General features: G+C 38.5%; 1 protein-coding gene across 2 annotated transcripts; it reads right to left on the bottom strand.

Annotated features, from left to right (window-relative positions):
- Positions 1-54595: 54595 nt before the first annotated feature.
- LOC149206627 (vacuolar protein sorting-associated protein 9A-like) lies at positions 54596-138754 on the bottom strand. Of its 2 annotated transcripts, XM_089395499.1 has the most exons (5): positions 138480-138754; positions 129216-129363; positions 127758-127928; positions 108595-108774; positions 54596-55858 (listed from the first exon to the last, which is right to left on the bottom strand). In XM_089395499.1, exons 1-5 carry the CDS (start codon positions 138590-138592, stop codon positions 55040-55042), a joined length of 1431 nt encoding a protein of 476 aa, XP_089251625.1. In that variant the 5' UTR covers positions 138593-138754; the 3' UTR covers positions 54596-55039. The 2 variants fall into 2 exon arrangements, with proteins under 2 accessions (XP_089251625.1, XP_089251626.1); XM_089395500.1 differs by lacking the exon at positions 129216-129363 and having other exon boundaries at positions 138480-138602.
- Between the last annotated feature and the right edge of the window lie 5425 nt (positions 138755-144179).

Below are 144179 nucleotides of genomic sequence, written 5' to 3'. Positions count from 1 at the left end.
GTAAAAGTTGTATAAGTGTCTATCTGCCAAGAGTTGAAGAGGCGGTGTCGGGAGGTCTAGGATCATCATTAGGTGGTTGTGTCATAGTTGGGGTTATGGTCTAGTGTGTCTTCTTCTTCTACATCATTCTATATCATTGTAAAGTGGACCATTTTCCCTAGTACAGGAATCCATTCTTCTTGTATTCTTCTGTAGGGTGGTAGGGTGGTGCTAGGCTGGTTCATGAAGTCACCAATAGGTTCAAGCCTATGAAAAGTTCAGGGTGGTAGGGTGGTGCTAGGGTGAGTTATAGCTCATTGGTTGTTGGGGCATCCATTCTATTAACTACTAAATAATCTCGGGCGTTGGAGCGTCCATCCAGTTGGAGCTAGAGAAGAATGCTTTTCTAGATTCTAGGAAGTTGGAGATTTCTTTTCAATTGGAGTTGAAGATTAAAGAATTATTAGAAAAATGTTCAGGTGGTTTTTGTCCCAAAGGGGGTTTTCACCTTAAACACTGTGTGCATTTGTGTTCCTTTTCTTTACTACTATCATTGTACAAACACTGATAATAATTAAAGATTAACTAATGCTCTGAAAAATTAATAATAATACTAATTGAAAGGAATACTGATTCACCCCCCACCCCCCTCCCTCGCAGTATTTCCAACATTTAAAACAAAAAATAAAAAAACTATATTTAATATTAACAAAACATCACTAAAATTTCAAAGAAATTCAAGAATAAAAGGTTGTACATAAGAAAAATCACCGAACATAAATAAAAATAAAAATAAAAAATATAACAAGGTAGAAAACTAATCAACATTTTAAATCTTTCCAACTTCAAAAAATTGTAGAGCCTCAACTACGTTAGATTTATAAATTAAAGGTAATGAACTAATAAAAAAAATATAAATTTCTATGAGAAGCATACACAACAAATATAGAGAAAAATAGGTTGATTTATTAATTGAATGTCAATGAGTACAACAAAATAAATAGGAAGATTCCTGCAAAGAATCTTGATCAGATCAGATTCTAAGTATCTACAATGAAAAGAGATCATATACAAACACTCTAGAAAGACAATAAATAATGAGGCAGTCCTCAAACACCTTCAGATAATATGATACAATCATAGACAACCTATTTTCTCTACAAGATTAATGGTTGTTAGCATTGGTTAAATCAACAATAGACCTTCAAATAGAAAATAAAAGAACATGAATTCAAGTCAAGTAAAAATATATGTCCAAAGCTTGAGTGGAGTTACTCCTTTAATTATATCTTCCCTTCAAAAATGATTTACTACCACCTTTTGGTTCAACTTCTTGTAACTCACAGAAAATTGAGATCAGAAGGAAGGAATGACAACTTAAAACTTAATGCATACCTCTCATCACAATATTCTCTATCTTCCTTTTATATCCCCCCTCCTCTTTTTATGCGCTCTTAAATCATTTTGGAAGTTGAACCTCCTTCGGGATTCACTGTATTTTATTTTCTAATCAAGAGTTGATTAGAATACGAGGATGGGGTTTTTAAAGGGAAAGTTAAATTAAATTAACTTTTTTAAAATCATAATGTTCTAATTTTCTAATAAGTGGGACCCTCCTAATCCATCAAATAAATTATCCATCATTTAATTCCCGACATAAAATTTCTACTCATAAATAATTAATAATCATTAACCACACATGCACCATATACCTCCAAGAAAAATAAGATAAAACAAATAATGTTGTTATAAACCATTCATCCCTCAAATGTGAAAACAAGGCATCCTCATCCATTTATATCCATGCAAAAATAATCATCATCAAAAAAGAAATGAAAAGCACCTTGTATCTCCATAATCCCCCCCTTGTATCTCTATTAGTAAGAATTGTTATAATCAACAAATATGTGTGCATGTATATCCTCATAAATGCACATGTATACTAAAAAATATGTAACATGTGTATCATAAAATCCCAAAAAGGCTATCAAGAAAATGAGTGTTTTCTAACCATCCATGTATCCATATAAAATCACGCCATAAGTCTGTAGTAATGTTGTGAATAAAGTTGAGAAAATAAACTGAAACAATATCATGGTATGTTCATAAATCAAATTTAATCTAAAAACATCAATAAACCATCATTATGGCTTGTTAGACAATGCACTTTCAACTTGTTTCTTCCACTTGCAGGGATGGGATATGATAAAATGAGAAGTGCCATGGGAGGAGTTTGACCTCATGACATTAGCTTTTTTCTTCTCATGACTTGCTATAGGTTGAGAAGGGTTAATGACATGCTTAGGAGATTGAGCAGCAGGTTGTGAAGGCTAGGCAACACGCCTGGAAGATTAACCTGTTGGTTGTGGAGTGGGGACAACACATGAAGAAATTGATTGTAATTGATGTGATACATGTGGTTTAGGAGGGGTAGGCATTGAAACTATTGGCCATCCACGTAACGAACATAAAGGTTGTGATTTAATGATGTTTTTGCAACCATCATTGATATATATTGCAAGTAGGGTTGAGATATGTGGTGGCACTAGAATACAATACTAGTCTTGTTATGAAGGGATGGTTTTGGCTAAGAAATAGGTTTTCCAGTTAATTTTACAATGTCGGCTTGGAGAAACTGTCTTAATTCTTATGAGTCTCTATCAAAATGCACTGAAACTCTAGGCCTTCTATCCCTTCTTGTCCCCAGCCCTATGTCTCTATTATTCCTTCCCCTTCCCCTATTTCGATTATAAAAACTCATGTTGTAAAAGTAACATCAATTTATTTGCATATCAGGACAATATAAAATATTCCAGCATCAAATAATCTAATATTACATGAGTTTTTAAGTAACGTACACTCCGGAAAAAAAATTGTAAGGGAAGGGAAACTACTTAGTGCAGAATCAAAATCAAACTGTAATCAATAAAAAGATTTGCATAATATCGTAATATAATAGGAGTAACAGAGTGACGATATCTAGAAATATTCTAGGCATCCTTTTGAATGTTACAGAGGTCTAGTGTATGGCAATAACAAATTATAACATGGGTTGAGTATGGTGCCGAGAGGTGTATATAAAGGTAATAGAAAAAAAATCTAACAGTGACGTAGTTGTACCCTCAAGGTTTATAGACCTGGAACTATATACATTGCCAAAAGATTTTAACTTAAGGTGTTGGGTTGGACTAATCATTAAAAAAAGTTATATGTTGAGTAGATAAAATTGCAAAGGATGACTAGGGTTTTTTACTTTCGATGAAAGAAATGGGGTAGTTTCAAAACTTGTATAGGATGCATGCATACCAAATAAATATACCTCGTCAAAAAATCACATTAATTAGCACAACTGAATTGTTGGCAGTCTTGTGGCTTTGAACCAAAAACCCTAAAGTCTCAAGGGCTCCCACATCAAACTATATACTTTAATTATGCCACGGTGAATGGCCTTATGGAAATGCCTCTTTCAACATTCGCCAAGAAATAAACCATGAGTATTTTTTATACAACTAGGAACTGAACTATGTATAGCCAAAAGAAGAACATGCCTATTAGTAATATTAAAAGGATTAATAATTAATATGCAAAACAACCATGTTGTGGTTATAACAATCATATCTTCAGATGGAATGATAAAACTTGAGGAAATTTTGGCGTAGACAAAGGATAAGGTTTGCTTGTTATATCAGTCATGACGTATGGCTATTATATCTATTTTCAAAATATATTTTGCAACAAAACACAAAAGTGCATGTGCCAAGAAAAGGCAACCATTCCAACTCTTAGATAAAAGTCGTTGACTAAATGAAATTAATTGAACTAGATTCAAGAACAAAGCACATAGATATGACCCTAGTAGGTCACAACAAGCCTTTTTACTACATGATTAAATGATGAATCAAATGAAATTTACCTAAAATCATGGGAGATAGATGTGGACTTACTAACTTTTAAGAGTGTTGGAATGCTCTTGTGCCCAAGACCTAGGTATGAAAGGCTCGCATTGCAACATGCATAATATAGTCACATAACATTTAACAAGCCCTGTGACAAAACAAGACTGAAATTTATTTATTTTTGTATTTTAGGAGGTATCTGAATTAAAATACAAAGAATGGTGTTGGTTCTAAGATAAGTGAGGTTCTTAAAGCAAAAACATAAGTTCTCGGCTTGCATAGTACATCTAAATTGGAAAGACATCATACAATGGATTTTATATAGGGATTTGAGGAAGTCTGAGGCTGCACAAAGCAGTTAATAAATAAACTAAAGGAAGAATAGGGATAGGGACCATACAACTCAATGTAACTTCAATTAATCAGAGTTGAAACACATTATCTGTAATTATGCATACTTGGTAATTTTGCATGCCAAAGATATTTGTCCTGTGTCCCAAGAATTTCCTACTCCTTCTTCGGCTTTCAATAATAATTAGAGGTAGTTTGAGAGGGAAACAATTGAATAGGGGATGGCAAGATGCATTTAATATCCCTGAAACCTCGCAAGCAATGAAAAATGGCATGCAATAATCGAGGTTAAGGAGTGATGGAGAAATGACAGGAGAAATGCTAGGTGTGAAGATCACCAACATGGATGTTTATGTCCTCTAAGGAAATACAAGTTTGAATGTCACGTAGGATCCAAAACGTTTTTGATCTTTGGCTATCAAAAACATGATTGTATCATTTAAGCAACGTTTACATGGTCAAGGTGACATGTTGGCACTACTCTTAAATGGAGAGATTAAAACGAGTTAAATGAATGCCATATCTTGCCGAAAAAGGAAGGGAGGGTCGGATGTGGAATTAAAAACAAATATTAAATAAAGATTACGGGAAGGACTAGCTACCATAAGCATCGTAAATAACAAAACTCCAATGCCATGCAAAACATCATAGGTGGGATGACCTTTCATGCTTGTGGGTCACTTATGGTGATGGATGATGCGTTGGAAATCAAAATTACATGCATCATAAACCATGCTTCGAACTCTGTCAGTACATTTCACTGTCCACATTTATCTAGTCAACCATATCTTCTTCTTCTTTTTTGGTCCGACTGGTGAAACATCACTGGTGAAACATGTCTAGGGGGATTGAACTTTTGATCACTTGGATACACAAGGGCTTGCCAACATGCTTTTTTCCAATTGTGCTATCACTCGCAAACCCAATCAACCATATATTATATTGATGGCCAATTATATCATCTCTAGGTAAGCACTACTAAAGTCCACGTTAGACAAAACCATTTAATATAAGCCATAAATATTATACCATTAAAGTTAAAATATATCACCTTATAAACGATATCTTGAATCCAATATTTTCATCTGACAACAACTCAATAAATAGGCTTATATTAGTATATTGGTAATTCATTTAATTGTACATGGCTAGTACCAACCTTGTAAGTTGTGACTATAGCTACCCGAGCCTTTAAAATGTAATATCAACAAACTTGCATTTTGACAATAGGGATGATCATTGAGTAGGGTATCATAAGGTTTCATTTCGAAGGTGTTGTGTATATTTGATAATAATAAATCTCGACCTTGAAAACATGTGTCACATTTAATCAAGCATTGACATCCTTCACTCAACATGGGAAACATGAATTCACAACAATTAATTATATAAAACGTATTTCGTGACCATACAAAACCCTCCAACATTGAAAAATATACTATGTTTCAACCGTAGGAACAAAACCATATAGTGTGAATGTGAATTTGCATTGGAGATGCTTACAAGAATGGTTTTCAAAACTTGACATTAGAAATTATATAAGTTTAATATATGGAAACAAAAATTTTAACCCTTATTCTTGTGCTTTGTGGAAGCTTAACACATTTAAAACTTGGCCATTTATAAAGATATGCTTGGATTTCCTTTCATTTGTCATATTCATAGAAAAAACTTCACCTCCATTCCAAGCATAGTCAAAATACAAACGTGAAAGAAAATATGGTGTATTAGATTATTTTCTCTAATACCATAATACTTTGTAGAATCCATTTATGTGATTGTCTTAAAGTAGGGTCCCGCATACTAGTTTTCCTTTTATTCTTACTTTCTTTTATAGTATATGTATTTAATTCATTTATTAGGGAGAGAGGGAAGATAATCGCAATGGTTTGAAAAATTTTAATATTGACATGCATCAACAGGTTATGATTTAGAAATCCCTCGGGTTTGTGGATAAAACCCTAGAGCTAGAAAATCGATCAATCTGATGAATGAAGAATACCTTCATGCTACGAAGGAAAGGAAAGTAACATGAATTACTAGTTGATGATGAGGACGAGGATGAACATTTGTATCTTGATTAGTTTGCAGATGGATTTGAATTATTTCTGCAAGAAGTAAAGGATCAAGAGGGAGTTGACAATTCCCTACAATCCTCAAATCAAAAGCTAAGTACTTCATATCTTTCTTCCTTGATTATTATTACTTTATTATTGGTTTGCCTCTTTCCTTTGTATCCTTTGTTTGGTTATAGCCATTTCTTTCATTGCCTTCTAATGAGCTTTGTAAGTACATCACGAAGGATTCCAAGGTTTTGGCAACAGATGGAAGCATCAATAAGAATGAAGTAAATTTTGTGGCAAGAGGATTCTCCCATGATCAAGCACGAACTCAACTAGAGTGATTTGTGTTTAGGAGGGAGAAATTTTACTCCAAGATGACTGGAAGAGCTCCTAGTTCGGAGGGAGTAGATAGTCAAGTAGTTTGAAAGGATGCCATGATGAAACAATTCCATTATGAAGAATGATGTGTGTAAATTGTGCCAAGACCTAAGAGGAAGTGACCTCCAAGAGGATCTACGAGATCAACAAAGTGGAAGATGGCAACATAGAGAAATACAAAGCGATATTTGTGACAAGAGGATTCTCCTAGAGAGAGAGAGAGGACTATGAAGAGACATTTGCTCCAGTGGTCAAGTACACTTCTATTATAATTATTATTTCTATTGATTCTATTATGAGTTGTAAATTGCATCAGAATAAAGTGGAGACGTGTTTTCTCAATGGATTAATTGAGGAAGAAGAAGTGTACACAAAGCTACCTCAAGGCCTTGAGGTACATGTGAGGGAATCTCATGTCTGCATATTGAAGAAAGCTTTGTATGAACCTTGGGCATAATATTCTAGGATTTATGGATATCTAAGGAGTCTTGATTGATCTTGTAATTATATGACTTGTTTCTAATCATAGCAGAAGGACTCATGTGATAGAGGGAGCAACAATGGCAGGAGGATTTGCTTCTATGATAAAGGAAGAAGTCATGATTACCTTAGGAAGCCATGCATAAGAGGGAGTTGACCGCTAAGTTCGAGATGAAGGATATAAAGTTGATTCACTACTTGGTCAAGGGAAGTATACTATTGAGATACTTTAGAGATTTGTGATGATGGACTATAAATCTATGGACACTCCTGACCAATCTGAAGAAGATGAGAGCCTTTGATTCAGATTTGATGGATCCCACAATGTCCACACAATCATGCAAATTGGAAGGACCATCCATCCAAGTGCATTCCATGAGATTGAGATTGTCATATTAAATTCTCAGAGATGGGAGGTATCTAAGAGAAGTATGCCTTCTATTAAAGGACCATTCCAGTCAACATATATGCTTTAGTAATTAGGAAGAAACAGTGGTAAAGGGAACAACCATGATTTCCACATCAAGATTTGTTTTAGTGTTAGAGGGAGCACCCATTCAAGGTGACCGAAAAATAGTGGTGGTGATGGATCCAGTGAAGGAAGTTGATCCGTTTATCATTGAACTGAGTCATACAACACAACATGTGTTGAAGTATGGGAATTTTATAGTGGGATATGGATTGAGATATGTCTCAAATGCATAGTTGCAGGGATATATTTATTCAAATTGAGCAAGAGAGTGCAAAATATAGGAAGAGCATATCATGATGTTACTTCAATTTGGGTTTTGTTACCCACCACTAGTGGGTGACCCCATAGGAGAATTTTTCTCCTAGATTTGTCTTTAGATGACAACCAAAAGACCCTTGCAACCACCTGATAGATTTTATGTGCTACTATTCTCTGCCACTTGAGCCATCTATTGTGTATCCTCACTCACATGTCATGATCGTATGTTTGAAGATGGTCCATCCAATCCCAAAGGTATGATTTTTCATTATGTAATTAGGTGTTTATGTGTGTTTTTCTTGGGCACACTTGGGCATTACTTATTGGTGACTTGGAAGGAGGAAGTACTTTCATTGTACTCTTGGTCCCTTACCTCAACTGGGGGGGTTAATCTTGAATCCTAGTCATGTGGGATCTTCTTTATCGGCTATTAGCTTTTGGAGTGGCACTACATGGGAAACCTTAATTTTGGTTGTGTGTTCCCACTTTCCGATACCATATACTCCCCTCTGCTCATTACAAGCCCTTTTCACATTTTCCCCATATGGGTCCATATTTGTCCATTTGGTCCACAAGGTGTTAGCCTACCCTTCCCCTTGTCCACACTTTGGCTCAGGTCTAGAACAATGCCCCGGAGGTTGATGCACCTAAAAAAAGAGATAAAAGCATAATATGTCCAAATACAACGGGAAATGTACCAAAAAATGCAAAAGATGGTTGGGACAATAAAATTTTGTACATGGGAAAAAAAAAAGCATGAGCTCTAGTCCCTATCATTATGGCCATCACTGTAGTTCCTACAACCTCTATGAGTTCCCCTTGCATAATTAAGGAATCTATAATGTCCCAACCCCTAGTAGACAATGAATTGCCCCACCCTAAGGGAAGTAATCACTATTATATCTTACACATCATGCTCTTATCCCCTTAAGCCCTGAGTAGTAAAATAAAGAAAAATCAATAAAAGGAAAAGGAAAAATGAAGAAGGGTGGAATAACAAAGGTCAGAGTAACTCATGTACCACAATTTCTCCCTCCTACATTCATATACCCAAGGTATGGGCTTTCCTTATCATAGTTACACTTGTACCATGGCATGTGGCTTAGAGCCTTCCATTTTCCCCCACTCTGTTCCATCATTATCTCACATGACACCTGTCTTTTGAAGGATGTACCTTGGACCTATCATTCTCTTAGAGGCTAAAATCACCTAATAGGGTCCATTAATCTTTCCTACCTAGGAAGGTAACATTATGACATGTTCAAAGCCCCAAATTTGGAAGGGAACCCCATTATGAAGTGTCCACTTTTTCCCTTGATTAGAAAGCTTATTTATGCAATTGCACTAATGAAGGTGAGGAGACACATTGGATCTTATATAGGATTGCAGGTGGGTTTACATCTTGGACTTGGCCTACCTATATGGGACCCAAGCCCTCCAAAGGATCACAATGGCATATTTAGGATGAGTGTTGAGAGCCATGGGCCTCCATCTATGCAGAGCATTGATTGCCACACCATGGGCTTCTTCAGCACCACCATTTGCTTGCTCGTGCACCAGTTACTGAGACTTGATGATGCAATTGGACTACGTTGCCTTGATTGGTTGTACATTGCACCCAACACTTGGTAGTTGTTCCAAGGCCCAAAGGAGTTTATGTCTTTCCTAGGAAGACATGGGAGGGCATGTGTCATCTTCTAGCCCTAATTAGTGGAGCATCAACTTGATCTTGAGCCACTTGGAGACCTATGAGATCCATTTGGAGCCCACAAAGCCCAAATAGGGGTTTGGAGATGTTTTGCATCATAAAGAGGGCATCACCCTCTTCATCATCATTTTTAGGCCCTCTCTCACACTTATAGCACATGAGGTCTCAACGCTACCCCTCTAGGTCTCCACACATGCATGATGCTAGCCTTTTGTGGGCTTAAGAGGGCAATTTGATTTAATTTTTGAGCTATCATGGTTGGCTTGTAACCATGGGTGGGTTACTTAGCATCTTAGGCATTGGAGGAGCTTTGTCTTTCATAATTTGAATTCGTATGACTTGTATAAATAGGTGAGACCTATTCTCACCTCAACTCATCATCACTTGGATTTTCGATATCTCTCTTGAGAATTTCGGACCTGCAATTTGAGGATGAATTTGGATGATTTGGATGAATTTTAATGTTTGGATACTTTAGGTATCTCTCTTAGAGATTATTTTTGACATTGTAATGGATGGATATGTTCCTCATTATCTTGTAAGTATTATTTAATGTTGTATTTTTTATTTTGATTAATGTCTAATGCATGGAATATTATCTCATGGTTATTAATGTGTCATAATTGATGAAATCTGTAAATATTGGGAAATTTTGCATGTATTACTCATAGATGATGAAAGAATGAATTTTCCTAGGGGATTTGTTGCATATGTATCCTTGAAACTCCATCAATAATTGTCATCAAAGTATAAATATATAGAAGTGTTGTGTAGCTTCTTCATTAATGATAACGAAGCTCCTTCTAGGTCTCCTTGAAGAATGATTTTTCAATATCGAGATTGTCTTTGACTCTAATTATCCCAATTGTTAGGCATTGGTCTTAAATCCTTGCTGATCACTCAAATCTCACAAATCTCCATATATTTCACCTTCCTTTCCTCATCTCTTTAAAGAGAAGGAGATCTCTCTAGGGCTTGGTGCGAAATTCTTTGGAGGAGTATGTTTTGAATTTCTTCTGGATAAAACTCTTCTTTTGTGTTCCTCTAGGAATCCTCAAGCTTTTAAGGAATTCCCATGATGGAATATATTTAAAATTAATTCCCTAGCCATCACATCAAGGGTGAACCCTAGAAGCTAATCCTTCAACTTGGGGATTTCTTTGAAGGCATTTGCTTTAGTACTCATTGGAGTAAATCTTTAATTTCCTTTTCTTTTGTCTACCTTTTCCTTTGATGAACTCATATATTGTTACATATATCAACCCTAGGTCTCGTGTAGCCATCTTTCAAAGGGGTTTTTTGTGGAAAGTCTTATTAGCATCTTCCAAAGTTTATACTTTTGTTTGACCTTTCCATTGAATGAGCCACCTTCCCTCACTTCATACCTGAAACAGATACATATATATCGTAAGTGAGTTATACTGGGACTCCTCTCTTTGGTTAAAATCCAAGAAGATTAGGGGACTTACTCTGTGACAACAGTGGGCCTCTGTCCCAAGTGTTGTTTTTCCCTCTAGCTTTTTCATATTTCACTATGCCTGCTAGTTTGTGTGGCAACATTTTTGGCACTATTGCCAGGGAGGAAGCAATTCCATCCCATTGGTCTAATATTTGAAGAGGTGATTTTTACCGTGACAATATAGTTTATCTTATGGCGACTCCATTGCTTAAAACCCCTAGTTTGTTTGAAGGTGAATAACTTGAAGATACATTTCCTCCTAAGACTAAGGCCGCTAAAAAAAGAGGGGAGAGAACTCAAAACCAACCTAATGCCCCTAAGACCAAAAGATATCTTACTGTTGCTTTCAAACCTTTGAAGTTGAGTGACAACCCTGATCCATTTCCTGAGAAATATCATGAATGGTTACCCAAGTTCAAATGGGCTTCTAATCAAAGTGTTGAGACCCATGTAGAGGTCTTATTTTGGTAAACGAGCCCTCGAGGGATTGATGATGAGGATATTGTAATGATGTTATTTTCTTTGACCTTCGAAGGAAATGTTAGGGAATGGTACCTTAGTCTCCCTCCAACCAACATTGATGACTTTGACAAATTTGAAGAAGTTTTTAAGAAAAGATGGGCATCTGATGCTAATGGAGCTTTTAACCTTGAAAATTTTTACCACATGGCAAAGAAAGGCAATGCAAATGTTAGGGAGTTTATCCAAATATTTGATAAGATTGTCAAAGACATCCCAAATCACCTTAAGCCCATTGAAGCTCAAATACTAGATAAATTCATTAAGGTTGTTGGAGGGCACTTGACATATCAACTTAGGGATAAGAAACCTAAGACGCTTGCTGAAGCAAAGGAGATAGTCATTGAGGTCGAAAAAAAATCTAAATGTTTCTAAAATTGAAATGTTTGATCCCCCTAGGGCTAAAGTTGAAACCAAAAAGAGCAAACCTAAGGATCAGGTTGAAGAAACCCTAGTCATGACCCTTAAGAAAGTTGAAAAATTGGCATAGGATGTGGATGCTAGGAATAAATTATTTATGAATAAATTCACCGCTCTTGAAAAGGCCCAAAAATCCAATTTTGTTCCAAAGAATAAGCCTTTTGTCAAGAAACCTAATGAAGAAGGCAAGCAGGGTCCACCCCATGTCCCCAATACCTTAGCTCCAACCAATGTTGTGGGACAAGAAGAATCATCTTTCGAGGATGAGCAAAGTGATAGTGCTGGAGAAGAAAGTGAAGATGAGGAGGGTGGTGAACAAATGAATGTAGTTGGTGAAACCCAAGCCTTCAACATTATGTTAGGTGGTACATACATGCATCCTCTAATTAGTGAGTTTAAGCTTAAAGATGAAAAAGATGAGAAAATAATAAATGTTGATGATAGTGGAGATTTAAAGGGGTCCAATATTCTAGGAAAAATGACAAAGACCCCTCCTCAAGTTCCAATGCATCAAAGGGAAAGGAACCTCCTCCTAAGGAACCCCCAAGGAAAGATCCTCCTAAGAAGGATAACACCAAAAAGGATCCTCCCAAAGGGGAACCCAAGCACAAAGCCAAAGATAAGGAAATTGAGCTAGACATTGATGTGGGTGTTGTTGTAGGAAAGATGACTATGCAAGTTCCTATAAAGGAGATTGTGAAGATTCCATCCCAAAAATGGAGAGTGAAGAGAGCTTTAGGGCTTGAGGAAGAAGACCCACCTATCATGTTGCAAAATATACACCTCACTAATACTAATCCTGGTCATGAGCCATTCTTGCTGACATTAGCCATTAATGACCTTCTCCTCCATAATTGCATGTTAGATTCTGGGGCTTCCGCAAATATTATGCCATTAAAAGTCATGAAGCAACTCAATCTAAGTATCACTTGCAAATACAAAAAATTTTGTGGCTTTGATTCTAGATCTGTCAATGTTGAAGGCCTCATCAAAGATCTCAAGGTATCATTAGCCATGAATAAAGACATATCATTGCTCATGGATGTTGTAGTCATCGATATACCTAATGTATGGGGAATGTTATTGTCTAGGAAATGGGGTGCTACTATGGGAGGTCAACTCCAAATGGATTTATCTTATGCCACCATCCCGCAGCCTGATGGAACCCCATTTATTCTTTATAAAGAGCCTTTGTATCCAACTCATGTGGTAAAACCTGGTCCCTTCCCATATTATAATATGCCTAAAACTAAGGACTCTACTCCCATTCTTCCTTCCCAAGAAATTCACATCCTTAAAAGACTTGACACCAAATAACATGAGAAGAAGTGGGAGAAAAAACCTAGGAAGGAATTCAAGGTTGGGGATGTAGTGTTGGTAGATAAGAACCCTGTGCCTGTCAAGATTCATGGTAAGGTTGGTGAGGGATATTACTATATTGCTAGACTTGATGACAAACTTTGGCCAGACCTGGTCAAAGGTAGTTGCATCACCGCTTTCCTTGACACTTGACATTGTATCATATGCATGGTAGAGTAGGATGTATTGCATATTGATCTTTGCATTAGAGTTCAATATCATGTTATGTCCTTATGATAGATTAGGTGCATTTATATTAAACTTGCATTTAAAATAGATTCTATTTCTTGTTTGATTTTTATTATCTAAAGAAAGCATGGGAAATAAAAGTACACCTTGGACACATGCTTCCTTTGTTTGCTTGTCTGTGATGTGTAGGTAAGAGGCATATGGTCCCAAGAGATTGTTGGTGTTCTCATGACCTCCCTGTTTGAGTACATGGTTCATGCACTCTACTAAGAGATCATGTCCCAATTGGAGCTAAATGTTACCCATCACTAATGGGTGAACCCATAGGATAATTTTTCTCCTATATTTGTCTTCAACTAGAATCCAACAACCCCTTGCAATCACCTAATAGCTTTAATGTGCTACCATTATGGCACCTAAGCCATCCATTGTGTACCCTTTCTCATATGTCATGATCTTATGTTTGAAGGTGGTCATCCAATCCCAAAGGTATGTTTTTTCATTATATAATTGTGTGTTTACGCTTATTTTTCTTGGGCACACTTGGGCATGAATTATTAGGTGACTTGGAAGGAGGAAGGGCTTTGACTGTACTCTTATTCCCTTACCTCAACTTGGGGGCTTAATCTTGAATCCTAGTCATGTGTGATCTCATTTATTCGATATTAGCTTTAGAAGTGCCACTGCATGGGAAACCCTGATTTTGGTTGCGTGATCCCGCTTCTTGATACCATATATATCACTCCCCTCTGCTCATTACAATCCCTTTTCACATTTTCCCCATATGGGTCCACAAGGTGTTAGATTCCCCTTCCCCTTGTACACAATTTGAGTTAGGCTTGGAAAAATGTCTTGAAGGTTGATGCACCAAAAAACAAGATAAAAGCATAATATGGCCACATACAATAGGAAATGTACAACAAAATGTAAAATATTGTCGAGACAATAAAATTTAGCACATGGGAAAAATCCAAGTATGAGCTTTTCTCCCTATCATTATGGTCATCACCCTGGTTCCTAGGTCCCCTATGAGTGCCCCTTTCATCATTAAGGAACCAATGAATGTCCCAACCCCTGGTGGGAAATGAACTACCATACCTTAATGGGGGTGATCATTGTTATATCATATACATTGTGTTCTCATCCCCTTGAACCCTGAGCAGTAAAATAAAGAAAAATCAATAAAAGGAAAAAGGAAAACAAAGAAGGGTCGAAAAAAAAAAGGTCAGGGTAACTCATGTACCATGATTTCTCCCTCCATTCATATACCCAAGGTATGTGCTTTCTTTATCATAGCTACCCTTGTACCATGACATGTGGCTTGGAGCCTTCTCTTTGCCCCCACTTTGTTCCATCATTATGTCACATGACACTTGCATTTTGAAGGATGTACCTTAGACATGTCATTCCCTTAGAGGTTGAAACCACCTAATAAGGTCCTTTATTAACCTCTCCTACCCAAGAAGGTAACACTAGGACGTGTTCAAAGCCTCAAATTTGGAATGGAAACCCAATATGAATTGTCCACATTTTCCCTTGATTAACAAGCTCATTTACTCAATATCAATAATGAATTATTGTATTGGAAGGTGAGTAGATGCATTGGATCTTATACTAGATTGTAGGTGGGTTTGCATCTTGGACTTGGCCTCCCCATATGGGATCCAAGCCCTCCAGTGAATCACAATGGCATTTGTAGGGTGAGCATTGAGATCCATGGGACCCCATCCATGCAGAGCATTGATTGCCACACTATGGGCTTCTTCAGCACTACCATTTGCTTGCTCGTGGCCCAGTTATTTAGAAATGATGATGCAATTTGATCATATTGCCCTGACCAATGACACATTGCACCCGACACTTGACAATTGTTCCAAGGCCTAGATGAGGTTATGTCCTTCCTAGGAAGACATGGGAGGGCATGTGTCATCTTCTAGCCCTCATTGATAGAGCATCGACTTGATCTTGAGCCCCTTGGAGACCCATGAGACCCATTTGGAGCCCACAAAGACCAAATAAGGGTTTGGAGATGTTTTGTAGCATACAGAGGGCATCACCCTCATCATCATCATTTTTGAGGCCCTCTCTCACACTTTTAGCACCTAAGGCCTCAACGTTTCCCCTCTAGGCCTCCACACATGCATGACTTGTCTTTCATAATTTGAACTCTTATGACTTGTATAAATATGTGAGACCTATTCTCACCTAAACTCATCATCATTTGGATTTCCGATATCTGTCTTGATAATTTCGGACCTGCAATTTGAGGACAAATTTGTATGATTTAGATGAATTTTAATGTTTGGAAAATTTCACTCTCTCTACTTGGAGCTTCTTTTTGGCATTGTGATGGATGGATATGTTCCTCATTGTCTTGTAAGTGTTATTTAATGTTGCATTTCTGATTTTTTCTAATGTCTAATGCATGGAATATTATCTCATGGTTATTAATGTTCCCTAATTGATGAATTTTTGTCTAAAAAATGTAACTATTGGGAAATTTTGCATGTATTACTCATAGATGATGAATGAATGAATTTTCCTAGGGGATTTGTTGCATACGTATCCTTGAAACTCTATCAAAAATTGTCATTGAATTATAAATATCTATAAGGGTTGTGTAGTTGCTTCATTAAGGATAGTGAAGTTGCTTCTAGGTCCCCTTGAAGCGCGAGTTGTCATATCAAGATTATCTTTGACTCCAATTCTTAGGCATTGGTCTTAAATCTTGGTGATCAGTCAAATCTCACAAATTTTCATCTCTTTCACCTTCCTTTCCTCGTCCCTTTAATAATAAGGAGGTCTCTCTAGGGCTTGGTGTGAAATTCTTTGGAGGAAGACGTTTTGAATTTTGTCTGGATAAAACCTTTCTTTTGTGTCTCCTCTAGGCATCCTCAAGTTTTGAAGGAATTCCCATGGTGTAATATCTATAGAATTGATGCCCTAGCCATCACATCAAGAGGGAACCCTAGAAGCTAATCCTTCAACTTGGGGATTTCTTTGAAGGCATTTTCTTTATTACTTGTTGGAGTAAATCTTTAATTGTCTTTTCTTTTGTCTACTTTGACCTTTGATGAACTCATATCTCGTTACATATATCAACCCTAGGTCTTGTGTAGCCATCTTTCAAGGGGGGTTTTCGTGGAAAGTCTTACTAGATTCTCCCAAAGCTTATACTTTTGCTTAACCTTTCCATTTAATGAGCCACCTTCCCTCCCTTCATACCTACCATGGATACATATCTATCACAAGTGAGTTATACTATGACTCCTCTCATTCAATGAAAATCCGAGAAGAGTAGGGGACTTGGGTTGTGGTGACAGTGGACTTATGTCCCAAGTGTTGTTGTTCCCTCTGGATTTTTCCTATTTCGCTCACGGGGTCTTCACTCACTAAACCTCCGACATAACACATGCATTCATGGCATACTAAACAATACCCTTAATTTGACTACATATTGTAAAATAACTCTAAAAATCACATTATTTAACCTACTACCAATATAACTCCAATAAACCTTCCCAATTTAAAAAACCCCTGTTTTCACTAAATATTGTGTGTATCCATTTTTTTATTCACATTTTTTATACCCTTTTATTTTTATATCCCTGGTATAGTGACATGATGCCTCTCTTATGACCCCACATGCATTCTACAATGCACCTTTCTTCTTTTGATATACATTGTAAATGCATATTAGTTCTCCCACAATGCAATTACTTAACCCACACTCAAGCACGTCTCGTTATGATTTGTGGCATTTAATGGTCTAAGGCACACAAAGATCAACCATGTTTTAGGAATATTGATTATGTGCATGTATATAAAATAACATATAAATTGATCTATATGATGATGAAAAATCAATTGATGAAATTTATGAATAGGTTTGCACCAAATAAGGTGTTCAAGCACAAGTCTAGACCCTCTAGATGCAAGACCACTCTCTACAACCAAGGTTGGGGCCCCAAATCTCAAATAAAGGGTGCAATCCCAACCTAAACATGCTTAGAAGAAGAGGATGGACAAGTCCCAACACATGTGCTCTTAAGGGAATAGCATGAAAGCATGAAATCACCTTTTGATTCACTATCATCTCACCAATGAGATATGGGCTATCACTCATAGACTATGTAAAATGAAACAATGGATTGGAGATAACACAGAGGAATTAAATGAATGGACTAGAACTATAACATAAGACAAAATTTTGGTTGTAGAGGTGATCTGCTCCATTTGGCTAGCTCAAAACAGTGGTGTATTCCAAAATAAACCTCCAAATGTCTACAAGATTTTCTACATGTTGAAGGCAAGCATTACATTATCGTGCACCTCACTAAAGACAAGGCTTCCTTGCACTCTCATACCTTTGAAATACAATTCTAAAATTTCTAGAGGATATTTTGATTATCAAATTTTAAGGTCACAGCCAAGCAAGACACCACATTGGTGTATGAGACCCCCTTGTTTGTGGGACAAGGGACCCACCTCCGCACAGTGATTTGACTGCTAAGTCAACGAAGGCATGCATAATCTACCCCCTCTGGTTTTGAACCTATGACCTCTTAGGAGGAAACACATGCTCTTAACCATTAGGCCCACTCAAGCTGGATATAGTGGATTTCTCCTTAAGGTCTCTTTCAGGAAGTTGATTATTTATCTTGGGATTTATTTTACATAATGAGAGATTATGTTGGAACTAACATCATATAGGAAATAAAAATATCCCTAGCAACAATATTAAGAACTAATATCACTTCCTTGAAATAGGAATGGCCCTGGCATTTCAATAATTAGAGAATCACTTGAAAATTTAAGCTAAACAATATTAAAGTAATGTCTTGAAGACCAAGAACCAAGAGCCTTATCGCCCTATAACGAAGCAACCTATGCAAGATCAAATTTACAAAAAATATGATCCGAATTGGATCCATAAAAGACTGTCAAGGAACCATCACTGTATCAGGTGGGAACAAATCTCTAAAGAAATCCAAAACAGCGATCAAAAACACCCTGAACCAGTGGCAATGGCAGCCAACGTGGAACGACGAGGACCTCGGTCAAAGTGCGCTAACTGAGGCCGATGGAGACTATGCAAGAGGTCAAAGTAGCCCCTGGGAGCCCCGGATCGGGAAATAGAGGTGGTTTTTGATGCGCGATTAGCACTAATCGCGCATCGTTGGGCGAACAGGGCCATGAAGGAAAAGCCCGAGCACTCGATCGCGTGGGGGAACCGAAGAACCGCGGGCAGAAAAGGAAAAAGTGTTGAAAGTACAAGGCGGGACCTGCGCTCTCGAAACCGGCAGTTTTGATCGAGGTGCCCTTAAACGGTAAGAGGTTTTGGACAAAAATGGAGTGATTCCATACATTGATCAATGCATGGCAGGTAGAGGTGAGAGAAAACCGTCGTTGATCACACGCTACCAGTCGAGCAAGTCAACCATGCGAAACGTGCGTATGGCGTTGGAACTGGGGGACTCAGATCGGACGGTTGAGATCGCGCCCGATGGAGGAAGCGGAACTGACAGGGAATTAAGCCGCGTTTAAGAAGGGATTTGGAATCCGTTTGACCACCACGATGGAGGAAGAACACATCCATGACATAACTGAAGAAATGAACCGACAAAGCATGTTGGCGTCGTTTAGAGGAGGACAAGTGGCCACTCCCTGAGTGCTGATGATGGCACCGAATAGGGAACTCCAAGCGCAGCTGCAGAAGGTGAAGAGACAAAGGCGGAAGAGGAACCGAACAGGCATAGGGGACGGATGGCTAAAAGCCATGAACAGAGACAATCGAACCAGAGAGAGAGGAAGTTATAAAGCTAGTTGAAGTCGAGAGACGAAGAAGTGGAACAGTGAACCCTGAGAGGAGGACTGAACACAGAGAATAGTAAAGCAAAGCAAAAGAGACAGAGGGCCGAGCTGACTAGCAGCAGCATCGAGCACTAGAGAGCTTGAAGATTCAAGCCATCCCATAGAGGAATTTGTCCGAACTGAGCATCACATTTGGATCTTTCCACTATAGACCAGAAGGTCACAGAGCTGGTAGGAAGAAGAAGATTCTGTGCACTCCAGTGGCTTGGGGAATCTAAGAACCACCCTGCCAAGAAAATCTGCTTCAGGAGAACTCATAGTGAGTCCCTGTATTGTATTCTCTGCTCAAAGGCACAATAAAGCAAGGCCACCACTAAATGCTAGACTGGAGATGTAGCCCTAGAGAATAGGGTGAACTCCTTATTAAATTTCTTGTGTCTTTGTGTTTGCTTACTGTATTTCTCTGTTGTCTTTCCCTTTTATTGTCTGTGTATTGGCAATCTGATCGATTCGTTGCTTCAATAACACAGAACACACACCAGCACATGAGTCTGTAATACCTTTGTTTAATAAATATTTAACTGATGTCACTCATAGGGTGAATATCAGATCAAGTGGTATCAGAGCTCTAGGCTGTAAGGTTAGACAAGCTTTTGTTGTTTAGCTGTGAATTCTCACAAGATCAAAGCTCAAATTAGGAGAAGGAGAGTTGGTGGAAACTAATCCTGAAATTGGGAGAGTCTATCCTCGAAAGACAATGTCAGAGGAAGGTTCTGTGGGACTAGACCCTCAATTCATAGAGAGTTTCCTAGCTATAAAGTCTATGGTTGAAGAAATGTACAGAGAATTTAGAAAGCAAAAGGTGGAAGATTTATCAGGCTCTAAACAAGATAAAGAAGAAGATGAGTCTCACTTCCATGACCACTCCAAAGGAAAGGGGAAAGAGGAAAGATTTATCACACCTCCTAATAGCCATGTGCATAGTAAGAAAGCATCTTTGATTAAGCTAGATGTTAAATTTGATTTGCCTATATATGATGGAGAGCTAAATGCTAAAAAATTGGACAATTGGATTAGAAAATTTGATGTGTATTGCAGGGTACAGAACATAAACTCAGACAAGAGTAAGATTTAGCTGGCAAGCCTACGCCTAGGAGGCACTGCCTTGGTTTCATGGGAAGGCAGAACCCAAGCTGATATGAAAAGACATGGCAAGACCATCTTTGTCTAGAGTGAAATTGTTGTTGCAATCAAAAAGCAGTTCTATCCATTGGCCTACATGCAATAAGTCATGATGAGTTGGAAAACTCTTCGACAGTTGAAAGGGAAAAGTGTGCAAGGGTATACTCAAGAATTCAGAAATAGAGCATTGATGTTGGGTATATCATTAGATTCACCAAAGACTCTTTTGAAGTACATTGGTGGTCTACACAGCTACATGAGGCATACCATCCTCATGTTTAATCCCACTAGTATAGATGAGGTATCTGTACAAGCTACTCATCTAGAAGCTAGAGGAAAGAATGCAATCCAGAAGTTGGGGGACCATACCAACCCACTGTAAGCAAGAGCAAGGAGAAAAGAAAGTAGAAGTGGAAAGCAAGGAAGGCTAACATTGCACAGAAAGCCAAAGCTTCATGCACTCACTGTAAAAAGGAGGGGCATGATGATGAGCATTGTTGGATTCTGCATCCAGAGCTGAGACCTAAGAAGTCTGACGGCAAGAAGAAGAAGACAGTTGCAGCTATTCAGAGAGATTTGGGGTCAGACTTGAGAGATGAAACAACTATAGCAGCCACAGGTATAAAAGGTAAGAATTCTGAAGCATCTACTAGTAATTCTGCTCAATCTATTATTGATGAAGAAAATGAGAGAAAAAGACATGAGCTTTTCCATATTCAAGTTATTTCCAAAAATCAAAAGATTGATACTTTGTTTGATAGTGGCTCACAAGTAAATTTGATTTCTGAAGTAACTGTAAAGAAATTGGGATTAGCAACTACACCTCACAAGAAACCATACCCATTAGGATGGTTGAATGATAAAGCACAACTACAAGTGACTAGACCGTGCAAACTCAAGTTTTCTTTTGGGTCAGTATTTGTAGATGAGGTTGAGTTAGACATAATTCCTTTGGATATATGTGGAATTGTTTTAGGAAGTCCTTACTTGTATGATAGAAAGGTTATTTTCTATAGAATTGAGAACAAGTATCTACTTGTTAAAGATGGAATCGAATACTCTGTAAGATCTCATAAGCTCAAGAATAATTACACTCCCATAAACTCAGGATAGATGAAAAGAATGATAAATTCATGTAAACAATTCTTACTGATGGTTGTAAAGGAAAAGAAACCTGATAAACCAATGTATTTGAGGGCTGTAATGTTGAATAGCAAGCTGATATAGAAAAGGTTGTTTCAGAGTATGATGTCTTGTTTCAAGAACCTAAAGGTCTGCCACCCAAAAAGGGAATAGTACATGATATTATTTTGCAGCAAGATGTTCCATTGCCTAACATTGGGATGTACAGGTTGTCTTCTTTAGAGAATGTTGAAATCAAGAAGCAGGTGTGGGAGTTGCTCGAGAAGGGCTTCATCAGGCCTAGCACATCACCATGTGGGTCACCAATCGTTTTGGTGAGAAAGAAAGATGGCTCGTGGAGGATGTGCATTGATTACCGAGCACTGAATAAGATAACAATAAAAAATCATTATCCCCTTCCTCGCATAGATGATCTCTTAGATCAATTGAAGGAAGTTGTTTATTTCACCAAGCTGGATTTTCACAGTGGATACCATCAGGTCAGAGTTGCAGAGAAAGATGCATGGAATACTGCTTTCAAAATAAAGCAGGGATTGTATGAATGATTGGTTATGCCTTTTGGCTTAACTAATTCTCCTGTTACTTTCATGAGATTAATGAATGATGTACTCATACCTTTGCTTGATGATTTTGTTATTGTGTATCTGGATGACATTCTGATTTTTAGTAAAAGAGAAAAACTTTATGTTAAACTCTCAAAATGTGAATTTGGCAAAACATCTCTAAACTATTTGGGTCATATAGTAGGGGGAGGTGAATTGAAAATAGATCCGTCTAAAGTGGCAATCATTGTGAACTGGCCTAAACCCAGGTCTACTACAGAAGTGAGAAGCTTCTTAGGAGCAGCACAATATTGGAGGAAGTTCATTTCTAACTTCTCCTCGATTGCAGCTCCCTTACATGCTTTAACAGGATTGAATAAGGTGTTTCAGTGGGGAGGCAAACATTAGAAAGCCTTCGACACCTTGAAAGAGAAAATTAGTACAGCACTTGTACTAGCACTGCCAGATCTACAAAGACCATTTGAGATCCAAACTGATGCTAGTGACTATGCCATGGGAGCAGTGTTGACACAGCTCGGCAAACCCATATGTTATCATTCTGAGACTTTTAATCTTGCAGTAGTTAACTATCCTACATATGATAAAGAATTATATGCATTAGTTCAGAGTGTGAAAAAGTGGAAACATTACTTAATGGGAAAAGAGACAGTGATACATACTGATCATCAGCCACTTCAATATCCACACTCCCAAACTAAGTTGCAGCAATCAAGACATTACAGATGGATGGGTTTTCTACAACAGTTTCATTTAGTCATCAGATATAAAAAGGGCATACATAACAAGGTTGCAGACATGTTATCTAGACCCATTATAAATGCATCTACCATACTTAAGCATAATTCTGTACTACATGAAAGTTACATAGAACAATATGCTTAGGATATGGACTTTAAAGATGTATATGCAACTTTGAGTCAAGGAAAAAGAGTAGAAGAATTGGACTATTATATAATGGACCAACTCTTATACCATTGTGGGAAAACCTGCATTCCGCAAACTGAGAGGATAAAGATAATTAGGGAAGCACACACTTCTCTGATATCAGGTCACTTTGGGGTAAGTAAAACAGTTGCACAGCTGCAAAGATTCTGCTATTGGCCGAAAATGAATGAGACAGTTTCTAGATATGTAAGAGGGTGTGCCATGTGTGCTAAAAGCAAACCTAGCAATAGAAAACTAGGCTTGTACACTCCATTACCAGTTCCTTCTCACCCTTGGGAAAGTGTTTCCACGGATTTTGTTGGGAGACTGCCTAAATCTAGGAAAGGTCATGATTATCTATATGTTGTTGTGGATAGATTCAGCAAAATGTGTATTTTGATACCTTGTAGTAAACAGATTAGAGCTGAAAAGACTGCAAAATTGTTCTTTGAACATGTATGGGTTCATTTTGGATTACCCACTTCTATTGTATCTGATCGAGACACCCGATTTGTGGGAAATTTTTGGTCGAGTCTGTGGGAACTGATGGACACCAAGTTGAAGAAAAGCACAGCTTTTCATCCACAAACAGATGGAAAGACAGAAGTAGTAAACAGGACAGTGATCCAGTTACTGAGAGGGTATTACAGCAAACATCCTAAGTTTTGGGATGAACACTTGTGTTATGTGCAGCATGCTTAAAACAAAGCCAAACACTCTTCTACACAAATATCTCCTTTTGAGACCTGCTTTGGTTTCACACCAAGGTCTCCTTTGGATTTTGACTTTAGTAAAGATACCATGGTTGATGGAAACAGTGATGTGGACAAGGCGACTAGGTTCATTAAACAGATCTAGGAGATCCACCAGGCAGTACAAGAACAGTTGGAAAAGAGCTAGGCCAAGTACAAGGCTAGGCATGACAAGCATCGGGTGGAGCATAGTTTTCAAGTTGGATACCAAGTATGGCTGTATATCAGCAAGGACAGGATGCAAGGTGAAGGTAAAAAGCTAAAGCCTATTAGGTATGGACCTTTTAGGATACTTCAGAAAATTGGTGAAAATGCTTTTCACCTTGATTTACCAGCTTAAATGCACATCTACTCAGCTGTAAGTGCAGATTGCTTGAGATTGTTTGAACCTTCAATGATTGAGGACCTTGAAGAGCAAAGTCAATTTCCTTCTATTGATGAACTGCTACCTGAATACCTCAATGAGTTGCAGGAAGACACAGTGTTGGACAGGAAGGTGAGGACAACGCGTAGGGGAGATGTTGAGTGCCTCAAGATTGGGCTCAAAGGTTCAAAGCCAAGCAGTGCAAAGTGGATTGAGATTGGACAAGTGAGAAAACAGAACCCTCACTTAGTCGATGCTTGAAAACCAACTTTTGGTGGTCCAAAAGCTTTTTCAGTGGGAAGGCCGTGATCTGAATTGGATCCATAAAAGACTGTCAAGGAACCATGATTGTATTAGGTGGGAACAAATATCTAAAGAAATCCAAAACAACGATCAAAAACACCCTGAACCAGTGGCAATGGTAGCCAATGTGGAACGACGAGGACCTCGGTCAAAGCACGCTGACCGAGGCCCATGAAGACTGCACAGGAGGTCAAAGTAGCCCCTGGGAGCCCCGAATCGGGAAAAAAAGGTGGTTTTTGATGCGCAATTAGCGCTAATCACGCATCGTTGGGCGAACAGGGCCGTGAAGGAAAAGCCCAAGCACTCAGTCACGTGGGGGAACCGGAGAACCGCGGGCGAAAAAGGAAAAAGTGCTAAAAGTACAAGGGAGGACCCGCGCTCTAGAAACCGACGGTTTTGATCTGGGTGCCCTTAAACGGTAAGAGGTTTTGGACGAAAGCGGAGCGATTCCATACATCGATCAACGCGTGGCAGGTGGAGGTGAGAGAAAACCGTCGTTGATCGCGCGCTATCGGTCGAGCAAGTCAACTACGCGAAACGTGCGTATGGCGTTGGATCTAGGGGACTCAGATCGGACGACTGAGATCGCGCCCAATGGAGGAAGCGGAACCGACAGGGAATTAAGCCGTGTTTTAGAAGGGATTTGGAATCCGTTTGACCACCACGGTGGAGGAAGAATGCATCCATGACGTAACTGAAGAAATGAACCGACAAAGCATGTTGGCGCCATTTAGAGGAGGACAAGTGGCCACTCCCTGAGCGCTGACGATGACGCCGAACAGGGAACTCCAAGCACAGCTGTAGAAGGTGAAGAGACAGAGGTGGAAGAGGAACCGAACAGGCATAAGGGATGGATGGCTAAAAGCCATGAACAGAGACAGTCGAACTAGAGAGAGAGGAAGTTAGACAGCTAGTCGAAGTCGAGAGACGAAGAAGTGGAACAGTGAACCCTGAGAGGAGGACTGAACACAAAGAACAATAAAGCAAAGCAGAAGAGACATAGGGCCAAGCTGACCAGCAGCATCATTGATCACCAAAGAGCTTGAAGATTCAAGCCATCCCATAAAGGAATCTGTCCGAACTGAGCATCACATTTGGCCCTTTCCACTGTAGACCAGAAGGTCACAGAGCTGGTAGGAAGAATAAGAGTCTGTGCACTCCAGTGGCTTGGGGAAGCCAAGAACCACCCTGCCAAGCAAATCTGCTTCAAGAGAACTCATATTGAGTCCCTGTATTGTAATTATCTGCTCAAAGGCACAATAAAACAAGGCCACCACTGAAAGCTGAACCGGAGATGTAGCCCTGGAGAATAGAGTGAACTCCTTATTAAATTTCATGTGTCTTTGTGTTTGCTTATTGTATTTCTCTGCTGTCTTTCCCTTTTATTGTTTGTGTATTGGCAATTTGATCGATCTGTTGCTTCAGTAACACAGAACACACACCAGCACATGAGTCTGTAATACCTTTGTTAAATAAATCTTTAATTGATGTCACTCATAGGGTGAATATCAGATAAAAAGACCTTCCAGAGAACATCCAAGTACACAATTATGCTAGAGAAAATACCTATAATTCCAAAATTAGTTGAAAAGCATGATATGGGACTTTCAAATTCGAAAAGTAGTTGAGAAGCATGGGATCAGACTTTCAAATTCGAAAACTAGTTGAGAAGCATGGAGGTGCTCGCAAGACAGGATTAAATATCCAACGAGGAAATGATAGGAGAAAAGCTTTGCCAAAAATTGAAAATAATCCTTTCATTGTTCTTTCCCAAGGGATCAAGGTAGTTTTTTTATCCCCTGGGAAAAATCTTAATTTTCTATTATAAATGGAAAATTACATGTTGTAGATGTTGGTGGCATATGTTGTATGTGTGACCATAGCCATCAAGATATATAGTTCTGTACATAAGTAACCACTAAGGGTATACCTTCAAATTTCAGTAAATATTTATACAAATTTTCAAAATTGCTTTGCAAAATTTATGTGATATTTTAAGGATCATAAAAACTATGTAATTAGGGCTTGTCGGCCCTCTACTGTATCCAGTTTATATATCGCCTGTGACAAAATTGTAATATCTCTTCCTCCCTCTATTCCTGGATCAGCCATTCATCCCTAGGTTGATGCGTTGCCTCCTTTGAAAGTTGATCTACATCTTGGTTGTGCTCCCTGAAAATGTGGAAACATGTAATCTGTTCAAATCGTGATTTTAAATGCAATACATCATCCAAAATGCCCCTGAGAGATATTAAGCCAATTGTTTATATAAACACTTCAGTCAATATTTTTGTATAGCACTTTAGTTAATATCGTCTTCTTAGCGTCAATATTAGAATAGAGAACAGCCATTTTCGCTATATACAACCATTCTTACAAATATCCCAAAGCTTCTACGGAAAACCTACAGACCTGAGGTTATAAAAGGCCAACGAGATTTGAGCACTTCTAAAAGCACAAGTGCACGAATCTGCTTATTACCTTGGAAGCTCAAGTTGTGCAGGACTAGTAGGACTCACATCACCTTACACGACATATATTATAGAATCTTCAAAGCTAAACCAGTTGTCCTTTATTTTTCTACATGAAACTATTAAACTATTGACATCTCCAAAGATAATTTTGCAGCAACTAGTGATTATAAAAACACAACTTATTTATCAGAATAATGGTCATTTTACCAATATGTCACAATAAATTGCAATAAATAGCTATGGAAGAATCAGTTGAAGAGAAGGCACACAATTTTCTTTCAGTACCTCTGAACTTACTCTGAGACAACAGAAATATGAAACATTTGATCAAACTTTGTTGCATCTAATAAAAATAGAAGTTGGAAATAGAATTCCACGCTAAAAAGGTTTTGATCAACTCTAGTCTAACTTAGTTTCCTATAACTCATAGGATTTAGTCCAACTTAGTTTCCTCTAATTCAAACAGAAGTTAAAAACATAATTCCACTCTAATAGATTCTTATAACTCTAATTTAATTTCGTAATAAAACAATATACTATAGTCTAAAACTATGATATTCTTATAGTTAACAACAAATGCAAGTGGGTGACCTTCCAGTAGAATTCAAGCACCGTTGTAGCATCACAACAAACAGTCATACAAGGATGTTTCATCAAAATTGTGCCACCTTCAATGTTTGCTCTAGTGTAATAGCCCTGAGAAGAATCAAGCTCTTGGACCAACCAAGCAAAAGTAGTTTAAACATTATGGTGTAAACAAACATCATGTTGTCAAGACTCAAAACACAAACTAAATACGTAGCACCATGAAATAACGTGAAGAAACATAGTCTCCACTATAAACAACACTAAATTTGTATATCTACCCCATAATGAAGAAGAAAGTTTCTTTATGGTCAAGTTTCTTTATCTGACCATATTGCACTTGAAAGTTCCCAACTATATAGCATAAAGTCAAAATATATAGGCTGTGCACCATCAAAAATCAAATTCCAAATTTCCAACCATTCCACAGTTTAAATCTAAACATCGACTATATGCCAAGGCCTGAAAATATTATGGTATAGCTTTTAAGAAAACATCTACATCAAATAGTTGTTTATGGGATGACGATACAACCAACAGTTGATTTGTACATCCAACTCTAGAAATTTCCACTTCTACAAACTCAAAGCTTGCATGTTTAGGATCATGCTTCATGCTAGAATAAATTGAATCTATGAAAAAAATCCATAGACCTAGAGCCAAGTCAACTTATTAAGCACTAGTCAGAAAAAGATCTGTAAAAGCACTACAGAAAACCTATGACTACTGTGAAAAACCTGTGACCGTTGTTAAGACACATTAAAGAGCCTGGTGTTAGAATATTCATCTGTTAGTTGAAAGGTACATATCATACAATTCACAGTCTACCATGCCCTCTAAATTGAATCTAGCTTTTTCTTATCAATGTGCACTATGGTAGAAGCTAGATCATTCTTCTTATGAACCGTTGATGCACCAACTCCTATAGCTTATGTTGAAGAGAAATTTATGCTTGGATCTTGAATATTATTCTCATATTTGTTGGGCATGATAGAAGTGGGGTAGGAGAGGTCACAAGGGTATTTTTTAAGCCTTCATTTAAAGTAGTAGACTCTGAAATTGCCACTTTAATTTTCAATTTGGGCTTCAAAGCATGAATGCTTGTATAGGGCCTACAAAATAAACCCATATCAATATATTTTTTTTGAAACATAAGCACATCATACCTCTTATAACATAAGCACATCGTACCCATAAATAAGCTAAATTGATAAGTGGATGAACACATACAAGAAGAATGTGTCACAGTCCAAGGGTTGGATTCAGATTATTGACACATATCTCTCCATTGCTTGCAATATTAGGGTGGAATATTTTTGTGAAAAAAATACCCTGCAATCCAAGCCAATCATTACTATTGAAAGACCCAAAGTTTATTTCTCAGTTTTTACAAGTCATGCATCCCCTTATATACTTTATGATTTAGATAAGCAGTAAGTAGAAAAACAAAATGAATGTCTTATGGGAAACTAAACATCTAAAGAAAACATAATATCCATTTAAGATAATTAAATTGGATGAAGCTTCATTATAAGGATCAAAAATTACCTCTCGGAGGAGATTTTGGAAAATCAGGGGTTAGAACCAGTTTCATTCGAAAAACACCAAATTCATATGGAGTTCCAGCTGCAGGAAAAAGCATCAATAAATGTCAATATAGTGCATGTTCCAAAAATCTAGTAATAACCATGCAAAAAAAATGAATTCAGATGCTTCAATAAATGCAATATGAAAAAATGATCCCTTTCTCAAGCATAGAACATCCAAAATATGTTACATTGTTCTGGATTATTCTTTTAGAATGTACCTAGTCCTTCAATGTCCGCAACTGTGATTGAAAAAGTTGTCATCATTCACCACCACTTTTATACCTCCATGAGGTGATTCATCAAGACTCTTCAGCTCCTTTGCAATTTCATTTATCACCACGGGTGGGAGGTTCTCGTTTTCAGCCTATAACACAAGATATATATGTATTTATGTATGAAGATCCACTTCAAAATGGAAAGCATCACAAAAATTTATGCCTGACAAAAACCATATTAACTGATCGTGAGCAACTTGAAATATAACAGCCTACATGCAATTTTCACCATTGTCCAGGATGTTGGGGTTTTACATTCTGTAAATTGAAGACTAATCGAAACTTTGTACCTTTAATTCTAGCAAGGTCCAGTAAGAGATGAAAGGCCCCAACTATTTATTGATGTAAGGTTTTTACTTTTGAAAGGAAGAGGGACTTCCCTGCAGTAAAAAATAAACAAATTTATGCCAAAAATCTATGCATGAGGAGAAAAAGGGATAGAAACATTCATAATATGCAAATTTAGTTGTAGGCAAACCTCTAGTAGAGATAACTGAGTATATAATGAGCTAAACAGCCCCATCATCCATCAACAGGGTTAGGATTTTTACCATGCCCCACTGATACAATTTCCTTAAATTCAACTTGTAGCAATGGCTGAAAACGTCCACTTACTGATTCGGCAGATGGAACCTCCCTATCTAGCAGGTAAGATGAAATTTCACAACTCTCATTTACCTTGAAGGCTTGAGAATGACAAGTTCAGTAAGGAATGTGGAAAGAAAAAGGAACAGATAATATAGTCAAGGAATAAAGACCACTGGCCATGACAAGATAAAGGGGCCACATATTCATTCTTGTCCATATTGACCAATTGTATTGGGGTGCAAAATGTGTACAACAGTAACATAATTCAAAGAATGAGAGTTCAAATAATATCCCTACAAAACATTTGCAGGTTTGGTGGTAGAAAAAAATTAAGGTATGCATATAATGCAATGGTGCAGTTTTAGTAGGAAGAAATAAGAAAAGATATGAGGCTGCAAGAATTGGCAGGAGAAGAAAATATTTCTTCTTCTTTCTCTGGGACCAAGGACTCTTCAATTATTTTGCATGAGAAGTCTACTAGTGACATAGTACATGCTGCAGAGTCTATGGCTGTAGAGTCATTATAAAAAAAGTTGACCAATAGATAAGATGAATTTCTCAAATTTGATTTGGTGAAACACGGGGCTCAAAACCTCACTTCATGCTTATTAAGCACCTAGTCCCTATTTATTAGGCACCCACATTCTCCTCTATGTTTTCACCTACATTGCCAACTTATGGCATTTATGTGAACACTCTTTCCAATGCCACCAATCATTGTACAAGAGAAGTGTGCAGTGTTAGGAGGAATACTCATCATGGATGGATATGATTGACACGTAAGAAAAGGAGATAGGTAGAATAATATACGCCACTGAGAAAAAAATAAATTTATATGGTGGAATAAACCATTAACAATTGCATTCTATAGTTCATACAACATATAAGTGATGGTGGAAGCACAAAAATATAAGGGAAAATGTCTTGCAGTAAGCACAAAAATATCACTTGTTGAAAATCACCTAAAAAATGAGGTCGGATATATGACTCAAGGTGGGAATTACACTTTCTTCTCCAGTGCACTCTTCAAATAATGCTTAAACATATGCTTGCATTTCCTTTGTCACCAGAAAGATTTGATACACTGCTTCATCCATTTGTTTTGAAATGATAAATGTGCATAATTCTTTGTGGAAGTCAATAGTGAAAAACTCACCTCCAAGAAGATACTTATCTAAATATGTCTTCCAAGAACATATGTCTATCAGTATAAAGTTCAAACCAATAATAAATTTAAATTTAAAACCTTAAATAAAATTACAATGCCCCAACAACACTTTTTCATACCTTGGAATTGTTCAACAAAGGGATAAATTTTTCAACAAAGACTTGTAATTTGTTCACCTCCCCACCAAGACTTGTGAAAGGAAAATTATGGATTCTTCCTACCATTTTCAAGAGCAAAGAAGTTTCCATAGATACAGTGCATAGACAGTTAACAAGGTGTTGCGAAGGCAAAATAAAATAGGTATAGTTATTGTATTCAATAGCAATTTATTCTTAGTAATGCTCCCAATAGCTAACCAAAAGATGGTCATTTACAAGACATCTACCTTCTGCTACAACATCCACCTATAGATAACCTGTTGTTGGGATGGAAGTCCCATGCTCTCTGTTGCACCAACATTTACTGTGTAGAAATAGTTAAGAAATACATAAAATATTAGGATATGACTAAAAGATAACCTTGAAATAGTCAAACATTGTGGATAAAAAAAATATTTAATTCATGGAAGGCAATAGAAAGTAATCAAACCTGTACATAATACACTTTCTGATATAATAATCATTATTAAAAAAACATAAAATCAAATTGAAATTTAAGAAAATACACCAATACCAGTAGTGAAGAGAGATCTCCTCTTAAGATGCCCAATAAGATATTTCTTGTAATTGTTTTAGAAGCAAGGCATGATTTGATTATATCCATCATTTCCTTACAGGATTCTATCAGTTCTTTGAATAATCCATTGATCAGTCCTAGATGCAACTCCAGAGAGATCTAGATATAGCTCAACAAACCCTTCAAATTCGGTAGAAATGATAAATCTTACAAAAGGGGAGGATAAGGCTATAGACAATCTGCCTTGGAGGAATTTTGAATAGATATATATTTCTTCCATAAGAGCCTAGAACAGAGGATTAAATGAGCTCAAATTAGTCTAGAAACCATAGAGAGATAACACAATAATGTCCTCCAACTTCACTCAAAAGAATTCCAAATTTTGTTCACAAAGATTCCATTGAAAAGACTTAGGTCAAATACTACTGAGGTCTGCCAAGAAGAGGGACCAAATAGGTCTTAGAACATTCCTGAAAGTAAATTATACAAATATTACTCAGACAGGGGGTGGGGGGTCTCAGAAAGGTCGAGAAAGGCCTCATGAAAGGGTTGAGCCAAAAGGAAATGAAAGATAGATACGAATTAGCCTCATAAAATAAATAATCTCATAATGACATAAGAATCAAGACCCTTTCAAATTGATTCAGAAGTACCCTGTAACAAGGGTCCGAACTACATGATATTCAAAGTGTGATATTCAAATTGATTCAAAAGTGCCCTTTCAAAGTGCTTATTTTGTTCATATCATTTACTGCAAGAATTCAAGATTCCTAAAAGCTTACCAGTCATCTTGGAGATTCTGGGATAATGGAGAGACCAATAAGCAACAGAACACTAGGAACTAGCTCTACATCACCTCCCATTGACAACCTGCCTCGCTCATCAACACATATTTTTTTCTTCTCGCTATGTTCCCGGGAGAGATCATAGGTATATTTTGTATGAAAGTTTGTGAAAATTTGCCACCAAGTGGCTTGATTTTCCTTTTTGGAGGTGATATTTCATGCTATAAGCACTTTGTTATGTATTTTCCTTTCCCAGGCCATGAAATAGAAACTTATGCATTCTTTCTTTGGAAAAATAAAATCAATTAAAATTTTCATACCATTCACCCTATCAAATTCTTGTCAATCCAAAAGTTGCAAAAAAACAAATACCATTCACCTTAAAATACCCCTTGGATCAGGGGCACACGTTGCAAGGCCCATCAAACACATATATATCAATGTAGGGAAAAATAAGAAAGAAAAGTGCCATCACCCTTCCAATTTACCAAAAGCACATATATCAATAAAGTTGCAAACAATTTAAAAACAAACTACCATCACATGTCCAAAAGAGTTTACATATAGTAATTAATGTTAATGTATTTTAGTGAAAGCACTAAAAGGAAATGTGCAAAATATGATTGAGGACTCAATTGCCAATAATAACCAAGTTCAATTTAATTGTTGTAGACCCCATGCTATGGCCAAAATATAAACACTTCCAAAAAGACTATGATGGCACATTTGAACTACGGACTCTGATTTATATGTCCAACTTTTAATATAGGAAAGCCAACTACCACATAAACATTCAAAATAAAATGCACGTCATGTGTTAGACATTGCTCTAGTGTAAATTTGTTGACTTGAGTGAGCAGAAACCATCCTAACTGAAGCTCGTGCCATCAGATAATTGATATCCTTTCTAGAAAGCGAACCATTAATCTAAAAATTCAAGGAAAATGTTAACATTAATGAGAAGAACCACATAATTAATGCAAAACATATTCATGAAAAAAGAACCACTCTTGCTTTTCATGATTAAATGGACCAACTTTAGAGGAACCACAGTGGAAGGCATCCAACACAAGTGTTGATGTAAGGGGTACCCTTATCTCCAAATTGTATATATGTGTTGAGGTAAGGGGTACATATAGTTATATAGGTATGTAAATCTATTGTTTTTATGAAGGAAATAGAAATTAATGTTTGAATGAAACACAACTACAAAAAGATGAATGTCTAGTGAAAGAAACTTATTCAAGTTGTCCAAAAGCATGATCTATCAAATCATACTTATACATGTGTTGTGCCTTTATTCTACTATATCAACATAATTGAATCACGATGCTTTCTAATCTAACCAAAAGGTCAATGCAATTATGGTAATAAAACACCCTATTACCATCCTTCTTCCTTATTCTTTGAATCCTTCCAATGTACCATGTTCCACCAGAGACACCTTGTTTTGTACTTCGAAGAACACCTTGTTTTGTACTTCGAAGAACACCTTGTTTTGTACTTCGAAGAACACATTTTCTTGCAGTGTGTTCAATGAGGGGAATTGAGTTGCTTTTAAACAACACCCCATAATCTGATCCAATTCCAAAGCCAACTGAAACACCCTTTTGTGGAGCTTTCTCATCTCACCTAAAGTAGACCCCATTTCTCACTTTCGTCAACCTATCTTTGGATAATGTCAGATTTCCATTCAACTGACTGACCAAACATGCTTTAAACATTGTTGGAAATAATACTGAGAGGGGGGGGGGGTGAATCAGTATTATCTAATTCTTTTAATGAACCTTCCTTATTTGATCTTTGAATTATATTTGCATGTCAGTATCATAAAATAATGTGCATGAACAAAGAAAGCAGATAGTCACACCAAAGAACACAAGATGTAAGGTGGAAACCCAATGTGGGTGAAAACCACCTGCTGCAATATGTCTCTATCTTCTTTCAAATTAGAAACTTCTTTTACAATGGTTTTGTACTGGTGCAGTCCTTTACCAGTACGCAGGCTGCAACCTGCAGAGAGCTACAACTCTCTCTCATTTTCCAGTCTCTCCTGGAAGGGAGCTACAACCCCCTACTTCTTTTCTTACAAGGACCACTTTTCATAAATTTTCAAACTGGATCCATAAGCATCAATTGATCATCAAGTATGAGAGAATCACCCAATCAACTGTAGTAACTAGATCAACAGTAATAGGACCAAACCCAGAACACAACAATGATAAACAAAGATTTTAAGAGAAGGAAGCACCCTGCTCCACTGCTAGCCTGCTTCCGGACTCACCCTGCTCAACTGCTAGCCCGCTTCCCGGACTCACCCTGCTCAACTGCTAGCCTGCTTCCCGGACTCACCCTGCTCAACTGCTAGCCTGCGTCCCGGACGCACCTTGCTCAACTGATAGCCTGCGTCCCTCGCTCTGAGTCTATTGAACTGCCTGCGCACCTGAACCCTTCTGCGCCTGCGTCCCGACGCACCTGAACCCTTCTGCGCCTGTGTCCCGACGCACCTGAACCCTTCTGCGCCTGCGTCCCGGCGCACCTGAACCCTTACTGCACCTGGGTCCCTCCGGGCATAGATGATTTCAAGACTTCAGAAGTAACCCAGACAGTCAGATCTATAGATCTGAACATGCGCCGAAGAGATCTCGGTCCATCAGTAGATTCGCCTTGTTTAGATCTAGACCAGATCTAGCCCTCATAAGATATTCAACCAAAACCATACTTAAACCAAATGATCTCCTTTGCTTTATATAGGCAAGCTCCTCCTCAAATCATGGAACAATACCACGAGCCGACACCATAATAACACAATACCGTCGGCTAGATACCAAGAGTAAAACACAAGAAACCCCCACGTGAGCTTTTTTCTGCCTTGAAATGTGTGCACTGGGTGGACGCACCTCCTGAATGGCTGGCCTGCGTCTCTGGACGCGGTCCCTGCAAGGTGTACCTGCGGGTACGCACCTTCTGAACTGATATCCTGCGTCCTTCTTATTTTTCAATAAAATGAGAGCCTTGTCATGGGAGTTTCCATCAAGTACAACATCTGTAACATATAGCCATACCAGAGAACATAATGCCAACAAACATATCCTTACCATCAATATCCACCACTGACTTTATCATTTTTCTTACATTTTCATCAATGGAATCTAAAATTTCATCCAACTCATGTCTCCACTCAATTTCCATTATTTGCAATCATTGTGTACCAACAATGATGAAGATTGGAATATAGAGTTGGAACAACTCGGTGGAAAATTATCAACTACTTCATCCACAATTTGGAATGTTGGATAAATTTGATCCTTTTTCCATCGTTTAACTGGCACCAAGAAGATTGAGTGTAATTTTCTAGTTGCATTCCAAGAGTTGATAAAATGTCTTATGCATCCTTCAATCCAATCTTAAGGGCTTCTACAATTTTAGCGTCTGTGGGTATTGAATCATATTGCAGCAATATGTCAATGTTTTGTATTGTTTCTTGCTACAATATATTCCAAATGCTTTCTTGCTTCTTATGAGATTTATTAAAGTGAAGCCCTTGGGTATTTGATTCTTCTTCAACAACTCTATTAATGGTTCCAACAACATGAAGTAAGTCAGTGAAATCATAGGCACTCTCCACTCCACCCATCCCACCAACTTACTAAAGAATTTCTCACATACATCTGACCGGTCAGATGAAAAACACATGACAAGTTAGAGTAATGATCTTGAAACAATCTCATCAAAAAAACTGCAAAATGGCAAGAAATTTTCACATCTTGATATGCCTCTCTACTGATGAAATTTATATTGACATTAGTATGAGATTGTTTTTGTACCCAACATAACCATAATGTGAAGAAATGATGAACTCGTGAAGCATTTCGCACCCTTTCCCAAAGGATCAAACTATTAGGCATAAAGATGTCAATGTAGTCAGCAACAATCATTAGATAAGTCTTTGTAGCTAGTGTCCTCTCTAACTTTCCACTTGGTGTACTTCTCAACTCTTTTAAACACCTTTGAACATGCCTTGAAGCAATGCGTTGTGCGGATCCCCAATTTTGTCGATCCATCCTCTCTATATATTCAACCTTAAGCTTGTGATCTTCCACTTTAAAAGTGTGATAAACCATTCTAACATAACCAAAACTTAGGTACTCATTTCCTAAAACCAATTCTCGCCGACCACTAAACAAAGGATTCGCTATCTTTTTTGTCGTTGTGGATGTAATCTTGGTCATGAAATCCTGTTACATTGCAACCATTGTACAACCCAATTAGCCTCCACCATTCCCAAGGAATTTGATATCTAAGGCTTGATGTTGAAGAATAATCCTTCAACATAATTTGTCTTCTTTTGTTATCCCCATCCGAGGAATGACCAACAATAGGTCCCAAATTATTTTCCACTTGTTTCTTCCATATAGATTCTACCTTTTCCCAATGTTTATAAACAAAATTTGCATTAAACCTATTGCATGTTGGATGAACAACCACAACCAAATGAGGAAGCTTTTCATATAAAGGTTTTGCAATAATAACACGTCCATAATGGCCAATAACATTGTTCTTAAAACAATTTGTTATAATCTCATAGCCTACAACTCCCTCACCAAGTCTCACCAATAAATTTGATTGGCATTGATGTTCTTCTTTCACACCACAAAACCCCACCAGTTTATTGCTTTTTGCTACCCACCTAACATATTTTTTCACAATTGTTTCATCTTCAACAAGAAATACAGGAATTAGGCCATTTATACCATGCTTGGCTTTATAAGAAACATAAACTTTTCTGACTACCTCAAAAATGTGCTCGTGCTCCCCTGGGATATATTCTAATGACTTTTTAACTTTCCTTAAAGTCGTATATATTGAAGGACCATCCATATTTAAGCTAATAAATCTATGTAATCTAGGACCTCCCCATAACTTGGTCATCTCATAACGGGATTTTGTGGATGTATTATACATTCTCCCTGATTTTGCAGGCATCAAGTTATGAAATATATCCTTGACAAATTCCCAAAATGCATCTTTACCTTGTAATTTTCCTTGCTTATGTGCCTCACACACATCCTTGCAAAACCTAAAGACATCCTTCCTTTTTGTCGATTCATACAACTTTTCCTTTAGGGATCTCATTCTAATAGAGAGTGTAGTAACCTTTGTCCTCTCCCACCAAAGAGCTCGCATTTTTTATCTAAGGTTAGCATTTGTAAGCCTTACAACATTATTCAATTCATTTTGAGTCAAATAGTCTAGTCTTCTACCTTTTCTTGTAACTCGTTCACTTCTTTTATTGGTGCACATTGATTCACGATATAATCGCATCCTGAAGTCAATCACATTCTAGAACCAACTTACAAAATTTGCATGTTAATGAATCAAATGGGATCCCTGTTTCGGAAGCCCTCTGGAAATGAATATGCCTATATGTACCATTAATACGACATTCAATACCCTCATAACATAGCATGATCTTAGCATGCTTCTCTATGGCCCATAATTTTCCACCCCTTTGATCGTCCATTAGGACCTTTGTTTCCAATATCTCCCCATTTCTATCAATATAAGGATACCAATACCCCCAACATTGTAGTAACAAGGGAGATAATTGAGCTATAATAAGATGACAACACAATAAAAAACAAATAAATTTGAAGTAAGATAAATAAAATAATATACAAATTCATATTCAAGTTTAGTCTAAGTTGTTAATTAACACACCTGAAGTAGAAGGATTTTCACTTGTAGAACCCCTATGTAATATTGATGGTGATAATGGGACCAAGAACCTAGTCAAACTTTGTTGGGACTTATCATTGGTAGGCTTCTTGGGTCTCCCAACCATGCCACTCCTCAGCCCAATCTCCTCATGTGAACCCTCATTTGTTGTAGTAGTAGTTTTCTTCTTTGATTTCATGTGTTCATTGAGAGAATTGACAATATTACCACTTGTTAGCACTAAACAAAACCATTTATTGCATCATGTACATTCCACTGTCACTTTTTTCATGTCCTTGTAGTCTACAAGTGTTGCCTCCGCCACCTTGAACAAATTAGACTCTGGTGTCTTGTTAAAATCATCTAAAAGTTTGATTACTTGAACAATATGAAATTGATCTCCAACCATCACTATTTGTTATACTTCATTACATGAAGGAATTTCACTACCACTTGGCATTGAAAGGCGTTGTTGATGGGCCTCTATTTTCATATGATGGTTTTTGAAGTTGTGTGTTGTTCGCGCTGCCAAGGATACATCACCTATTCCATAATCAATGACACAAATTACATAATAGATCTTTATTTTAGATTCTCCCTTTTCTGAATATACTTTGAGATTAATTTTTTCATTGACAAACTCTTCCATTAAACTTCTAACGTTTTTTTTCCCAAGATGCCAATACACTAGGATCAACAACTATGGCTTGTTCCACTAACAAAGACATATTTTCAACTCTTGGTTGTTTATGCATAGGTCCACATTCACTTCAATGCTTTCAAAGATTGGTATTGTTTCCACTACATTTGAACACTTTGTTTCCACATCAAATGTGCCTAGTTTCCTCTTGATGCCTAAAAGTGTTGTATAAACTTTCCATTTTTTCTCTTGCTTTGGATTTAAACTTATTCCATCCTAGATAAAATCAAAAGGGTATCCAACAATTTCATCATCCAAAATTTCATCATGGATTTCAGGAAATGTACAACCTTTTCGACACTTGACCATGCTAATGATAGAATTCTCTTCACCGATAGAAATTTTATAAAACAGCTCCATCTGTTTTTGCACATAAATAAATGAAAAAGTAAGTAAAATTCCACAAGCATATTAGTTTATTATAAAACAAAGAGCAAGGAAGAAAGGTATGAACTTTCAATTCAAAGCTCCAAAAAACATGAAGAAATATTATTATTTGGATGAAACACCTTGATTTAAAATGTACTATCGGTGGATTCCTCAAATGGAACTAAAACAAGAAATAAAACAAATTACTAAAACAGATTTGAGAGCTAATTTATTGAGTCAAACATTGACAAACTTATAGGCAAGCTTAGGCCCTAGAGCTACCTCAATTTTGGCCTTATTTACATCACTTTTTTGTTTCCTAAAGAGGTCAAAACCAAACCCTTGTAGCTTTTACTATTCGTTGGTATGAAATGCATTTATGTTCTCATGTTATATTTATGTTTATGAAATTTGTTATATATTAAGTTCGCATGGCTATTGTTTAATACAAGTCTACATGTAGACTATTTATTGAATCTATCGAGAAAGTTGAAAAACATGAAGCAAAAATAAATAACAATGCAGAAATACATTGAGGAACTATATAGGTCATTCATAAGATCTGAACAAAGTGATGGGGGCGATTAGATTTTTGATACTTATATCAATGACATTTGAAATTGCTAAAATGAACTCACCAGATATCATTTGAGCAACAAAAAGAATAGAAATAGTTAATTTTATTAGGGTTTGATGGTTTGGTGTCATTGATCTTTATTACCAATAGTTTTTTTCTTGTTTCTAAAAACTTAGTTTTTATGTGATGGCCCTAAGAGGCTGCTGGAAAACTTAGTTTTCATGTGATGGCCCTATGGGGTTGCTGGAAAACTTAGTTTTCATGTGATGGTTGTAAGGGGTATGATCCATGGATCCATTAGGTACAACAGAGACCATAGAAATGGCCATAGGAACCTCAAGTGGCAGTAGAGGGAAACATCCTGGAAGAGAGGAGTCTTTCAAAATATCGGTACCAATACCAACAAAATATTCAGGAGTACCACCCACTGAAGGAACGTTGCTAGAAGTAAGCAGTTGAAAGTTAAGGGTGCAAAAAGACAGTTGGTCCACTGTCAAAATTTTCCCTTGGTGAGGAAAACAGATAAGTCGGAAGACCGACCAGACAACGGATTTCATGGCATAAATCCAACTACGGTCCAATAACTTTACCATTCAAGGTATGAGGGAAGAGCCTGAGCCAGATATTTTCATCAATCATGGAATTGGAAACACACCAAAGATGGTATGTAGTGACATGTGTCATCGCGTCATCTCCCTGCTTGCCTTGAAACTCTGAAATGTCGGCATGAATTTTATGTGGGTTTAGAGGCCACAACAAGTTGAGGTTGATGGGGTCATTAGTTAGCTTGTACAGATCTGGGATGTGGAGAGTAGCCAAAAATGGCAGTGGAGTACGTGGCATGGAATCTGACTAAGGAAAACTATGCTGACCTGAAGGACCAAAAGGTCTATCCATCAACTAGTTTTCGGATGGGTACATGGGTACAATTGGATAATAATTCCCTTGTGGTAGAGGTTAATTTTTCTAAAGTGGCGAGCCATATGGTATGCCCCCAACCTGAGGGAGGTAAGAAGTAAACTAGTTACCCCCATAGTAGAGGTTTCCTCCAATAGGTGTTGATGTTTGAGTTGGAAGGTCTCAAGGAGATGTAGCAAGCCTAGGATATGGGACACCGCTGGCCACATAAGGTAGGTTAGGCATAGGACTACCACCTTTTATGATAATGGGACTAGCATTAACAGGATAACCACCAACATGAATAGAATCAATAAAAGAAAGACCTCATTGTACCATGGGTTGAGTGCATGCAGGAATGCCCCCAGCTATCGAATAAGTACTAGAAATGTTACCCTTGCCTTGTGGTAAAGGTGGGATTGAACTTAGAAGTGGATTCCAATAGAAAGGATTATTGAAGGCAGCAAACCATTCACGTTGAAAGGAGTGTTAATCAAAGGTCTAGGAGTCGAAACAAAAGGATAAGGGTTGGTAGGAGGCACTCATTGCAACCCACCACCCACAGTTGGCGTAACTAAGGTTCCTGGATTAGACATAGTTTGGACAATGGGATAACCGAAAAATGGTGTAGAAGTTGAAACAGGTGGGGTATACAATGGTGGACCAAAAGTGTCCACAAAAGACCATGACTCACCAGTAGTCATTGGGATATCTAGAGTGGAAACAAATGAAGACATTGTAGGGAAAGGTGCTACTTGGATCGAAATAGACCCAAGAGGATCTGTCAAAGGAGGATTAAAAGGAGATACTAGACCTTTAGTAAAATCATCTTCGGGTAGAGTTGAAGTTGGTCGAGTCTGTAATGATTCATAATTAGAAACTGGAGACCAACTCCCTTGAGTAAAAGGAGAATCTAATTCACTTAGAAATTCCTCCATAGAAAGTGGAGGAAGACGTTGCAATCATCAACACTGATGATGAGATCCGGTGGAAGCCACGGCGATGTGAGTGCAGCAGGATTTTCTCTCTTTAATAATACTAGCTTAGTTTTACAGCCTCGAGGAGTTGACTTCCACAGCTTAACCCAAGACCCTAACCTAAGCTAATGTGTGTTTTTCTAAAATAAAGAGTTAGTAAATTATTTTATTACGTTGCTTTTAAAGGAACTTTATTAGTGTCTTCAGAAGGGTGTTGACATATGAAGTTTGTGAGACCTGACTCAAACCATGCAAAAAGAATGTTGGTCAATTAACTTTCAAAGAAAAATAGTTTCTACAAGGAGAGAATGCTAACATCATTTCCAAAACAAACAACCCTAATGCAACTTCTAATATATCTTAGTACATGCAGACATTCACAACTCAGAATAAACAACTCATCATTAAACTGATCAAAACAAACCAAAATAACATAAAATAATTTTTTTCTTTTATTTTCAAGTAATGCAATTAAACTACTCTTTTAAAAGAAAATTGCATGTAAATGGCTAAAAAGATCAAAGTTCAGACAAAATGGACCTCGGAACCAGCAAACAAGAAAAATCCAAAACAATGAAATCCACAAGGAGGGTGGAGAATAAGGTTTTCAGGGAACTAACATGGGTTTCTAGGTTAGACAATGTGTTAACAACTAGGGTCACGTTCTATACAAAAAAGGAACATGCGTTAACACGAACTAGAAGGCACTAATTGTTAAAATATAACTAGTGTCAGTCTTCAGAATTGTTCTTGAGTCATGACTTGACATAATTATTGATGTACTTGTCAAAATAAAAAGAAAAGAAGAAAAAAAAATTGTGAAAGAAAATTTATTTTATTGAAATGGGTTTCTTGCCTACTATGTTGTGGTCCTAGGTCAAAGCACCCATTGTGTTCTCTAGGGGTCTTGTTGTCAAGTCAAGAGTCAAGGTCATGATGTACTAGCCCTTGGAGGGCCCATGTAACAAGAAGGAAAAATATTTGATGTAATATGTCATGTCCAGAAGCCTCCAAGTGATGAGTCGTCCAACCCTATTCAAGTCGGCCTAGAGAGGCCTATAAAAATAAGAACCTCACCTCATTTGATACACACATCGAACAACAAGTTATCTATGATCCTAACGAAGAAAAGAGAGGTTTGATCTAGTGAAATTGTGGGAAGGAGAGAAAATTCTTGGGAGGCCAGCAAATCTGTGGAAGGATATGAAATTTTGTCTTTGTTGCTCACACGTGCGAGTTTGAAGGAAGAACTAGGGTTTCCTCATTTTAGTTTTTGCAAAGATATATTTTGGGTTTTTTCTAGCTCATCACTTGGGGTTTGGTCAAGGTCAAGGTCTTAGAAGTATTCATTGAAATTCTATAAGAAGAGATTTTTGCGGGTTTTTCTCTCTAGGAGAGGTTTTGGCCTTGGCTAGTAGCCTACATCTGGTGTTCTTGTGTTTGGATTGTGATCTTCTTATTGGAATTTGTCTTGATGATCAAACATAACTAAATGATAATAATAATATCACAAGAAAATGTCATGGATAGAAGATAAATCAAATTTAAAATAACCCTAACTATTATGCCCTAGATTTCTCAACATGGTATCAGAGCTAGGGATTTGAACAATGGGCAAAAAGAAGATCAGTTTTGATTTAATTTTACTGCAATAAGATCAAGTTCCTTGAGCCAAATTTGTGAAGGAAAGTAGAAGAAGTTCTAGGTAGTTTTTCAAGCCCTAATTGCAACCATTCTCAAGGCTAGTGACCCTTCATTGTTAGCCAACTTTTTGTACCCTACAGACCCTGCAAATGGAATTCATTCTCATTAAGATATTCTTCCTCTCAGGTATGAAAATTATTTGCATCTTCCTAAATGATTTAAATCTTCTATCATAAAGACACATATAAGACTGTAGTTCAGAAGAATTTGAGAATCAAAGATACAAGAAGAGACTGCACATAAATTAGTACCAAAAATACAAGTTAAGATTTACACAGCTAAATCATAATACTCACACTATCTTTCATCTCTTAACAATAATGTTTATGGAATTAAATATAGTTATTTATCTGGAATATATGTGATAGATTAATCCAACAAAATGTTTACATCAGATGAATCCATTCAAGATGTCATAACAAAACATAATGTTTCTTGGCTCTTTAAAATATATATATATATATATATATATATATATATATCTGATACAAGTTGCAAGAATCACTCATAAGATATAAAAGGAATTTCTAAATAGAAAATAAATAAATTATTTCCAGGTTCATCAAACTCACCTTGGAGCTATCCACACTTTCCACCATATACAAGTTGGGTACACCAACTGCCATTAGAATGTTGAATATACAACAAAATGCATGAGCATAACATCCATACTAGAATTCAACAAAAAGTAAAGAAGTCATCATAAGACAACAAATCTCATAGTGTTGCATGCATCTGCAACATAAATTCTTCCTCTCACACCTTAAAAGAATAAGAATAATAATGCTCATAGAAGGCACCCAATTTTCAAGAGAATAAACAATAAACGTAGATGATGTGAAAAAAAATTGTCAGGTGCTCAATAATGTTAAATTATATAGTGTTAGATTCTATAATGCCTAATGTTCCAAAGTTCTAGTATAAGAAAATATGTGTGCATAACATGAACTTGGTGTTTAAAATATTGTGGTTAAGATGGATCTATGCATGTTTTATTTTATTTTTTATTTTTTTCACACGTGTGACACATATCATCGAACTAGACCACAAGTGCACCTCATTTATCTAGGAACAATTACAATTAAAGGGACAGTCTTGAATTTAACCATTTTTTTTCTGCCCAACAATTTTTTCCAATTTATTTTACTAATGTGATGGACATACAAACAGATGTTATACATCTCATCTAATTGGGATGTAAGATCACCTCACTTCTCTAGGTGCAATTATGGTTGAAAGTTCCATCCACAATTTATTATAGGAATATCTTATACATCGCTCAAGGTAGTTGTAGATTACACTATAAATATTTCACCTTTGTAATGAAATTTTCATGGAAGTATGAGAGATTATAGAATAGGAGTTTCATGTGATGAATTTATACACATCTAAGTTTCTGGGCATATTATATTTCTGTGTATCAAATAATAATAGGTTGTGACACAAAAATCATGTCCTCCAAGCTATAGCAAGGACCTTCCACAGTTTGAGGGGAACGATTTTGCTACTGCCCCACATGTCCTGGCATTTATGAAGCATATATGGGAATTGATGGAAGACATGAAGATTCCATGATAAGGTTATTTATTCTTTCTTTGGGATAAGGGAATGGTGGCCAGTTGAAGCATTCTTGCAGCCCAAAGAGCATACATTCTCTCAAAGCTCTAGTTGAAATCTTCCAAAAGCATTGCCACCCAAGGTTCAGAAATTTGATGGTACATATCAAGATTTATTGACAACCCTACAAGAGGAAGGCCTCCTTGGTCTTTTTGAAGGCAATGATAACATTGTTGGGGATGAAAGTGGAGCATCTATGGAAGAGGGATTGTGCTCAGAATTTGAATATGAAAACACTAGATATTTGTAACACGAACAACCTTGTGGCAGCAATGACAGGAAGGAGGGCCATTTTAGCATCTAAAGTGATTGTTGAACACATAAATGTGTACCACCATGAAAACTGTGATGGAATTATTACACCACCTTCAAATGATACATGTGTCACTCTTTCTAGTGAGGATTGGCATTAGGTTGGTGAAGTTTTTATCGGTTGCCCCATATGAAATAGTGTTGCAGATCTAGAAGAAGAAAGTAGTAGCAATTTTGAGATGAATTTGGCGTGGGATTAATGCTCAAAACTAAAAATAAGAGCACGCTCTTCTCTTATGGCTTATGTACATGATAATCATAATAACGAAAACATAAGCCTTGACACACATAATGATCCTCTCATCGGTATGCATCAATCATTCGACCATATATTTGGGGTTGGGTAGAGGAAAGTCCTATACACTACTTGCATGGACCACTGATGTTTGGTGATCACGAAGAAGAGGGGAAGTCTAATTTTGAGCCCTTCACAAGCATCCGTCAGGAGGGTTTTGAAATTGTGTCATGTTATAACAGTGTTGGACTAACCTCCCTAGACTTGTCATAAGAATTGAGGATAGAATATCCCTTCGAGGAAAAGAGACTTTGCTCCAAATATGACAACAATATGGATTTTGCACCAAACATTGGCATTTCTGATCATGAGTATCAACATTACACAAGTTATGAAATCCTTGATGATGAATTTGTTGCTCTAGAGGAACACGAGTATTTCTGCTTTGCATACCAATTTACCCAAGTCTTGGACAATGAAACGCAGAAATCAACAGAGTCCTCTTATCTCTACAATCAAGACCGCAAACCTTCTTTAGTAGAGAAAAGGCATAAGGAGCATATTTGTGAAGAGTCAAAAGAATTATCTAGTAGCATAATAGAAGTCGCACGTCTTCACATTAGCTAAAAAAAAAAAAAAGTGCCCACTAGGTTTGCATCTTCCAAATCACCAAATTTATGAACATCTATGCAAACTTTGGTATGTACATCACTGATCAGTGAAATTATTAAGAATGGACTATTCTAGTTTTTCAAAACACTTAAGGCCCTCCTATTGGAAACTACATCAATCCTAGAAAGGAGTAAAACCCTCTATCTATAGTTCGAAATTTGTGTATGGTTCTATGCATAAGCCCTAGAAGGACAATCTCCAAAATATCCACTCCTATGCATTAGTTGAAGGGCTATGTTGGGCATCAGTCCTATTTTGAGACCACTATCAAAGGTTATCGAAGTTTTGAAGTTCAAGCTACATGAAGAAAGTTCTGAGCACGTTTTGCAAAGTCAAAATCCAAATTGAAGACGCTAAAATTCTGAAGTCTGAAGTCTATCAATTTTTCTTAAAAGAAGTCGAAATTGTGAGCATGTTTGTGAAGGAGCCAAGAGCATTATTTAAGGATATACCTGTATATTATAGAGATTCGCTAGGCAACACTTTGAATCAACTGCTAATACCGCTTGTTTCACTCCACAAGCTGACTCCTCACCTCTTCTTCTGTTTGTGTTAGGTGTTTGTAGAACCCGTCATTTTGTAAATCCTTGATCATGAAGGTTATAGTAGCTGGACACAACACATTAATTTTGGGTTATGGTCTCCCTCCAGAATGAGAACGAGAGATTAGTTGGGTGGGTGGAAACGAGGTAGCTTGGTTGTTGTGTTGCTTGGTTGTAGAAGCAAGAAAACAAGGCTCAGAGATTCGAACAAAAGAAGTAGGTCTTACTCAAGCTGGAAAGGAAGAAAGGTTGTCTTGTAGGAAAAACTTTCTCAAGCTGGAAAAGCAAAAAGGTTGTCTTGTAGGAAAAACTTGCTCAAGTTGGAAAGGTAGAAAGGTGGTCTTGCTCCTGCCTTGCTCAAGCTAGAAATGCGGAAAGGCTTAGGGTTCAAACTCAGAAACACATAAAGGCTTAGGGTTGCAGAGAGGCTTGACTGCAAAATGCGACCTTTCCCACTCACCTTTCCCACTCTTTCCCTCTACTGATTGTGTCTTGCTCAAGCTAGAAATGCAAAAAGTCTTAGGGTTGCAGAGAGGCTTAACTACAAAATGCGACCTTTCCCACTTTTTCCCTCTACTGCTCGTGTCTTGCTCAAGCTAGAAATGCAGAAAGGCTTAAGGTTCAAACTTAGAATCACAGAAAGGCTTATGGTTGCGGAGAGGCTTGATTGCAAATGCGACCTTTCCCACTCACCTTTCCCACTCTTTCCCTCTGCAGGTGATGTGTAGCTATGCTGCTCCCAACATTCTCTAAAAATATGGTGCATTTTTCCCTCCACTTGGCCAAAAATTCGTATAAACAATACCTTAGGTTATATATATTATTGTATGGTATATTAAAACCCTTTATGCCCTCATTATAACCCCAATATATTATTTTGTGATCTTTCCATTTTTAATGCCCCAATATGAACACACGTGATATAATATTGGTTTGTCAGTGACGCACCCATGATTTCACTAGGCCTACTAGTTTGTGCAATAACATGTTCTGCTATGATACCCTAGATGAGCAGGAAGCAGACAATTGTCACACTCAACACTGTAGAGGTTGAGTATATTGCAGCTAGTTTAGCGAGTTGTGAAGCAATATGGCTTCGGAAGCAGCTCGTAGGATTGTTTGATCAGGCATTGGAGATGACTGTGATGATAGGTCGAAGCACATTGAGATCAACTACCATTACATCCCAAACATGGTATAAAAGGGAGCAATGAGGCTCCAATACATTTTCTATGGATGATGAGGTTGCCAACATTCTCATAAAGCCTCTGTCTCAAGATGAAGTTTGTTTACTTCAAGGACAAGCTTGGAATGGTTGAGAATGCTTCCCTCGGTTAGAGGGAGTGTTGATGTTTTAGCATCACGGGAAAATATCCCCCCTAGGTCAAGGATATTGACTAGGAACCATGTAATGTGGCTAGGGTGATTGCCCAGAGAGAAACAAGGCTCAGAATGCTCCCCGGTCAGAAGGTTCTAACCATATTATCAAGGGTTACTTGGCTAGTGGGTAGAGTGAGTGTCCCATAACATCAAGCAAGTGTTTTTACCATTCAAGTATCATGTGATGACATGAAGGAATGGTAAATTGGCCTAGGGTTTCACCATTGCTCAGGGATACTGACTTGGTTCCAAGTGATGACTTGGATAGTTGGTGACCCAGGACTAGTTGTGTTTACTATGGTTAGGGGATACCTGACCATATCGCAAAAAGGTATTTGGCTAGTGAGTGACTAGATCCATTTGCAAAGGATATTTAACTAGTGGGTAACTAGATCCTTTGCATGATTCTGATGCAGGATACTTTCCACATGGTTCTAGGATAGAACATGAAGTGGATGGATATATTAACATAGTGGCCTCATTCAATCTTTCTTGGGATGGAGAAATTGTTCAACAAAGAGGACATCTGAGGAACTCAAGGTGAATACCCCCCTAGCTAAGAGGGAGTGATGATTTTTGGGTAGTTGCATTCAATATTCCCTAGCTACATATGTCGACCTTTGAAAGAAAAAGAAATTTAAATTTAAATTACAAATTTTGGAGCACAAGTTGGCCCCAAAATGACAGGTTGGCCCCACCATAGGAATGGGTGTGAGCCTTGGTCAACCTTACCTCCTTTGACCATTATATATTCACATTCAACCTCCTTCATTTGGCATAATTTGGATCATCACACAATCTGATCTTTTGTTCACACATGCAAAGGAGAAAGAGGATAAGGCTGAATTTTGACCAACATATGGCATGCGTTGACCAACAGTGGACCAAAAACAATTTAGGCAGGGTTGACTGATTTTCTAGACAATTGACTAAGCTACTTCTATGCAATTTGATTGAGTTCACCAGTTGTTGCAGAACGCCAAATTTCGCCCTGGTTAACCAGGCTTGACCAAAAGTTGATTAGCTATTTGACTAGTGATGAAATCTTGGTCTAGGTTGACCAAGCTTGACTTAAGAATATCAAATTGTACCTTTTGTTGAATTGAATAATTTCTGCTAAAAAAGATTGCTAAGTTTTCTCTCATAAAAGATTGCTAGGTTTTCTCCCAAATTTGGATTTCCCGGGTGAAAGTTTTGTCTCTTTTGTACTTTGTTGTCTATGATCCTACTATCATTATTGCATTACTGTTGAGATTTTCTATGTATAGTTACTTAATGATATATGTGACATAAGATGGCTTTATTAAGAAATCACTGGAAAGTAATTATCATATGAGAAGATCATATTTCTCTTTGAAAATCAACATCCCCTAGTCAAATCAGCGTGACCCCAAGGGAGATGTTTGCCCCTGGACCATTCACCTTTAGCCAAATTAACATGGTCCATCCAAATCATCATGGTTTCTTTGGGTGAATGTATCATTCCCCACTAGTCAAAGTAGCATGACCCTGTGGGAGAATCTTTGTCTGATGTTGTAAAAACAACATGTGCCAATTAAAAGAAATTTGATTTTAAAAAGTTAACATTGAATTTCCATGTCATAATGTGTAAGTCAATCTAAATCCTTTAAAATTTAAAAGAGATACAGGTGTGACTAGTTACCTAATATGACATGACAATTTTTTTAATAATATAATTTACCTACCTTGAGCGTGAATGATGTCCAGTGACCTAAAACTATATTAAATATTAAAAATAAAATCAATATCTTTATCTATAAAAGTTATAATATTGAGAATATTTTTAATGAAGGGTAAATCATGGGTTGGATGTGTTTTTAATAAAGCGTAAATCATGGATTGAGCATTAGAAAATTATTTTCTTTTTATGTTTTAGAAATTTATAGTTTTTAAATCTTGTGTTTTTTTTTCCCATAAGAAAAATCCGTAATTTTATTCATAATGAAAAAATTACATTTTGTAGATGCTTAAAGCATATGTAGATCGTTGTCCATGTAATAGCATGAGGCAAAAGTTACAAGAAAGAAAAAATGAGATCAAGCTGGCCTATGCTTTTCTGCACTTCTTCTTCTCCACCCTTCACCATCCATCAGGTTTGGGGGAGGGTGTAGTAATGGCAAGCTGATTTTCCATTGTGATCATGGGAAGTTCTTTGTCAGATTCTGATCCTTCAGATCCATGTGTTCTTTTGATGCCGCCAACTTCCAGCTGAGGTTCTTGTTGCTATTGTATATTGTCTAGCCCCGGATGTGTCTCTAAGGAATCAAACTCCTGAGTATATTTCTGTTCCAATTGTATGCCATGCGCTGATTGGTTCCCTGTAGGTTTTGTCTGCATGTTCTCTTCTTCCATCAGATTGGTATGTTGCCATCCTTTGGGCTTTTTTTGTTGTTTTTTGTTGCCTTTGGGGTCCTTTCTGACTAGTGGGCAGGAGTTTTGGAGGTGCCCTGTTTGCATGCATCTGTGACATCTGAATGTTGTGTTCTCATAATCAAGTGGTTGAGTCCTCAGTGTGTTGTTGTAGTTCAATGTAATGTGATCAAGTAACCCCTGACTCAAGTCCACTTCTACACAGATTCTGGCAAAAGTGAAGATTCCCATGCTCACTCTGTCTTCATCTATTTTTATGAATTTCCCCAAAGTATTCCCAATGGATAATAAGACCTTGTGATGCCAGAGGTGTAGAGGGAGGTTGTGTAGCCTCACCCAAACAAGCATTGATGAGACTTTCATAGTATTTGCATCAAAATCAGCAAACCAAGGGGTGGTGAAGAGGCCAGCAATGCCCCAAAACCAAGGCCCTTGATTGATAATATTGTCTCGTTCTTGTTCTGTGTTGAATCTAACTATGAAGAAACCTTTTGATCATAGGTGGATTTCACAGTTGGGTGTCCATGTGGAAAAAATCCATTGATACAAAGCATCGGTTTTTGGCCAAAAGCCATTAAATCTACAAATGACAGCATTTTTGGATAGATCAGTGTGTAGTTCAGTTACCTCTGGCAGAGTTACTTGTAACATTGGGGATTCCATTTTTTGATCCACAATATAGGGGCCTGGTAGCTCTGGTGCTGGTGCTGATTTGTGTTGCATTTTTTCCTTTCCTTTGACTGCATCATGAAAGGAGCCTATATTTTTAGAGTTGTCTCCATTGCATCCGCCGCGCAATCTCAAATTAAGAATGATGGTTGAATCATTGTTGATACCATATTCCTGAAGTGAATGGAAATCCTATAGACTGCGACCTGTATATATCAGATTTTGGTATTTGGTGGGGGTTCCAAGTTGGTTCTGGATTTCCTTCTTTAACTCTTGTATATTTAGCCCCCTTCTGATCCGCATGCAGTGATGTCTACCCCAATCAATTTGATAAAGATTTGTATCTGTTCTTCACCCTTGCAGATTGAAACCTCCGCTTTGGAGCCTCGATCCATAGGATTGGAAATTTTCCCAGTAAACCCCAATGCACCCTTGTTTCTTGTATTTTGTCCTCGCCATATTTCCTCCGGATCTGGTTTGTATGGGTCCTTTTTTAAGAAATCTTCCATTGCCTCACTTTTTATTGGGACCACAGATGTCGGCCTCCATACCTCTGCGCAGTTTCTCCCCTGTCTTGTTGTATACTGGGACGCAGCGGGCCCCTCTGCTCCAATCCTCTCTCGCGCCAGTTTGAGGGCAGCAGATCCGTTGCTACAGTATACCTCTAGCCAGATTGGTTGATGCACAGCGTTAGCGGCATCGCTTGGAGTGCCAGGTAACCCATACATCTCCTTGCCTACCTGTTGCTGCAGGAGGGGTCGCGGCTCATACCCAAGTAGAGATGCCTGGTGGACATTGCCTCGGCTATGCAGTCCTGGATATTGCAAGTGAGGCTGGGACAAAATAAACCCTTTTTTCATGGGTAAAACCCATATAGTGCCCCTTTCCAGTTTTGATTCCTTCTCTGACACATTGTCCAGGAGCTCCTGCACATAGTTTTCCCTGAAGTGACAATGGCCAGCGTCATAACCTTCCTTGATCAGCAACACTGGTTTCGTCTTGCTCACTGCAGCATCCCTCACTTGAGACGCTTGTCTGCCGGATCTTTCAGCAACTTGTTGGACGCGAAGCAAGACAGTACGCAAAGCAGGGCTGTTGCACCCTCCATTGGCGTCGTTGTTTCCATATTGTATGATGCAGAGGCGATTCAATCGTTGATCTTGGAAAACCCTCGACTCCCTCTCCCTTCTCACCCTACTAGCCTCCTTTATAATGTGTGTACCAGCGTCTAAAATCTTGTGTTAAATAAGTTAATTTAAATATAAATTCTTAAATTTAATTTTTATTTATATATATATATATGTGTGTGTGTGTGTGTATGTGTGAGAGACATATTTATTTGAGAATATTAAATTCAAATTTTATTAATCTGATGTTAATAAATTAATTTAAATAATATATATATATATATATATATATATATATATATATATACACGATTATATTTATTTGGATAATTTTGATAAAAATATAAAAACAAAAATGATATATTAAAAAATTGCCCACATATATATGGAAATAATAAATTCAAAATTTATTAAATCTGATGTTAATAAATTAATTTAAATATAAAATATATATACGATTATATATTTGGATAATTTTGATAAAAATATAAAAATAAAAATGATATATTAAAAAATTGTCAAATGCCCACATACATATGGAAATATTAAATTCAATTTTTATTAAACCGGATGTTAATAAATTAATATAAATATAAAATATATATACGATTATATTTATTTGGATAATTTTGATAAAAATATAAAAGTAAAAATGATATATTAAAAAATTGTCCACATGACATTAAGTGGCTATTTTTGAGTTGAAATTTCTTCTGATACTCCCTTACGTGACACAATTATTAATAAAGTAGTTGAAATTTCCTCTGATACTCCCTAGCGTTCCCTGCCGCTTAGTTTAATAAAATATTTTAATGTCAAATGTCATGATGTGTTGTATGTACTTCAAACAAAAATAAAATTGTAAAATGAGTTATATGAATATTTGTTTAACCTTTTTTATTAATTCTTTTAATATAATTAAACATTTTTTTTTTGTAGATAAAGGTTATATATATATATATATATATATATATATATATATATAATTGATATTGAAGAGAATGATAACAAATTAATAATTATTTATTTAATATTGAATGATTGCAATTTTTTTATATAATGCTCATATTATAGTACACATGTCATGTCATTAGAGTATAGATTGATATAATGAGAGTTGTACAAATTATACACATTATTTTTACATTTTTTTTAAATTTATAATTTTTTTACATTGTAAATTAAAAAATAAAACTCATAAAAATTGTTTATTCAAAACTCAACACCAATGAGAAAATGAAATTTTTGAATTTAATTACAAACCATTAGTGATATAGTACATAGTAATCAATAATAGAGTACACAAAAATCAATTCTTGCAATCATTACACAATAAGAGGGTAGACATTTTAACCAATCATATTTGAGATAAATAGAAATAAAATTTATTTAAAAATAATAAATTTAATTTCATAATGTTAAACTTTGGGTAGATTTTAAATTTTTTTAGCCAAAAAAAACTAATAGCAAGTCAATGAAAAACTGAATATGTTATATCCTGCCAGTGACAGGTATAATAATACATAACTTCGTTTAGAAGTGCCCCAATACTATTTAAAAATGGATAAGTTGCGAAACTCTTGCATGGATATACTTCCACTCAAATAAACCGTTATGCAACAGCAACAAAGCAATGTTTCAATAGTCAAATACTAAAAGCACCATGAAAAACCTCCTTTAATAAAATTTGATGGTCGATAGAACCGTCGTTTTAACTTTGAAGTTATTTCTGGATTCTAGATGTCAATTATTGGAGTTAGAACATTGAACGTGCATGGAAACATAAAAATAATGAGACCTGATTCTACTAAAAATTTGATATAATATTTAAATCTAAAGACTCACAAAATCACCTGAACATGCCATCTGTGTGGAAAGACTATTATTACAAAAGACCGAAGGTGAGAAAAATGAACCTCAGACAAGATCAAACAGGAAACATGGAGACCACATTGATCAAGTCTGGATTCATAGAAACTATCAACTGAAGGCATGCTCCCTCAAATGCAATCTTCCAGAGAAGCTTAGAAAGGTCTGGATACCCCCTCTCCTCCTCTCATCCCTCACAAAGGATTTTAATTTTTAACCACTAAAAAGAGAGCTCAATAGACCAAACCCAATCATTTTCTATGAATCCCCGCTACCCTTTTCATGGTTGGAGATTGCTTCAGAGAAGGATGCCTCTGAAGAAGTTGCTGACTGGGGTGAAACATTCTTTCAAATCAGAAGTCAACACTGTACCCTTGCCACATGAATTCTTAGCAGTAATCTCTTTCTGGTACTGATTTCAGGCATACTAATATTGTCCCGTCTCAATGTTCTCTGAGCCCTGGATTGTACTTCACCATCAGGGAGATCCTTGTCAATTGTAAATAGGAAAGTAGCAAGAAAATATGATTCTGTAATAAAAAAGGAACCATCTTTATGAAAATTCTGTCTAAAGTTCAGCACAGTCTTCATTTTTGGATCCTATGCAATCTTCATTCAATATGGTTGAGCTAGAAACTAATTCAATTTCTTTATCCTGTTGATTTCTTGTATGCTGTGAACCATCAGAATCTGCCTTCCCAATGACAAATGAAGCTTTTGCTTTGAGTGATAATAATGCTTCCACAGCTTTAGAAAGTGATACATATTTCAGCACAAGTTCTTTATAAGAATTTAGCAATGATTCAACATCTTGTATCCTCAATTCCCCAGCACTTGTATACAAAAATGGATACTCCCTAGCAAGTTGGCCAGTACGTTCTGCATGCAAAACAGCACTGGCCCCTTTGCTTTCTAGCTTTGCTACAGACATATCTGCTGAGTCAAAGTTATTCATTCCTTCATTGTTTTTGTTAGGTCCTAGAATACCTTTTTCCATTATCTGGCCATAGCCATCTTCATTTATTTGGGTATGAAGCTCTTCATTATGGAGAGATAGAGTACTTTCTGATTTTCCTCTTCGATGTAAATTCAGTTCTTGTGCCTCAAAAGCATTTGCATCTGTCATAGAAGACACTGTTTCTGACAAGAAATCACTTGAATGACATTCTGGATGTAACAACGAATCATTCAAAGACAATTTTGCTACCTGCATGCTCCTTTCAAATTCCTCTTTGTCCATTGAAAGAGATCCAGCATCCAAATCTGCAATGAAAGACTCAGCAGAAACCAAATTTGTGAAGTAGTATGCCGCTTCTGACACAAGCCTCGATTGTTGTCTGTATCGTTGAATATATAAGAGATTTGAATGAAGTAGAGGAGGATTTGCCTGTATATAGTGACAATGTCAATCCCTTATAATCAGTTCTTATTATGGAACAAGACTATGAAAAGTGAAATCAACCTGAGAGAATTTCATTTTAGCATTTCAGTGGATATGGAATTGGTAATTACAAGGATGTAAAGTAGCATTGACATGCACAGCCAGTGTCAAAAATTATTATTATCGTCTTATGTCCATGCCATCATTTTTATCGATCAAACGATATAGTTTATAGAGGATTGGGGTGGACAACTTTAACAGGGGTAGGATATGAGGCTTGAGCACATCCTGGCAGAGAAAAATTGTGCATGTGCACAAAATTGTAGGCATCAAATTTGACCCTGGATTATTACCATTAGAAAAGGATCCAACCAATCGCATAACCTTAATTGTACAAGTATTCTTCTTGGTGACCCTAATTGTACCGAGTACAACATTTGGTAATTACCAGTAATAGCATAGCTAATAGACTTAACATCTTATTTTTCTAAGTGATTCTAGTTCTTTAAGAAGCAAACTTACTGACATATTTGAAAAATTGAATAAAACATCCATATATTTTTCCTTTTACTTGCTTCTTGTTACCCACCAGCAGTGGGTGACCCCATAGAGAATTTTTCTCCTAAGATTTGTCTTCAGCCGGCAGCCAGCAGCCACCTAATAGCTTTGATGTGTTACTTTTCTCCACCACCTGAGCCAGCTATTGTGTACCCTCGCTCATATGTCATGATTGTATGTTTGAAGGTGGGTCATCCAATCCCAAAGGCATGATTTTTCATTATGCAATTGGGTATTTATGCTTATTTTTCTTGGGCACACTTGGGTATGGATTATTGGGAGACTTGGACGGAAGAAGGGTTTTGAGTCTTGACTATACCCTTGTTCCCTTACATTAACTCGAGGGTTAATCCTAAATCCTAGTCATGTGGGATCTTCTTCACTGACTATGAACTTTTGGAAGGGCATTATATTTTTTTAACCCTAATTCTAGTTACGTGGTCCCGCTTCCCTATACCATATATATCTCACCCTCCACTCATACAAGCCATTTTCAAAATTTCCCATCTAGGTCCACATTTGTCCATTGGGTTCACAAGGTGTTAGCATCCCCTTCCCCTTGTCCACAGATTGGATTGGGCTTGGAACGATGTCCCAAAAGTTGATGCAACCAAAAAAAGATAAAAGCATAATATGGCCACATACAACAGGAAATGTACCACAAAATGCAAATGATGGTCGAGACAATAAAGTTTAGCATGTGGGCAAAAACCAAACATGAGCTCTACCCCTTATCATTATGGCCATCACCCTAGTTCCTAGGGCCCCTATGGGTGCCCCTTTGCATCATTAAGGAACCCATGAATGTGCCAACCCTTGGTGGGCGATGAACTACCCCACCGTAAAGGGGTAATCACTGCTACATCTTACACATCATGCTCTCATACCCTTGACCCCCGAGCAATAAGCAAAAAAAATCAATAGCAAAAAACAAATGAAGAAGGGTGGAAAAACAAAAGTCGGGGTAACTCATGTACCACGATTTCTTCCTCCTACATTCATATACCCAAGGTGTGGGCCACCCTCATCGTATCTACCCTTGTACCATGGAATGTGGCTTGAAGCCTTCCCTATGTCCCCACTCTGCTCCATCATTATTTCACATGACACCTACCATTTGAAGGATGCAACTTGGACCAGTTATTCCCTTAAAGGTTGAAAACACCTAATAGGGTCCTTCATTAACCTCTCCTACAAGGAGGTAACACTATTACATGTTCAAAGCCCCAAATTTGAAAGGTTAGTCCACTATGAAGTCTCACTTCCACCCTTGATTAACAAGCTTATTTACTCGATTGTGTTGAGAAAACTGGGCAGCTACATAGGATGATTTCTCTTTCTTTGGTAACTGTTTGTGGTGTATTTTTTACTTTTCTTGATTAGCTTCTTCTTTCACTTGATTATTATTAGTATTCTTTTCATCAAACAGCTACCAAACCATAAAGAACATTAAGACAATAGTACAAGATGTAGATGATCAGTCAGGGCCAAAACCTCTCCAACTTAAGAGGAAAACCCACCAGAATTCATTCTCTTTTTATAGACCTTCAATTGACAAATTCCAAGACCTTTCACCCTTGACCAAGAACCTCCAAGACCAAGTCAAATCTTGCTTCTAGCAACTTCTGAAAATTTTGACTTCCAACAGCTTCTTCTGCAACATAGACTCGCCTAGCAACTTCTTCTGCAACTTCGACCTGTCCAGCAACTTCTTCTACAACTTCGACCTGCCCAACAGCTTCTTCTGCAAAAACCCTAACCCTAACACGTGTGAGAAATGATGGTGTGATCTTGTTCCTTTCTCCTTCGCTTGGGTAGATTCTCTCTCCTAGAGAATTCAACTTCCAGAATGGCTCTTCTTGATGACCTAACTTCACTTCTGCAACTTGGCTTTTACTGCAACAACATGAACCCTAATTCCTTTGCACGTGTGGAGAGAAGTAACCCAGAAACAATTCCAAAAACTCAATTTTCTCTTCCTCCTTCGTCCTCTTCTTCTTCGCACTCTTTTCCTTTCTTGTGATTGAACTTGTGTGAGTGAAGTGTGTCTCTCCAAGTGAGGTCGATGTCTCCTTTATATAGGCTTCTCATTGGGTTGAATTGCTTCTTTAGGCCGACTTGGTTTTGAACTTTCGAGTGTAGGCCGACTTAAATATTGCATCATGACTTGATCTTGGAGGGTTTTTTTACTTGACTTTGACTCAAATAAATTATTTTTACAATATGTAACATGCTCAAATGGGTCATTCATACATGACAATGACTCATAAACCCTAGAAGCTCTCAATGGGAGCTTGACCTATAAAATAAATTCCTCTTAAGCATGAAACCCATGTCTCAAGAAAACAATATCAAATTTATTTTTCTCATTACATAAAATCATGATTACATCTATCATTATAAAGACCGAACCTAGTTGCATATTTCAACACTCCCTCTTAACTAGAGAGGTATCCATAATCCATACAAGGTACTTGGACATTTTCAATCTGAAGAATTCTCATAAGAAGAGTCGGATTGGTAACCCATTTGTTTAGCATCATATCAACCAGCATTGTCACATAGCAAGGCCTTGACTAACAACTCTATCTCTCCACAATATCAGAGCACAATGATGGTGAGACCAATGATTTATAGACAGCTTCATCATTCTCTCTCAAGGAACATATCCCACCCAAGACTATTCTTATCTTGGATTCCCAGTCCTCAAAGAATAGCAGTCCTCTACGACTACTCTTATCTTGGATTCCCTACCACATCCTCAAAGAGTATCAGATGCCAGATGCTTACCCAATCCTCCATTCTTTCTTCCCATGTGAAGACAAGAATGATGTGCCTATCTCTCCCTCTCCACTAGGGAGGATATACCCATTCTTATGAAGAAATGTACCCAAGCTCCCACTTAGCTAGGGACTTGCTTTCCAAGTTTATTCTTTACCAGAAACGCGCTTCCAGGCTCCCACTTAGTTAGGGACTTGCTTTCCAAGTTTCTTCTTTACCAGAAACTTGCTTCCAGGCTCCCTCTTAACTAGGGACCTATTTCTAGCAACAACTATCTCTTCTTTGGTGGAGATCATGGGACCTTTAGCTGCTTGTAGAGCTCCTTCATTCGATGTCATGAATTTCATCTTCTTCGTCTTGTAGGGCATTGACCATCCATCACTTTCCTTCATGAACCATGTCAGTCATGTCATCCTTCCTTTCATCGGAAAGTGATATGCTAGTCCATATCTAGCTTTCCTTCATACAACTACCTTTTCCACATCATGTATCCTTCAAGATCTTCCATCCTTCCACATGAGTACTTATTTGTAGATGACATCCACAATTCTCTTTCAGTGGTCATGTATTAGCCCATCCAGATATTGTTCAAAAATAAAAAATCAAATCAAATCAAAATTACCTTTTGTGATGGCCCTTCATCATCTTGCATATATGTTGACACATCTCCAAGATATTCAATTGTCAAGGGTCTTCTTTCTTTCCAGACTTTCCAAGGTTTTCATATCTTTCCCATGGAGATATCATGGCCAATTCTTCTCATCATCAGATGTTGATTGTCTTTTCTAGGTGACTATAGTTGCATCTTTCATGATCTCTTCTTTTCTTTATTCACGTATTGTTTCCCGAGAACTTCCAATCATAGTTCCTTCATCTTTGTCAACCAACTCATATTTCATATGAGGACATATTATGTTGATTTCATCTAGCCAATATGTGAATCATGCCTTCAATGCATCTTTCCAACCGAAGAGAACCCTTTCTTTTGATTATACTCATGAGGTAGAGTATACAGCTATTTGCAACTATATGAATTGGTAATTACAAGGATGTAAAGTAGCATTGACATGCACAGCCAGTGTCAAAAATTATTATTATCGTCTTATGTCCATGCCATCATTTTTATCGATCAAACGATATAGTTTATAGAGGATTGGGGTGGACAACTTTAACAGGGGTAGGATATGAGGCTTGAGCACATCCTGGCAGAGAAAAATTGTGCATGTGCACAAAATTGTAGGCATCAAATTTGACCCTGGATTATTACCATTAGAAAAGGATCCAACCAATCGCATAACCTTAATTGTACAAGTATTCTTCTTGGTGACCCTAATTGTACCGAGTACAACATTTGGTAATTACCAGTAATAGCATAGCTAATAGACTTAACATCTTATTTTTCTAAGTGATTCTAGTTCTTTAAGAAGCAAACTTACTGACATATTTGAAAAATTGAATAAAACATCCATATATTTTTCCTTTTACTTGCTTCTTGTTACCCACCAGCAGTGGGTGACCCCATAGAGAATTTTTCTCCTAAGATTTGTCTTCAGCCGGCAGCCAGCAGCCACCTAATAGCTTTGATGTGTTACTTTTCTCCACCACCTGAGCCAGCTATTGTGTACCCTCGCTCATATGTCATGATTGTATGTTTGAAGGTGGGTCATCCAATCCCAAAGGCATGATTTTTCATTATGCAATTGGGTATTTATGCTTATTTTTCTTGGGCACACTTGGGTATGGATTATTGGGAGACTTGGACGGAAGAAGGGTTTTGAGTCTTGACTATACCCTTGTTCCCTTACATTAACTCGAGGGTTAATCCTAAATCCTAGTCATGTGGGATCTTCTTCACTGACTATGAACTTTTGGAAGGGCATTATATTTTTTTAACCCTAATTCTAGTTACGTGGTCCCGCTTCCCTATACCATATATATCTCACCCTCCACTCATACAAGCCATTTTCAAAATTTCCCATCTAGGTCCACATTTGTCCATTGGGTTCACAAGGTGTTAGCATCCCCTTCCCCTTGTCCACACCTTGGATTGGGCTTGGAACGATGTCCCAAAGGTTGATGCAACCAAAAAAAGATAAAAGCATAATATGGCCACATACAACAGGAAATGTACCACAAAATGCAAAAGATGGTCGAGACAATAAAATTTAGCATGTGGGCAAAAACCAAACATGAGCTCTACCCCTTATCATTATGGCCATCACCCTAGTTCCTAGGGCCCCTATGAGTGCCCCTTTGCATCATTAAGGAACCCATGAATGTCCCAACCCTTGGTGGGCGATGAACTACCCCACCTTAAGGGGGTAATCACTGCTACATCTTACACATCATGCTCTCATCCCCTTGACCCCGAGCAATAAGCAAAAAAAATCAATAGCAAAAAACAAATGAAGAAGGGTGGAAAAACAAAAGTCGGGGTAACTCATGTACCACGATTTCTTCCTCCTACATTCATATACCCAAGGTGTGGGCCACCCTCATCGTATCTACCCTTGTACCATGGAATGTGGCTTGAAGCCTTCCCTATGTCCCCACTCTGCTCCATCATTATTTCACATGACACCTACCATTTGAAGGATGCAACTTGGACCAGTTATTCCCTTAAAGGTTGAAAACACCTAATAGGGTCCTTCATTAACCTCTCCTACAAGGAGGTAACACTATTACATGTTCAAAGCCCCAAATTTGAAAGGTGAGTCCACTATGAAGTCTCACTTCCACCCTTGATTAACAAGCTTATTTACTCGATTGTGTTGAGAAAACTGGGCAGCTACATAGGATGATTTCTCTTTCTTTGGTAACTGTTTGTGGTGTATTTTTTACTTTTCTTGATTAGCTTCTTCTTTCACTTGATTATTATTAGTATTCTTTTCATCAAACAGCTACCAAACCATAAAGAACATTAAGACAATAGTACAAGATGTAGATGATCAGTCAGGGCCAAAACCTCTCCAACTTAAGAGGAAAACCCACCAGAATTCATTCTCTTTTTATAGACCTTCAATTGACAAATTCCAAGACCTTTCACCCTTGACCAAGAACCTCCAAGACCAAGTCAAATCTTGCTTCTAGCAACTTCTGAAAATTTTGACTTCCAACAGCTTCTTCTGCAACATAGACTCGCCTAGCAACTTCTTCTGCAACTTAGACCTGTCCAGCAACTTCTTCTACAACTTCGACCTGCCCAGCAGCTTCTTCTGCAAAAACCCTAACCCTAACTCGTGTGATAAATGATGGTGTGATCTTGTTCCTTTCTCCTTCGCTTGGGTAGATTCTCTCTCCTAGAGAATTCAACTTTCAGAATGGCTCTTCTTCATGACCTAACTTCACTTCTGCAACTTGGCTTTTACTGCGACAACATGAACCCTAATTCCTTTGCACGTGTGGAGAGACGTAACCCAGAAACAATTCCAAAAACTCAATTTTCTCTTCCCCCTTCGTCCTCTTCTTCTTCACAATCATTTCCTTTCTTGTGATTGAACTTGTGTGAGTGAAGTGTGTGTCTCCAAGTGAGGTCGAAGTCTCCTTTATATAGGCTTCTCATAGGGTAGAATTGCTTCTTTAGGCCGACTTGGTTTTGAACTTTCGAGTGTAGGCCGACTTAAATATTGCATCATGACTTGATCTTGGAGGGTTTTTTTACTTGACTTTGACTCAAATAAATTATTTTTACAATATGTAACATGCTCAAATGGGTCATTCATACATGGCAATGACTCATAAACCCTAGAAGCTCTCAATGGGAGCTTGACCTATAAAATAAATTCCTCTTAAGCATGAAACCCATGTCTCAAGAAAACAATATCAAATTTATTTTTCTCATTACATAAAATCATGATTACATCTATCATTATAAAGACCGAACCTAGTTGCATATTTCAACACTCCCTCTTAACTAGGGAGGTATTCATAATCCATACAAGGTACTTGGACATTTTCAATCTGAAGAATTCTCATAAGAAGAGTCGGATTGGTAACCCATTTGTTTAGCATCATATCAACCAGCATTGTCACATAGCAAGGCCTTGACTAACAACTCTATCTCTCCACAATATCAGAGCACAATGTTGGTGAGACCAATGATTTATAGACACCTTCATCATTATCTCTCAAGGAACATATCCCACCCAAGACTATTCTTATCTTGGATTCCCAGTCCTCAAAGAATATCAGTCCTCTACGACTACTCTTATCTTGGATTCCCTACCACATCCTCAAAGAGTATCAGATGCCAGATGCTTACCCAATCCTCCATTCTTTCTTCCCATGTGAAGACAAGAATGATGTGCCTATCTCTCCCTCTCCACTAGGGAGGATATACCCATTCTTATGAAGAAATGTACCCAAGCTCCCACTTAGCTAGGGACTTGCTTTCCAAGTTTATTCTTTACCAGAAACGCGCTTCCAGGCTCCCACTTAGTTAGGGACTTGTTTTCCAAGTTTCTTCTTTACCAGAAACTCGCTTCCAGGCTCCCTCTTAACTAGGGACCTATTTCTAGCAACATCTATCTCTTCTTTGGTGGAGATCATGGGACCTTTAGCTGCTTGTAGAGCTCCTTCATTCGATGTCATGAGTTTCATCTTCTTCGTCTTGTATGGCATTGACCATCCATCACTTCCTTCATGAACCATGTCAGTCATGTCATCCTTCTTTTCATCGGAAAGTGATATGCTAGTCCATATCTAGCTTTCCTTCATACAACTACCTTTTCCACATCATGTATTCTTCAAGATCTTCCATCCTTCCATATGAGTACTTATTTGTAGATGACATCCACAATTCTCTTTCAGTGGTCATGTATTAGCCCATCCAGATATTGTTCAAAAATAAAAAATCAAATCAAATCAAAATTACCTTTTGTGATGGCCCTTCATCATCTTGCATATATGTTGACACATCTCCAAGATATTCAATTGTCAAGGGTCTTCTTTCTTTCCAGACTTTCCAAGGTTTTCATATCTTTCCCATGGAGATATCATGGCCAATTCTTCTCATCATCAGATGTTGATTGTCTTTTCTAGGTGACTATAGTTGCATCTTTCATGATCTCTTCTTTTCTTTATTCACGTATTGCTTCCCGAGAACTTCCAATCATAGTTCCTTCATCTTTGTCAACCAACTCATATTTCATATGAGGACATATTATGTTGATTTCATCTAGCCAATATGTGAATCATGCCTTCAATGCATCTTTCCAACCGAAGAGAACCCTTTCTTTTGATTATACTCATGAGGTAGAGTATACAGCTATTTGCAACTATATGATGACATGACCTAACTTATCAAACACATGCATACATACCTCTTTTCTTCTTTTGGTCATCTCGACTTCCTTCAACATCTTCCTTTCCTTCATTAAGAGTATTTCAACCATCTCGACATGTTGTATTCCTTTGTCATCATACCATCATTCTTCCAAATAATGAATCCCATTCAAGGTGGTATTCTTAGTGAGACACTTGCTTCTTCCAAGAGATGTACCTTCTAATGAAGATTCCAATGGAGGATTTTGATTATCCTCATCCTGCAAATGCTCCTTTATAATGATGAGCTCTACACTAGATGACTTCTTTCATAAGTACTACTTATGCTTCTAATGAGGTTATAAAGAGCTACTTCCTTCTAATGATGACTACCACAGTCTTCTACTTCAGCTATCTTTCAAGCTTCATGAGCTCTTGCTTCCATCGTATGTTATTATGATGCCATCTCTAAATGATGCATCCTATCATGTCTCTAACCTTTCTTACCATGATGGCTATACTTTACAAAAACTGAAAAGAACCAAGTGGAGAAGATTATCTCAAACATAGTAGAGATCTTTTACTTCCTCCATTGATTTCTTCTTTTCAGCGTCTTCCACTTCTTCAATGATATGGGCTTCTTCCCTTCCTCTTTTGTTGTTTTCCTTCTTGAGTTTGGGACAATCTCTCTTGTAGTGCCCATATTATTGGCATCCATAACATTGAACCTTTTCCATATTCTTCCTTTTCTGAGGACCAAACTTCCCAAACTTTCCTTTTCTCTTAGCCATGGCAACAAATTCTTTTGTTTGCTCGTTTGATCCTACGTCGTTTTTTGCCTTCATCCTGGTTTCTTCAATTTTGCATGGTGACCAAAGTTCATTGAATGGGTTAGCTTCCTTCTTTCCATACATGCTTAATGTAAAGTTGCCCCATTCCTCTGGTAGTGCATTGAACACTATAATTGTTATTTCTTATCAGACATTATTTCTCGCAACTCTTGTAGTTGGTCTCTAATTTCTGACACCCTCATAAAGTATGAGGCTATTCCTTCTTCTTTTGATATCTTCATCTTGTAGAGTTATTGTCTTAATGAGATCACTTCTCCTGCAGTGCTTACGAAGAACAATTCTACAAGTTTGTCGTATATTTCTTTTGATGTTTCTAACTTTGATACATAGGGAATGAGGGGATATTTGATGGATTCTATGAGAATCCTTTGTGCCCTTACTTCCCCTTTCATGTACTTTGCAAGTGCTTGAGCTTCTTCCTTTGGAGGTTTAGTGATTGAGCCCTTAACATGGTCTACAACTTCATTTTCTATGAGGATCAAATCTGTCCTCTTCTTCCATGCAAGAAAGTTTGATGCCCCAACCAACTTGTTGCTTTCCTTGCAAAAAGACATTTTGATAGATTCAAATGTGGACATAAAGATACACTTGTGAATATACTCTTTGATGACAGTATCTTCAACCAGCTGCCTTCTTGATTTTGATGATGATATTGATATTGGAGGATGACTTCTTGATGAAGATGTCTTCCTTCAAAAGTGATCCTTGACTCAAGGAGAGGGAGATCACCTTGAATGATAATGATAATGCCTCTCTTCTTGCTTCCCTTGGATGTGTAGACTTCAAGATGCTTCAATTTGAGGTTCTTCTTAATTTGAGTAGAGGTAGGGTCTTTTGAGGTCTCCTTCTTCTCGAGGTGATGGTTGAGTGAGGTTCCCAAGAATGCTTGAAGTGTAGAGTCTTTTTTTGAACGAACTAGGGTTTTTGAAGTCTTTAGAAACTTCTTTGATGATTGATGTTCTTGATGATCTTCTAGTGTTTCGGCCCTTGAGTGTCCTACATTAAGCTACCCTTCCTTGACTTGTCACTTTAGCTCTGATACCATGTTGAGAAACTTGGGCAACAACATAGGATGACTTGATAATTGTTTGTGGTGTATTTTTTATTTTTCTTGATTAACTTCTTCTTTCACTTGATTATTATTGGTATTCTTTTCATCAACAACTACCAAACCATAAAAAACAATAAGCCAATAGAACACAAGATGTAGGCAATCAGCCAGGGCCAAAACCTCTCCAACTTGAGAGGAAAACCCACCAAAATTCTCTCTTCTTATAGACCTTCAATTGACAAATTCCAAGACCTTTCACCCTTGACCAAGAACCTCCAAGACCAATTCAAACCTTGCTTCTAGCAACTTCTGAAAATTCTGACTTCCAGCAGCTTCTTCTGCAACTTAGACCTTCCTAGCAGCGTCTTTTGCAACTTCGACCTGCCCAACAACTTCTTTTGCAACTTCGACCTGCCCAACAGTTTCTTCTACAAATTCGACCTGCCTAGCAACTTCTTCTGTAGAAACCCTAACCCTAACACATGTGATAAATGATGGTGTGATCTTGTTCCTTTCTCCTTCACTTGGGTAGATTCTCTCTCCTAAAGAATTCGGCTTCCAGAATGGCCCTTCTTGATGACCTAACTTCACTTCCGCAACTTAGCTTTTACTGCAGCAACATGAACCCTAATTCCTTCGCATGTGTGGAGAGAAGTAGCCTAGAAACAATTCCAAAAACTCAGTTTACTCTTCCTCCTATGTCCTCTTCTTCTTTGCAATCTTTCCTTTCTTGTGATCGAACTTGTGTGAGTGAAGTGTGTGTCTCCAAGTGAGGTTGAAGTCTCCTTTATATAGGCTTCTCATAAGGTCAAACTGCTTCTTTTAGGTCGATTTGTTCTTGAGTGTAGGCCGACTTAAATATGGCATCATGACTTGGTCTTGTAGGGTTCTTTGACTTGACTTTGACTCAAATAAATTCTTTTTACACTATGTAACATGCTCAAATGGGTCATTCATACATGGCAATGACCCATAAACCCTAGAAGCTCTCAATGGGAGCTTGACCTATAAAATAAATTCCTCTTGAGCATGAAACCCATGCCTCAAGAAAACAATATCAAATTTATTTTTCTCATTACAGAAAATCATGATTACACGTGTCATTATGAAGACTGAACCTAGTTACATATTCCAACAGATTGCACTAATGAATCATTGTATTTGAAGGTGAGGATCCACATTGGATCTTATACAGGATTGCAAGTGGGTTTTCATCTTGGACTTGGCCTCCCTATATGGGATCCAAGCCCTTCAGAGGATCACAATGGAATTTGTAGGGTGAGCGTTCATAGCCATGGGCCTTCATTCATGCAGAGCATTGATTGCCACACCATGGGCTTCATTTTCATGTCCCCATTTTTATTCTTCTTCATAGTACAACCAGGGTGGATAGCCAGGGCAGGGGATGGCCAGGTCAGTGGAGCAGGTTTATGCCATCAAGGGTCCCAATGGAAGTCTGAGGAGGTTTTATGGGATTTGATGGCATTCGCTTCGCATATTCCATCATCCGCATAGTTTGCCTTTTGTTCTGCTGCATTCTGACAACTTTCAAGAATCAGCATTATTATTGGGCATAACTTAATTAATTATGCTCGGGGTGGCATTCCGGGGAGATTAATTGATGGAACACCTCAGTGTAATAGCTCGTTGGAATCGAAACGAGAAGACCTACAAGATGGGATTCTGAGAAGAGACTTCCAGTGGTCGAAGAGAGTATGGTGGGCGATTTGCCATTTTTCTTAGTTAAAAATGACTTTAATTAGTCATTTAATTAAAGAAAAATAATTAATTGGAGAAAAAGGGCCAAAAGTGACTTGAGTGAAATAAAATAAAATTAAAGGTCACTTAAGATAAAGTCAATGGAGGAGCTTATAGAATAATAATAAAATAAGATGCTTCTAGAGGCTTGGAGATCTATCCATCAGATCTATAAAAGGGGAGGAGGAGACCATTTGGAGACATCTTGGATCTGATATTGTTTCTTGTATGAGAGGTTGAGAACCCGGTTCTCTACTCCAGCAGTAGCCCCAGGACGGAAACCCTTGGGTGATTCAGTGAGAGTGGGCAAGCACCCATCTCTTCCCTTGGTGAATCCATTCAAGATTCACAGGTCGTTGCTTATTGGTTTTCAGTTTGTTTTGGAGGCCGATTGCGGAATTATTGTAGATCTGTTTGAGGCCAGTTTATCTCAGCTATATGGGTTGTATGTGCATATAAACCCCAATTCATCTAATATAATAAAGTTGAGGTTGTTCATGTTCATTGTGTTATGGGATTGCAGTGCTTTTTCTGTTTAATTTTACATGGCAATCTTCTGTCAATTTATCTAATATAATAAAGTTGAGGTTGTTCCTGTTCATTGTGTTATAGGATTGCAGTGCTTTTTCTGTTTAATTTTACATGGCAATCTTCTGCTAAGTGCATGATAATCCTATGCAAGTGCTTGTTCCAAATTTTTTTCGTTTGGGACATTACAGTGGTATCAGAGCTTCGGTCTCAACTCAGCGTGTGGTTTTCAGTTTACAATTGCAATGATTATTGTCGGAGGGTTTTGCCAAAGAAGTCAGAGACCTAGTTTTTGCAACAGAATAAGAGCTTATTAAAAGAGCTCAGCAAATTCTCTCACTAACTATGCCACAAAATTTCTGAGAAATTGTTGCATGCAAATTCACTCAATGTTACAAGTGAGCCTGCTTGTGAATTTTATTTAAATTGGGCCATTCTAATTTTAAAGGGAGAATCGACATATATTAAATTTTTCTTTTGATGGGGCTGTAAAATATTATGTTTATGTTGATCAAAGTTTATGGGGCTACTTACAAATTATGAAAATCGAAATTTTAGGACGTGCAGTGAGAAATATTTTGTTTGGGAAGAGCGAATTCATATTTTTTTTACCATGCAGAATTATTCTGAAGTGTGGAGTCGAAATTCCCAAGCCCTGGAGAACGACATCACAGCCAATCCAGAATAATCAAGGTTTCTTTTTCGAGTACTAAGTACACTCCAACTCTAGGCATAAACATTTTTGTGCAGAGGCCGAATTAAAGGAGAAATTTCAGGGCCGAATTATCCAATTCATCAATCTTTCCGAGGACTTCCAGTACCAAGGAGGAAGTTCGATGTGGTGACCGAATTTCTTACTTTAAAATGGAGACCACTCAATAATTGGGGCCCGGATTCACCATTTTCAGTGCAAGTTATTATTCAAGCCAAATTCTAACAAGATACAACCGACCATCAAGGAAAATGTGTGTGGCTAGAACAGGTCAGGCCCAAGCTTTAGACAGAGCCATGCATTGATTTCACGATTTTTCATTCACTATGATAGTAGTGTGGGTAATTAATACAGGTGTCATGGCCTGCTTCGATCAGAAGTTCACTGGATGTTGGATCAATCGTTGTGCTATGGTTACACCTGTGCGTTGATTAAGCCAGAGGAGTTAGAGCCAGTGAAGTATGTCCCTACTATGTGTGTTGAATTGTTGGAAATGCGATTGGAAACAATTTCTTGCATAGAGCAATTGGAGGCATAGCTGAACCAGTATGTATGCAAAATGATTTGGCGTGTTCAACTTGGTTACGATGTGATTGGAAGCAGTCGTAAATGTATCTGTATGTTACATGACCCAGTTAATCGATGGAAGAACTAAGCACTGGGCACTGGATCAATTTTCTACGATTTGAGTCTACTATATGAGAACAGATTGTTGTGACTAATGCGTTAAAGTAATTTTTAGGCAATGTGTTGGCTTCCAGTAAACACAGTGTAGACTCGTGCATATCCTTTTCCCAGTGTGTGCAGCAAGAAATACCTATGCATTGGGTAAGTTAGAGAAATGATTGATCGTGGTTGTATAGCAATATGAGATTAGAAGAGTTTCCTGAGCCACTGCAAAAATCGTTGGACCGGAACATTTTATCGTTGAGGTTGTGGGCATTATTGTTGGGGAACAAGCCTCTCTAATTATCCTAGGGCGAGAAACATCATTCAAAAAGAGACGAAGAGCACTTTCCTGTGGAGGCCCCTGTCACATAAAAACAGGTTCTTATTTCTCTTTCCCATGAAATGTTACTTTGGTGTCATTCACTACTGTGCGATGCTATATTCCTTGCTGATAAAAAAACAATAGCAAATTTTTGAAGGCATTTTTCAGCACTGTGAAATTGACAAAAAGCACACCTACAGTAGACTATTTACCTACAATTTGTAAAATTAGTTGTTGTAAGATTGTCTTTGTTGTTTCTTTCTGAGCCATTTGATGAAAAGACCTATATGGGAGGAAATTTGTAATTGCCTTTACCACAAGCCTTATATTGATGAATCAATTGACCATGTCATGTTTGCTGAAATGAGTCGTGTACTGCTATTATTGTAGTTTGCATACATGTATGTCTTGACCTATAAGTTTGTAGGGGTTGATGTTGTATTGTCACTATAGTGAGAGTTGAGTCTATATTTGTTGTGTAATATTGCTTCCATAGTCCATTATATATGGCTAACAGGGTGCTAGTAGAGTTGTTGTATGATGCATTTTTTAAGATACCTCAAAAACCCACACAACAATACAACAATTGATGCCTTAAACCATGATGCTCTTGTGGACCAAAAACCCAACCAGAACAACAAACCATTCTCAAAAGGGATCCACACCCTTCTCCAGCAAGAACCACCAAAAGATTCACAAAAGAGGCAGGAAATAGGACACAAAATCCTTGCACTTCGGACAGATCTAAAATGCTCGAGGGTCACCTAGAAAGTTCTTTTCAAACTTGATGAACTAGATGCACTCCTTTGCAAAGTGAGCCAGTTAGAAGGGAAAAAACTAATTTGGGCTCTAAAACCAGCGATGTTTGCTCTCAAACAACACAAGTTCTTGGGGGAACCTTGTGAAGGGGTTAGACTTCCAGTTGTATCTTGTCTTAGTAACATCATGAGACTAATCGCCCCTATAGCTCCTTACAATGATGATGTTATGAGGAGAGTTTTCAAACTGATGATAGAAACTATCGACGATTTGGACAACAATGCAAGCTCTACCTTTGGGAAGAAGCTTGAGATTTTAGGAGTTATGGCCATGACTAGGACTTATGAAATCATGTTTGATCTTGAGTGTGATGATTTGATCCTACAAATGTTCCAATGCTTCTTCAGCATTAGGAAACATCATTCTGACACACTGATAGCGCACATGCAGTATATCTTGTCATCATGTATGAGAGGTCGTGATGCCATTTGTCGGGGTTGCAGTCTTGATTGTTGTTTTTCTGGAGGAGAGAGCATCTGGTTTCACCCGCTATTTATGAGCTAGCCGAAAGTTTGGTTGAGCAGAACATTGGGTTATTCAGGAGAAAGTTGACCAGGGAGGAGCTACTCAGGTTTGGTGGATCATGCAGCAAGAATGCGCTGAGGAGGAAGGGACATTACTTCATCTGCAAAGGACCTTGGGGTCCTGACCACTCATGCTTGAGTGACATTGAGGAGATGACAGCGATAGAGCAAGGAGATACTCTTTGTGTCTGTCAGGATGAGGACTCTTTGTTAGACGAGTCCATGGGTTCTCACGATGATACCTCTGAGGAGCACGAGCAGTCATGTGGAGTTGATGGCAGTAGCCCAGATATGCATCCATGTGTGGTAGAGGAGTACGGGGAGCAACCAATTGTTCCCACGAGGGAAGGAGATCAAGGAGTAGATGAGCGATTGATGATTCAGCATAGAGACCACATAGAGGAGCCTGAGTCAAATGATACACATAGTGTGTGGGATGGGCCATTTTTGGAGAGTCAGCTATTGGCTCATGTTGAGCCCATGATGGAGGATGAGCAAACGCCCTTGGGGCTAGCCATTGGAGTGGACCGACTTCATTGAGGTTTCATGGCTCTCATCTTCATAGTTTTGTTACTTCAACATTTCGTACTTCTTGATTAGAACAGGCCTATGTTCTTTCCATTCAGTGGATCGTTGTGGGATCTACAATTTCAGCTCCATGATAATTTGAGCATTGGCATCTTTCTCTCTTTTGGGCTGGAGTTTTTTCCTACGGGTTTTTCTCTCTTTCTCTGCTTATGAGAATTTGTACATGGGTACCTAATCAGGCCTTATTGTCAAGACCCATTATTTTTTTTATTTCTTCTTTAGTTACTCCCTATGTTTCACTTAAGGGGGGGTGTTAGAGTTGGTTTTTCCAATGCTTCATTTCCCTATGAGCTAAGTATGGTGAGTTGTAAGCTAACATACAAGCTTGTATCTACCTAGTTGTCATAGTTATCGTTAATTGACACTGGGCCTCCTCCAATGCTATATAATGGAGGTCTTCTATATACTTTTATATAACAATGTGAGTAATACTCTTACATAACTATGTGGTTCTTGACCCCATCTAGAATAATACGCCTGGCCTCGGCATCATCGTTTTGGTACTCACGCAACATGATATGATTTGTTGGTACAGCGATATGTGGTATAGAAAACTCCTTCAATCCATGCTCTTCTAAAATAAGAAGGCATCAGATACTCTATATAGCAAAGTTCAATGTGCCATCCAACTTGTCTTTTTTCCCTCAATCATGTTGAAGCCATTGTTGAATCCCTCTAAAGAAAATAAAAATAATCTCTTTTAACAGCTAATAAAAGTACCTAAAAACCTCAAGGTCTTCCTCCGCAAGTGATCTCGACTACTATTGGGTAACTCGCACTCGCTTTGTGAACTCGCACTTCCCACTAGAACTATACACTGGCCCTCCCAGAAACTCGCACTACCTCTAAGAAATCACTCTAACGACTGGCAACTAGAGAAACCCACTCGCACTGCCTCCAAAAAAATGATTTGGCAACTGACAAACAAAACTATGTCTCCAGCAACATGCACTGGTAAACTGACAATTCACATTATATCAGCCAACTCATTGTGTATCAGCTAACTCGCACTGTAACAATGTTGTATCAGCCAACTCGCACTTCCTTCTAGAAATGCTCACTAGTAAAATTCCTCCAAGAAATTCTGGAAATCAATTTGGGTATTAAACCCTTGGCTTTCTCTTCCAAACCCCTATGCTAATCTACTCGGTAAACCCCTGCGCTTCAAATCTGCTCTGATAACATGTGAAATTTTAATTAATGTTGTAGTTTGCTAGTTATTATTCTCCTATCAATTGCTTATTAAGTTTTTGTCATCTACAAATTATTTACTACAAATAATGAATATAACACAACTACAAATTTCACCAATTAAATAAACTATAGAACTCTTATAAGAAAACCAATCACCAAATGGACACAATATTCTTGGACAAAACGTCCTTGGAAAATACCTCAAAGGGAAAACCAGTTCTTCAGATATGAGAGTTTTATTAATCTTCAGCAAATTCTGCAATTGATAAATATTACAGCTGCTTGCCAAACCCCGACAAAGCTTTGGCAAAATATTCTTCACCTCCACAAGTCAATCTGACCACTAGAAGGCTTACGGCCTCCCTCTGCAACTTGACACGGCCTCTCCTACAATTCACACTGCTATTCCAACAATTTGCTGCAAATTCCTACAATCCGCCTTTTCTGCTAATGAACTAATTTCCTACAATTCGCTCTGCCACTGGAAATCTCGATCTACTAAGCTAGCAACTCGTACAGCCTCTCCTACCAATCTCATATGACCTCTTTGTTTGCAGAATAACTCTGGGAGAATTCCTCCTCCGGATCTTGAAAATTGGAATAATACTGATGAAAGAAACTCCAGAAATATTCATTGCTTCAACTATTGTTGAAACCCTCACTAGTGTCAATCCTCACTCTATCACTGCAGTTAATTGATCTCCAAGACTGCCCCACGATTTCCTTTATAATCTCTCGTTGAGAAATCAACAGCCAAGATCTAGATCTGAAATGATCTAATCGATGGCTAAGATCACTTAGAAACTTTACTATAAGTCTCTAGAGGAAAATCGACCATGTCTCAATTATTACTAATTAATTAATCTATTTCCCTACGTTAAAACTTAGGAAAATAATTAAACACTGATTAATTAATTTAATTAAGACATTTCCATTCAAAAGAATAACTTGGGTTTGGAGATATTTTCCGCTCTTGTGTTCCTAGCCTCATTAAGACCACCTGAGGCTAGAACACTTGTTTGAGCTACATCAACCAACAAGGATCAAGATCCATCCTATGAAAACAAGTATGGAGCCCTTCCATCACCTTGCCATCAAAATCAAAGTTGCATTTGTAGGAAAATTTGGGGTTGAGGAAAATTGTTGTTGCATGAATGGGGTCAATGAAGCAACCCTGTCCACCGACTATCAATCACATCCCATAACATCATTTGTTTATTAAACCCAGCAGAACCCTTGTCCGCATAATAAGCTTGAATAGTCTCTTTGGCCCTATCCATGGCCTCATACAAGTAATCCATTGCAAGCTTATCGCCATTTCTGGTACTCCTAAATGTTGATTTCTGGTAGCATCGGATGTGCTCTAAGCCTCAAATTTTGCAAGGACGTGTATTCCACAATACCCATAAATCGTTTTGGGAAATTTCACCCAGAGACAATTTTATTAAAATAATTAATTATTTTTAATGGAGGTCGAAGTCTAAACTTAGGAAATTAAAAAAATTAAAGGGTATTAATCAAATTGTGGGTGAAACTTCTAAAAGAAGACGAGGATCAAGCCAAAATGATCTGAGCCATTTATTAGCATCTAATCTAGCTTGTTGGCTCTCAACTGAAGGATTATAAGAGAAGGCTTGATGAGCATTTGGAAATGACATCGAGTAAGAGATCAGAGATCGAATTTCTGATGAGAGCAACGCAACAGTTGCCAGAGAGATATTCAAAGTGATTTCTTGCAGTGAGGGGTAGGGATACATCCGGAGGGAAGTTTTCCTGGACCGGAGAGTACAAGGCAGAGAGGGTAGAGAGATGTCCAGAGAAGTTGACGCAGGGCCACGCAAAGCTACGTTGTGGTAGCGCAAAGCTTCAGAGAGAGATCGAAATTTTACTGAGGAAGACGAGTTCCAGAGCCAGAAGCCGAGGTGAGAGACCGGGAGGCCTAAGAGTTGAAGTTTCCAGCCAGCAAAGGATCAGAAGGAGGTGCAACACAGTCCCAGCTGCAGTGACACACTGACTACGTGCGAGTGACACAAAACTGCACAGAAAAAGAGCAAAGGCTCATCTCTAGTGCAAATCAACATCGACTCTTCCAGTGATAGGGTGAGATCATCTCACTATTATTTTTCCCCGTTTCTCTCTGTATCGGATAGCCAGTTGGGCATGCAACAAATTGTACTCACATTTACTACTACTTAATAATACAAACCCTCAACTGTTGCACTGGTTTTCACACACTAGGTTTTTTCGGGGACATTTGTCTAAAAATAACTGTGTAGATGTGTGTGATAATTATTTCTCTCTTGTGTTGTATTTAGTTTCCGCAATTTTTTATTTGTGTAGACTGCAGTGTATTTAACTCTATATTTGTCGTAGCACACAGCAAGTAAATTGTTTAATCGAATTCACAATTAGAAAAATTAACATCAGTTGTTGCAGACTGCAATAGGAATCGGGTAACCGTTTTTTCACATGGTATCAGAGCACAGATCATGAGCAGAAGAGCTTAGAAGCAGAAAGGAAGAGGAGTTTGAAATTACTACAAAGGCAGTGCAGTTCGTGGACCAAGGAGGTCGAAGTTCTGAGGAGAATTTGATTTCTCTGAGTGAGTCGACATAGAAATTCGATCTCTAGATCGAAGCTTTCCAGAGGCAGAAATGAGCAGCATATTTTTCCTTGTAGAGCAGATCTTCAGCTGGGACGCAGATATTTTGCAACAATTGCTGGCAGAATAGCATCAGTGGGGGAGAAGAAGACACACTTGAGGGAATTTCTTCCTCAAAGAATTCCTAGCCATGGAATTTGATTTCTCCAGTGTCAAGCAACAACGGAGAGGCTCTGATCTACTAACTCCAACAGGGAGTGCATATGCCAGCCCATCAGCAGCGCAGAGGAGAGAGGAGGCAGTTCGACATTTCGTTGGTAGAGATGACAGCTAATGGGTTGCGAGGTCAGGATCGATTGGAGGGTGCATCCAACTATGTGATCTAGAAGGGAAGGATCTCATGCCTTCTGGACGAGCACCATCTCAAAACCTATGTCGACAATTTGGTAGTTGTACCCGTGGATCCAGATCCGCTCAAGAAGTACAAGGTAGAGATGGCGAAGGCCAAGAGGTTGATCATCGACAGAGTGAGGGATCATGTAGTGTGTCACATTGCCGAAAAGGATACTGCTCGGCAAATGTGGGAAGCTTTGGCCATGCTATACGAAGAATCTTTTGAGCAACGGAAGATGTACTTGGAGCAGAAGATGAGATCCATGCAGAAGGGAGAACGCATTGATCTGTTCCTAACGAAGCTTCAGGAAATCCGAGACTCATTGGCAATTGTGGGGTCAACACCTCGGCCTACGAAGATGGTGAGGCTGGCCCTGAACTCAGTCACAGAAGAATGGCAAGTGTTTGTCCAGAGTATTCTGGGCAAAGAGAGATTGTCGGATTGGGAAGGAATGTGGGCCGCTTTTCAGCAGGAAGAGATGACAAGAGACTTAGTCAAGTGCAAACTTGATAGTAGCAGTAGTAGCAGTGGGACGAAGCCAAAGGAGGAGGAAGAGAATGCAACCCTTACATCTAAGGGGTAGCAAGAGCAACGAAAGAAGAAGAAAGATGTTTCGAAGATCAAGTACTTCCGGTGTGAACTTGGTCACTACGCTACACAGTGTCCTCTCATGAAGAAAGGCAAGGACGAGAAGCATGATCCAAAGGTTGCATTCGCAAAGATCGAGAAAGAAGAGTTTGCCATGATTGCCAAATACCTCCAGGGGAGAGGTGGGGTGATCTAGAACTGTAGTTCGAAAGAAATACAAATGGGCAGGATCCTTGAGGAGTCCACCTCTTGGATCAATACGTTGCTACGAGAGCCCAGATCAGAAGTAGTAGGATGGACTAGGATCAGTTGATGCAGAGGAGTGTTGGAGTGACAGATGCAGTGGCTAGGAGCGGCAGAGACTGAGCAGCGTAGAGTAGTGTTGGCAGCAGTGCAGTTGGCACAGAGTAGAGTTAGCAGCAGCATAGAGACTTCAGTGACAGTGCAGAGACTAGCAGCAGTCAAAACTCCAGCAACAGATGCATCATGTTGAACACCTGTTCTGTAATTTTGGATGCTTTTCCGTTGTTGATGCAGTAGAAGCAGCCGTTGGAGAAGATTGCAGTGCGAATGCAATGTTGGCAGTGGCAGTGCCAGGAGCAACACATATGCAGAACTTATGAGGGTTGCAGTACAAATGCAGTGTTGGCAGTGGCAGTGTCAGCAGCAATACAGATGCATCGTTTGTGCAGTAGTTGGTGGGCAGCAATGTCAGACATCAACAGCGCAGAGGGTGATGTTTCAGAGTCAGAGTAATGTTTCAGTAGGTTGCATTACTAGAGCACATTCCTCGCTAAGAGGGAGTGTTGATTTCTGGTAGCATCGGATGTGCTCTAAGCCTCCAAATTTATAGGGAGGCTTGGACACATGTATTCCACAATACCCATAAATCATTTTGGGAAATTCCACCCAGAGACGGTTTTATTAAAATAATTAATTATTTTTAATGGAGACCTAAGTCTAAGCTTGGGAAATTTAAATAATTAAAGGGTATTAATCAAACTGTGGGTGAAACTTCTACAAGAAGATGAGGATCAAGCCAAAATAATATGAGCCATTGATTAGCATCTAATCTAGGTCGTTGGTTCTCAACTGAAGGATTATAAGAGGAGGCTTGATGGGAATTTGGAAATGACATCGAGTAAGAGATCAAAGATTGAATTTCTGAAGAGAGCAGCACAACAGTTGCCAGAGAGAGATTCGAAGTGATTTCTTGTAGTGAGGGGCAGGGATAGTATCCGAAGGGACGTTTTCCTGGACCGGAGAGTACAAGGCAGAGAGGGCAGAGAGACGTCAAGAGAAGTTGACGCAGGGCCACACAAAGCTATGTTGTGGCAATGGAGAGCTTCAGAGGGAGATTGAAATTTTGCTGAGGAAGTCGTGTTCTAGAGCTAAAAGTCGAGGTGAGAGACTGGGAGGCCTAAGAGTTGAAGTTTCTAGCCAGCAGAGGATCAGAAGGAGGTGTAGCACAGTCCCAACTGCAATGACGCAGTGACTACGTGAGAGTGACACAGAACTGCGCAGAAACAGTGCAGAGGCTCATCTCTAGTGCAGATCAGTGTTGATTCTTCCAGTGATAGGGTGAGATCATCTCACTATTATTTTTTCCCCATTTCTCTCTGTATCAGATAACCAGTTGGGCATCCAACGAATTGTACTCGGATTTACTATTGCTTAATAATACAAACCCTCAGCTACTGCACCAATTTTCCCACACTGGGTTTTTCTGGGGACATTTGTCCAAAAATAACTGTGTAGATGTGTGTGATGATTATTTCTCTCCTATGTTGTATTTAGTTTCCGCAATTTTTAATTTGTGTAGGCTGCAGTGTATGTAATTCGATATTTTCCGTAGCACACAGCAAGTAAATTGTTTAATCGAATTAACAATTAGAAGAATTAACATTAGTTGCTGGAGTAGGAATCAAGTAACCGGTTTTTCACACTAAAGGCACATATTCGACCCTCCAGGACAACTATATATTGGAGACCTATTCGACCTACTTCGAGTTCATTCAATAATTACAAAAACATGTATCATCTGCACCTAGCAAAGGAGAGAGATGCCGAGTTAAAAGAGAGAGAAAGGAAAGTCAAAATCAAGAAGAATCTTCCATCTCTGACCGAATCTTTCACTGCTACATCTCGCACATGTGGAGGACTGTTTTTTTGTGGAAAAGGCCAAAATTTTCTGAAGTTAGTTGTGGGCCGAAATTCGGCCCTAGTTGCAGATCCGAACTTTTGTGATTTGACCAGAGTTGAAGAAAGTTTGACAAATGTTGAATTTGACTTTGAAGGAGACTTAGAGGAGGGTTTTGACTTGTTATCTTGGTGGCCATTTGGTATTGGTTCTTGGCTTGGATATCTCTCATTTTGATATGATTCTACAAGGAAATGATCGTTGGGTTTTTCCCCGTTGTTGGTTTTCTCAAGGTAAAATTGTGTTTTGTCTCTTGGGCATTGTGATCTTTGTTTCCTTGAATGGCTGAACAGATGTATAATTGCTTGATGAAAAAGACATAAGAAGTAATAAGAAGACATCTAACTCTCACAAGTAATTATCAAGAAGAGAAATTACGGGTTAGACTGCAGTGCACTTTGTTTCTCAACATGGTATCAAAGCTTTGGTGAAGAAAGGAAGCTTGAAGATCACACCTTGTTGGCTTGATTGAAAACAACCTTGTAGCATCTCTCTCCCACTTCCAAGTAAGTACTCTTCTATTCTCTATGTCTAAGACTTTTGATCTAATGGCATCTATCTACAAAGAAGGCAACAAGCTTGAAGGTGCATCTAATTTCACAGCTTAGAAGAAGAGGATTGACCTAGTCATTATAGAAAATGAAGTCATGCAATTTGTTGAAGGCAAAGTTCCACTACTAGATAAAGACAATGTTGAAGAAGTGGCCAAGTATAAAAGGGTGAAATCAAAGCACAAAGGATTCTCTTTGGAGAGTTGTTTGAGCATGTGCTAGATACGACAGTAATATACTATGACAATAACAATGGGATTCGTCTTGCAGAAAATCTCGTGTTCCATGACAAGTCCAAGCACATTGAGATCAAATATCACTATATTTGGGGTACGGTGCAAAGAGGAGCAGTAAGACTCCAACATTAAAACTGATGATCAGATCGCTAACATACTTACCAAGCCTTTGCTGAAAGGGTAGTTCTTGGTATTCAAAGAGCAGCTTGGACTAACAGATGTGACCCTTCCTGGTGGGGGCAGTCATGAATGATCAAGAACATTGAGCTATCCTCTTCCGTCTTGTTTGAGCTCCCAAGTTGGGAATGGTGCCAGGAGAGATTCTGGGGTGGAGGGAACTCTTGACTGTAGGTTGTGCGCGATCCTTGTCTTCTGTCGACAAGTGGTAATCCCCCTACCATCAAGTCTAGGACTTGCCAAGAGTATACCCTAGTATGCATCCTACCCACAAGCTGGGCTTGTTGGGAGTACCACCCATCTGGCCAATGGGTGTGGTAAAGCTTGGTTGTGCGCGATCCTTGACAAGTGGTAATCCCCCCAAGCAGAGGTGAGACTTGGTTGTGCGCAATCCTTGTCAAGTGATAATATCCCCAAGCAGAGATGTAGCTTGGTTGTGCGCAATCCTTGCCATGTGATGACAAGTGGTAAGCCCCCCAAGCAGAGATGAGACCTGGTTGTGAGAGATCCTTGTCATGTGTTGATAAGTGGTAAGCTCCCCAAGCAGATATGAGACTTGGTTGTGCGAGATCCTTGTCATGTGTTGACAAGTGGTAATCCCCCCAAAGTCTGTGGATGCAGGTGTTCTACCACTTGACTCTTATGGTAAAGCTTGGTTGAGTGTGATCCTTGTCATGTGTTGACAAGTGGTAATCCCCCCAAGCAAAGGTGATACTTGGTTGTGCGCGATCCTTGTCATGCGTTAAAAAGTGGTAATCCCCCCAAGCTAGTGTCAAGATGGGAAGATCAATGGATATAGGGTGATAGATGAATCTCCCCTATGATGATTCTTCTTCATTAGATTGTGACATCATTGTTCCAGAGCAGAGATGAGCAAAGATGAACAGAGAAAACATAGATCTTTGTTACAGAAAGAGATTCCTCCCTAGTTGAGAGGGAGTGTTGAAAATTTGCAACTCGGGGGATGAATTCCCTTAAATAAAATTTCATTTTTAACAATTGTGGAGTGACTTTCTAAAATTAGAAAGTCATGTCTAGCATCTCAAGCATGACTTTCCAAAAATAGTAAATCACCTTGCATCAATTGGTAATCAAGTATAGATGTTGGAAAATCACTTAACTTATCATTAATCAATCTTAATAGTTCAATTTTTTACTTAATCATCAATATTATCATTACCTTTATTATTATCCTTATGATACTATGACATTATTATTATTAAAAGGAACTTCAAGTCACCTTACCTTCATCACTTAATCACTTCGTACCTCTATGTCTCACATAGCACATCGTAACTCTCTCTCTCTCTCTCTTAATGGATATGTTTCACTCTCATTAAAGTCTTGTCATAAAAGATTCTCTTATGCTTTCATTAATGCAAACATTACTCTCTCTCTTATGCACTCATTAAGACATGGCATATTCCTCTTACTCACAATAAAAGCATGTCATAAAAGATTCCTCTTACACCTCCTTAATGGCATGAGTTACAAAGGCATGCGTACCTCCTTAATGGCATGAGTTACAAAGGCATGTGTACCTCCCTAAATGGCATATGTAACTCCTCCTCAAGGCACGTGTATTACTCCTTTACAACCAAAATTTGTTGCTCCTATCTATGTATCTCATATCATCTCATTCTCACTACTTGTGCATTGTGAAAGAAGGATTCGAACTTGAGAGAGAGAGTTGGAGAGACTTGAAGAATATTGTGACAGAGAGACTTGGAGAGCAAAAGCAGAACTTGAAGGTTGATTCAGTGTTTGGATCAACTATTGCTACCAGTCGTTGCTTTTGTGTAGCATCGAATGTGCTCTAGCCATGAAAATTGGTGGAGAGGCTAAAACACATGAGATCTCCAAGACCCAGAAATGGTTTGGGCAGATTCTAACTAGTTTGGGAGATATTAAAATAGTTAATATTTTTAATGGAGTTCCTAAGTCTAAACTTAGGAAAAATAAAATATTAGTGGGTATTAATATAAAACTAAGTTAGAAGGTTCCAAAAGTCATGGATCAAGCTAAATCTAATAATAGTCGTTGATTAGAGATTTAATCCCAGCTGTTGAAGGACCAACAGGAAAAGTATAAGAAGAGGTTTGAGAGTCAAATGGAGAACACACTGAGGGAGACCAATCAGTTCGATTTCTGGAGCGGGGTTAGCTGAGAAATTCGAACTAACGGTCTAGAGAGCAGCAGGAGGCAGCAAGTACAGAACAGAGAGTCGGGAACAACACCAGGGGAATAGCGCAGAGGTTGGAGAGAAAGACGCAGAGCTTCTCAGGCAGACACAAAGGCAGAAGACTGCGCAATCACTAGAGGGCCTGCGTGGGTGACGCAGAGAAGCCCAGTGCTGATGCAGAGAGGCAGGGGCTGACGCAAAGGGTGTGGGAGCTACGCAGAGATCAACAAGGCTGACACTGAGACTGAGAGAAGTGCTGGAGAATTTTCTCTCTGTTGGGTAAGCCAATTTGGCACCTAGTTGTAATGAAGAATTGCTAAATAATAAAATCCTCCCTTGCTGCGCCGATTTTCCCACATTGGGTTTTTCCGGGCACTGTTGTCCAAAATATCTGTGTTGATGTGTTAATTCTTGTGCATGTGTTTTTTCTGTATTATGGTGTGACATCTGCCGCAGAATTTATTTTAATGTTTACTGAAAGATTTTCATAAATAACTTATTGGGAAAATAAGTAGGTAAAATAAATCAGTTGTTGCAGTGATAGAATTTTCACATGGTATTAGAGCAAGCAATCAGAGACAGGAAGGGAAAATCAATTATGGGTCGAGACCATGATGCAGAGGCATCTACATCAGGAGACTCTCACAGATTTTTAGAAAATTGCACAAGAGAAAGTGATTTCGATTTCTCTATGTTGGCTTCTAGGCTGGAAGGAGTGGCTTGTGTGACTAGCTCTGCATCATCAAAGGTGTGGTATATAGACAGTGGTGCCTCTTGGCATATGACGGGAATCCGGGAATGTTTCTCAGATTATCGGGAGGAGAAGATGAACTTTCAAATCACCATGGGGAACAAGGCAAAGTGTACTCCAGTAGGGAGGGGTATCATAGTTTTTCAAACAGAAACGGGAGAGCGGTTTCGTGCTACCAGTCTGTTACATGTACCAGGATTGGGGATGAATTTACTTTCCGTGTCGGAACTTCAAGGCAAAGGCTATGACGTTTTCTTCATCAAGGAGAAAGTATACATCAAACACCCAAGCCGAAAAAAGAAAGTGTAGATCGAGATCAAAAGTTACAGGTTGTACAGACTACAACTAGAATCACCAATGGCACTAATAGGCAGTCATGTGGACAAGGATTTGAACGAACTACGGCACAAAAGAATGGGACATTTGCACCATGGGGCACTGAGAATTCTGAGGAGCACTGTAACAAGAGTTTCAGATCTTAGTACGGAACGAGATGATGTATGCAGAGGATGTGCTCTAGGAAAGTATGCCAAAGCAGCATTTCCTAGAAGTAAAAACAGGGCCAAGAGTGTACTAGGATTGATACACTCAGATATCTACAGACCCATGTCCACTAAAGCTCTTAGTGGTGTCGAGTACTTCCTCACCTTCATTGATGAGCACTCAAGGAAAACTTGGATTTATTTTCTGAAAACCAATGACGAGGTTTTCTGTCAATTCAAAGAGTTCAAGGCTTTGGTGGAGAATCTGACTGGGAAGAAAATAAAAATTTTGCGCTCAGATAATGGTGGAGATTATGTCGATAAGGACTTCACTGATTTTTGCGCTAAGGAGGGCATCAAAACAGAGTGGACAGCTCCTTACAATCCGGAGCAGAATGGAGTAGCAGAAAGAAAGAACACGACTGTTGTAGAAGCAGCGAGGGCCATGATGTATGATCAGGATATGCCAAAATTCCCGTGGGAAAAAGCATGCAACACAACAGTCTATGTTCAGAATAGAACTACTCATCGGGCATTGGGCAAGATTACTCCTGAGAAAGTCTTCACAGAGAAGGCGCCTGAAGTCAGTCATTTCAGGATATTTGGGAGCTTAGCATATTGTCGCATACCCGAGGAAAAGAGGAAGAAGCTAGATCAAACTGCAGAGAAAGGATATCTAGTGGGATATTGCGAGAACCATTGTTGCGGGGGAGTGCCCCCCCCCCCCCCGATCCCGCTCCCGATCCGCGCTCCAGGCGGGAGCGACTCAAGAGCGGGTCGAGAGCGTGTTCCCTAAAAAAAACTCTCCCTGCCTTTTCGAGAGCGTTTAGCCTTTTTTGCAAAAAAAAAAATTGCAATAATGTTCCAAATGTAATTTTTTTTCAAAGAAACAAATAAGTTTTGAGTGGGGAAACCTAATAATCAAGCCTATGGCCCTAGTATTGATATGCGATTCATGGTAATGTTAAATTCTTAAAGTAAAAGTGACATTCTCCTTAATCTTCATTTTCATCCTTTTACTTAAATTTTTAACATTACCATGAAATGACTCAAGATTTTTGAGAGTGGTTCCGACCTCATTGGATTTCATATGGAGAAAGTAGAATTTTAGATTTCATTCAAAATCCAGCAAGACTTATCAGTTTTTCAGGATTTCAGGATTGCAATGTTTCCATTGAATTTTATCATGTATTAGGGTATGGAACTCGTATTTAATCAAGAGCACCAATCCCTCTATGTACCTTGATGTTAGTGACATTGGTTGTTGAACTCCTCTATCACGACCCTCCTAAAAATGTACGCATCACTCAAACAAAATCTTGACTCGACATGCTATGCTTTTTCTATCTTATGTTAATGCTTAGAGGGTGATATTAATGACAAAGATCCCTATACAGATACAGAGGTAATGACAAAGTTACCTCTGGATATTAATGCTTAGAGAGTGATATTAATGACAAAGATCCTGATTTTCCAACAAGACTAAAACACTAGACATTTCTCGTGGTGGCAAGAGGCCCAAGCATAAGCAATAGATAATAAATTTACTTGTCTTTTCTAGTTTCTAGTAGTTTTTATAACTATTGACTCTTTCATATTTATTATGATGTTTTTTTAAACAATATATGACAATTTAAGTTTGAAGTTGGCAATTATAACTCATTAGTAATGAGTTATGAATATGATGCTCCATGAAAGTTGAAAGTTGTTTCATTTCATTTTATAACATTTCATTTCATGTTAGATATTATTTGTTGTAATGGTTACACTTAGCTTACAAGTACAACTTTGGTGATCAATGATGATAAATGTTATATATTGAATTTTGAAAGCTTGAAACTTTAAGATTGATGAATCACGAGACTCAATATGTTGTATGTTACTATGTTACTAACTTGTGGACGTGGTTGATGAAGATTATAACTTCTAGATGATTGTTGTTATATGGTTCAATCTATGTTTTTTTATGTTTTTTATATCTAATTCATAATTCTACATGTTTTTGTTGACATATATGTATCAAAATATAAAAATATAAATATATATATATATATATAAAAAAAACGCTCCGGGATTCACTCCCAAATCGGGAGCTTTTGAAAATGTCGCTCCCGCTCCCAAGTAACACTGGCGAGAACGCTAAAGTATACAGAATCTATCTTCCAAGGAACAGGAAGGTATTATTTTGACGAGATGTGAAGTTCATGGAAGATAGGGCTTTTAGGAAATCTCGAGAAATGCCTTCCGAGGAGCAGTCAAAAGAAGAACCGTTGGTCAAACCTCTTCAACCAACGGAAGAAAAGAATTCTTCCTCGGGTCAAGAAGAATCACAAGATGAGGAGGAGATAACAGAAGCACCTGCTGGCAGAGGAAGAACGAGCAGGGAACTTCGTCAGATTCTGCGAGATGCAAAGGACTTCATCGGTGCGCCAAGGAACAATAAGAGGGAGCGAAAACAACCAAATAGATATCAGGCATTAGTAGCTCAGGATGGGGAGCCTGCCAGTTTTCAGGAGGCAGCTCAACATCAAGTTTGGCTAGATGTGATGGTAGAGGAGTACAACTCCATAATGGTGAACGATGTAAGGAGGTAGTGCCAAGGCCTCAAGACAAATCAATGGTAGGTTCGAGATGGATCTACAAGATTAAATACGCTACAGATGGCAGTGTTGAGAAATACAAAGCCAGGTTTGTGGCTAAGGGGTATGCTCAGAAGGAAGGAATTGACTACGAAGAGACCTTCGCCCCAGTAGCCAGGTATACATCTATTAGAACCGTGATATCTCTTGCAGCACAAATGGGGTGGGAGATTCATTAGATGGATGTCAAAATGGCATTTCTGAACGGTGTGATCAGTGTTGTTAAAATCGCGGAAAATCGCGATTTTTTCATCTTGCCGATCAAATCGCGATTTTTATACGAAAAAATCGCCTACTTTTTTTTTTGCCGATTTTTACTGAAAAAATCGCGCTTTTTTCAAAAAATCGCGATTTTTTCGAAAAAAACGCGATTTTTAACGAAAAAATCGTGGGGGATCAGGACAGCATAGTTTTATAACTTTTTTTGGGTTTTTTCATGCAATGTTTTTTGAAAGAAACAAATAATTTTTGAGTGGGGTAGCTTAATGATCAAGTCTAGGCCCTAGTATGGATATGCTATTCATGGTAATGTTAAATTCTTAAAGTAAAAGTGACATTCTCCTTAATCTTCATTTTCATCCTTTTACTTAAATTTTTAACATTACCATGAAATGACTCAGGATGTTTGAGAGTGGTTCGAGCCTCATTGGATTTCATATGGAGAAAGTAGAATTTTAGATTTCATTTAAAATCCAGCAGACTTATCAGTTTTTCAGGATTTCAGGATTGGGAGATTGTAATGTTTCCAGGTGACACCACCTGCCCGGGCTACCCCTGCCACCAGTAGAGGACGTGGTCTACCTCCTATAGCTCCTACTTCTAGTTCTTCAACGTCTAGATCACATCAGACTCCACTGCCATTTCCACCTGCACGGGCACCAGCATCTACATCTAGAGGGAAAGGGAAAGTTGTGGCATTTTCTCGCAAGAGGGGCAGAGGAAATCAATAGGATTAGACTTTCATTTTATTGTATATGACATTATGACATGATGAGATACATTATCATATTTTTTGTTGATATTTTGAGGCTGAGTTGGGACTTACTATTCAGGACATGATTCAATGTTATGTGTGATTTTAGCGCTAGAAATGATATTAAACATCTTATATATTAGTTTTTTTATCATATTTATGTGTCAATGTATTTATTTTATGTTGTAGATGGTTTAGATATTAAAAAAATTGAAAAAAAATGAAAAAAATGAATATTTTTGTGCCAAACGATTTTTTCCCGCTTTTTTCCGATTTTTCCCGATTTTAACGATTTTTTCCGCTTTTTTCCCGGCGCCGATTAAATCCCGATCGCGATGTGTGCAACACTGGGTGTGATAGAAGAAGAGGTATACATTGAACAACCAGAGAGCTTTGAGACACATGAGAAGAAGTCCCATGTATGCAGATTGAAGAAAGCCTTGTATGGGCTGAAACAGGCACGTAGAGCACGGTATGAGCAAATCGATGGCTACTTGCAGAAAATGGGATTTGTCAAAAGTGACGCAGATCCAAATCTCTACTATCTGGTTGTAGAGAATGAGCCTCTAATCTTAGTATTATATGTGGATGATCTCTTCCTAACAGGATCATCCAGGCTCATAGGGGATTGCAAGAAGAATCTAGCCACGAAATTCGACATGAAGGATTTGGGACAAATGCATTCTTTCCTAGCGTTGGAAGTTTGGCAGCAAAAGGGAGAGATCTTCCTTGGGCAAGGGAGATATGCTACAAAAATCCTGAAGAGATTCAAGATGGAGGACTGTAGACCCATGGCTACTCCAATGATAACCAACTGGAAGAAGATTGATGCATCAGAAGACAAAGATGTTGATCCCACCTTATACAGGCAGCTCATAGGGTCCCTAATGTATCTGGTCAATACTAGGCCAGACATTTGCTATGCTGTCAACACCCTCAGTCAGTGCATGGTGGAGCCGAAGAGGGTGCACTGGGCAGTAGCGAAACATGTTCTCAAGTATTTACAGGGAACATTCGATTATGGACTCTTGTACACCAAGGGTAAGGATATTAGATTGAGTGGGTTTACTAATGCAGATTGGGCAGGAAGTCCAGTGGATCGGAAAGTACCTCTAGGGACTGTTTCAACATTGGATCAGGAATGACCTCCTAGTGCAGTAGGAAACAGAAATTCGTGGCTCTGAGCTCAGCTGAGGCAGAATATATGGCCGCAAGCACAGCTTCGTGCGAGGCCATATGGCTTAGAAAACTGCTTGTGAACCTATTCAGAAGAAATATGGAGGCGACTAGGATCACGTGTGATAACCAGAGTTGCATCAAGCTCTCTGAGAATCCAGTGTTTCACAATCGGTCAAAGCATATTGATATCCGGTGTCACTTTGTCAAAGACTGTGTCCAACGAGGAGCTGTACAATTGAGCTACACTCCTACAGGAGAACAAGTGGCAAACATCCTTACCAAGGCCCTTGGAAGAACCAAGTTTGATTATTTCAGGGAGAAGATGGGGATGATAAAGAATCCATTTTAATAGCAGAAATGGGTATGATGTTGCAGTGCAATAGCAGTCAGCAGTAGCACGACGCAACATGATTAGAAGGAGTTTGCAGTGCATATGCATTGTTGGGAAGAAGAACCAGCAGCAGCATGGATGCAGAGGGAGTTGCAGTGCAGATGTTGTGTTGGGAAGATGAACCAACCATAGCACGGATGTAGAGGGAGCCACAGTACAGATGTAGCAGTGGCAATGATAAAGCCATGCGCAACAGTACAGGATGCAACAGTGCAGAGGATGTTGAGCGGGGAGGCCTAACATCAGCACAGGGATCAGTGCCAGATAAATAGTGTGATACTCAGTGTGGAGTATTACTAGAGCACAGTCCTCGCTAAGAGGGAGTGTTGATTTTGTGTAGCATCGGATGTGCTCTAGCCATGACAATTGGTGGAGAGGCTAAAGCACATGAGATCTCCAAGACCCAGAAATGGTTTGGGCAGATTCTAACCGGTTTGGGAGATATTAAAATAATTAATATTTTGAAAGGAGTTCCTAAATCTAAACTTAGGAAAAATAAAATATTAATCGGTATTAATATAAAACTGGGTTAGAAGGTTCCAAAAGTGATGGATCAAGCCAAATCTAATCTTAGCCATTGATTAGAGATTTAATCTCGGTCGTTGAAGGACCAACAGGAAAAGTATAAGAAGAGGCTTGAGGGTCAGTTGGAGAACACACTAAGGGAAACCAGTCAGTTCGATTTCTGGAGCGAGGTTAGCTGAGAAATTCGAACTAGTGGTCTGGAGAGCAGCAGGAGGCAGCAAGTACAGAACAGAGAGTCGGGAACAGCACCAGGGGAATAGCGCAGAGGTTGGAGAGGCAGACGCAGAGGCAACAGACTGCGTAGTCACTGGAGGGCCTACGTGGGTGACGCAGAGAGGCCTAGTGCTGACGCAAAGAGGCAGGGGCTGATGCAGAGGGTCTAGGAGCTACGCAGAGGTCAGTCAGGCTAACCCTGAGGTTGGGAGAAGTGCTAAAGAATTTTCTCTTTGTTGGGTAAGCCAGTTTGGCACCCAGTTGTACTGAAGAATTGCTAAATAATCAAATCCTCCCTTGCTGCGCTGGCTTTCCCACATTCGGTTTTTTCGGGGACTGTTGTCCAGAATATTTGTGTCGATGTGTTAATTCTTGTGCATGTGTTTGTTTCTGTATTATGGTGTGATATCTGCAGCAGAATTTATTTTAATGTTTACTGAAGGATTTTCATAAATAACTTATTGAGAAAATAAGTAGGTAAAATAAATCAGTTGTTGCAGTGATAGAATTTTCACACCAGTGATCTTCATGCCACGACTTGTTCAAATTTGGATAAACTTACTCATTCTCTTGATCTCTTAATGTACTTTGTATCTTTGCTAAACAATCGATATCTAATAGAAGAAGAATCCGGTTGGGTTTTCCCCTTGTGGGTTTTGCCCTGGTCATTGGACCTAAATTCTCTGTGTCTTATATTGTTCTTGGTTGTCTTCAATTGTGCATTTGGTTTATGTTCTATCTACAATTGCTTAATCTTTGTGTCTTATCTTGTTCTTGGTTGTCTTCAATTGCGCATTTGGTTTATGTTCTATCTACAATTGCTTAAATAATATTGCAACAACAAAAAAGAACTTTTGGAATAAGTAACTGTTTCAGTATAGAACATCACAATTTTAACAGTTTATGACACTTTGGTGAGCTTGTACTTTATCAACACAACAGGTCGTAAGATATCTTTGAGGAATCAACACTATGGAACAAGAATGACAAAGGATGACACTGTGGCATCATATTTTATGAAAATATCAAAAATTAGAGATCAACTTCAAGGGTTTGGTGAAACTATATCTGATTCTGAATTGGTCACCACTGTAATCAATGCTTTCCCTGAAACTTGGGATGATTTTGTTGGAATCCTTTATGCTAGAAAAGAAACTCCTACTTTTGAAGAGTTATTTGTTGCTTGCACTTTAGAGGAATCAATATTAAAGGCTAAAAGCAATACTCAACCTCTTGATGAAGATTCTCAAGCTTTTGCAGCTAGATCAAGGAGGAGGTTTGGAAAGAAGAAATTTGGATTTCAAAATAAAAACACTGGTAACAAATCTCAAGATAATAAAGATATGTCCAAAGTCCAATGCTATGGGTGTCATGAATATGGGCAGTACACAAGATATTGTCCTAAGAACCCTAGGAACAAGAAGAGGAAGGAAAAGGGTCAAGCATCATCAACTGAAATGAAGAAAATATAAAGAAACCTAAGGAATAAAATCACAAGGATCTCTACTATTGAAGATAATGAAGAACATGGCAAGTGTACATAGCAATAATCCTACATCCACTTTTGTACCAGAAGACAATCTCATCATGAAGATCTAGAGGAAGTATAACGAAGGCAGCCAAGGCTTTGGTAGATAGAAGAAGAGCAAAGCAAAGAATGTGTTAAGAAATCTATCTCGAAATCAATGATCTATTTGTTCTAAGATGAATTTTGAAGTATTCCTTGACTATGCCTAAGAAAAGTCAAGATCTAGCTTGCAACAAGATAGAAATTCAAAGCAAAATTTATGAAGATTCTTCCAACCATAAGGAGTTGATTTTTTATGAGACATTTGCTCCAACTTCTAGGTACACTACAATTGGGTCAGTTGTTTCTATTGCAGTCTCCATGAAAAGACATATACTTTCTGGATAGGGTAATCAATTAAGAGGTGTACATCTAGGGTTTGAGGTTCATGGAAAATAACCTCACAATTGCATATTAAAGAGAATGTTATATGGTACTCTCATATTGATGCTTAGTTGACAAAGTTTGGTTCTGTGAAAAGTGAAGTTGATTGGAACTTGTACATCATGCTGAGAAATCTATAGGGCAGTAGTTACGATGATTTCTCTTTCTATGATAACTGCTGGTGATATCTTTTTACTTTTCTTACTTCTTAACTTCTTCTCTTATTATTATGTTCATTTATCATCAAACAGCTACCAAGAACAAGAAGAACAATAGTACACAGGATATAGGCTGCAAGCCAAAGCCAAAACCTCTCCACTTGAGAGAAAAACCCGTAAATCTCTTCTCTTCTTATAGATTCTTCAATTGACAAATTCCAAGACCTCTAGACCAAGACCAATACCCTTCCAAGACCAAGTCTGACCTCTCTTCATGATGTGCTTCCTTTGTCCAAGTCAAACCCAATCAAATCTCTTTCAGCAGCACAACTTCGACCCCCAGCTTCAGAATTTCAGCCTCTACTGTAGGTCTGAAATATTCGGCCCCCACTGATTGCTAATGCATCCACACGTGTGAGCGCCATTTAGCTTTCCAAGGCCTGCCAGCAACTTTACTTGCTTTGCTTCCTTGTCTAGGGCTACAAGATGGCCTAGTAGGCCCTTCTTCCAACAATTGTGATCCTCTTTCAGCAAATAGAGAATTTCGGCCTTGAAGCAGCAAACCTTAGCCTTCCTTCTTTGCACGTGTGAGATAGAATTAGCCCAGAAACTACTTCCCTTGTCCTCTTCCTTCTTTGCTAGCCTTTTTCTACTCTTCCTTTGCTTGACATGGCTCCTCAAAATAGGTTGACTTCTCAGCTGCCATGCCGACTTGTTCTTGAAGGATATTTTGACACTTTTAATTACAAAACTAATTTTCTTTACAAGTTACAATGTGCCCGATGGGGTCTTCAACTTATGAAAATGACTCTTTTGATTTCTTGACCTAGGACAAACCCTAGAAGCACTCAATGGGTGCTTGACCTCTAAAATAAAAGACCTTGAGCATGAAACCCATGCTCCAAAAATAAAAATAATAATTTTTCTTTCATTTTACAAAATACAAGAATCAAAAGTACATTTCATATTTATGAAGATCGAACCTAGTTACACATTTTTCAACACTCCCTCTTAACTAGGGAGGTATTCATAAATGGTACATGGACATTCTCAATCTAAAGAGATCTCATAAGAAGAGTCGGATTGGTAACCCATCTGTTTAGCATCATAACAACCAGCAAGGCCTTGACTAACAACTCTATCTCTCCACAAGATCAGAGCACAATGTTGGCAAGACCAATGATTTATAGACACCATCATCATTGTCTCTCAAGGCACATACCCCACTCGGGTGTTCACAGAGTATGTCCTTCTTGGACTATTCTTATCTTGGATAGCTAGTCCTCAAAGAATATCAATCCTTGACTACTCTTATCTTGGATTCGTTGTCTGATCCTCAAAGAGTATCGGATGCCATATGTTTACCCAATCCTTCATTCTGTCTTCCCAATTGAAGACAAGAATGATGTGTCTATCTCTCCCTCTCAACTAGGGAGGATATATCAACCAAACCAAGCTTGTCTCTCAAATATACAAGCTTCTTATTAGGAAGAGAGTTGTCAATATGCCAGCTACCTACTCATCGGTGGATATAAACTGTAGCTGCAACACACCATCTTGTACTAGCTTCTGAATGTAGTGATACTTATTGTTTATATGCTTTGTCTTTCCATGAAACACTAGGTCTTCAAACAATCTTATACAACTGGTGTTATCACAATGTATCATTGTAGGGTCCATTGGTCCTTCAAACAAGTCGGACAGTAACTTCCTCAACCAGACCGCTTCTCTACTTACTTCATAGGCTACAATATATTTGTCCTCAACACTACTTAAAGCAGTGGGTTCTTGCTTTCTGCTCATCCATGAGATCATGGAGGATCCCAAAATAAAACATCCTCCTGTAGTGCTCTTGCCATCCTGCTCACTGCCTCCCCAGGCGAAATCTATATATCCAATCAGGTGGACATCATTCCTCTTTTCATATTTCAGGCAATAGTGAATTGTACTTTGCAGATATCTCAGAATGTGCTTGGATGCTATCCAATGATCATGCTTCGACTCAACTTGGAATTGACTGAGAACATTTACTGCAAAACATATGTTTGGTCGAGTATTCACCAAGTACATCAGTGAGCCAATCAATTGTCTATACCTAGTCGGATCCATTGGGCTTGATTTAGAACTCCTTAGTCTTTTCAAGTTTGTGATCATCGGGGTTGTCATTAGTTTGCAATCCATCATGTCAAACCTCTTCAACATCTCGATCACATACTTCCCTTGACCTAGATAGATCTCATCAGGTCCCTGCCAGACTTCTAGTCCCAAATAGTAGTGCATCAACCCAAGATCCTTCATATCGAATTCTGTTGCTAGTTGCTTCTTGCATTCTTGGATTCGACCTTCCACACCTATCAAGAGAAGATCATCCACATACAGAAGAATAATCACAGGCTCACCTTTTACAACCTTGATATAGAGATTCGAATCAGCAGAACTCTTTGTGAAGCCCAATCTTTGTAGGTATGCATCCATCCTAGCATACCATGCCCTTGGTGCTTGCTTAAGGCCATATAATGCCTTCTTCAACTTGCAAACATAAGCCTCTCTATCTTTGACTTCAAATCCCAAGGGTTGCTCTATAGACGTCTCCATCAATTATGCCATTCAAGAATGCAGTCTTGACATCCATTTGATGTATATTCCATCCCACCTATGCTGCCAAAGAGACCAGTAAGCGTATAGTTGTATACCTCGCTGTTGGAGCAAATGTCTCTTCATAATCGATGCCTTCTTGTTAAGAGAAGCCCCTAGACACAAATCTTGCCTTATACTTGTCAATACTTCCATCTACTGCATGATTTATCTTGTAAAGCCACTTGGAAGTTACCACGGACTTGTTTTCAGGCCCGGGTACGATCTCCCATACCCCATTCTTCATTATCGATTGATATTCTTCATTCATGGCATCTTTCCATTCTTGATGATTGACAGCTTCTTCAAAAGTGGATGGCTCTGCTTCTATTAACTTTGTCATATATGTTGCATACCCTGAATATATTTTTGGCTTCTTGCTCTCTCTAAATGTGCCACTAGCTGCTCCATGACCCTTTGCATCTAATAGAGTGTATTTCAACCAATTAGGTCTCTTTCTAGTCTTGGGGATTACCACAGGTTGTATAGGTTCACTGGGACCTTCATCTTCATGATTTGATTCTTCTTCCTCCCTAGTAACTTCCTCTTCAAATACCGGAAGTTCTTCATCATTAGAATCCATAGGGAGATCCTTTGATTTCTTGAATGCAATACTTTCATCAAATATCACATCTCGACTGAAAACTATTCGGTGTCCTCCTTTTATGTAGATCCTATAGGCCTTAGAGGAGTTATTGTAGCCAACAAATGTTCCCTTCATGCCTAATGGATCCAACTTCTTTCTCTTGTCCTTTGGTATATGAATATAGACAAGACAACCAAAAATTTGGAGATGATCCATGCTTGGTTTCTTCCTAGTGAATGCTTCTTCAGGAGTCATGTTATCTAGTGACCTGTGGGGACTTCGATTTTGTATGTATATAGTTGTCTTCGTAGCTTCACCCCACAGAAATTTCGGCAAATCTTGATCATGTAGCATAGCTTTTACACTTTCTTCAATGGACCGATTCTTTCGTTCTGCAACTCCATTTTGCTTGGGATTATATGGGACTATCAGCTCCCTCTTAATCCCAGACTCCTTACAGAAGGCTATAATTTCCTTGGATGTGTATTCTCCTCCATTATCAGACCTTAATATCTTGATTCTCCTTTTTGTAAGGTTCTCTACTTCAGCTTTGAATTCTTGAAATTTGATAAATACTTCATCCTTGGATTTCATTAAGTAAACCCAAGTTTTCCTTGAATGGTCATCTATGAATGTGACATAATATAGATGACCTCCAAGTGACTTTGGAGTCATAGGACCACAAACATCGAAATGAATAAGATCCAAGATTTCTTTTGACCTTGAAGCACTGCTTCCAAATGGTCTCTTGGTGTTCTTACCCAATGCACATCCCTTGCATGATCTTCTTTTAGTTCGGGGATGCCATTCACTATTGAATTTAGGGTTGGTAAGATTTTGTAGTGAAGATGACCAAATTGTTGAAGAATGTAACTAGTATCAGTCTTCATAATTGTATTTAAGTCATGTATTTGTCAAAAGAAAGAAAAAGAATTTTTATTATTAAAGAAATTGACTTATTAAAGCGTGGGTTTCATGCTTGGGTCAATTGTTTATAAGTCAACACCTCCATTGCAGGCTTCTAGGGTTTATGTCAAGTGTCTTTGTCCATGTCATAATGTAAAGAACCCTTCTTGGGATTTAATTGTCAAGAAAGAAATTTATTTTATTGTAAAATAGGTCTTCTAGGCCTCCTCCACCAAGTTGGCCTCAACAAAGGAATTCGACCTCACAGACTCACTATATAAAGGCAACAACTCGACCTCATTTGATACAGACACTCAACAAGTTCGAATTGCAGTAGTTGGACGCAGAAAAAGTGCAAAATTCAAGAAGTAAGAAGGAAAGGGATAGCAAAGGAGAAGGAGGTCGTTATCTAGCTAACGAAGTCGAAATTTCCTCTATCTTGTCTCACACGTGCGAAGAAACTAAAGCTGCAAAAGGGCCGAAATTGCAGTCTTGAAGCACTATGGTCGAAGATTTATCCTTGATGCAATATTGATGCAGTATTGATGTAGTATCAAAGCAGTGTTGATGCAATATTGTTGCAGTCGATCTTTGAAGGTTGGAAGAACAGTTTAAGGGTTGACTTGGTGGAGGAGGAAGGTCTTTGGGTCTAGGGTCTTGGTCTATCTCAATTTGAATTTACTGAAGGAAGAGTTCTAACTGGTTTTCCCCTATAAAGGGGTTTTAGCCCTCGCTGAGTGCCTACATCTGGTGTCCATTGATCTTCGTGTTTTGCTTTTGGTAATTGCTTGATGAAACAAAGATAAAGGAAGAACATAAAGAAGTTAATAAGAACACTAAGATTTCACAAGTAATTATCAACATAAGAAAATCTTTCTGCCTTTCCAATTTTCTAACATGGTATCAAAGCTAAGGTGAAGAAGGAAGAAAAAGGCAGGTTGAAGATCTATTGAAGAAAAGGAGATCAAGGAAAGGTCATTAAAGAGGATCATATAAAGGGATAAGCCTACTATCTACAAGAACTATGTCAAGCTCAATGAAGGCAGAAAACAAACTAGAAGGAGCCTCTAACTACAGGGCCTGGAAAAAGAGGATAGATCTTATTCTCGAAAAGAACAAAGTTTTGAATCTTGTTCAAGGAAAAATCAAGAAGCCTATAGATGAATCAAGTGAAGTAGAGAAAGCAAAGTTCAGAGAAACAAAAATATTGGCTATGAACCTAATAGTGGATGGAGTTAAGGACAACCTAATTCCATACATATCCAACATAAATTCCGCTCAAGAAATGTATGAGGTTCTCACCAAATTATTCACCATCAAGAACATTGGTCAAATAGCAAGCCTCGAGGATGAATTAAGGACTATTAAGATGAAAAAAGACGATATCGTATCATCCTACTTTCTAAGGATATCTAGAATTAGAGATGAACTCCAAGCAATAGATGAAGTTGTACTGGAAAACGAGCTCGTAATTACTGCTCTTCTAGGACTACCAAATTCTTGGTGTGTTTTTGCTTCAAGGATACTCCATCATTTGAACAAATGTGGAATGCATGCAGTGAAGAAGAAGCTCGAGTATCATTAGTAAACAACAAGAAGGGGGATGAAGAAGAAAACACCTCTAATGCCTATTCTACTCATCACAATAAGAAGGGAACCTTCAAGAAGTTCAAAGGACCAAAGAAGAAAGTTGACCTATCCAAGATTGAATGTTACAATTGTCACAAAATGGATCACTGCAAAAATCAATGTTCGGAGAATCCAAGGAATTGGAAGAGAGAAAGAGATCAAGCAAATATTGTTGATGAAGCTCCACCGAAGAAGAACAAGATGGAAGAATCTGAAGTCAAAGACTTATTTGCTAGAGACTCTTAAGGACACTATCCCTTGCATATCCTTCTACTTTAAGTTTTGCAATGTTTTCCTTTATGTTTTGATTTCTAGAGTTTGCAAATCTAAGATGTCTTGTTAGAACATTTTTGAATTATTTTGATAAGTTATAGGTATCCCTCAAGATTGGATTAAGAAGGAGCTCTCACCATTTTACCAAAGTATCTTATTCTTGGTCTTCTCTTTAATGTTAGGTTTTTCTCTCATATCAAGATTTGTTTGTATTATATGTTAATGACCTTTTTCTTTGCATTTTTCTTGGTAGGAAAAGATTGCAAAATACACAAAGGTTATGAAAGAGACTTCAAAGGATAGACTTGAAGCATGGTAGTAGTTCTATTGCAAAGGAAGCCCTTCAAGAATTAATGTCCTACAAGTTTTGTTAAGGAACAACTCAAGGTATGTCTTAGAATATAAGCTTTGTTATAAAATTCTCTTCATGTAAAAGGTATGTTCATTCTCTTTTGAAATTTTCTTTACATTACTGACAACGTTATGTCTAGGGTTTTGAATCACAAAGATTCTTGTTAGGGTGATTAATCATTAGATTGAATCTACCCTCATGATATTATTTGATCATTCTTTTGTAACCCTAACCTTTAGGGTTCACTACAAAACCCTAGCCTCTTGTTGCTAAGGGTGTGTCAATATTGATTATGAAACCCTAGTCTATTTAGGGTTGTTGATGAAATCTAGAAATCCTATTCTTTTGATGTTTAGGTTTTGGTATTGTTATGATAGAAACCCTAGCCCTTTAGGGTTTGTTGTTAATGTCTAAATTATGTATTGAATCCCTAGATCTTTAGGGTTTGATGAATTAGGGTTTGTGAACAAAACCCTTGTAAGTAAGATCCTAGGAATAAAACCCTAGGTGTGTATTCCTCCGATCAAAACCCTAGCCTAAATGAAATTGATGTATACCTAATCTTGATGTATTAATGTTTTTGTCTTGGGTTTACCTAATAGATATGGATATTGATTTGAGATGCTAGTGCATGAAATCCTAGATATGTATATGCTAGTAAGCTAATTGTTGATATTTTATGAATTCTAGGGTTTGTAACAAAGCCCTAGTAAAGATTAATATTTTAGGATATAATGATATTGGTTTCCGATATGATTTAGTTTTGATAATAAAAACTAGGGTTTGCAACAAACCTAGTAGAGTCTAAAATTGTTGAAACCTTAGATGTATAGTAGGATTGTTATTTGATTCAATTATTGATCTCTAAGGCTTTGTGTCTTGAAGATGGATTCGAGGGTCTGTGACAATCCTAGCAAGAAGTTAAAATCCAGTATGTAAAAATGTAACCTTTGCTGATCTAATGTCTAAAGGTTTGAATGATTATAATGATATGATTTGGATATAGTTAACTTCATGTTGTTGTATGTTTGTATTTGGTTGTACTTGTTATTAAAGTTTTGCAGGTACATGATCTTCAAGATGTTAATGATGTTTGTGATTGAAGCATGATGAAAGGAATTTATAAGAATGATGATGATCAAGATGACCTTGATACCATAAGAAAGATGAAGCATTGAAAGGCTGAAGTTTTCCTCCGATGTTATAAAAGAAGGAAGTGGTTGATCTCCCTAACTTGAGAGGCAACCTGGGTATATCTCCCCAGTTAAGAGGGAGGGCATATATGACAGTGAATACTTTGAAGTAAACAAAAGTATTATCGATAAATATTCATGAAACAAAAGACATGAGAAGATCTGAGGATGTATTTGGTGTTGCTGAAGAAATGAAGAAGAAGAAAGCTTCCGACAAATTATATATGAATAACTTGATGATGAAAGCAGCATCAGGATTATTGAGGACCCCAAAGGTTTGTGTTTACTTGTATATATATTTGAAAGCTTATTGCTGATTGGGGTTTGTGTTTGTACAGGTAAATCTCTCCACAAGAAGATTGAACACTTTGGAAGCATGCTTGGAAAAATGGATATATTTGGTTTGGTTTATTAGGGAGAGATGAAGCATCTAATGGCACATGCTTGGGAGGACATTTGGTCAGCCTGTGTGTTGATGTCTAGATCCCGAAGAGGGAGGGTGACATTGGTCATGGAGCTCCGACCTTGGATACGCACCTATAACCTTGGTTTGATGGTTAGTAAGTAAGCCAATGGTACCTAGAGTGGTTGAAAGCTTGAGTCCATCTTAGTCCCACCCGAATAGAATACCTCGGTCAAGTTTCTAGTGCACGGCACTAAGTGTGTTAGAAATATTCGTAGTTCATTTTGGAGATCTTCCATCTACCTCTATATATGTAATTATGAATACCTCCCTAGTTAAGAGGGAGTGTTGAAGAATGTAACTAGTATCAATCTTCATAATTGTATTTAAGTCATGTATTTGTCAAAAGAAAGAAAGAAAAAATTATTATTAAATAAATTGACTTATTAAAGCATGGGTTTCATGCTTGGGTCAATCGTTTATAGGTCAAAGCCTCCATTGCAAGCTTTTAGGGTTTATGTCAAGTGTCCTTGTCGATGTCATAATGTAAAGAACCCTTCTTGGGATTTATTTGTCAAGAAGGAAATTTATTTTATTGTAAAATAGGTCTTCTAGGCCTCCTACACCAAGTCGGCCTCAAGAAAGGACAAGTCAGCTTCAACAAGGGAATTCGACCTAACAAACTCACTATATAAAGGCAGCAACCCTACCTCATTCGATACACACACTCAACAAGTTCGAATTGCAATAGTTGGGAGCAGAAAAAGTGCAAAATTCAAGAAGGAAGAAGGAAAGGGTTAGCGAAGGAGAAGTAGGTCGTTATCTAGCTAAGGAAGTTGAAATTTTCTCTATCTTGTCTCACACGTGTGAAGAAACTGAAGCTGCAAAAGGGTCGAAATTGCAATCTTGAAGTTGAGCCGAAATTTTGATGCAGGATGGTCGAAAATTTGTCCTTGATGCAGTATTGAAGCAATGTTGATGCAATATTGTTGCAGTCAATCTTTGAAGGTTGGAAGAATAGTATAAGGGCTAACTTGGTGGAGGAAAAAGGTCTTTGGGACTAGGGTCTTGGTCTATCTCAATTTGAATTTACTGAAGGAAGAGTTTTGACTGGTTTTTCCGCTATAAAGGGGTTTTAGCCCTAGCTAAGTGCCTACATCTGGTGTCCATTGATCTTTGTGTTTTTCTTTTAGTAATTGCTTGATGAAACAAAGATAAAGGAAGAACATAAAGAAGTTAATAAGAACACTAAGATTTCACAAGTAATTATCAACATAAGAAAAATTTTCTGCCTTTTCGATTTTCCAACACAAATCTTCTATGCCAAAGTTCACATGGGCTAACTTCAATGTGAACCAAAGCTTAAGCGAGGGGATTTAACAATCTGTAAAGTCTTCCTTCACCAATCCCAATTATTCTTGCATCTTCTATGCTTGAATTTTTATCCCACACTACAACCTTTCCATCAATGAAAGCAACTCTATCGCCCTTGTCTTCTAGACATGAAATGGAAAGTAACTTCTTGTGCAAACCTGGAACAAATAAGATATTGTTGAGACGAATGTTTCCTCCATTCTCCAACTCAAGTGAAGTTGATCCAATTCCTTTCACAGGGTAGCTTTTATTGTCACCAAGCTCTACGGAGTAAGAGGACTTTCCTTTTGATAATGTCTTTAATTGCTTGTGTTGACCAATCATATGTCTTGATGCTCCATTGTCGATCACCCAAATATTCTCATCTTGAAACGTTGCAAGTGAATTTTGAGAATAGTCCTTCATCCTTTGTAGATGTCTTGGTCACTTCCTTCTTAGAAGAAAATAGGAGATCCCATACTTCTTTGATGGCCTTCTTGAGTTGACTTGCCACCTTTGTACACTTCTTTAGGAACTTCTTCAGTGTAGTAGAGATCTTCATGATGCCCTTAGACAACCTTAACTCTAAAACCATGTTGAGAAATCTATAAGACAATAGTTAGGATGATTCCTCTTTCTATGATAACTGCTTGTGATATCTTTTTACTTTTTCTTACTTATTAACTTCTTCTCTTTTTATTATGTTCGTTTATCATCAAACAGCTACCAAGAACAAGAAGAACAATAGTACACAAGATATCGGGCTGCAAGCCAGGGCCTAAACCTCTCCACTTGAGAGGAAAACCTGTAAATCTCTTCTCTTCTTATAGATTCTTCAATTGACGAATTCCAAGACCTCTAGATCAAGACCAATACCCTTCCAAGACCAAGTTTGACCTCTCCTGATGATGTGCTTCCTTTGTCCAAGTCAAACCCAATCAAATCTCTTTTAGCAGCACAACTTAGACCCCCAGCTTCAGAATTTTGGCCTCTACTGCAGGTCTGAAATTTTCAGCCCCCAGCAATTGCTACTGCATCTACACGTGTGAGCGCAATTTAGCCTTCCAAGGCCTCCCAGCAACTTCACTTGCTTTCCTTCCTTGTCTAGGGCTAGAGGTGACCTAGTAGGCCCTTCTTCCAACAACTTTGATCCTCTTTCAGCAAATAGAGAATTCGACCTTGAAGCAACAAACCCTAGCCTTCCTTCTTCGCACATGTGAGATAGAATTAGCCCAAAAACTTCTTCCTTCATCCTCTTCCTTCTTCACTAGCCTTTTTCTACTCTTCCTTCGCTTGAATGAGATGTGAAGTGAATGTGTCTCAAGGAGGTTGGTCTTGAAGGGTATTTTGACACTTTTAATTACAAAAATAATTTTCTTTACGAGTTACAATGTGTCTGATGGAGTCTTAAACTTATGACAATGATTCTTTTGACTTCTTGACCTAGGACAAACCTTAGAAGCACTCAATGGGTGCTTGACCTCTAAAATAAAAGACCTTGAGCATGAAACCCATGCTCCAAAAATAACAATAATATTTTTTCTTTCATTTTACAAAATACAAGAATCAAAAGTACATTTCATATTTATGAAGACCACGCCTAGTTACACATTTTTCAACACATCAAAGTTGTAAAGAATGAGCTAGACGTTATATAGATGATGACTAGTGCAGAGCATTTCAGTTTAAGAGGGAGATGGTAGTAGAATTTGACATAAAGGATCTTGGTTTGATGCACTTCTACTTGGGACTTGAGGTTTGGAAAAAAAACCTGATGAAATATTCTTCTGTAAAAGGAAAGATCCTCCAAGTTTGGATGATGGATTACAAACCTATTTGCAAAAGTTATGATATTGTTGATCTAGCATTATATCGGTAGCTTATTGGTTCTTTGATTTATTTGATTACACTAATTTTGATTGGGTTGGCAGTGTTGTTGATGAGAAAATATATTAATAGTGGTTGTTGCTATTTGAGATTGGTTGTGGTTTCTTAGATAAGCAGGAAGCAAAATTTTGTTGTACTGAACATTGCAAAAGATGAACATATGTAGTGAGTTGGCTCTGAAATTTGTTGGATGGATTGTTTGATAGTGTGTTGGATTCGACAGTGATGATCAAAGTTGTATATAATTGTCAGAGAACCTAGGTTTTCATGGAAATTCAAAGCACGTTGTGATTAAGTATCATTATATTTGAAACATGGTGTAGGATGGAGTTGAAAAGCTACAGTATATCTCCACTGACAAATAGGTAGTTGATGTATTTCTGAGACAAGCTTGGACTTGTGGATAACTCCTCCTAGATTGAGAGGGAGTGAGGATGGACACCTATTTTCTCCCTGTGTCATGTACTATGACCGATTAGGATTAACACCCTATGTCAAGTACATGGACCCAGATAGGGAGAATGGTAGATTGGATAAGCATCATGGACTAACATTCTTGTGTCATGTATTGTGGTCGATTAGGATTAACACCCTAAGTCAAGTACATTGACCCGGTTTAAGAAGAATGGTCTAGTGGACCAACATTTCCTTGTGTCAAGTATTGTGACTGATTAGCACTGGCACCCCTAAGTCAAGTACTATGACACCGAATTAGGAAATGGTCCTGTGGAGGACATACTCTGAGGAACCTAGGTGGAGTATGTGCCTCAGAGAGGCGGTTGTGTGGTGTCCTGTTGAATGCCTCCCAACATTGTGCTCTGATCTAGTGGAGAGATAGAGCTTATTGACAAGGCCTTGGTAATTTGACAATGTTGGTTATGATGATGTTATTGATGATGCTTATCAATCTGGATCCTTTCTTATAGAAGTTTTCAACTTGAGAATATCCTGATGAGTCATTATGAATACCTCCCTAGTTAAGAGGGAGTGTTGAAATTGTAACTAGGTTCAGTCTTCATAATGTATATTTATCATTAATGTATTTATTATGATTTGTCAAGCATGTTCTTAGTGTTAGAGTCAAAAGAAAGAGAAATTGAATGTTTATTATATGTTGTAAGACCACAAGATGACCAAGTCGGCCTAGCCCTCGTAAAGGCACCTATTCGACCCTCCTGAACAACTATACATGGAGACCTATTCGACCTACTTGGAGTTCATTCAATCATCACAAAACAAGTATCTTCTGCACCTAGCGAAGGAGAGAGAAGCCAAGTTAAAAGAGAGAGAAAGCCAAGTCAAAATCAAGAAGAATCTTCCATCTCTGACTGAATCTTTAACTGCTACAGCTCGCACTTGTGGAGGATTGTTTTTCTATGGAAGAGGCTGAAATTCTCTGAGGTTAGTTGTAGGCCGAAATTCAACCCTAGTTGTAGATCCGAACTTTTGTGGTTTGACCATATTTGAAGTGAGTTTGACTAGTTTTACTTTGACTTTGAAGGAGACTTGCAGGAAGGTTTTGACTTGGTATCTTGGTGGCAGTTTGGTATTGGTTCTTAGCTTGGATATCTCTCATTTTGATTTGATTCTATAAGGAAATGATTGTTGGGTTTTTCCCCATTGTGGGTTTTCCTAGGGTAAAATTGTGTTTTATCTCTTGTGCATTGTGATCTCTATTTCCTTGAATGATTGAACAAATGTATAATTACTTAATGAAAAAGACATAAAAAGTAATAAGACATCTAACTCTCACAAGTAATTATCAAGAAGAGAAATTAAGTGTTAGACTACGTTAGACTACATTCTCTTGGTTTCTCAACAATCACAAACAAACATTTGCTTCAACTCAAATTGACATTGAAGCGAAGACTAAAGAATAATGAAGTTGGTGGCAAAACGTGTGATTGTAGGGTGCCGCAACTCTTTGTTTCTGGTGCATCTTTTCATGAGGCTAAGAACAAAAGTATGGTTATATATGAACTTGGGGATGTTCCTAGCCATATCAACCACCTCCTTGATGAAGGAGAATTTCCCCATATCCTCAAGCATCAAATCGATACAATGTGCATGCATGGAGTCCAGAACAATGAGCGGTGCATGTCCATAAGCATCCTACTAGAAACCACATAATTAGTTGCATTATTTGTTATGAGTTGCGCCACATTATGCAAATCAATCTCCTAGACAAACCCATCTAACAACTCACATATCAATGTTGCATATTTTATAAGAGTTGATGCATCCACTGATTTAATAAACATTGTACCTCTAGAACAATGTACCAAGAAATTTAGAAGGGTCCTACCCTTCCTATTTGTCCAGCCATCAAACATCATTGTGCATCTAGAGATCTCCCATGACTGCTTCTGCCAATCTAGAGTTGATGCCTTTTTCTGCTTGAATGATTGGCCCCTGCAACTCCTAATATGTAGCACTTTTATACCCAAGGCCCACAACAGCAATAGCATCACACATTTCCTGCCAAAATGGATTGTTTTTGGTTACGCTGAGAGGTAAGTCACTCCAGAAAAGACACCTCCCCAAAATTATGCATGCTTCTTGCTTCTCCCTTTTTTTATCAGTGACTTTATTGAAGGTTGTGCTCCGACTCCAGTTCGTGAAACAAAAAATGATGACCTCCCACTACCCTCAAAAGGTGAAGTTGTGGAGCCCCTCCCACTACCCTTGGGGTCAGTCTCAGAGGTAGATATCCCTGAATATCTTCCTGTACATTCGTCCTTGTTTGCAGTTGCCTCTTTTTTCTTTTTGTCCTTTGCATAAATTGCATCATGTGCAACTCTCATAAGCTCCAAGCTAGATTTAGTACAAAGCCCAACATCATGTTCATGGATTTTAGCCATAGGGTATTTCAATCGGAAAAACCCATCCCGTCATATGCAGCCCACATAATTTGCAATTCAATATTTGTCAATTTTTCCGATATTTAGGTTCCCCATACTGCGAAAATAGGTCCAAAGGATTTGGCATATTTGCAATGGAAATGTTTAAAGGACAGCTTCAAAATTCATTCCTAGGGCACCAAAAAGACAAAAAAAAATGGCTTTAAACCCCCACTACACAAAAAATAAAAGCCTCCTCAATTAAAAAACCATTTTTTTGCAAATTTTAATTACATAATTTGCAATGAAAAATGGCATAACAGGGTGCATAAAAAAGTTAAAAACAAAAATCAAACTTGTTGTCCAAATATGGAGAAAACCCTTGAATTAGTTCATGGGCATGAAAATCATAGCAAATGACAAAAAAAAAGAAGGAAAATGTTGGTAGACAAAGACGCAAACAATCATATGCCTAAATGTATGGAAAAAATCATTAACATGGGGGTATTTAAAAACATACCTGTGAATGGAAGAAGTGAAGTTTGTCTAGCTGATTTGGCAAATGATCTTGAACCTTTGATCCACAAAAAAATCTTTGTTGGTGATGATAATAGTTGTTTGGCCCTCAATCCCTCCTTGAAAATCACCACAAGCTCTTCCCTTTCCTTCTCCAACAACAACAAAGAAAAATGACCAAAAAAACCCAAATTTTCTTTTCAAAACCCACAGGGTCGGGCATCCAGTGATTTTTCACCGAAAAATCGTAACTTATTCAAAAAAATCACGACTTTTTCAAAATCGAAAAAATCACAATATTTAGTTGACAATTTTTCGGGGGGGGGGGGGGGGAGGGAAATCGGCAACTTCGCAATTTTTTGCCGATTTTTGCAACACTTGTTTGATCAGAAGCTTGAGACGACAATGATCCACTACAATAATAAGAGTTTTATCAAACTCTCAGAGAATTCAGTGTTTCACGATAAGTCAAAGCACATTGAGATCAAATACCACTTCATCAGAGATGGGGTGTTGAAGGGAGCACTTAAGCTCCAATATATTTCTGCAGTTGGCAGACATTTTAACCAAGCCCTTGGTTAAAGGCAAGTTCGTCTGGTTTCAAGACAAGCTTAAGTGTTAAGGAATACATTCCTCACTAAGAGGGAGTGTTAGTATTTGTAGCTCAAACAGGGATTCCACAAAGGTGTCTACTTATGGAAATCGTCATTAAATGTATCCTAGGCTTTTTCTAGATGTTCACTTTGTTAATTAATTAATAAAGTGAATGCTTTTTAATTAAACTGACTTTTAATAGAAAGTGACTAAACTGAGTCACTTAATGATTTAATTAAAAGAGAGTCATTGATCTCACAGTTCGATCTTAACTATCGAAGATTAGGTTTTTGGATCATGTCAAAGTTATAAAAGAAAGAGAGGGTAAAGGATAGACACACGGGGCATTCATTTTACAAGTCGCGTGAGTGAAGGAGAAAATCAGAGATCTGATTTTCAGCCATTGGCAAGGATTTTTCACTAGTAGTTCGGCAAGGAGAAGTTAGCCATTCAGAACCAAAGAGAAGAGTAGCCACACAGCCCAGCAAAGCAGGTCATAGAACCAGCTATACGGATTCCGTACGGATTGCAGAGCAGGATGCCTCGATTTCTGTGCAGACTAAAATTTTCAGGTTTGTTGTTTGTTTGATTAATTTCTCAAAGCCATTTTCCCAGTAAGAAAGCTCTTGTAAGTTTTGAAGATATTTTTAAATGGTGAACTAATCTAGAAGAGTATTAATAATTGTGCATTGTGCGTGATTATTTTTATCGTTTTCCACTGCACGCAAGAGTTAATAATACCAGCAAGTAATTAGATCTGATCTGTTTGCTTAGATAACTTGTTTTAGGATAGTTTAACATGCCCTAGACCTAGAGTGCCTAGTGAAGCTTTGCACTAGGCGGTAACAAGCCTATAGAACTATTCCATTGATTTACCAACTATAGTACTTCCATCATAGATTCTTCTAGATATCTGAAATATGTTGTGTCACTTGTTGTTCAGTACATTCCATAAATTATTATTCAACTAGTAGAAAGATATCATTGAAAGTATCTCATATACTCTGATACACTTCCATTTTATGAATTTACAAATCACCAAATATTTTTGAAGTAATTGCAATAAACTTAATGGGGGGCAAAAAATAAATTATGATACCCATCTTGTTAACATGGCAAAAGGAAAGAAAAGTTTAATCTGTATAACAAAGAATAGACCAACGCAAGTTGGTATACCAATCTAAGCAAGTAGCCATTCTTCATTGCTGTCATCAGTGCAACAAAAGACAAGGAAAAACAACATTTCATGTTCAACATTTCTAGTGCTGCTAGCTGTTGTGTGTATTTGAATTTTGCAAGATAAATGGAATGTTATGTCTTAGAGCAAACTGTCAAACAGTGAAACTAGGATATTAATTCCTAATTTGGCTAATTCTTATGCCAAATTTGGCCTTATAGAGTCCATTAGACTTCTGTTTGATTTTATATCCTTTTCTAATACTTGTATGCTTTTCTCAGTGCTGGGATAATTAGGACAACTAGTTTAGCAAATGTACCATAACCTTCACTTAAAATAACAACACCAGAATCACAAGCATGTCGAATGACAGAGAAACCATGCCATTGAAACCTAGAATATGTGAATGCGATATTTTTCTTAATTTCATCAGGCCTATGTTTAGCAGATAGAAGGTGCAATATTCATTATAAAGTACATATTGAATTAAGAACAGAGCAAATCAGACATTTCTCACCATGCTAGTATACAAGCCTATTTCAATATCACTTATTAAAGTAGACCCAATCATATTGCCAAGAATATCTTGCCTTGATAGTGACATAAATAAGTACTGGAAGAAAGTTGTCAGCCCCCGGAGGATTTGCATTTGACGACATGGACGCATTAAGCAGCAAGTTATTTATAACCCGACAACAGTTCAAAATGCAAGCAAGCTTATCTCGAGGGGCTCTAAATGTATTGATTTTCTGTAGCTCCTTTTGTGCAAGCTGTAACAAAACAAAGCAAATTGATTAGTAGCTAAATTTGGCCTCTTTCATAAGATAGCTATATGAGAGATGCTTAACAGGTAGATGTTAAAACTCAGAAGAGACTCAAATCAACTCACATCTCTAGAAAGTGGTAAACACAAGATTGTTTCATGAAAAATATTGGAACAGTTTACAAACAAGAATCAAGGATAAGATGGCCAGCATGTTATGAAACATAAGATGAATCGTAAATGTAGTTGCAACACAAACATGTGAGATAATCTAGCTGCAATGAACTTAAATCTAATTGTGGATTGGATTTGGCCTTCAATCTCAGGGACACTACTAATTTTATAGACAGAAAAGATTTTGCATATTTTTTCCATGAAACTGTTGTTGAGAAATTCCTAGTGTTATCAGAAATTCCCACATTGCAAAAGCTAAAGGGAGTCCAAAGGCGCTAAGAAATAAGCACTGTCACCTCACATCGAAGTTAGTGCTTGCTAACTTCAAGGGGGTGTTCCTAACTGATCTAGGTACTAACTGCAAATTCAAGAGTTATCAATAACAGCTAAGTTTAAAGTAAATGCTTCATGACCCATAATAAATGTTCAATTAATTATAAAAAACAGCCAGCTAAGTCCATCTTAAACGCTGGAATTTCACATGGAAAATGATGCAAAAAAGACTAGTCTAAATTATGGACATGAACCCCAACGTGTTAAATTTTGTAGCTATGGTTGTTCTTCATAATATTCTTTTGTATTTGTAACATTGAAATATGAATTATATTTGCAAAAGGAAAATTTTATCAAGCATGTTCTTCGTGCTTGCAAGAAAAATAAATTATTTATTTGTATGCTCTTTAAGAGCGGGAAAATGAAAAATTATTATTTCTATTTTTGCCTCCACAAAGACCAAGTCGGCCCTCCAAGGATCAAGTTGGCCTGCCCAAGAGACGTGCCCCTTTGCATGGACGAACAACTATAAATAGAGCCTATTCACTCTCCAAAAGACACAACTTCAGATTACATATATCTTTGAGGCTTATGCAAAGGTCTGAGGCTAATACAAAGAATCTAAGGCAGATATATCTCTCTATAGAATGTGAGTTCTGAGGCTCAAATTATCTCTGTAACAGTCTGAGGTCTGAGCCTATAACAGTGCAAGTTCTGAGGCTATAACAGTGCAAAGTCTGAGGCTGTAACAGTGTGAAGTCTGAGGATGTAACAGTGCAAGTCCGAGGCTGCGACAGAGTGCAAGTCTGAGGCAGATGTATCTCTGTAACAGTGCGGGTCTGAGGCACATATACCTCTGTGGAACAGCGCAGATCTGAAGCACTCTCTCTGTGGCCCATCTGAACTTGGAGGCAGATATAGAGGACTTGTTTCGGCCCTATTTGGATATCAAATATCTGTGGCATATCTCTATTTGAGTACGCATCCTAAGGCAGAGTTGCAGGACCTCTTGGAGACCTTAATTCTGTAATATATCTCTGAGATACAGTAGGCATTCTGAGGCTGAAGTTTGAGACATAGTGCGAGTTCTAAGGAAAACTTGGAGGACATTTTATTGACCCTGTTGCAGAGCTTCTTTGGACAGAATCCTGGAAGGCTGACTTGGTCTTTGGAGGTTGGTTGACTTTGATGTATCTCTTGTTGCATTGGTTCTCTAAGGAAAAGGTTGGCTGGGTTTTTTGTCATGTCCCCAATTTTTATTTTCTGCATTAGAAGCAATTTTGGAAAGAGGGGACATTTTGGGACTTAGGAGAAAAAGGGAAAATTGCAGCTCTAGTGGAATGTGGGGGCCACAAGAAAGAGAAATTCAACCCAAGGAGGGAACTCGCACTCTTGGAGGAGAGAGAAAAGAAAAGGAAGTGCGAATTAGGGGAGAGAGAGAGAGTGGGGACCACAAGGGGAGAAGAGGCCAGCAAATTATAAATAGAGCTTGAGGGCCTCACTTTTGGCATCTTTTAGTCATTTCACAATTCAAACCTTAGTTCTCTTGAGTTGTTTAGCCAAGACAACCGTGTTGTTTAGCATAAGGAATTTCCAAGTGGAAATTCGAACTCTTCCTTCGGTGAACTTTAAGTGTCACTTGTTACCCACCATTTTGTGGGTGATATCCCAAGGGGAAAAAAATTCTCCAAGATGGTCCTTGGCCGTGTTAAAATTGGCAACTAGGACCAATTTCCACCTTAGGACAGCTCATATGATGGAGATGATTATTGCATTGGATTCCTCTTTTTGAGAGGTCCAATTTTGATATAAAGATCATCTCATTCTGACACGCAGAAGTGGAAATTTGAATTTATTCTCTCTCATGCACAAATTGTCAAAGGTCGGCCTCAGTGAAATGTAAGCTCAAGAAGCCCAATGGATGTGTCTCCTCACCCTCAACGAATTGTATAAGTAGAAGTGACCTCTCTCCTCATTTGGACATCACTCGAGTCATCACATCATTCATCTCTCTCTCTTCTCTTGATTGGTCCATACAGCTTGGGCAGCCTCTCTCTCTTCTTCGCACGTGTGGCAAGAGGACGAAAATTTCAGGGTTAAGTGCTGGCCGAATTTTCAGAGGAACAGACCAGAGTTGATCAGGGCTCATTTGACCTTCTTTGACTTCGGTTTTCAAGGCAGAATTTTGATTTTCCTAGGCTGAGTTGCCGGGCACAAAACCAAGATGTTTTGGGCAGTTTGACTAGCATTGACTTTCTGGTTAAGGCTGAAGTTTCACTGTAGTTGACTGCAGATTTGTCAGGACTGTTTTGGGCAAGTAAATTTGATATTTGTACTCTCTCTCTCTCTACTGAACTATTGAATAATAATAAGAAGATTTGATCAAAGGGTTTTCAACTTTTCCCCACATTGGGGTTTTTTCATGGCATCCGCCAAATCTTGTGTTCTCTTGTCTTGGCTTGTCTTCTACACATGATTTTATGTTCTATCTGTATTTACTGTCAATGTGATTAAATTAATGTGAGTACTACAGAAAATAATTGGAAATTGTCATTGGGTTGATAAGCAACATTGAAGTAAATTGTGCTAAAGCATAGAACATATCATTGTTATCTAAAATTAACAAGTCGGCAGCCAGCAGCCCCTTGCAGCCACCAACTAGCTCGTTGTGCCGCTTCTCCACCACCTAAGCCAGCCATGTGGTCCCTCACCCATTTGTCATGATCGTATGTTTGAAGGTGGGCCTCCCAAACCTAAAGGTATGTCTTGTCATTTGGTAATTGCGTATTGTAGTTTACTTATTATGGAGACTTTTGGGCATGAATTAATGGAGGGATTCGGCGAAAAGAGTGGGTTAGGTTTGTGCTCTTGTCCCCTAGACCTCTTTGGGATGTTACCCTTGGACCCTAGTCCCGTGGGATCTCTTTTACTGACCTTTGGGCTCTTGGGATGGTACTTCATGGGAAACCTCGATTTTGGTTGTGTGGTCCTGCTCCCTCATCCACATATATCACTTACCCTCCGCTCATTATAACCCCATTCATCATTTCTCCCGCCTAGGGCCACATTCCTCCATTGGATCCACATAGGGTTAGCCTCCCCTTCCCCTTGCTCACAACTTGGGTTGACCATGGAACGATACTCCAGAGGTTGATGTAGCTGAAAAGAAAAGTAAAAGCATAATTGGCCACATTCAACAGGAAAATGTACCACAAAATGCAAAAGATGGTCGGGACAAACACATTTAGCACGTGGGCAAAAGCCAATGCATGAGCTCTACCCCATTCTCATGGCCATCACCTTGGTTCCTATAGGCCCTAGATGAGCCTCTTTTATCATTCAGGAACCCATGATTGTCCCAACCCCTGGTGGGAAATGAACCACCCCACCTCAAAGGGGGTATCCACTGCTATACTTTACATATCATGCTCTTACTCCTTGAGCCCTGAGCAGTTAACCAAAGAAAAATCATAAAAGGAAAAAGGCATATGAAGAAGGGTGGAAAAATCAAGGTCGGGGTAACTCATGTACCACGATTGCTCCCTCCTATACATTATATACCCAAGTGTGGGCTTCCCCCTTATTAACTACCCTTGTACCTTGGAATGTAACCCAAGATTGCCCCCTCCATCCCCTACTCCGTCCCATCGCTTTATCACATGCCACCACCATTTGAAGGATGTACCTTGAACATATCATCCCCTTTAAAAGTAGAAACCATCTAATATGGTACTTGGTTAACCCCCCCTTGGAGCTTGGAGAGATTAGCACATGCCAAAGCCCACTATGGAAGGGCATGCCGTTATGAAGTGCACACATGTTATGCAGGATTACAGATGATCTCCATTTCAGGTTTGGTCTCCCTATATGGGATCCTAAACCTCCAGAGGTATACATTGGCACATGTAGGGTGTGTGTAGAGAGCCATGGGCCTCCACAGCAGTAGACAGCATTCCATGGATCCCCAGAGATGTTCAGAGATTGTTTGAGTTTCATCTATTGGACGAGGAAGGTGCACCTGATTCACCATGCCCAGTCGGCCCCACAATTGTATCATGCACTTGGTAGATGACCCAGGACCTATATGATGATGTGGCATCACTTGCACCATCATCCGAGCCCTTGTAGGTGGTCTACAGGCATCTTCGATCAATTTGGAGACCCATGAGGACACTTGTGTGCCCCCACACCGATTGAGAGCAACACAGGTGATGCAGTGGCATCGGAGCACCCTTAATCCAAATTTAAATTCCAAGCTGTGAAAGAGGAAATGTGGACAATCATTGCAAACCGGGGCAAATTCTGTTTAAACAGAGCTAAATTGATGGAATTGATAAGTCTCTAGAAGGCTTGATTAAATGTAATTATCTGCCATGTATGCGAATAGAGAGATTTAGGGGTATGATTGAGCGATTTGTGGGAGGAAATCGTGGATCCTAGATGATCCACGCCTTTGTAATTTCCTATATAAGAGAGTCTGTGTTATGTGAAAGATATAGATAGGTATACAATGTAGCCACAGGGCGATTTGTGATTCGGGCTATGAGGCCTTAGCCTGTAATCGAGTTCTGTATATAATTGAAATATGCGTGTTATCTGAATTTTGTGTCTGTGTATTGTTTACATATACGTTCTTTACTGTAAATTGATTAACATGCGTGTGCGAGTGTAAGGGACGAAGTTCCTATGAACTTCGCCTTAAACAAGTATGGCAGAGATAAATTTGTGTTGTAACGCAATTCCACCGATAAGCGAACGAGAGATCCGTTGGATTTGAGAACAGATCAACGGAGGAGAGTTTCAATCGCAACTGGAGTCGATTGAACAGCACAGCGGAAACCGTCGGATCGGCCAAATTGACGGATAATAATGGCGGAAGAGGAATGGCGGAGATTAACACCACGTGTTAACAGAAGGATGGAGCAGTATTCCCAAGTGGGAAGTGGTATCTCACGTGCCCTAAAGGTGGGAAGCGGTATTCCTAAAATTCACGTGATTAACCTTAGCGGTCGACACGTAGCACGAGAAAACTACTTTTCTCGCGTGCTCGGGTCTTGATAATGATCGTGCAAGAATCTGCTCAAGATTGCGCGATAGCCGTTGGATCACGCGGGATTGATCGACGGTAGAGATTAGCCAAGCTCGTTAGCGAGCGGGTGACGCGATAGCCATTCAATTAGACGGGTCAGATCTTATGGTGATTGCGTCGGAAGATATGCGTGAGTTAACGTTAGAAACAAACGCGATAAGGTTTTATACAACGGGATTAAAACCTCGTTGAGTTCCGGCCATCAAGACCGTTCGTTGGTTGATTGATCGGACGATAATCGCATGTGAACATGTGCGTGGGTTAACAGACCTGAGCGGACCCGATATGTTATCAAAGAGGGTTAAATTTTATTTGGGTTCCGATCATAAATGTCAAAAAAATCGTGTTCATTCCGGCTGTGATAAATAAAATAATAAAATGCTGTGGCCCATAACCCGCAGGTCCACATGTTTGAGAAAGGATGCAACTTTGCTGTCATCAACAGGTTTATTATTTGGAGAACAAGGGGTCAACCCCTTGTCCATTACTTTTGAGAGTCATATTTCTCATTATGGCACTTATGGACTCCATCAGGCCTCTTAGATGGCCCAACGACATGTACTATTGATCATTTGACCTCTTGAGAGACTTATTCTTTTGTTTGTGAGCTAGTTTGTTGGGCTTGTCATCAAAAGTTAGTTGTTTTTCACATTATTTTATTCTAGGGGCTAATGTAGGCCTAATTAGCTAAATCGAACTCATTAGGAGTGTATAAATACAAGTGATGTGAATTCATTTTAGCATCATCACTTGGATTGGACTTGTATCACTCTTGAGAATTTCGTTATCCTTCTTGGAGGACGAATTTTGGAGCATGGAATGAATTTTGATGTTTGGATTATTTTCTCTTGTCCTGGAGCTTCTTGATTGGAAAATTCTTGATGGTTGGATATACTCTTAATACATATAAGAGAAATTTAATGTTATTTTCTTTTCTATTTTGTCACATACATTGTTGCTAGGATTTTCCTATACTAGGGCTAATTTACTGCATCCATTTATGCGAAGTTGTGGAAATTCGGTTTCTAGATAGTGATGCTTCATGTATGGGCCATGTATTATGAATGAATGTTCCTAGAGATGCTTCTTCATTGAAATTCATCTTGATAAGCCATCAATTTTGCAAAATGAAGTATAAAGTTCTTGAAGCTGCTTTTGTTGCTACCCTAATGCTATGCGAAGTTGTCTTTCAAGCCTCCTTGACATAGAAAATTCAATTTCCATAGTCATAATTACTCGACTCCAAATCTCCCCAAAGGATTAGGCATTGGTCCACCATAAGGTGATCACCTTAAACCTATTTTCCTTCTCCCCTCTCCGCTTCTCTAGGTCTAGTCCTCTAGGTCTCCTAGGGCATCATTTATGTTGCAAACTACCCACTGAAAATTCAACCTCTTGGCATCCTCTGCATTGAGGTTTCTTGTAGGCACCCTCTAATTTTGAAGCAATTCCGACGGTCGGATTGTGAGAGACCTCAAGCCCTAGCCTCAAGATCAATCTTGCCCTTGGTTTCCTTAAGCAAAAGAGCTCATTAGGATCCTCACATTGTCTTGCACTAAAAATTCTTCCCTTGATCCCTTTCTCACTCCGGAATAGGTCAAGCATATCCTTGGTTGCTAAACCCTATCCCCTTGACCTAACCCCGGGTCCACTTGGTCCCGTGTGGTCCCATACACTATTAAGGATAATCCTTCAAGGATCACTTGGAATCCAAGCTTTCACAAGAATTTTAAGGCCTAGGGACCTCCATTATAAGATACATACCCTAAACCTAAACCTTGAAATTCACTTTAAGCCCTTCCTTGAGAGCTTACAACCTTGCCTTCCAAAGCAAGCAAGCCACATATTTGAGCCTCTCTTGTGAATAGGCTTCCAGGATCACCCCTCACCCTATCATTGGTCCATCCATTTTGTGATCCTTATCATAACGGGTCTCCTCTCATCAGTGAAAGTCCATAAAGAGCAGGAAGCCTTAACCGAGGTGACAGTGGGCTATTGCTCCATTGTTGCCCTTAGCCTAGTGGTAGTCCTTCAAGGATCCCCTTTTAGGACCCTTGCTAGTTTGAGCAGTAACATCACCCTAGGGGAGTAGAGAGAACTCTATCTCAAGACTTCTAAATGAGCTACATTCCAAAGCATTTCCAACTAGTGCATATTTTCCTTGGGGCAAAAGAATTTTGTGGGGACTGAGAGAAGCTAGCAATAAATGGAGTATTGGTCGGAGAATTTACAGGAATTTATCCTTAGGGAGAACGAGTTCCCTTGGTGATTTGCAGGGGTGAGAGTGTTGCATTTTAGAGGGACGATTTTGTCTATTTTGTGGTCTACACAGGGGTTTACTCGCAGCTTCGATGCACTTGCAGAGACTCAAAGTTTGGGGAGAATTCGAGATGGGATCTGCTTAGTGATTTAGGGGAGTAATTCTTGGGAGTTAGGGAGGATTTCTTAGAGGGAGATTTGGGCCTAATTCGATAGTATATGAACTGTGGGGAGTTTTCTAGCCCAATTGAGCAACTCGCACTTGTTGAGGGTCACCAAGGGTCGATGCATTCAACCCAAACTCTTTTTGGGCTTTTGTGGGTTTGGTGAGAGGAGGCTAGGATTAATTTTGCAAAATTTTTTGAGCACTTCTAAGGGTAGAATTCCTAGTTCCATTCAACAGCCAGCAACAAAAATTGTTGGAGGAGGACGCAATTTATCCTGGGACTATTTACACCACTTAGGTTTGTGAGACATTTATTGGTTTTGTTGAGCTGATGCAGTAGTGCCCGTGGCTGATTTCTCATAATTTTTGGAGCAGTTTGGAGGGCTACATCAGCAATCCCTTTCTAGTGTTAGTAGCAATTTTTCTGGGTGGGCGCAAATTTGGTAGTTGAGCCATTTCCAACACTTGGGTGCCATCATATTCACCTAGGATCTTGCCTTGCTTGCAGTAGAAAGCTCAGGTTCCTCTGATCTCATTTATTGTACTCATATTTATCAATGACTCGGAGTTTTTGCTCATATTTCCATGTTCAAATGTGTATGGTATCAGAGCCATGATCTTGGCTAGCTTCTTGGCTAGCTGTGGGGTAGCCAACTAGATCATGGAAGATTTGGGCATGTATGCATAGTGACAGGTTAAACCATAGACAACCCATGGCTCAAGGAAGATTTAGTATGCAGGAATTTTGGGGTGGAATCCACTGGAACGATGAGAGATTGGCCTAGTTGAGGAAGGTGTCAGACCAGATCCATCCTCATCCTTACAGCAGAGACACTAGAGGTGCACAGGTCGTGGGGGTGCAGCCATCTACACTGTGTGGGGAAAGTCGATAGAATCAGGGCACCAGATCTCCTCAAAAGGAGCAGACAAGACAGGGACAGTTAGAGGGTGAGACCAGGGGGCGCTTTTGCTGGTGGAGACCTAGCTTTAGATATCAAGAGCCTGAGGAGGAGGTTGAGCATGAGGTTGTGGGCACACAGGAGTGTGAGGAGTGTGTCGATGTGTCTAGTGTGACGCAGGAGTCACCCTTGTTGGAGATCCCTTTGGTAGCTTTGATTGACACCCTAGTGGAGAGAGTAGAGCATACACTCAGAGGGCCATCTGTTGATGAGGTGTCCAGGGCCATGTCCAAGCTTTCAAGTGGTAGTAGCCCACAGCAGATTAGTGAGGTGCCCAGAGACATGTTCAGCGACGAAGTACTAGCTGGCGCAAAGTTATCCAAAGTCGAGACAGAGTTTCCAGACGGTAACTACCTATCGTTGATTGTTGAGGGTGTTATGCATGATGAGCTATCTATGGAGGGGCAGTTAGTGGCTCATGTTGAGCCCATGGTGGAGGAGGATGAGCAACCATCCTTAGAGTCAGTGATCGAAAGGACGGTTGCTTGCTAGATTGCGAGACCAACACGGACTGACGGATGCGTGTTCGGCGAATCAACCCCAGGCAGGCTGGGGGATGGTACGAGCTAACTATAGGGTAGGTGGTATGCCCTCAGTATGCCTAGATGGTAGGCACTGAACTGCGATGGTTCTTGAGAGGACCCGAAGGGACTTACCGCCAGAGGAGATATGGCCTTGGATATTCCTAGACTGTGAGGGGGAACCTAGACTGTGAGGACTGTTAGGGGATGGGCAGTTGTATTAGGCTCCCCAGGTGCATTGGAAGCTAGCAGAGTTGTCGTACTTTCAGACGACAATCCCCTTCAAGCATACATCGATGGGGCTTGCAGCATTGTTGGGCCGCCCCTGCATGTTGGTGAGAGAGAGTTTGTGTTACCTAGGTAGATTACATGGATTGGCCAGACTAGCGAGATGAGGCGACACGAGTTGCACAGGGTGCAGCATTCACAGGATGGAGGACTTGTTCTGTGTATGGTTGTTCGTGCATTCGATCCCTCTCTCGGGGTTGGATGGTGAGAGATATTGAGTTGGTATCTGGTGGTGCTAGCTAGGTGGTTAGATGCATCCATGGACACAGTTCAATAGAGGTTGTGGATTACCAGAGGGGCTCGAGGGCCACACTGTTGTTGGGATCCAGGTGGGATTCTCCATCAAATCATGGAGTCAGCAGGTGATGGTAGTAGCTGCATGATGGACTCGGTGATTGGCGCACACACCTTTTCATATCCCCTTCAAAGTTCCTGACAGCACTAGTGACAGGATGGATTAACAGGGGAGCAGACAGATTTCATGAGTTGTCATGGCATGTTGGGCGTACATGGGATTGTAGGATGATTAGCCTACTTTGGCAGGAGTTGGTAGGAGGAGGTGGCATTGGCAGGCCACCAGACAGGGTATTGTATGGAGACAGTGCTCTCTCACTGGTATATTGGACACAAGAGCTACTAAGGATAGGCTCAATAGTGTCATTCACGTTAGCATGTGAGGAGTTAGGTCGCTCAGGTCTATCTGGGAAAATGAGGAGATATAGCACACATCATGGAGGGCTTACTAGCAAAGTGGTGGATGCGTTAGCACATGCGAGATGGCATATGATACAGGGTGGTACGACAGTAGGCAATGGTACCTGTTACCACTCAAACTAGCAAGGGTCCTAGGAGGGGATCCTATAGAGAAACTACTAGGTCAGGGGCAACAATGGAGCAGTGTTTTCAAAACCGTTTTTAAAAACCGGTTACCAGTATAACCGGCCGGTTAGCAAGGCCGCCGATCTAAACCGGCCAAAAAACCCGGTTGGAAAGGCCATTTTGCCATTTTTTTGCCCTAACCCGATTGGAAAGGCAAGTTACAGTGGGCATGCCTAAAACCGGCCGGTTTAGGACAGAACCAGCCGGTCCCGTCCTAAACCGGCCGGTTTTAGGCACGCCCACCGTAACTTGCAAAAAGCGGATTTTTGACTGTGGTTTAGGGGTTTTGGGGGGAAACTAAGGGTGTTTTCCCTCCAAAAACACCCTCTCCAAGCTATAAGAGGCCCCTCTCACTCTCATTTGTCTCACACAACTGATTTGGAGTGTTTGTGAGTGTTTGTGAGTTTGTTTGTGAGCTTGGAGAGTGTTGAGTTTTTGTTGAAGTAGTCATCTTGGAGTTGGAGTTGGAGCTATTTTGGAGATAGTATGTAGGTATCAGTGGAGTTGCCATCTTCAAGACGAAGCTAAGGAAGCTAGTTTGCATTTCCAGGTAAGGATTTGCACTTGAAAACTCCTCATTTGAGTCTGCTGTCCATGAATTTTTTTTTTCATGTGTTATAAATTTCTCACTTCTATGATCTATCATGTATGCTATAAACTCTCTAGCTCTATGCTATCAAATTTTGTAGCTTGCATGTGCATTTGTTTTCCTACATTTATCTTTGGTTTTCCATGTTGCTTAGCTGCAATTTTTTTTTTAAATGGCAGATTTCTTTGCAAATTGTTATTATTTCAAGCAAACATGGCTCCAAAAGGAAATGACAGTGCATGGGCTCATTGTGATGTAATTGATGGAAAAATGATATGCAAATTATGCCATAAATCTATTGAAGGTGGGGGTATTCTTAGGTTGAAACAACACTTGGCTGGGATAAGAGGCCAAGTAAAGCCATGTGATGCACCAAATGCACTGTTAGGTCCTATTAGGGTAGAATACATTTCCAAGCTTGAAAAATTTTATGAGGATAAGGCTAGGGAGAAGGCCATCCAAGATGACATTGCAAGGAAGAGGGAATTATTAGAAGCCATGAAAGAGAGTGGGTATGATGATTATGAGATTCAAGACTCCTCTTCTATCCCTTCCACCAATGACCCCTTTCACTATGTTCATCTTTCTGTTGGCCAACCATCAAAAGGAACAAAGAGAACAAACATCCAAAGTTATTTCTCATCTTCTGCCAACATTGCCTCTTCTAATCCCACTTCCTCCCAGCCAAGTTCTCAACCCACTTTGGATCAACATTGGAAAAGACTGCAAAAAAACTTCTCATCAATACATTGCTAGATGGTGGTATGATTCAGATATCCCATTTAATGTTGCTCACTCACCTTATAACCAAGCTATGTGGGACTCTGTTATAGCTGCAGGAAAGGGCTTCAAAGGCCCTAGTATGCATGACTTGAGGGGAGCTCTTTTGCAAAAAGAGATATCTTCCATTGATGAGTATTTGGTTGAGTTTAAAGATTCATGGCTCAAAACAAGTTGTTCCATTATGTCAGATGGATGGTCCGATGGAAAGAACCGCACTATTATTAATTTCCTTGTTTCTTGCCCTCAAGGAACCATGTTTTTGAAATCAGTTGATGCATCTGATAAGGTAAAGGATGCAACCCTTCTATTTGAGCTTTTGGATAACGTTATTCAGGAAGTCGGGGAGCAGCATGTTGTGCAGGTCATCACTGATAATGCCTCAAACTATGTTCTTGCTAGAAAGATGGTTGAGACCAAATATAAGACCATATTTTGGACTCCATGCGCTGCACATTGCATAGACCTCATGCTTGAGGATATAAGCAAAGTGGAGTGGGTAAAAAACACTGTAGAGCATGCCAAGTGCATTACAAAATACATTTACAACCACTCATGGGTATTGAACCTAATGAGGAAACACACTGGGGGCAAAGAGCTTGTTAGGCCTGCAATTACGAGATTTGCTACTCACTTCCTCATGTTGCAATGTCTCAATGGTCAACATAAAAACTTGCAGAAAATGTTTTTCTCTAAAGAATGGTTTGAATTTCAGTGGGCTCGTAGACCAGATGGAAAAGACACCAAAAAGAAAGTGTTAGACACTTATTTTTAGAAAAGGTCTCTAGAGCTTGTGAAAATTACCGAGCCCCTTGTTAAGGTGCTAAGGTTGGTGGATGGGGAAAGATTGGCCATGGGCTACATTTATGAAGCTATGGATCAGGCAAAGGAGCAGATACGGGCAACTTACAAGGACAGGTTAGCTAAATATGGCCGTATATGGGAGATCATTGATAACAGATGGAACAATCAACTCCATCATCCTATACATGCAGCTGGGTATTTTTTGAACCCAAATTATCACTATAAAAATCGGCTAGGAGATCTGCATGATGGGGAGGTCAGAGCTGGATTGATTGATTGCTTGGAGCACATGGTCCCTAGCCATGTAGACCAGTTGGAAATACATAGACAACTTATTGTTTTCAATATGGCAAGTGGTACTTTTGGCAAAAACTTGGCAAAGATGGCAAGAGATGTGGACCAACCAAGTAAGCAATTCCAATTTCCATTTTGTTTTTCTTTTCAAGTTAAAATTGTTTACGTTCTTTACAATTCAAATTATAAATTAAGTTACTAATTAATGTCTTTTTCTTTGCAACACATTGGTGGGAGTCATTTGGTGGCCAGTGCCCTCAATTGCAAAGGTTTGCAATTAGAGTCCTCAGTCAAACTTGCAGTGCTTCAGGTTGTGAGCGCAATTGGTCTGTTTTGAGCGCATACACACGAAGAAGAGAAACTGTTTGCAACAAAAACGATTAAATGATCTTGTTTTCGTGCAGTACAACCTTCGACTAAGGAGGAACCAAATGATGAGCAAATCACCTGATCTAGATCCCATTATGTTGGACGATATTGATCCAACATCAAAATGGGTGGAGGAGACTGAAGATCCTATGTTTGAGGCTGATTTTGATATCGACATGGCTTTAGCGAGGATGAAGAAGATTATGTGGCAGCATCAGAACCAGGATCAGTAGCGGCATCAAGGAAAGGCAAAGAACCAATGGAAGGCACTAGTCGTGCAGGTCGACAAACTCGTGCTTCCATTAGGTCCACTTCTATTGTCATTGGTGGCATTGATACTGAGGTTGCAGATCAGGCTGAGGTATCCTCAGACTCTAAACCAGATGATGTCTATGTAGCTCCTGATGATGATCCTGTGTCTAGTAGTGGTGATGAACTTGATGATTGATCATGTGTACACTGTAGACTTGTAGTAGGCCAATGGCCTCATAGCTTGCAGCATTGTTTTTGGACTTTATAGGCCATTTAGAGCCTCATTTCTTATGTATTTTGCTATTTTGTCGATGATATGTATTGTACTCGGTGCCATTTTGATATATTCACCTTTACATGGTATATAAATGAGGAAACTTTGCATATTTTGTCTCTATTGGCTTGGAATCATGGTTTTACATCTTAAAAATAGTTTTGTTTCATTAAAAATTAATTATTTAATGTATTTTTTTAAAACTGGTTCGTTTAGACCAAACCAGTCCCGGTTAGACCGGTTCCAGTCGGTAAACCGATTCATTAGGTGGACCGGTCCGGTCACCGGTTCCGGTTTTAAAAACATTGCAATGGAGTGATAGGCCACTATCACCTCAACTAAGGTTCCCTGCTCTTTACGGACTTTCACCGATGGGAGGAGACCCGGTATAAGGGGAATCACAATAATGAATATGTCAATGGAAGGATAACGGGTGATTCTCAGGGCCCATTCACAAGAGAGACTCAATGATATGGCTTTCTTGCTTAAAAAGCAAGGTGAAAGGCTCTCTATGAAAGGCTAAAGGATTCTCGAGGCTAGGGTTTGGGAATATATCTTGTAAAGATGATTCTTAGGCTTAGAGATCCTTATGGAGAATTGGTATTTATGTGATCTTTGTGGAATGGGAGTTGTAAGGTTGTGGGACCACACAGGACCAAGTGAAACTAGAATTAGGTCAAGGAAGTGGAGTTGATCAACCAAGGGCAAGCTTGACCTAATTATGGAAGAGAAGAGGAGAATAGGACAAATCTTCTTAGAATTGAATGCAATGGTCCAAATGAGGACACTAGCCAAGAGAAATCTAGGGCAACAAACGATCCTTGAGCTAGGGCTTGCTATATCTCAAGATCCCACCATCAGAATTTCTTGAAATTTGGAGGACCCCTAGAGAAAACCCTAGCATGGTTACGGACAAGAGATTGAACATTTTTGGTGGCTAAATTGAGATAAAATGATGCCCAAGGTGTCGTATGGAGGCTAAACCTAGAAAGAGAAGGAGAGGTGGGAGAAATATTTGTTAAAGGTGACCACCTATGGAAGGATTAGTGCCTTACCCTTTGGGAGAGATGGAGTCACAGAGAATTTTATTGTTTGGAAGAGGTTTACCTAATCAAGGAGGCCTTCAAGCAACTTCACATGGGATTAGGGCATGAGAGCAGCTCCTCAAGGACTTTATACTTCGATATGCAATAACTAATTACTTATCAAGATGTATTGACAATAACAATCTCTAGGAATATTCACCCATTCATGCATGGCCCATTCAATGATGCAATGCTATAAAAGATCAAAATTTCCACAATTTCACATAGAAAAGCAGTAAATTTCAGACTTGTAGAGCGAAAATCCTAGCAACATTTCATGTGACAAAGTAAATAACAAGAATAAGCATGAAAAGATTGCTTACATGTACAAATGAGAATATCCAATCATCAAATTATGCCAATAATGAAGCTCCAAGATAGGAGAAATAGATCCAAATATCAAAATCCATCCATGTAATCCAAACTCGTCCTCCAAAGGGAATGCGAAATTCTCAAGTAGCTACTAAATCCCAATCCAAATGATGATGATGAAAATGAATCACCTCACTTCTATTTATACAATCACTAATGAGTTTGATTTTCCTAATTTAGCCTAATTAAGCCCCAACTAATAAAACAATGTGCAGTAATAACATCCCTTGGTGACAAACCCACCAAGATAGCTCAATAACATAATAATAAGTCTCTCAAGAGGGTTGAATGATCAATAAAGTGAGTCGTTGGGCCTTTGAGGCGGTCTAATGAAGTCCTGAGTGTGCCATGACGTGAGAATGGACCTCAAACATAGTGGACAAGAGGTTGGCCCCTTGTTTTCCAAGCAAGTACCTATGGTGCTCCCAAGTGGGTGTGAAGGGCACAAGGAAATCCTCATGGGTCTCCAAGTGGATCGAAAATGCCTATAAACCATCTATAAGGGCTAGAATGATGACATAATCCCTCCACATCCTCATTTGGCCCCTAGAACATCTGCCACATGTATGGTGCAAGTGTGGAGCCGACTGGGCATGGTGAACCAAGTGCATCATCATCATCCAAAGGTGGGACACAAGAAATCAATGAGTGGTGTTGGGGATCCACGAAGTACTCTCTAATATGGTGGAGGCCCATGGCTCTCAACGCTCACCTTACATGTGCTAATGTGGCCCTCTAGAGGGCTACAACCCTGTATAGGGAGACCAAACCCCAAATGGAGACCCACCTGCAATCCTGCATAAGATTCAATGCATCCCCTTGCCCTCCAATATAACAAATCATCAGAATAATCAAGTAAAAGAGCTTACAAGTCATGGAACCAATGGAGCACTTCATGGTGGCACGCCCTTCCATAGTGGGCTTTGGCATGTACAAGTGTCTCCAAGCTTAATAAAGGAGTTAATCAAGGACCCTATTAGGTGGTTTCAACCTTTAAAAGGGTTAGCATGTCCATGGTACATTCATCAGGTGGTAGGTGGCAAATGATATAGTGATGGAACGAAGTAGGGGATCAGGCGAATGTTGCAAGCCACGTGCCATGGCACAAAGGTAGCTATAATAAGGGAAGCCCACACCTGGGTATATGAGTGTATGAGGGAAAAAATCATGGTACATGAGTTACCCAGGCATATTTTTTTCCACCCTTCTTCATATACCTTTTTCCTTTGATTGTTTTTTCTTCATAACTGCTCGGGGCTCCAGGGGATGAGAGCATGATGTGTAGGATATAGCAGTGGATACCCCCTTTTAAGGTGGGGCAATTTCATTGCCCACCAAGGGTTGGGACAATCATGGGTACCTTAATGTGGAGAGGGCTCATCTAGGGCCCATAGGAACCAGGCCCCAGGGTGATGGCCAGAAGTAAGGGATAGAACTCATGTTTGCCTTTTGCCCAAGTGCTAAATTTGTATGTCCTAGCCATCTTTTGCATTTTGTGGTACATTTCCTATTGAAAGTGGCCAAACTATGCTTTTTCTTTTCTTTTTAGCTACATCAACCTCTGGAGCATTGTTCCAGGCCCGACTCAAAGTGTGGACAAGGGGAAGGGGAGGCTAACCCTATGTGGACCTAGTGGACACATGTGGTTCCAGATGGGAAAAGAGATGAATGGGGCTAAAATGAGTGGAAGGGAGCGATGTATATGGTTTCGGGAAGCAAGATCATGCAACCAAAATCGATATTTCCCATGTAGTGCCAAACCCTAAAGTTAATGGCCAATAAAGGAGATCCCACGGGACTAAGATACAAGGCTAACCACGAAATCAAGCAATGGAGACAAGAGTATAGACCTAGCCCACTCTTTCTGCTGAATCCCCCCACCAATCCATGCCCAAAAGTGCCCATGACAAGAAAAATTACTCAACTATACCAATGAAAAGCCATACCTCTAGGGTCAAGAGGCTCACCTTCAAACATACAATCATAGCAAATGGGCGAGGGACCACATGGTCGGATAATGGCACATTGAACTATCATTATATTGTTTTTCATCCATCTCGATGGTTTCAAAGTGGAAAAAGTGGAGGAAAAAGCTCACGACACCAATTTTCTCAGCGGTCCTAGTTTGGAAAATTTTGGGTCGAAAACTTCAGGAGCCATTTGAAGCCTTAAATGAATACTTTTTGTGGTCCCAACCTAGATTCCATAATCTACACATTGATACATTTCCAACGACAGAAGAATCACCTCAATCAAAGCTCGTATGAGAAAGTTATGCCTCCCAGAAATTGACCTATCAAAATTGACCACCATAATTCGAGAGGATGCCATGTCAGCCCCCATTATTCATGGGAAAAGGGTTAGTCACATGATCATGATGAAGAAGACTCTAGAAGAGTCCATATTGTAATTCTAGTTAAGATTTGAATCAATCAAACCTAACCACTAGTAGGCTATAGGGTTGTGTTATAACCAGGCCAATAGGAGGAAAAGAGGTTCCATTCTTTCCGGGTGCATTTTGTTTCATAGATGAGCAGAGTAGCCAAGAGGGATTGGGAGAGAGCACAAAGAGGATTTGTGCACTATAGTAGCCCACATGCCACGGGCCTTACTTCTTTATACTCACAGTGATTTTCTATTCAAAGAAATAGAGTTGAGTGGTCTGACCTTCCAGCTAGGTTTTCTCCCAAAAACGTTTCCCAGGTTATATCTTGTGTCAATCATCGTTTGTGAGTTTTTATTTCATTGTTCTCTATTTTCTACATAATTATAATTTGCATGCATATACAATAAACAATAATTTACAAGTCCGGGGATCTAAAGAGAAATAAACCCTCTAGTGGAGATTTCAGATTTTTAAGTATAATTTTATCAAATTTGTCATGACGAACTGTCAAGTTGAAAATTGGGGCAGTTTACGGATCATCTACTCAATCATACCAATCCCATGTGTGTTCTATGTACAATCAGGTCCATTTATATAACTTTGGGTCACCATAATAGTTATGTAATAATTAGATATTTAGTTCAACCATATGCATAATTGTCTTCCATAACCTCTCCATGAATCTTTCAATTGATTTTCAGCTCTAACTTCTCTCTTTTCTCTTCATATTTGATTCTTACTTAGACATCTATGTTTGCTGTATACATCATTACAAAGGCATCATATAATTTAGACATCATTCATGATTCACAAGTAGGAGTTAATCCTTCAACTAATAGTACATTGACATTTGTTGAGGGATGCACTAACCTCTATATGTTTGAGATTTTTATTTTGAAGTTCACGAAATATATATATATATATAAACACATTCATATATGAAATTAGCAAGAAATTTCCCTATTAGATAGAAGACTTGTAGGCCCCTGAAAAGTTATCCAATGCTAACGATATGTTCATTTTTTATTGTTTCAGAAGCTAATATCAAGGAGTTTAATTGACATTTAGCATTGAAAAGAAGTTCTAGACATCTTTGACCTGGTAAGCAATTGAAGTAATCAGATAAAAACTTAAATTTCTGTATAATCTTGGAGTATGTCTGAGAAATTGCTTATACCAGCCAGGATGTTTCATTCTGAAAGTTTGGGGGTATATCCAAATGCTCTGGTCGAAGAAATTGCTGTAGCAAGCTCATTTTCTCTGAAATGTCCTGGTCACTCTTTGCATCTTCAGGAAGAGATGGAAAGGTCCGGTTAAACAGTTTTGTCATGAGATACTTCTCCAAACCCTACAACCAAAGTAAAAATCCAGCTTCTGAGAAAAGTCAAACTTGAAAAAAACCAAATATATTATATGTTACATATTTACATCATATCCAGAAAAAATCCAGAAGAAAAGGTTCAGCATATTGGCCTTTAGAAGTGATGTTGGAAACCAAATGCTGAGTACTTAATCAGGAATTAAATTATAGGTAATTTTTATATAGATATGATCTTCCTAGGGTACCCTGTTTATTGTAATGAGAATGAGGTTTGTGAATTTCTAACTGATTTTCTAACCTATCATACTGTTTGTTAATGCTAGCAATATCAATTTTGAGTTGTACTTATGCAAGTTCCCATCAGTCCAAGACTATAGCAGGTATGTACTTATACTGTTTACGCATATACGTTTGAAACAGCTGTTTGACAATAAGGACTTGAGAAATTTGTGTTAGTGTCGGAGGTGGAAACAGACCTGGAGAACCTCACTGTTCCCAAATTGAGAAGTGGGCTGCAACAGAGTTGGAGGTGAAACCAGACCTGGAGAATCTTACTGTTCCCAAATTGAGAAGAGGGCTGTAATAAAGTTGGGGGTGGCAGCAGACTTCGAGATATTGACAGTTCCTAAAGTGAGAAGTGAGCAGTTAGTAGTTGTGTGTGACAACAACACGATTGATATTCCATGTCATTCCCAGAGAGACCAAACCTTCAAGGAGAGGATTCTTAGAAACCTAATGCTAAGATGAATTGGATAACCATAGCTATAATTAGTATACAATTTTATCATATTAAAAAGTTTAATATGTTAGCAAATTATAGTATTATGCTATGAATAATTAGGAACTGAAGAGAAGAGTTTACATTCATAGGTTCCCACTTGTTCTCAGCGCTATATTTCAATTCTAAATTTATCCTTTTATAGACATACTTCTCTTTCTATTTCAACACTGCCACGTTTTGACTATTGATATCAATCTTCTTTGTATTTTGAGTTACGTTTTGTATTTATTGAAAATGTTCTTATGCCTAGACAATCTTTATGGTACTTGAGCACAGCCTGGTGTATTCATCAAGAGGCTTCATTATAATGGTCGACCTCTTATTTCAGTATAGATGAGAGTCGAGACACAGCTTTTTGGCAAGAGCTGGAGCTGCCTTCTTGCATTCTACATAACAAGTAGGTTGTTTAATTCTGAGTTTTCTTGATTTTATAAGAAAGCCATAAAAAACCTTCACTCAAATTCATTCATATTTTCAAAGTCACTTTAAAAAAGAAATAAATAATAACTATCCAAATTGTTGGAAATGCCTACCTCGCCCGCACTATCAATATCTTCTTCTGTTGCACCAGCCCACAAAGGATGAGCCCTGAAAGCACCTTCCATGCTATTGAGAAATTCTTGTACACTCTTACTGTCCCTTTCTGGATCAGCAGCATTGTATGAAAAGGACACAATGAAGCTGGCACTCAATGGATTGAAAGTGTAAATTAGTTTAACATGACTTTTACAAGATCTTCACTATCAACTTTAATATTTATCCAAAATGAGGAGGCATAACTTTCAATGCAAGCAATTTCAGACATGCCAATTTAATTGGGACACAATAATCTTCATTGGGAGGGTGAAAACTGTGATGAGTTAATGCTAAATACCCAGTAAATCTAGGCTGGATAACCAAAAAAATAGCAATGTTGATTTTACAAAGGCAGCCTCAACTTTCTAGTATCAAGAATATCCCTTGATAACAGCACTCTCAGAATCATTTAGAATACATGTATGTAAAATTTGACCACAGCCTAAAAGGTAATTTCTTGTAAAACCCATCATGTTACCATAATACGTCATATCATATTGCCTACACAAACAAAATCATACCCAAAATGTCCTGCTTATTCATAGTGCTTGGAACTTTATGAGCCCCCACAACTAGTTTTATAAATTTTGGACCAGTAATCTCATTCAACCAAACACCTAATGGCCATATGATCAAACTTATCTGACTGTTTGTTATAGTTTGAATCACTATGTCCATATTTTTCTGGATTTATTGAAGCCATCACCTCAAGCTTTTATCTTCCATAGATAGACTGTACTTATTAACATCCATCTTGTTTTGGAGCTCGTTTGATGCAGAAAAAGGAAGAGCAAATAATTGAACATGGTGGCAACATTTTATTTATAATGTGATTAATAACAGTTTAATGGAAAAACTTATCTTATCATGAAGCTGGAGAGTCTGATGAGAGGAGAGAATGCACACATGGGGGAGAGCTGGCGTATGGATGGGCAAGCACAAGAGGCTGTATGGCATGTGCGCAGCAGTGGAAAAGTATGGCCACTAGGCAGCAGCAAGGGGGGCAGATAGGGTGTATGAATCAGTGATGAGGAGATGTGTATTCCCCAAGGGTTTCAAAGAAGCAGTAGACCACTGGGTACAATTGCGAGAGTAGAGAATGTTTATTGAAGTAGAATCAAGTCACAGGATTGGTTTCCCCTCCTCCCCAAAGTATATCACCTTAAATACTATAATAGGGATGGATTTGTCTGTCATGGTGAGATCATTAAAGACCAATTTACAAGAGTTGGAGCTTTCAACTTGCATAAGACAAAGGAGGATTGGAAGCTCCTTCCTTCAATGGGGAAATTTATTGCCATGGAGGAGGTGATTGTAGTGGGTTTGAGCCCAAATATGGAGACCATGTTGGTTGAAGGCAGCAATAGTGTGGTGACGGGTTTGAACCAAGCAAGTTAGTTTGTACACATTGACGGACATACCCTTTCTCATGAAGATTTAGGGATCACTCCACACCCAAGAGAGTCTTATTTGAAGACTGTGAGTGCAGATTTGATGATGGAAGAGAAGAAGCAGGATAGATCAACAAGGTCAGCATCCTTGTATTGAGCTACCCTCATAGACCCTAATGAATAATATTAACACACCTGCACTAGATCAAGATGATTTCAACTTTTTGTTGTTGACAAAAAGGAATACTTTGAGGGATGCCATAAGCTGGAAACACGAGGTGTGATTTTATTGTTTTGCAAAGAATGACAGATGAAGAAGCCTCTAAGCATTGGTGTATTCCTTCTACACCAATGGTTAGAAGCTCACCAATGCGAAGCAGATAAGCCTCTATGCATTGAAGGGCTTACCCTTTCCAATGAGGATTTAGGAATCACTTCACGCCTAAGAGACTCTGATATGAGGACCATGAGTGCATATTTGGTGATGGAAGAAAAGAAGTGATGAATGATCTGTGCCCTTTTAGACACCAAGATCTTCTTATAAACCTTAACCGAATCATAGCACAGAAGTTATCATGGCACTATACTGAACTCTAGCTTCGAACTGCACCCTATCATGTACCTTCATCTGAACTATCATTCTCTTATGTCACTGTTCATTCCAAGTTCAAAGAGAGAGACATCCGAGCTGTCTCCTGTAGTCCTTCCTTGTTGTCCCTTGGAATGTCTTCGTTGTCCCTAGAAAGGTCCTCGTTGTCCCTTTGATGCCTCTCCAGAACCCATCCGAACTTACCTCCTTTCTGTGGTCTGAATTTCAGAGGAATCCGAGCTTGATGACTGTGGAGATCTGAACCAAACCTTCGTTGTCTCTTCTCTTTTATTTGAACTGTATGTTGTGATATAACACTAGAAAACATCACCGAAAATCTCAGAGTTGTCTGAACTGGTTCACTGTAATTAGCATCAAAAATCTCAGAGTTGTCTAAATTCTAAACTGTGTTATGCGAAGATCCTAGCAGTGTATATATAGTAGTTGGTCCGAATATATAAGCCGACGTGAGATAGTGAACCGTTGTGTCTCATTAGGTGAGCTGACATGTGTTATTCCATACAGTTTGGAGGCCGACTTCAAGAGAGGATTGTGCTTGTCTTTTGGAGGGTTGTTAGACACTTTGATAGACTTCATATATATATGACACATGCTCAAGAAGAGCTCTTCATACATGACATTAATTCTTTTGACTCTAATGATAAAATCCTAAGGCTCTCAATGGGAGCCACTAATAAAATAAAATCTCTTGCTCATGAAACCCATGAAGCAAGGCATGCAAAAATAATTTTATTTCCTTTTATTTCATCATTTACAAAGATCATAATTACATGTCATTATGAAGACCGAACCTAGTTACATTTTACAACACTCCCTCTTAACTAGGGAGGTATTCATAATGGTACTTGGTCATTCTCAATCTGAAGAATTTCTCATAAGAAGAATTCGGATTTGTAACTCATTTGTATAACATCATACCAACCAGCATTTATATAGCAAGGCCTTGACTAACAACTCTATCTCTCCAAAAGATCAGAGAAAAACGTTGGTGAGACAAATGATTTATAGACATCCTCATCATTGTCCCTCTCAGGATATGCTCCATGAGGACTATTCTTTTCTTGGACTCCCCAGTCCCCAAAAGAATATCAGTCCCCCACGACTACTCTTCCATGGGATTCCCTATCTCATCCCACAAGAGCATCGGATGCCAAATGATTACACAATCCTCCATTCTATCTTCTCAGGTGAAGCACAGAACAACATGTCTATCACTCCTTATACCAGGAGGTCCTATTCCATTAAAGTAATGTACTCATTCCTATCACAGAGGAATGTACCTAAGCTTCCGGCTTAGGAATTTCCGAGTTTCTTCCAAGTAAGAAACTTTTTCTCAAGCTCCCTCTTAACCAGGGACCTATAGAAACAATCAGTTGTATGAAGAACTCCTTTCTTCAATGTCATGAATTTCTTTTAAGGAGTCTTCAACCTTTTGGGAACTTCTATATATATAGGGCATAGATCATTCATCACTTTTGTCCATGAGTTAGTCGTGTCCTTAACTCATCAGAAAGTGATCCATCAGATTTTCCATCTGGCTTTGCTTCATGTCATTTTGTTGTCATGCCATATTTCTCGGAAGGACATCACATCCTTCTATATGGTCTGCTTGGAAGTCATCCTACATAAGCCCAACCAAATGTTAATTCAAAAATAATCACTGAACACTTCAAATCAAATTTACCTTTGTGATGATCTCTCACCATGACATCTTCTTGTAAGTATCAGCATCCTGCATGCAGATTGACACATCTCCCACAAATATTCAGTGTCAAGGGTCTCTATCTTTTTCCAACTTCCATCAGAGTCTTCACATTCTTCCGGGAGATCTTCTAGTCAAATCTTCTTGGACTTCGGATGTTGAATGCCTTCTACCTTCGTTGCATATTATCACGATCTCTTCCTACCTTTTCACACACTTCATTCCCAGGGGCTTCAGAGTTCCTCAATCGTAGTCAACCACCTCATACTTCATATGAGGACATATTATGTTGATTTCATCTAGTGTGACTCATGCCTTTCGACATTCTTTTATAGGAGGAGATTCCTTTCCTTTGATCATGCTTCTCAAAATAGAAGTAGTGATCCTTGTTACCTACAATCATATGACATGACTTTATAATATTAAATACAAGCATACATACCTCATTTTACCTTTAGGTCATCTAGGCTTCTTTCAGCAGCTTCCTTGATTGAAAAGATCTTCAACCCCTTGATCTGCTTCATCTCTCATGTCATCATACCATCATCCCATGAACTTCACAAGTTGGAGTTCCTGATGAAACTTTTGCTTCCTCTCTTGATCGGTGAATCCTCCAATGAGGATTCCATCTCGCATATCCTTTTTCAGCAGATGTTTCCCTTTTAAACTGATGTATGATGAGACTTGTCCTGGATGACTTCTTCCTTTGATCTTCCAATGAGGTCACCAAGAGCTATATCTTCCAAAGTTGACTACCATAGATTTTGTTCTAGCGGTCCTTCATGTTTCCCTATGGTGATGTCACAAGCTCTTGCTTCTAATGCTTCTCTTCCTTGGACTTCCTTCTTTCAGCAAATGTTTGAGTCCTTAACCTTCAACACTTTTGCCTTCAATTTGTCATCTTCTATCTTGCATATAAATCACATGTTGTTGAATGAGGTAACTTTCTTATCCTATGGGTATTTGTCACCTTGATTATCAGTTAGTGCATTATAGATCAATGATGATTATCTTCTTTCCTAGATCTTGAAGATGAGATCTTATGAAGATCCTTTCACGAATGGACAAGGGAATATATGATTGATGCAAGGAGTGGAGATCAAATGCAACAACATATCGGCTACATCCGTGGCTATCAGGGACAGCAGGTTGCCAGTGGAAGAGATATCTAGGAGAAAATTTCTCCTATGGGTTCACCCACTTTTGGTTGGTAACATTTGGCTCCAACTGGGACAAGAGCTCTATGTGGAATGCATGATCAATGTACTCAAATGGGGAGGTCATGAGAACATCAGCATTCCTCTAGGATCGCAATCCTATATCCTACACATCACAAACAATGTTGGAAGCATGTATCTAGTTGTACTTTTATCGCCCATGTTTTCATGAAGTAATAAAGCCATATAGAAAAGTAAATCTACACTAAGATGCAAGTCTAATCTAAATGCACCTATTCTAGCATGAGAACATGATATGATGATAGTAGCTATGCAAAAACAATATGCAATGCATCCTACTCTAACATGCATGCTACATTATGCAAGTGCTAAGTATAGTCACATAGCCAATTTAACCAGCATATCATTGAATCAAGATCATATTTCCTACTCCTACAACCAATTATAATGTACATTTGAAAGAAAATATGATAATCATGACACTTACATGCCAGGTCACAAGGGTGGGTGGTGGGAAAATAAGGCGACCATGAATCATGCAAAGGGGCCATGGGAAAAGGGGAAGAACATGAATCAGGTTGGACCCATTGGATCATTCCCTCAACCCTAAATATGGAGAAATCAATGACCAAGCTCAAGCGCTCCTTCTCAAAAGTCTCTTTACTGATATAAGGATGAAGGGATGGCTGGAATGAAGGATCACAACAAATAAGTTGCTTTTCCTCATAATCATATTCAAAAGGGGGAAATGACCTAGGCTTATCATCATTAATGATCGTGCATTAAGGAATGATAAGAGGGTCCATGGATGACTTGAATACACCTCCAGGATCATAATGAAGGTAGGGAAAGACAAGGTTTTTATTGATATCATCATCAGTATCATAGATAGGGTCCTTGTCAAAACGATGGCTAATGCTCTGACTTCCCTTCTTCAATATGCAAGTAATCACTAATGTCAACGTCCAAGGGGTTAATGGGGTCATCTTTCTCAAGGTCCTTGATATGTACAATGTTAGAGATAACGTCCTTGAAAAAGATGGGGCTATCTTCAATTCTACTTTCTAAGGAACCCTCTTCATCAAAATCCTTATCACGCTCCCATTCAAGATCTCCTTAATGTCTTCATCAATGATCTCATCTTGATGACCTAGAAAGGGATCCTCTTCTTCTTCATGATCCTCCTCATATTCAATGAAGGCTTCCTCTTGAAAATCAATATCTAGTGTTTGGCAAGCCTAGTCCTTAAGGTCTTCATCAATGTTCTCATCCTGATGATCCAGAGAGGAAATAAGTTCTATGTATTCTTCTTCAACGTCACCGGCGTACTCAGCGAGTTCTTCCTCTTGGGCTATATCCAAGATTTGACATGCTTCTTCAACGTTTTGAAAACTTGGTCCTTTATGAAAAAGGAAATATACAACCAACAGAAAGAAAGAGGAAATGCTTCTAGGCTCAAAAGATTCAAGCTAATATGTATATATACCAATAGATATAATAAACAATTCAATCTCGTCACTAGGCTGAATTATGTTGAATCTTAAAGTATACCTTATGAACTTTACTATATGATTGGTTGTTGAAAGTGGATCCCCATCGAATATTGGCACATCCTTCATGTATTCCAATTTTGGGTATTGTGGGATCCATGTTATATCCAAAGAAGTAAACAACTCGATCAGCGTTTGTTGGTCTCTATATATCAATGAATTTGGAGTTGCCAAGGTGAATGAAAATTGCCTTCAAGAATGCTTGCATCACCCTACAAGCATTAAACCTTGAAGCTCAATGAAGAACAAGGGCTTCATTCCTCCAATGGAGTTGCCTAATAATGACTTATATTGTCATTAGGTAAAAAGGTAAATATTTGACAAAGGTAGACTCACTTCTTCCCCAGCAACAACCCCAAAAATATTACCACACAATCTAGTAGGCCCTAAGGAGGGAAAGCCTGTAGGACAAAGAGCTAGACTAAGTGACAACAATGGGACAATAGCCCATTGTCACCTCAACCCTTGGTTTTCTCTTCCTGTACCCTGCATTGAGCTTCTTTTACCCATAGATATGCTCTAATACCATGTGAAAATTCTATTGCAGTTAATCTAGTTGTTATTTTCCTATCTTTTAGATTATTTGTCCCAACAAATTAACTTATTGCAAATATTGAATAAAACACAACTACAAATTTCACCAATTAAATAAACCACAGGAACTGAGAAAATCACACACATAAAATGGACACCAATATTTTTGGACAAATTGTCCCTGGAAAAACCCCAAGGTGGAGAAAACCAGTTCTGCGGATGAGGATTTTATTAATCTTCAGCAAATATGTAATTGAAATAATACATAAGCTACTTGATATAAATAGCAAAGCACTGACAAATTATTTTCTTCACTTCTGCAAGCAACTTCGACTTCCTGGGAGTTATTCGCCCCTCTAAATCAATTCGGCCCTCCTATACAGCCCAAAATCAACCCACATGTGCAACCTGGAGAATCCACTAACAACTCACACTCCTTGGAAAAATAATTCAGCCTCCATTGGAGAAATGATCTCTTTGGAAAACTCAATTTCTCTACAAATCGATCACTCTAGAAAATTTGTTGATCCTCTAGCAACCCAACCTCTCTCTATCAATTCGCACTACCTAGAGAAACTTGGCCTCTACAGAATAATTCAATCTCCCTCTGTCACTGAGAAACTGGAAATCATTGTTAAGAAATTCTCTCTGGAAAGTCGATCTCAATCACTGTTGAACCCTGCTGCTAGTGTCTTCCACGCTATCACTACACCCTTGCTCACTCGAATTGTGTCTCCAAGAGCCCCATCGATTTCGTCTTATAATCTCGCGTTAGTAAATCAACAACCACAATCTAATCTTAATCGATGGCTAAGATCATTTTGACCTCTTCAAGTCACTTTTCTAGAAGCCATTAGAAAGAACTCGACTAGTCTCAATTAATATTGATTAATTAACCCATTTCCCTAAGTTAGACTTAGGAAAATAATTAAAGCTAGTTAATAAATCTAATTAAAACATTTTTACTTTATAAAATAAACTAGGTTTGGGGATAATTAATCCAATTGTGTTCCCAACCTCATTAATACCACTTGAGACTAGAACATATGACCGAGCTACACAAACTACCACTATATTCCAAATTGCACCAAGTTTTGGGGATTGGGAGAGGGGCAGTACAATGGGGCATGTTTTGGGGGTGGATAGAAGGTATCCCAAATTTCCAATAGACAAGCAAACCAGAATGAATAAAAAAAATGAATATATTAACAAATATTGAAAATTTAAAATGAAAGATTCTAGAACATGGTAGTATCGTACAATTCAATACAAGTAGCAATTCTTAAATAATGTTATGAAAGACCTTGCCTTTGTGGATATTAAAACCATAAAAAACAAAGTGGATATAGGGTACAAGAACCTACCAAACATGGGAATCAAAAATTTTGTCGTGAATATCTCCCATTAAAGAAACATACTACATGCCATTTTGGCATACATGGATAATATTTGTTATGGTGACCATTTTTTCTTGGAGAATCAGTTCTACATGGGCACTAGTTTGAATAGGGGCATCCAAACGTACTCAAAAACATCGAGGGACATCTCCCAATATTCAGCGGAGGAGGTACATCTAGAGTACTTGCCCATGTCCTCGAGGATGTCCCCTTCTCACAAGAATTTTCCTTGTGTCTTCTCGTGGCGAGTGGTTTGCACAATGGGATGTTATCCCTTCCACGTGGTTTTAAATTTTATGGGGAACACTTTTGGCTCATTGTGATAAGGCTCAAGGAGTAGGCTCCCCTAACCTCGTTGATTCTCAGCTCTTGTTAAATCATAAATTGCTGGTTTATTTGGCTTACTGGCTGTTAGATATACTCTTGGTGTTATAGTGTGTTATAGTGGCAGCCGCTAGGTTTGACCCAAATTACTCCAAGAGTTACCTGATTCACCAAAATAAATTTTAAAAGAAAAACATAAAAGCCAAGAACTTTCATGCAGTACTCAAATCCCCAGGGATGGGACAGATTCCCGTGCAACATTGTCCATGTTGGATTCCAATCTAGCGATATATTTTGCCCAATTTCAATGGATATATAGTGAACTATATAGTTCGCCAAACCAATACTAGGGCCGAATTCTAATGAACTGCGTGACTATTGTACCGATGAACACAACACAGAAATGAAATTGAAATGAATTCCATAGAATTTGAATTCTAACGAATTAACAATTCAAATGAAGTCCTTGGTAATCGAAATTGCGACTGGAAAATTTGAAGTCATACAGGAAGGAACGTAATTGTAATGATTGTACCTTTTGATAGAGCGAACGAGATCCCCAGCGGTTGGATTGCGCAGCCTATGGAGGAAATCGTGAAAGGCAAGAGGAGCCGTGGCCGCATCCAGTGTGTCTCTCTTCTCCATCATCACGTATTTCACACTAATTTCTTAAGCCCAACCGCTATGTATATGTTTGGGGGCTAACGAGCTCGCACCTTGCCTGGATCCGGCGGTAGAGCTTGCAGCGTACAATACCGTCAACTCGCACAATAACCGGTCTCCCATGGTGGAACGTTAGGTGACAACTACTAGAGAGTGAAGTGACGCCAGGGCATCATGTGGAGCTATTCCTTGCTTTTCAATTGCTATATAATCCGTCGCGAGGCGAGTTTGGGTAATGACGTGAGCATTCATACAAATTCAAACAAGTGAGCTTAGTAAATATTTTATGATTTTTACGGTGGTATAAACTCGGGGCAAATTTATTTTAGAAATTCATAATTATTAATAATTTAACTTATAAAAATAAGTTAATTAATATTTATTTTCGTTTTGAGTATATTAAATATTGAAATTAATATTTATTTTCGTTTTGAGTATATTAAATATTGAAAATGTAAAACAACATTGTATTGTATTGCATATATCCTTATATATAAAATAATTTAAGGACATGACTTGTGTGTGTATATATAAAAAATGAAAAATTACATTATAAAACTTAGGTATTGAATATGTGGATTGAAAATATTTAAATTTAGAGAGGAGGAGCAAAGTCGCATTAGAGGAGCAAATTATTTTCACATATGATAGCATATTCAAGTAGCTTTATCATATATTTATTAGTTTTTTGGTCAGAGACTATGAGTTGTGTAATTTTAATTTAAGTTTTGGGAAAATGTGAATATTTGTAAATTTAAAAATATTTTTTTAATTTTTGGAAATTTTATTTCTATTTTTTTATTCGTTGAGCGAGTCTTGATGTGATCTATGTTTTTATTTTCAGTATTTGTCAATGTCTAACAAATAAATTTAAAATTGAAAAAAAAAAAACAAAAACAAATTTTGTGAGTTGATGTGGTTGTATGTCCTTTATGTAGTCAGGGGGAGGGGGGCTAAACAAATATCCCTAATGTTGATAGTGTGGAGTGCAGAGGAAGAAATCTTTCTCCCCACTTTGCAAAATGTATTCCTTCGCGCCATCATTGTGATAACGACTTATTGTTCTCTTAATTTCTTGCTTTGGATTTTCATTGGACTTCTCATGGAATCCTTTTGTTCTTTGCCCTTGGGTGTTATCTCTATATTGAATGTGGTTCTAGATTATCAATAATTTCAGCTATTATATATTGATGAGCAATTCTCCAGACTTAAATTCTGTGATTTACAATTCTTCTTGCTTACATTCTACGACTAAGAAAAGCATTTTGATGCATATAGAAAGTATACACTATGTTTTTCCCCACATCAATTTTGAATTATATGGAACACAGAGATGTATACTTTAATTGTAGAAATCTAGCAAAAAAACTTTAAGATAGCACTGAATAATACAAATAGAACCCAATCAACTAGTGTGCAATTCAAAAATTTATATTAACGATTAAATAATTTCACGCAAACTAAAGCAAGTTACGATACAATATCCCTATTGTTCAACTATATGGGTGACACACATGCAAGCATATTGTTCAACTATATGGATGACACACATGAAATCATATCATCACAAGTACCCTAAATGAAAATTAACCAATAATTTACAATGCAATCATCTAAGAAAAGTGGTTAGCAAGTAAAACCAAATTTGATTCCCAGAAAAGTTCATGTACTATGCTATGACAATAACTTGAAAGCAATGTATAATAGAAACCTAGCTTCAATTTGTAAACATTGAACCTTCGATATTGACAAATAAACTTCAATAATTTTGCTTAGATTCAAAGCTAGTCAACTCTTTATTTATCGCATGCATTCACACTGCACAAGCCATCTCCAAGTAGATTACAAGCTCTTATCAACAGTCTATGCACAATCTAACATTAAACTGAAGAGGTGGCAAGTGTGTGACCCTTCTGACGTTCCACTGTACTTGTAGTTGTGGCAACATAAGTGTCCTCATAAGAACAATAATTTCCTCCGAAAAATCCAGCGTGGATGAGTAAGATGTAGAAGAGATTTGTTCCAGACACAATAATAAGAAACGATTCCAACGTTATCTGCACACAAAACGCAAACTCACCAAACATTACTGATACAAAATCGCCATGACAGTATCAAAACTCAAGCAAAGAATAGGACATTAGTGACAAATATGAGCATATGAATGCAAAAAATTAATAGTACTAAATAGCAACTTTGTGTTTTGGCCACCAATACAGATCTCTATGCATCCCAACCTGCAGTTTATGTGAGTGAAAAATAATTAGCTCATCCTCAATTTGCAGATGAATAATAGATCATACGTCTTAATAATCAAGTTGATATATTCATGTTAGTATACAGTATGTAGCTAGTGAGTAGAAATCTCTATAATACGTAAAGAACTTATACTAGCTATATATAAATGCATACATACGCCATAGCAAGTAATGTGAGAGCCCAAGTTGTCATAGAGAATGCAGTAATGGAAGCAAAGCTCTATGAAAGTCAGAGATGATGGAGCCTTGAAAGGTCAGCTCCTACTACGGCAGTTATCAAAGAAAAAATTATCATGAAACTTGTCGCTTCATTCCCCATTGGAAATACACTAGAAAAAAACCCACAGGGAGAGCTCTGTAAATTAATCAATCAATTATAAGTAAATTTATACTATAATCAATGGCATATATATATATATATATATATAGATAGATATGAAGATGTCATTGATTCAAGTATAAATTCAATATAGCGTGAAAGAAGCTCATTATGCGGGAGTGCGGAGAAGTGTGGAGCTTTTGCACTTTCTGATTTGAATTGGATTATTATATTGCTTGTCATCCATATCGATGCATTTGGAGTGGAAAAAGTGGAGGAATCAGCTCATAGGATCATTTTTACCGGCGAGATCCTGTTTGGCGGACGGGTTCTAAAACCTTCCGGGAGCGTTTGGAGGCATCAAATGACGTTTTCTTTTTGGGTAAAACTTTGCCTCTTTCGCCCAACACATTTTCGTGATATTCTACACACAAAGAGTTTTCCAACGGCACAAGAAGCGTGTCAATCAGAGTCTGTATGCAAAAGTTATGTCACTCAGAAGTTGACCTTCAAGTTTTCACACCTATCGCTCGAGAGTATGTCACGTCAACCCCCATTATTCATGGAAAAAGGGCTAGCCACGTATTTGTGATGTAAAAGACTCTAGAAGAGTCTATTTTGTAACTCTATTTAAGAGTTGATTGAGTCAAAATTAACCACTAGTAGGCTATCAGGTTGTGTTATAACCAAGCCACTAGGAGGAAGAGGCATTCCATTCTTTCGAGGGAATTTTGTTCCATATTTGAGCAAAGATAGCCATGAGAGATAGGAGGTAGAGCAGACAGAGAGGATCTGTGCATTGTAGCAGCCCACGGGCCACAGGCATTACTTCTTTGTACCTGTAGCCATATTTCCAGATAGAGAAAGATAGCGAAGCGACCTCACCTTCTAGTTGTGTTTTCTCCCAAAAGGGTTTCCTAGAGATCATTTCTTGTGTCTTGTGTATGTGTGTGCGTGTGTGTGTGTGTGTGTTTAATTTGTCATTCTCTATTTTTCTGCATAATTTCCATTCACAGGCATGCACTAGTTACAGTTAAATCTACAGATCTTAAAGTTTAATAAATTGTAATAGTGTAGAATTTTCAGAGTTTTAATATAATATTATTAGATTTGTTGTGACAAACTTTCCAATGGAATATCCACGGCAGTTTACGGATCACTCTCGCACAGCTTCTCTAATGAGTTAATGGCACTTTTCATATTCATTAGTGGCACTTTGTCCATCCTGCATGCAGAAACAAAGTATTGCCACTAATGAGCTTCCCAAATGAGTTAGTGGTCACACAATGAGCTTCCCGAATGAGTTAGTGGCAAAAAATTTGGGGTTGCCCATCCTCAACAAGGACTTTGTTTCTGCGTGCAAGATAGGCAACCATAAAAAAATTTCCATTGTGCAGTTTGAGCATGCAAGAATGACAATGAAGATATATGAACTGGCTAAATCTGGAGAGCTTCGCTTTTATGATGGATGCAACCTTGAAGTTAATTTCGTGAATTGGGACATCATATGTTGCCCTAAATGCATTTAGAGCTTGGAATTAGAGCTTGCAGAGGAGAGCTTCACAGTTCTCTCATCTACTAATTATTACACCATATACTATTGTAATACTGCAATAATTTAGGTATGTTGTGACACTCTGGTAGGTTTGAAACCAATGTAGAAACTCAACTATCTACAAAGTTCCACAGGCCTATGGGTTTCACAGAGATGTCAACCTCCTCCCCTTGCAAAGTAGGAATGGGCTCCAATGCCAATTCTTCATCATTGGATGGGATTTTCTCCAAATTCAAGTATTGAAAAGCATCTGGTTTCACAGACAGAGATTTCCAAAATGTCAAATCCTCTGATTCATGTTGGGTGGTTCATCTAATATTAATTTCACAAGTTAATTCTTTGGAATTTGAATGAATGATGAGCAGAGCTATGGAGATGATATTATTTTCAAGCTTCGAATGATATGAAGATGGATCAACAAAGTTTGTATTCAGCCCTATGGATACGGAGACCGAGTGCAGAAGTGTGGAGAATGGCTCCACACTCTCGCACTGTAAATTTCCTCCGCACTTCGAGAAAATTAATAAGAAAATTGGCCCACTGTGGTAAAATTACTCAAACATCATTGTCTCATATGTTACTTGTATTCAATGAAATTATTAGTCATTACTAAAATAATGTAAAATACTAAAGCCATCCATGGCACGTCGATACCAGACACTAGAGCAGGTCCTTTACGTAAACGAGGAGGGGGGAATTTCATCGATGAGTGCTCTAACACTAACATTGAAAGTGACACTATGAAGTTGTGTGGAGGAAGTTGTGCGGAGGTGGCTTTCTTTGTGTGGAGTGCAGAGGAATTGTGTGTGAAGGCGAGAATAATGACAGATTGCAGAGATGATTGTGAAAACAGAGCATTATTGAATAACGACAAAATGCGGACCTCGCGCTGTCTTAATTAATTAATCAACGATAGATGCAAGGACTATGTTGCGCTGCAACTATTACTCTTGTTCATTCAAGCACATGAAAAGCATGTAAGAGCAATATTCCATCATATATTTATTCATTCAAGCAAATGCAGACCATGTGGGATTAATATATTTTGATGTGATGTTTTCTATGTTTAGCATGCATAAATGATATATATCTTATAAAATGATTTTTATATGTTGGATTATATTCGAGTTTAACATATCAATTTTATTTTTGGTTGGCCTGACCCATGGTGGATTTGAACCTTGAATCTCATGGTTTACACAATACTTCATAACACGGTTGATATGAAATTAAAACTGAAGGTTTCATATGAATTTTTGCAAGTAGTTTATGTCTTTTGAGCGATGGATGGTGATTGCAAAAGCACATAAACTAAGTTAACTTTTACAGATTTTAACACTTCAAAATGGACAATAAGCAACATCACAACACAATAATTTGATGACAGAATTCACCTCTCCTAGGCTATGTCTTCTGATCTAGCTTCCAACGGTGGCCCTT

The sequence above is a fragment of the Pinus tabuliformis genome, chromosome 1_2, assembly GCF_031772625.1.
Source record: "Pinus tabuliformis cultivar Carrire ecotype Pingquan chromosome 1_2, CPIR1, whole genome shotgun sequence".
In the NCBI taxonomy this organism is placed as follows: Eukaryota; Viridiplantae; Streptophyta; class Pinopsida; order Pinales; family Pinaceae; genus Pinus; species Pinus tabuliformis.
This window is presented reverse-complemented; position numbering and strand designations above follow the sequence as displayed.

Excerpts from the sequence above, each read along its gene's own strand:
- LOC149206627 (XM_089395499.1), bottom strand. The coding sequence starts at position 138,592 with ATGATGGAGAAGAGAGACACACTGGATGCGGCCACGGCTCCTCTTGCC. Across the intron at positions 127,929-129,215 it reads ATATTGATAGTGCGGGCGAG|GGTTTGGAGAAGTATCTCAT; the intron begins GTAGGCATTTCC and ends CTTTGGTTGTAG. Across the intron at positions 55,859-108,594 it reads TTATTTATGTCACTATCAAG|GCAAATCCTCCTCTACTTCA; the intron begins GCAAGATATTCT and ends CACTATATACAG.